Consider the following 117,251-nt stretch of genomic DNA (forward strand, 5'->3'; position numbering starts at 1 on the left):
TTAGGCTGCAGAGTGCCAACCTGACACATATAAGTGAAAACATGAAGATTCAGCCTATTGTTTAGCTGTGAGGATGATATAAACCAGGGGTCCCCAAACTTTTTCCTGTGAGGGCCTCATAACTTTGCCCTTCTGTGAAGGGGTCAGTTTGTAACAGAAAAAGTGTGACGATCATAAGGGAGCTTAAAAAATTGATTTCCATAAAGCCACACATAACCAGATAACCCTTTCCAGGTTCTTTACAGAAAAAAGTCAGGAAACAAATAATAACACTATTATTGAAATAAATAATAACGAAATAACCCTCTCTGAATTCTTCACAGAAAAATAATCAGGAAATAAATAACACTATTTATGAAATAAATAATAACTAAATAACTCTCTGTGTGTTCTTCTTGAAAAAAAGCCATGGAACATTAACTTTGTGTTGTGCCATGCACAATCTTAACAGATAAAACTTCAGCTCAGTTGTCAGAGCAGAATCTCTCTGACAGATGAGCAGTCTCTTAAAGTTCTTGTGTTCCTTCCTAATAATCCTTTTGTCGGATCCAGTAGGCTTGTAGACACCGCTGTTTGCAGCTGTCAATTTCCCAGTGAAAACCACAAAGGAAGCAGGTTGAGAAAGTGAATTACACTTAGTTCACTTTACAGCACCTACACAGCACAATACATTTCACTACCAGTATGGTTGTGAAGATGGATTTTATCCCAGCAGATTTTATTATGATTATATTTTTTATGCACTGAATGACTCATTCATGTCATAAAAGTGAGCTTACCTTTGTATATTCATCAGTGTGAACTGGTTCAGAATCAGAATCAGAATCAGAATACCTTTATTCGTCCCGCAATGGGGAAATTTGCAGTCCACAGCAGCAATTGAAGAGGGATGGGGTTGGGGTGGGAGTGAAAGGATAGAAAACAAGATATTCTAAGCATAACAAAATAAAAATGTCAACTGTATACTGTGCAAATGTAGATGTGCAAAAACCGTTCTATAAACAAGACTGTACATAGTGCAGAATCAAGAAATGCATTTAGATATATTGCAACAACCCATATTTACAGGTGTCCAGTTTTTTTTTGTTTTTTTTTTCACATGTGATCATTGGGAATTGTGAAGCCTGACAGCAGTCGGTAGGAACGAGCGGCGGTACCTCTCCTTCTTGCAGCGCGGGTGTAATAGTCTCTGGCTAAAGGAGCTACCCAGAGCTGTCAGGATGGGCAGGAGGGGGTGGGAGGGGCTGTCCGTCATAGCTTTTAGTTTAGCTAGCGTCCGTCTGTTGCCCACCTCCTCTAGAGAGTCCAGCGAGCAGCCCACGACAGAAGTCTGCATTTGGCTCGTGAGAAGTTGAATATCAGGTTCCATTCTAGTTACAGCCAGTCTCAAGCACTCATGCAAATGTTCTCTCAATCTTGCTCTCATCTGATATTTCAGAAGTTTCATGCGAGAAAAGCTTTTCTCGCAGGTATACATGCTGCCAAAAACTGTGGACATTTTCTTTGCGTGTTTTTTGATGTTTGGATATGTGTCGTTTGGGAGGGCGGCATAGAAGTCAATGAGACTGTTGGGCTTGAATGCGTCTTACAGACCATCACAGTTCTGTCACTCAGGTCCAACTTCTCCACTACACTTGGTCAAAAATATCCTCTCCCGTTGTAGTCCCTTTGAGTCTTTGGAGGGCTGCCTGCTCCTCGCATATCTCAAAGTTTGCTCTAACTCCATGAATAAAAATGAGCAGTTGCGCTGTGTCTTGCACGTCCGTGCTCTCATCCAGTGCTAATGAAAAAAGTCAAATTATTTCGTCTTCTGCTGCAACTGGGCATATACATTAATCCCGATTTCTTCACCGCGTCTGGTGATTGTACTCGTCGACAGACTTACGGCATGCATCTTTTTTCTCGGGACACAACTCCTCCGCGACAGCATGTATACATTTCTTAACAAATTCTCCGTTCGTGAAAGGCTTTGTTGCGACACACGCGTGTATGATTTTGAAGTGCGCTTTTCAACACTTTCATGTCTTTCAATTCCTTGATCTCCTTGATGTGCGTATCACCCTGACGCATAGCACACGCTTGCAAATTGTATAAAAGGAGCTGTCGCGGGACAGAGAGATCGGGCGAACCACGGGGCAGAATCAGCTCAGACTCACGCCCGGCTCACGCCGGGCGTCGGACGGACATCACGGCACGACTTGCTCAACTCCACGCCACGATCAAGCTCTGCGCGTCACCTGCCTGGGAGATCTGACAACGAACCTACTTACAAATAAAGAGAACCATCAAACTCTTTATTGGCGAGCTAGCCAGGAGCATTTTTTCCCTCCTCCTCAGCCCAATCAATTCTCCAAATGGAAACACCCAGATTTCCCAGCCGCCCGTGAACCCAGCATCTTCACAGCAAGACCCCTCAAGCCGAGCTCCCGATGGGCCGCCACCACCCGTGGGCGCCCCGACCCCACCGTGAAACCTGCCGCACCCTGATGGCCGACATCGTCCAATTCGCCTGGCGACTCTGCAACTAGCTGCATCGTATATGTCCACGATCGCACATCGTCGGACATCGCTTATGTCCACGATCGGACATCATATATGTCCACGATCGGACATCGTCGGACATCGCTTATGTCCACGATCGGACTTCGGGAAGACGCTTCATGGCCGACACGGCCGCCGACGTCAGCGTTCTTCCTCAGCGTCCTGCAGAGCGCCATGGCAGCGCGATCAACGCCACCGTCGCCGATGACCCGCCTGTCCGTGCCCGGCAGCATGGCCAACCCCACGCACCTTCGTCCTCACAATCCCTCATCGATTCTCCGACTTGACCGATCCCAGCCGAACAACTCACGGTGAGAAGACCTTCCGGCATCGACTCGACGGCCGCGAGGAAAGTTTCCATCGATCGACTCAAACTGGCAGTCGTAGAGCACTCTTTGCCGTGCTCCCGTACAACGACTTCAGGCACCATGAAACTTCCTCGGCAACCACCCCACCGACGCCTGCCATGAGACCGTCATCTTGCCTGGCCTCATCATGTCGCTGAGTGACTTTTGTTTTTATTTCTTTTTCCTTCATCGTTTTCACCGACTTCGGATCCAGGAGGGGAGCCCTGTTGCGACACACGCGTGTATGATTTTGAAGTGCGCTTTTCAACACTTTCATGTCTTTCAATTCCTTGATCTCCTTGATGTGCGTATCACCCTGACGCATAGCACACGCTTGCAAATTGTATAAAAGGAGCTGTCGCGGGACAGAGAGATCGGGCGAACCACGGGGCAGACTCATCTCGGACTCAGACCCAGACAGACGCACCGCTCGCAGAGACCTGCTCAGCATCGCACGGAGTTTCACAGCACGACTTGCTCGACTCTACGCCACGATCAAGCTCTGTGCATCATCTGCCTGGAAGATCTGACAACGAACCTACTTACAAATAAAGAGAAACATCAAACTCTTTAGCTTACCGCTGCTTGCTATCAGCTTAGCAACCTGAAAGCTGGCCCGAACGGATGCCTTCTTCAGCTGAGCTGGGCATACACATGTGTGACGAGCGTCACAACAGTGACTGTCTTCATCTCCACGATGCTGCCGTATTAATGAAGACGAGACGCGTGGATGTGTCTTTTTATTTCTTTTATTTCTGCAACACAGTATGGCAGAAGGGATGGGTGAAGTCGCATGGGTTTCGTCTTGTGATTAACCTGAATCTCCTCGAGATTGTTCTCCAAATGCAAAACATTGTAGATAACAAAACAGAATTAACAACGTGTGATCGTATAGTGGTTATTTACAGAAAAAGAGAATACAACACAAGTTCACTGTTATTTACAAGATGTCCCTGAACTCATCATGGGCGGAGACTCGGCAGAACACGCGGTGCGCTTGTAATGGCTGGCGCGCAGTTCAACCCGCCACGGACACTCACGGGCAAATGAAACACGACACAAGAAACTAAATATTGTTCAATAAAAACGAAATGAAACAATTATTACCTGCAACACAGTATGGCAGAAGGGATGGGTGAAGTCGCATGGGTTTCGTCTTGTGATTAACTGCGATAGAAAAGCGCATATGCTCCTAAGTTCCACTCGACAAAACGTGAAGTAAATAATGACACAAAAAGTAATCTGGACTCGAAATGAATAAGGGAACTAATTAGATAACACTAGACAGTACAAAAGGGGAAACAAAATAAGATATTGTCATGAAAATGCGCGTTAATCAAGACCAACAGAATATTGCGACTCACCCTGAATCTCCTCGAGATTGTTCTGGAAACTATGGGCGGGACATAGTGCCACACTGTGCGCCGTTGCGTCACTTCCTTCATAATTTAATAATCTAAGCGCACAACTCCGTTACACATGTATTCTGCTGAGATAGTCGTCCACTTTTCGCTTTGAGTTTGGCTGCACGTATTTGGCCTTGCAAGCTATTGTACTTGTCTTTGTGACAGGAGTCATAGTGCCTGCGAAGATTGTATTCTTTGAATACCGCCACCGCCTCTTGACAGATGAGACAAACAGCCTTTTCTTTGCATTGAACATGAAAATAATCGTTTTTTTTTTTTTTTTCTCTCTGACCTAAACTTTTCGCCATTATTCCGTTCTCTCTTCGACAGGAAGCTTTACAAGAGAAAACGGGTCTGGGACCAAATAGAGCGCCAAACTGAGCGCACCTGAATGTACCACCGGACTCCCCTCCACTTCCTCATACGTCACTTTCTTGTGTCGCGTCGCATTGCGTCCTTTAGTGTTCTATTGTGAGCAGGCTTGTTTGTATTGTTCAATCACGATTATAAACAGCATACATTGATTACATTGATTAAAATAGGAACAGATAATGATCGAAAGCCGACCTTTGACCAGTCATTTTTCTGGAGGCCAAATAGGAAAAAAATCTTATAGCATCTCTGGTATTGTTCAGCGGACTGGGCCAAATGTGCTGATGGGCCGGATACGGCCCGGGAGCCGTAGTTTGGTGACCACTGATATAAACTTTTTATTACTTCAAATGCATTTTCAGCGCAGGTGGTTGTTTGACAAATTGTATTAAAATAAAGGTCAGCAGGAACAAAATGTAAAACATCAAAATCATCTGAACAGAAAAAATACAAAGTATCAAAAGAAGACCAAAAGTAAAAGTCCGCCAAGGTTAAACAAACACATGCACAGCATACACAATGCATGCAACAAACATGCAGCAAACAATGAACCGACACCCGGATGGTCACCGGGTGTCCTTTTAAGTGTCAGTGATTAAAATGACCAGCACTGCGAGGCTGCAGACATGGCTGACGTCGCTACCCGTTGGCCGCCAATCTGATCGGGACGACCAACACCTGTGCAGGTGCAGGCGGGGCCGACAGCGCCCCCCGTTCGTCGCCAACCAGATCATGACAGTACCCCCCCTTCAAGGGGCTGCTTCCAGAAGTCCCAACAGTCTCCCAAAAGGTCCACTCGCCAGGGAACAATGGTGGAGACGGCAACCGCTGCCTCTCCAGCATACGACGGGCGGCGGCCTGATGGGAACGGAACTCGGCCTGGGGTGGACGAAGACACGGCACGGATCGTCGTGGGCGTGAGTGCGATCCCTCTCGCACGTTCACGCGACGGCGCATGGCTCAACGTGGACGTCGAACTGCCAGGCGCAGAATGGCACCCCGTACGGCCGTATGGGACCAGGTCTCGGCCGGACGCTGACGTGGGCGTGAATGAGACCAGGCGAGACCAGTCGTGAGCCGCTCCGGGATCCAGCGGTGAGTGGGGTCTCAGACTGACGTTGACGCAGACGTTGCACGGCTCGTCGTGGATGAGACTCATTTCGTCATGCACGACGACAGCGTGCCTGGACGTAGGCGTGCACTGCCAGTCACCCAGTGTCACCCTGGAAGGAGGTCTCAGCCGGACGTTTACGTGGACGTTACGGCTCGTCGAGTGATGCAATTCAAACTCGACGAGGCTTGGGCTAACGTGGACGTAGCATTGCCAGGCACAGGGTGGAAATGAGACGGGTTCGATGTACCTGCGGGATCCGATGGTGGGTTGGTTCATTCTGTCACGGTTTGCGAGGTGGTGATGGCGGGTGCGAATCCCAGAAAGCAGGCAGGAGGCAGCAGGAGGTTGTGTTTGACAAATTGTATTAAATTAAAGTCAGCAGGAACAAAATGTAAAACATCAAAATCATCTGAATGGAAAAAAATACAAAGTAGCAAAAGAAAACCAAGTGTAAAAGTCCGCTAAGGTTAAACAAACACATGCACAGCATACACAATGCATGCAACAAACAAACGGAGGAACGCCCTGCGTTGGTCGCCAACCAGATCATGACACATATACAAGTGAAAACATGAAGATTCAGCATTTTGTTTAGCTTTGAGGACCATGTCAACTTTTTATTGCTTCAAACGCATTTTCAGAGCAAGTGAAACACGTTTTATGTAAAAAGTTTTGTTTTATTGGTTTTATGTTTTATGATGAAATTATTGTCTATTTAGGCTGTGGAGTGCAAACCTGACACATACAAGTAAAAACATGATTCAGCCTATTGTTTAACTGCGAGGACCACATCAACTTTTTATTGCTTCAAACGCATTTTCAGCGCAAGTGAAACACATTTTCTGAACTAAATGTTTTTTTCATTGCTTCTAAGTTTTATGATGAAATTAGTGTCTACCCAGTCAGCAAAATTGGTTTGGCCCAGCTCTGGCCCACACACGGCTGCACACTCGGCCAATGTGGCAATATGGCAATGAATGACGGTCCGGCAAAGGCAATGCGGGCCGGATTCGGCCCGCATCTGGCGCGCATTGAATAACCAGATCCGGCCCAACTCCAGCCCGACAGCGGGCCAGAACAGGCTCCTGATGTCAGCCTTAATTCAACCTTAACTGAACCATTTCTTTCATTAGCCATATTTCACCCTTATTTAAAAAAGGCAAAAACAGTTAAAAAAAATTGGCATAATTTGTGAACCTCACACAGAACTCCACATATACTGGAAAACTGAACTTATCTTTATTTAACAGTGAACACAAGAGTCCAAACCGGAATGCATGTTGTTCTTGAACTGCAAATTTCTATCCATCATGCATTGCATTCTCCATGCCCTCTATTCACCTTCCAAAGCCAGATGTAGCCATCTTTTGATTGTGACAACGATTTCCTGGTCTCATGCTCGGCAGTTGGGTCTCACAGCAGCTGTAAAAACTGTAAGAAAACACCGATGGACCGTGTGTTCGGAAAACATTTGTACATGACATTACCCTTTCTACTTCCTTTCCTTTCTCTTACTTGGATAAATTTGCTGCTGTGAAATGTAAATACAGTATCTCCATTGCGAGATGAATAAAGGCCCATCCAATCCAATTAATAATCAGTAAATGTCATGATCTGGTTGTCGACCAACGGGTGGCGCTGTCGGCCCCGACTGCACCTGCACAGGTGCTGGTCGTCCCGATCAGTGGCGGACTGCCACGTTCGGATTGGCGACCAATGGGTAGCGACGTCAGCCCTGCCTGCAGCCTCGCAGGTGCTGGTCGTTTTAATCAGTGACACTTCAGAATCAGAATCATCTTTATTGCCAAGTATGTAGAACACACAAGGAATTTGTTTCCGGTAGAACACGCTGCAGTAGTATCATCGTCAAAAAAAAAAAAAAAACTGCTAAGTGGCACTATACAGTTCCATTTTGGCTACTGTTGAAAGAGTTCAAAGAGTTAGTTGGAGTTAATGGCTTGGGGGAAGAAGCTGTTTAAATGTCTGCTGGATTTGGTGCTGCTGGACTCCCGGCACAACCATCCGGTGTCGGTTCATTGTTTGTTTGTTGCATGCATTGTGTTGTTTAACCTTGGCGGACTTTTACTTTTGGTCTTCTTTTGATACTTTGTATTTTTTCTGTTCAGATGATTTTGCAAAAAAATGTTTTTACATTTTGTTCCTGCGTGGTCCTGAGTGAACCTTTTGGGAGACTGTTGGGACTTCTGGAAGCAGCCCCTTGAAGGGGGGGTACTGTCATGATCTGGTTGGCGACGAACGGGGGGCGCTGTCGGCCCCGCCTGCACCTGCACAGGTGTTGGTCGTCCCGATCAGATTGGCGGCCAACGGGTAGCGACGTCAGCCATGTCTGCAGCCTCGCAGTGCTGGTCATTTTAATCACTGACACTTAAAAGGACACCCGGCATGACCATCCGGTGTCGGTTCATTGTTTGCTGCATGTTTGTTGCATGCATTGTGTATGCTGTGCATGTGTTTGTTTAACCTTGGCGGACTTTTACTTTTGGTCTTCTTTTGATACTTTGTATTTTTTCTGTTCAGATGATTTTGCAAAAAAATGTTTTTACATTTTGTTCCTGCTGATCTTTATTTTAATACAGTTTGTCAAACAACCTCCTGCTCCCTCCTGCCTGCTTTTTGAGATCCGCACCCGCCATCACCATCACGCAAAACGTGACAGTAAAAATAACCCTTGAAATTTCTTAATCTACTTCTTCCTTTTCTTTCCTCTTCCTTTTATCAGTTTGCTGCTGTGAAATGTATTTTTTTTTCCACGGCGAGATCCAATCCAATTAGGACAGAGTCAAGGGGACAGTTACCACCGACCCCCTACCACCACCCCGGGGCCTTTATGCGACTCCACTCAGTGACTCCATATTAAGTGCGGCCAGCAATTTGAGATTGCCTCTGCACTCTTGTGCCAAACTGCCCTCTGCACTGTCATGGTCGGCACCACACTGATCCTTCATTGTGCTGTCCTGTAATTCATCGTCCGGCCGGCAGATCACATATTCAACTTGGAGTAACTCGAGCGCCAGGGTTAGCGCGCAGCTAGCGGTCAGAGACACTGTGAGATATTTACCACCAAAAACAAAGGGTGAATAATTTAGAATTATATAGTTTATTCTGAATTTGAATTACATAACTTAAGGTTTATTGACTCAGATATAGGATGGATTTGTATATTATAATCTTCATTATATTGAATAAGTGAATCTGAACTGTACAATTTGAATTTGAAAAGGCCAGTTTTGAAACTGTATTTGATCCTCACTGATAATCAGAATCAGAATCAGAATCAGAATACCTTTATTCGTCCCGCAATGGGGAAATTTGCAGTCCACAGCAGCAATTGAAGAGGGATGGGGTTGGGGTGGGAGTGAAAGGATAGAAAACAAGATATTCTAAGCATAACAAAATAAAAATGTCAAGTGTATACTGTGCAAATGTAGATGTGCAAAAACCGTTCTATAAACAAGACTGTACATAGTGCAGAATCAAGAAATGCATTTAGATATATTGCAACAACCCATATTTACAAGTGTCCAGTTTTTTTTTTTTTTCACATGTGATCATTGGGAATTGTGAAGCCTGACAGCAGTCGGTAGGAACGAGCGGCGGTACCTCTCCTTCTTGCAGCGCGGGTGTAATAGTCTCTGGCTAAAGGAGCTACCCAGAGCTGTCAGGATGGGCAGGAGGGGGTGGGAGGGGCTGTCCGTCATCGCTTTTAGTTTAGCTAGTGTCCGTCTGTTGCCCACCTCCTCTAGAGAGTCCAGCGAGCAGCCCACGACAGAACTGGCCCGCTTGACAAAGCGCTCCAGTCTTTTTCTGTCCCGGGTGGTGATGCTGCCTGACCAGCAGACAATACCATAGTGGATGGCTGATGCCACCACAGAGTCATAGAAAGTCTTTAGGAGTGACCCCTGAACTCCAAAAGACCTCAGTTTCCTGAGGAGGAAGAGGCGACTCTGTCCCTTTTTGATTAGGGCATCCGTGTTTGTTGTCCAGTCCAGTTTATTGTTGAGAGTAACACCCAGGTACTTGTAGGAGGTCACCCTCTCAATGTCCGAACCCTGGATGTTCAATGGTGCCGGTGACGATTGTTTCCTGCAGAAATCCACCACCAGCTCCTTGGTTTTGCCGGTGTTGATCTGGAGGTGATTCTGCTGGCACCAGTCCACAAAGTCCTTTGTCAGTCCCCTGTACTCCCTATCGTCTCCCTCTGTAATGAGGCCGACAATAGCTGAGTCGTCAGAGAACTTCTGAAGGTGGCAGGTTGGGGTGTTGTAGTTGAAGTCCGAGGTGTAGAGGGTGAAGAGGAATGGAGCCAGGACTGTTCCCTGCGGCGCTCCGGTGCTGCAGAGAAGCCTGCCCGACTCACAGTTCTTTACTCTCACGTACTGTGGCCTGTTTGTGAGGTAATCTGTAATCCAGGATGTGAGGTGATGGTCGACTCCGGCATGCCGCAGCTTGTCCCCCAGTAGACTTGGCTGGATGGTGTTGAAGGCACTGGAGAAATCGAAGAATGTGATCCTCACCGTGCTCCCAGCATTCTCCAGGTGCAGCAACGCCGTATGGAGGAGGTAGATGATGGCATCCTCCACACCGATGCTGGGCTGGTAGGCAAACTGTAGCGGGTCCAGCGATGAGCTTGCCAGCGGTCGCAGGTGGGCGAGGACGAGTCTCTCCAGCGTCTTCATCAGGTGAGACGTCAGCGCCACCGGTCTGTAGCTGTTGAGCTCTTTGGGGTTGGCAATCTTGGGCACTGGGACCAGGCATGACGTTTTCCACAGCTGTGGAACTCTGCCCAGCTTCAGGCTCAGGTTGAACAAGTGCTGGACAATGTCACACAGCTGGTCGGAGCAGGTCTTGAGGAGTCGGGAACTGATGTCATCCGGACCTGCTGCCTTCCTCACCTGCATCCTCCTCAGTTGGTTCCTCACCTGCGCAGTTCTGACAGACAGGCAGGAACCAGGAGGCAGAGTGGCGGCTGAGGGTGTGGCAACGGTTGGGAGGGCAGATGTTGGTTGTGGAAAGCTGGTCGTGAGAGGGGGCAGGGAGGGTAAGGCCACAGTGAGAGTTGGTGCAGGTGCAGCTACAGGTGAAGTTGACGGTGGGCCGGGGGTGGCTGGCGTCTTGTCAAACCGATTGAAAAAGCGGTTGAGTTCATCTGCCCAGTCCTTGTCTTTTTCGTTCAATGTCACTGGGCTTTTGTGGCCTGAGATGTTTTTCAGGCCCTTCCAGACACCAGCGACATTGCTGGCTTGCAGCTGCTCCTCCATTTTCATCCTGTAGGCCTTCTTCCCCTCTCTGATCTTCCTCCTCAGTTGGATCTGCACGGCCTTCAGTTCCTCTCTGTTGCCCGACACAAAAGCCATTTTCTTCTCCTTCAGGAGGACTTTTATGTCGGGATTAATCCATGGTTTGTTGTTGGCAAAACACCGCACAGTCCTGGTGGTTACGGTGTTTTGTTCACAAAAGTTTATGTAGTCTGTGATGGTGTTGGTGAGTGAGTCAATGTCCTCCCCATGAATCTCAGTAAAGAGCTCCCACCTGGTTGAATCAAAACAGTCCCGCAGAGCTTCTTCAGCTTCTGTGGACCATCTTTTGATCGTGCGGGTCACAGCTGGTTGCCTCTGGACAAGGGGTTTGTACACAGGCTGGAGATAAACCATATTGTGGTCTGCTCTTCCGAGAGGGGGGAGGGGGGATGGTTTGTATGCATCCTTGGCGTTTGAATAAAATAGGTCCAATATGTTATTGTCTCTGGTGGCACAAGTTACATACTGTGTGAATGTTGGGAGGGAGAATTTCAGGGAAATGTGATTGAAGTCCCCTGAGATGATAAACAAGGCGTTGGGGGACTGGGTTTGCAGCTTGTTTACAACAGATATGAGGGCATCGGAGGCAGCGCCGCCATTTGCCGTAGGGGGAATGTACGTCGTCACGGCTATGACGTGTGAGAATTCCCGTGGCAGGTAATGCGGTCGGAGGCTAACGGCTAGCAGCTCGATGTCCCGAGTGCAAAGTTTTTCCTTCACCGTGATGTGCCCAGGGTTGCACCATTTGTCATTCACAAATATAGCAATCCCCCCTCCTTTCTGCTTACCGCTGCCTTCATTTCTGTCCGCTCGTACGAGTTGGAAGCCCTCCAACTCTGCGTGGGCGTCCGGAGTGATTGCCGAAAGTCATGTCTCCGTGACGAGTAGCAAGCTGGCTTCCCGGTACTCCCTCTGGTGCCGCGTTAGCGCCGCCAGCTCGTCCATTTTATTCGGGAGCGATCTCACGTTCCCCATGATGGGGAGGGGGGAGAGTTTGTATGCATCCGGACGGGAGAACGTGTCGGTATTTCCTTTTTCTTTTGCGGCGATCTTTCCCGGCCCGACATCCTCGTTTCCTCCTCTTCAGTTCATCGGGGATGTCTGGTGCGGCGGCCGCTAGTCCGCTATTAGCCCGCCACGCTAGTAGCTGGTCTCGACTGTAAACAATGGGATTCCGCGTGCACGTGGATTCCCCGTTCACAGGAGCGATGAAAAAGTAAAAAATAACGGCGATGAGCAAAAGAAAAGATGCCCATCTCCTCTCCGTAGGTTTATGGAACCAGATTAGGCAAAGCAAAAACGGAAAAGTAAAGAAGTGAAAAAGTAGACAAGAAAGGGAAAGAGCTGCTGTGGAGGCAGCCACACAGGGGGGCGCCATCTTGAATTAAATTCAGTTTATTTTCATTTTCAGTCTTGCAAATACAATACAATACATATTGCTTTTTATGGCGCATTAACAACAACAGAAGATGTAACAAAGCGCTGAGGAGGGAAACAGGCAGGACAGTGGTCATTCAGGGCCAAGTTTGTACAATTCTCCAATAATGAAGACGGATTTGTATCAGCTTACCTCAACATATGCACATAGAGGTTTTGCGGTGGTGCCCCAACTTGTTGATTATTCCGTTAGTTACGCTCAAGCTGACCATCTGACCAACACCGGCGCTGAGGGACGCATAAAGATCAGGCATGTCAATATGAGTGTCATGCACGATGATGTTAAGATAAAAAAAGTTAGTTTCAACATCAGATTTTTTTTCTGTATCGGGTTTGTATCGCTGCAAAGTGAATCCAAATGAATTTAATTGTATTTCAGTTCAGTGTTTTTTTTATCTTTCCTGAAATCCTCGGCAGTTTCAAACCCAACCCACCAATGACGTTGTTGAGTTGTTTACTTTCAAAATTCGCACGCTTCAGTCTCGATTAAATACGTACAGCAAGTGAAAATGTCTGCAAAAATACACTTGAATAGCCCTAAAATTACAGCACAATATATTAAAACAGGGGTGGGCAAACTTTTTGACTCGCGTGCTGCAATGGGTTCTAAAATTTGACGGAAACGCTACCTTTTTGCCAGGAGCATTTGGAGGGAGTGTTTAGGCCGGAAATACTAAACCTAAAGCATTAAAGGACAACCGACGCCTCCGGACAAGTTGCGTCCATAATTTATAAAATCACTTCAAATGACTTCGACTGAGCGTATTTTACAAAGATTCCACAGCATATAGCTATAGTTTACGTTTTAAGACTTGCGCTGAATATTCATGAAGTCTTGTTTTCGAGTTGATGACGATCCCCATGTGACGTCACGTTTGGACCGCCCCTGACCGAGAAAGAGACACACTAGGCATTTTGCGGTACTTTGTTTGGTCTGAAAACTTCGTGTTGATCCGTGTTGATGGCGAAATTAGAAAGAAAACACAATGCAATGGTGAATCGTTGTGTGTTGCACCAAGACTGCTATTTGATACTAGTTGACACAAATTCTCAGCAGACAAATAAGGCCATTTTCAACGGAGCTTGAGCGCCATCTTATGCATTTTCTGGTTGCTTCATTGCTGTCATTGATGGCTCGAATTGATAAGGGAGGACTCCTTTAATCGATTGCAAACATTTATGCTTTCTTCTTCAGGACTATTTGAATCATATTAATAACTGGATGAGTAACAAGAAAGCATCTTCGCCGAATCTGAAACCATTTTTTTGATTCTCGAGCAAGGCAAGACATCTTGGCGTGACGTCACGAACAAAGGGGTGGGACCTTCAGAAACTGGCCATTTCCGGATTCATTTTGAAGTCATTTTTTATTGGTGTTTTTCATTTGACTAAAAATATCAGCCTGCGTGTTTTGGGTATTTTAGATGCTATAAAACGTTTTTCTGATGTCAGTAGGAAACAAAAAAATTGTGGCGGTTGTCGTTTAAATGCAGGGTGTACAAACCTCATAGCACAGTAAGAACACTACAACCCAATTTATTAACTGTCTTTCAAATGTGAAAAATATCCCTGATCAATTAATAAATTTGTCTCAAGGAATATGCAAGGTATGGCATTTACAGACTATTTCGCAGATACTGGGAGGAGGAAATGGAAATAGATTAAAATAACATATGCACTGTGATTTATCAAGATTGCGTCTGTTATTAATGAGTTTCAATCGAAGGTGCAAAGTTAAGAAATCAACATTTATTGAAAAATGGAATCACTTTCAACATTCAAAACATATTATTACACAACGAAAGATTCAAGCTCAATAATACCGACTTGTGTTAAAATCATGGATGGATTGTCTTGACCGCGCGCTCTACAAACTCACCACGGGCACCCTCGCCTTCTCGCGCAAACAGTACACGTGTACCGTCGCCAAGCACTGAGACAAAGGCTACCAGCAGTTGAAATTTGCATACTCGGCACGGCAGCCAATCAGAAGCCTGCTTCTTTTTTCCGGACTTTCGCAAGCGTTATAAGGTCGCGCATTCATTTTCCAAAATAGATGCACAGAACCTCAGCCCAGAAGAAAGATTCAAAAGAAGCAAAATGTGTGACGCTACAAAACGTAAATTTCTATTAAACCGTGACTGTAAAGTGTAGGTGAGAGTTATGAAAGGGGTTTAGTGGCTTGTAGCAAGCAAGCAAGCAAGCAAGCAAGCAAGCAAGCAAGCAAGCAAGCAAGCAAGCAAGCAAGCAAGCAAGCAAGCAAGCAATCAATCAATCAATCAATCAATCAATCAATCAATGCACTCATTGCATTGTGCACCATGGGGACAAATGATTACTGCAGCCAAATCTGCAGCCATGGACATTTACCGTCAATTCAGCAAGGTAACATTTGTGGTAGGTACAGCCTTAATTAATATAAAAAACTTAAAACTATTCAATAATGTTTTTTTGTGATTGCTGGTCTTATTGTGTTTCAAGTTATGAAAAACGGGGCAGGCAACTTTTCAGAGTTGTGTACCCTTTTGTCCGCTACCTTTTTGTCATGAGTTTCAGACAGTTTTTACTATAATTTGCACGATGGTGGTGGGGATTAAAAAGACTAACCGGCCGTAGTCATCATCACCACCCACTGTGTCGGAGTCTAGCAAAACTTGACTTCTGTATGTACAGTACATATACAGTATTAAAGTACGTAGAGCAGGGTCTCATACTCTCGGCCCGCGGGCCAACTGCAGTTGGAGATAAAGGGAATTTTATCAGATTTGCAGACTTCTAGACGCACAAAGCCACATTTCAAATTTTTGCAGACCCATTCTCTTTTGACGTGCAAGATGCCCCTCCTGTGTTCCAAATGGAGCTCTGTGACCTACAGTGCCACTATGCACTCCAAGCCAAGTTCAGGAATGTGAATGGAGAAGCAGAAAAGCTTGGGCAATGTTTGAGAAAGTTAACCCCCAGCTTCCCTGAAGTTTCCCGAATGTTCAGTGGACCATGTGTCTTTTTGGGAGCACATACTTATGTGAGAAGCACTTCTCCACCTTGAACTTCAATAAGTCCAAGTACAGGTCCAGACTTACTGATGAGCATCTTCAAGCCCTAGTCAGAGTCTCCACTGCCTCCTCCCTCAAGCCAAATGTGGCTCGGCTTTGTGAAAAGAAGCACTGCAAGAAGTAGGCAAGAGAAGCCATATTTGGGACAGTTCATGTTCAATATTTCATTTATGTTCAGAAAGTTAAAGGTTAAAGGACTGTGAATACAGACATTTGCAACTTTATTAAAATAATTAGAAGTCTGTATCTGCCTTATGATCATTATAATTATTTTATTTATTACTGGTTAATTTATTTTTTTATTCTTTTTCCATTTATTCATGTAAATCGTTTTTTGTGTGTTAAAAATTGGAAAACATTGGAATGTTTTATCTGTGCTTTTCTTGTGAAAATCCAGATGCGGCCCAGCATCACCCAGACTCTGCCTGCAGCGGCCCCCGGGTAAATTGAGTTTGAGACCCCTGAAATAAAAGCATTCAGGTCTTCTTCAGATTGCTCCCGTTGCTTTTCAATTCAAAAATACAAAATAAATGAATCCTTGCAACATTAACGTCAAACTAATTAAAACAACCAAAGAACAATAAATAAAAACAGATGTGTATTGTGCATCCTCCTACTACCTTAATTTTTTTATTAGCTATTGTGTAAAATAAACAAACAACCAGACAACCAACCAACAGTTGACAGCAACAATATAGCATGGTGAAACGTGCATTGTCTCATTGTTAGTTGGAATCAAGAGTACAACAACAAAGCCATGCAAGATAAATGTCTGGCGGGAGACAAAACATCAGCAACTCATTCAAACAATGTTATTTATTTATTTATTCTTGCACCCACTCAGTACGAGTGCAGTCAAACCCCTGATGCGATGCAACAACTATGCGGCCAATTACGGCATTGACAGTACTTTTGAGGGGAAAAGGTTTGCTCTGCTAAACATGTAGCAAAGCTTAAAGGACAACCAACACCATTTTTGTTTCCTAAATTACATCAGAAAAACGTTGTATAGCATCTAAAATACCCAAAACACCCAGGATGATAGTTTTAGTCAAATGCAACACACCAATAAAAATGACTTAAAGTGTGCTTCATCTGCAAAAAAATTGAGTTGCGAATTGGGCATTTTCAGAAAGTCCTGCCCCCTGTTCGTGACGTCACACCAAGAGGTCTTGCCTTGCTCGAGAATCAAAACAATGGCTTCAGATTCGGAGAAGCTGCTTTCTTGTCACGCATCCAGTTATGAATATGATTCAAATAGTTCTGAAGAGGAAATCATAAATGTTTGCAATCGATTAAAGACTTTCTTCCGGATCATTTTGAGGCATCAAGACTGATGTGTAGCACCCCGCCAGAAGATGGAGCCAGAGCTCAGTTAATTTGTCTGCTTGGAATTTGTGTCAGCGAATATCAAATAGTTGTCTTGGTGCAACACAACAACGATTCACCATCGCGTTATTTATGTGTCAACTTAAATGACAACCGACGCCTGCGGACAAGTTGTGTCCATAATTTGTAAAATCACTTCAAATGACTTCTACTGAGCGTATTTAAAAAGATTGCACCGCATGTAGCGATATTTTACGTTTTAAGACTCGCGCTGAATATTCAGGAAGTCTTGTTTTTGAGTTGGTGACGAGTCCTGACGTCACGTCACGGAAGGAACGCCCCTGACCGAGAAAGGACACACAATGCATTTTGCGGTACTTTGTTAGGCCTGAAAACTTTGTGTTGATCCGTGTCGATAGCAAAGTTAGAAGACAAGATCGTAATATTTCACAGGACTCAGACCAACATTAAAGGACAACTGACATCACTGTTTTGTTTCTTAACTGACATCAGAAAAACGTTTTATCGCATCTAAAATACCCAAACCACGCAGTATGATATTTTTAGTCAAATGCAAAACACAAATAAAAATGACTTAAATTGTCCAAAAACTACTTCAAATTGAACCCGGAAGTGGCTAGTTTCAGAAGGTCCCGCCCCCTTGTTCGTGGTGTAACGCCAAGACGTCTTGCCTTGCTCGAGAATCAAAACTGTCATGATCTGGTTGGCCCCGCCTGCACATGCACAGGTGCTGGTCGTCCCGATCAGTGGCGGACTGCCACGTTCGGATTGGCGACCAACGGGTAGCGACGTCAGCCCTGCCTGCAGCCTCGCAGGTGCTGGTCGTTTTAAACACTGACACTTAAAAGGACTCCCGGCACGACCATCCGGTGTCGGTTCATTGTTTGTGGTATGCTTTGTATGCATTGTATGCCATGCATGTGTTTGTTTAACCTTGGCGGACTTTTACATATGGTTTTCTTTTGATACTTTGTATTTTTTCTGTTCAGTTGATTGTGATGTTTTACATTTTGTTCCTGCTGACTTTATTTTAATACAATTTGTCAAACACAACCTCCTGCTCCCTCCTGCCTGCTTTTTGGGATCCGCACCCGCCATCACCACCTTGCAAAAGGTGACAAAAACAATGGCTTCAGATTCGGAAAAGATGCTTTGTTGTTACTCATCCAGTTATGAATATGATTCAAATAGTTCTGAAGAGGAAAGCATACATGTTTGCACTCAATTAAAGAATTTATTCCGGTCATTTTGATGCAATGTAGTGACAAACTCTTTAGTACTCACAGTACCCCAAAAGAGGCAGCAGAGGGTGACAAAGCTCCGTGGCTTGTCCGCTTATAAGCGAACATCAAATACACTGTAGAAGTCTTGGCGCAACACACAACGATTCACCATCACATTATTTGTGTTTTCCTTCTAATTTCACCATCAACATGAAGTTTTCAGACCAAACAAAGTACCGCAAAATGTATTGAGGTGATGCAAGGTATGTCCTTTCTCTGTGAGGGGCGTTCCTTCAGTGAAGTAGGGGAATGACTCATCACCAACTCAAAAACAAGACTTTCAGAATATTCAGCGTGAGTCTTAAAACGTAAAATATAGCTATATGCGGTGGAATCTTTGTAAAATACACTTAGTAGAAGTCATTTGAAGCGATTTTACAAATTATGGACACAACTTGTCCGGAGACGTCGGTTGTCCTTGAAATTAATTTTATGGTTGACGACATGATCGGAAGCTCACCTCTTCAACTCTAGTCTTTAGATTTCATAATTTCGGCAAAAAACAACCTATTTTATAATATATAATTTACATAATATCATGACACACATCTTCACACCAAACACCAACTATGATTGGCCTCTTCGTAATCCACTCATAATCTCATAAATTACTTGAAATGTATAAAACAATTTAACGTGGTCGGAATATAGTATTAATAAATAATAAAATCCAAAATAAATAATTAAATAACAACGTAACGGAAGCCACTATAAACATATTAACACAAACACCACTCCGAAATTCGTTCTTTTCTGCACACCGACAAAGACCAAATAAACACATACTCTCTCTCTCTCTCTCAGTCTGTCTGCCTGTCTATCTCTCTCTCTCAGTCTCTCTCCCTCTTTCTCCCTCTCTCTCTATCCCCAAATTTCAAATACTGTATGTGATTTGCGAGACCACTCACGCTCATCCAAATATTAATGCACACCAAAAAAAAATCCTGTTTTATCACATTCCTTTAAAACAAAACTCCTTCTTCAAGAGGATAACAAATTAAAAGTCCACAATTCCAACAATTAGGCAAATAAGCCTTTACAGTTCCTTTGTAATCATTATGCTCTGAGCGATCAAACGGCCGTTAAAATTGTACTTTGTTATCCACATGTTTAGGTGGATACTCTGATATTTTGACTCGATGACTTTCCAATCTTTGCAAGCGCCAGTTTAGGGTCTTTTACATTTTGTACGCCATTTTGCATTTTACTGGTTTTCTGGACCATTTTGGAGTCAGTGTGGTTCACTTGCTGTGACTTTACTGACTGTTCCCCAAATGTCAGAGATATGACAGTCAGACACTGTGGACAGCGACTCGGAACCAGAAAGAGTGTCCCTACTGCTGGCAGGAAACGCAGTCATCCATGACATATGTCTGAATTCTGCCACCCTTTGCCATGCTATTTATTGAGAGTACATGCAAATTAAAGTGATACATTAGTAAAACATAGTTTTCTTGATTATAATACCACACCTCTGGACGTTCTGAGCACCAACAGCTGTAAGCAATAAAACATTGTGTTTTCCATGAACTTGTAAATTTGTAACCTGGCTAATGACCTCTTCCTGTGATAAGGAGTTTGAAGTCCTAAATTACTCCTGTGATAAGGAGTTCCCCAAGTCCTATATTATGTGAAGCTGACAGTTTAACTTGCTGTGTCTGTTGACCTGATTGACCCCAGGTTGTCTGTGCTTCAATTGTGTATTGAGTCACAAGTGTTGACTAAGCATAGAACAGCATGAAACTTTCAAATATGATAACTTCTTATTCTGTCTAATCTCTATCACCGAACAGGGTGACAATTGCGCTCCACCAGAGGTAATTTAAAAGCTTATACAACAATGTGGCGGGAAATTCTTGCCTAATGCTTCCTCAGGCAGTTGTCACTTCAAATACTTACGACCAACGGGTAGCGACGTCAGCCCTGCCTGCAGCCTTGCTACCCGTTGGTCGCCAATCTGATCGGGACGACCAGCACCTGTGCAGGTGCAGGCGGGGCCGACAGCGCCCCCCGTTGGTCGCCAACCAGATCATGACAGTACCCCCCCTTCAAGGGGCTGCTTCCAGGAGTCCCGTTCCCATCAGGCCGCCGCCCGTCGTATGCTGGAGAGGCAGCGCTTGCTGTCTCCACCATTGTTCCCTGGCGAGTGGACCTTTTGGGAGACTGTTGGCACTTCACTTTGAAGTCCAATTTGTTTAATATCAAGAGTAAAAAGAAAAACGGGTAAAAAATACATCAATGAATACAAGTACAGGTAACATCCGACTTACAATCACGACCTCCCGATCCTATTTTTAAAATTTCATTCAACGACTGGCATCACAACATGCTAGCAGGCCGGCACGCGTACAACAATTTTGGCCAGCCAGCCAGCATCTCACTCTCGCACAGCAATCGACCGTGTGATGGCACCAGAGGGGGGGGGGGGGGGGTTGCGAGTCATTTAGCCTCCGAGTCTCTATTGAACATTTTGAATGGACTTTGATTTACGACCATTTGGACTTACCAGTTTGGTTGGAACAGAACTCGGTCGTAATTCGGATGTTACCTGTAGTTTAAAATGAAAATCCAGAAGCACACTGATGAAATTATTTTCCCACTGCTCTCTCGTATCAGACGATAAGAACCGTCATCATTTATTGTGGGAAGTAAAAGTCTTTGGTTAACATGGAGACAATACAGGGAATTTGCTTCTTCCCGGTAAATCCCGGAATATTGGAGCTGGATTCAAAGTGCATCGCCACCTTGTAGTTGACCCGAGTCATGATCTGCATCAGTTCCAACTCGCCTTTGAAACGTTGCAACATCTCACATAATGCCTGCATGAACCAGGAGCCATTTTGCGTGTTCCTCCATGAATAATAGCCTGTTGGATCATTTGCATCGGTTATTCCATGACTCCAACTTGTGTGTCTCCAAATTCACATTTTGGAAAGTCTTCTTACATAGTCTTGAAAAAAATTCCTGGTCAAAATGTTATTTTTGATGACATTTGGAGCAGGATGCAGTTTACCTGGGGCTGTTGAATAGGCATACAAGAAATCAGCCTCAACGGGAATCCTCTCTGATGTTTGCTCCACGCTGTCAGTTTGGATGCCGGTGCCCTCATCCAGTTCTGAGCCACGGCATGCCTGAAATACAAACAAAAATGGAAATACAGTGATACCTCGGCTTACGAATGCTTTCGCTCACAAACTTTTCGCCTTACAAACATTAAATTTGGGAGCACATAGTCTTGGCTGACGAACTCGTTTTCGGCGGACGAACCAAACCACACAGCGCCACGGTGGCTGGCGGAATAGTTTTCGTCATCCCCTTTCTTTGAGTGCAGATGTGGTTTGTTATCAAGTGGAGGACTTTTGCTATTATGGGACCGAAAAAGACCCCACCGCAGGCCAGTGTTCACTAGCGAATAGCTATTTATTCGCTAGCTATTAGCAATCTATTTGCTAGCTATTAGCTTGCTATCTATTTGAGTTACTTCCGGGTTGAGTGAACGCTGGCGCACGTGGCTGCCGCTGCTCAACAACAGAAAAAACTTATCCTGTGACTGTATACAGTGAAACCTTGGTTTACAACTTTTCGGTAATCTATTGTAGGTATTGTTTTAGGAGTCACTGAGAAATTTAAACCTTTGGTTAGTACCGCCTTTTCTGTCTCTGAGAGATCTCTGTCTGACAAATTTTTGATCCAATTCTCCCTTGAAAATGCTCATTCCTAATTTTTCGCGTGTTTGCCAGTAGCTGAGATTGTTTCAGAGGCAGAAAAGGCGGTACTAACCAAAGGTTTAAATTTCTCAGTGACTCCTAAAACAATACCTACAATAGATTACATCACAGCTACTGAATCGGCTATTAAAAATAACAAACTTTTGTATGCAGAGGCAGATGATCTACACATTAAAATATCAGCCCTTCTCAGTAGTGCCAAACTACCTCCGTCCAACATAACATTAGAAGAGAGAAAGGCGTTAACTACTCTACAAAAAGACCAAAATATTACTATTTTGCCAGCGGACAAGGGCAGATGCACAGTGCTTCTCAACACATTGGATTATGAAGACAAAATAAACAGGTTAATCAGTGATTCTAACATTTATGAGCAACTAAAAAGGGACCCTTCCAATAGATACAAGAAAGAAATGATAGACTGTCTCCAAAAGTTAGAGAAAGGAAAACATATAGACAAACAGATGTATTTTAGATTATACCGGGAGAGGCCACACCATGTATCTATGGCCTGCCAAAAATACATAAAAAAAAGCATTGACTCCTCACATACAATGTAGCCAAATATTTAAAAACTATCTGAGCTCCGTTGGTTGGTAACACAGAATATCACGTAGAGAACACCACAGGGTTTGTAGAGAGGATGAAAGACCTCATATTGGAACCTGAGGAAACTTTTGCATCATACGATGTGACTTCTCTCTTTACATCTGTCCCAACCCCAGCAGCAGTCTCAGTGGTGAGGACGAGACTGCTGGCGGACGTTTCTCTGCATGAAAGAACCAAACTTAAAGCGGATCACATCTGCCAATTATTGGAAATCTGCTTTAATACTACGTATTTTCAATTTCGGGAGAAATTTTATAAACAAATTCATGGTTGTGCGATGGGCTCACCAGTTTCACCCATAGTGGAGAAACAGGCCCTCACATCCTTCCCGGGGACAAAACCTAGACACTGGTTTAGATATGTGGATGATACTTTTGTCATAATTAAAAAACAAGAAATTCAATCCTTCACAGATCACCTCAACTCTGTAGACATCAACATTAAATTTACTCGTGAGGACATTAAAGAGAACCAACTAGCCTTCTTGGATTGTAAAGTAATTATAAAAGAGGACAGAGCGCTAAAAACAGAAGCACACTGACCAATACTTACTTTTTGACTCTAACCACCCTTTACAATACAAACTAGGAGTTATCAGAACCCTCCAGCATAGGGCTAAACTAATACCAACTAGCATTGAAGGTAGAGAAAAGGAGTCAAAACATATCAGGAGAGCACTCACTAACTGTGGGTACCCTCAGTGGTCATTCAACAAATGTCAGAAAGAAAGAATAGGGAATGAAACCAAAAATTCTCAAGATACAAAAAGGAGAGGAGTAGCAGTACCTTACATTGCAGGAGTTTCTGAAAAATTACAAAGAGTCCTTTGGCAACACAAAATTCCTACTTATTTCAAACCGATAAACACGTTAAGGCAAAAATTAGTGCATCCAAAAGATAGGCTACCAAATGAAAAACAAAGTAGTTTATTCAATACATTGTAAGAATGAAAATTGTAAAGAGCAGTACATTGGGGAGACTCAACAAATTCTCAAAAAAAGACTTTATCAACACCGCAGGGATAATACAAGTGGGCCTCAATCGGCAGTACATTTGCACCTAAAAGCTAGCAACCACTCATTTGACGACAATGAGGTTAAAATCTCAGCGAAAGAACATAGATGGTTTGAAAAGGGGGATAAAAGAAGCAATTCTTATAAAACAACAAAATCCTTCATTAAACCGGTCTAGTGGGGTGAGGTTCAATTTGGATCGTTCATACAATAGCCTGCTTAGGCAAAACAAGTTAGGCAACATTCGTAATGCTGATGAGGTGATACCGGTGGGAGTGGGGCAAATAGGCCAGTCGTTAGTCAGGAATGTGAACAATCAGTGGGGCCACAGGGAGTGGTCCTCTGCTCCCCCCAACCTGAGAGTAGGGACCTATCATAGCTGTGTCCGGCGCCGCCATGTCTGGACATTAGGGATATATAAATAGGGCCGATACGACTAGTCAGACTTTAGTTTGCTGACGAAGCCTCTTGGGTAGGAGGCGAAACGTCCGAAACCTTCAAATTTGTACAGATGACGGCTGAAGAAACCTTCTCATCGATGGACCATTCCTGTACGACTGAGAGCATACACAGACATCTTCGGTTAAAGCCACGTGATTGGTCAAGAACACAGCAGTGGGGGCGGGGGGTTAAACATTAAAGAGACAGGCAGACAGAGAGAGAGCGAGACAACACACACACACGAAAGGGAGATGACAGAGCTTGAAACAAAAAAAAACAACAAAGTGTGAGAGTGTGAGAATAGTGACAAAATGGATAGAAAACAGTTAAAATATCCCATCAATCAGGCTCCACAAATAACCCGCACAAGTCATCTGTACACTTGATGCAAAATCGATGAGAAGGTTTCTTCAGCCGTCATCTGTACAAAAGTGAAGGTTTCGGACGTTTCGCCTCCTATCCAAGAGGCTTCGTCAGCGAACTAAAGTCTGACTGGTCGTATCGGCCCCATTTATATATCCCTAATGTCCAGACCTGGTGGCGCCGGACACAGCTATGATAGGTCCCTACTCTCAGGTTGGGGGGGCGCGGGACCCCCCCTTCGTGGCCCCACTGATTGTTCCTACATTCCTGACTAACGATTGGCCTATTACACCCACTCCCCCCGGTATCACCTCATCAGCATAACGACCCTCATCAGCATTGCGAAAGTTGCCTAACCTGTTTTGCCTGAGCAGGCTATTGTATGAACGATAGGCCAATCGTTAGTCAGGAATGTAGGAACAATCAGTGGGGCCACGAAGGGGGGGTCCCGCGCCCCCCCAACCTGAGAGTAGGGACCTATCATAGCTGTGTCCGGCGCCACCAGGTCTGGACATTAGGGATATATAAATGGGGCCGATACGACCAGTCAGACTTTAGTTCGCTGACGAAGCCTCTTGGATAGGAGGCGAAACGTCCGAAACCTTCACTTTTGTACAGATGACGGCTGAAGAAACCTTCTCATCGATGGACCACTCCTGTACGACTGAGAGCTTACACAGACGACTTGATGCAAAAAGCTATCAACCCAGCTAACCAGATCCCAATTGATGAAGAACTAGATACAATTATCACAGAGAAAACACCTACAAGGGATCATTCCTCAACATGGTGAAAGAAGCCTATGTTCCTCATCAAGTGTTTAATGCTGAGGAAACCGGACACTCCATTCCATCAAGCCATTAACGACCATCGCAAAGGTAAATAAAATGACTTTATTGTACAGTACAGTTTATTTCTTTAATCATAATACTATAGGAAATTTATATACATAAAATAAGGTATATTTTGTGTAGTTTTAAGGCTTAGAAAATTAGAAAGTAGAAAATTATGTTTTATGGAGACCAGGGAACGGATTATTCTCATTTTAATGGTTTCCTATGGGAAATTAATTTTTGGGATACACACTTTCCGCCTTACACTCTCTGTCTGGGAACCAATTAAGTTCGTAAGCCAAGGTCCCACTGTAGTGACCTTGAGAGTTTTGAAAGGCGCTTATAAATGAAATGTATTATTATTTTATAAAGGTCAATAAGTTTATTTCTTTCATTACAATCCAATAGCACATTTATTATACATAAAAGAAGGTATATAAATTGGGGAATGGCAGTGAAGGAGTTAAAAAGTGCATCAATTGGCCTAAAAATGCATCTAAATTTGCTACAATATTTTCAAAAAGAGCAGTTTATTGTCAATGTGATATTCCTGCTATGATCAAAGAGTAATGCATTAAAATCACAAAATCAGAAAAAAAGAAAAACAATGTTGGGTCATTTCTCAGAATTTGTATTAACAAAGATAAAATATTTATGAACTTATCTAAAAAAAAAATGGCAGCGTAACAGAAGGTCTACTCACCTGGATAAAGAAGAGCTTTGGTTTTCCCACCAAGGTGCTGCAACGATGTCCTTTGAAAGGTTTGGCGAGGTTTTCCAGCAATTCACATCCATCCGTTCCATAAATCACACCTTCTTCACCATGACTTAGCAACACACACACAAATGATGCACAGCTGCTGTGGTCCTCTTGGGATACTGCCGATACACACGCAAAGAAACAAGAAACAAGTTTCTGAGGAAACATTGGCATCTTACGATGTGACTTCTCTCTTAACATCTGTCCCAACCCCAGCAGCAGTCTCAGTGGTGAGGACGAGACTGCTGGCGGACGTTTCTCTGCATAAAAGAACCAAACTTAAACCGGACCACATCTGCCAATTATTGGAAATCTGCCTTAATACTACATATTTTCAATTTAGGGAAAAATTCTACAAACAAATTCATGGTTGTGCTATGGGCTCACCAGTTTCACCCATCGTGGCTAATCTGTACATGGAAGAGATGGAGAAACAGGCCCTCACATCCTTCCCGGGGACAAAACCTAGACACTGGTTTAGATATGTGGACAATATTTTTGTCATAATTAAAAAACAAGAAATTAAATCCTTCACAGATCACCTCAACTCGGTAGACAGCAACATTAAATTTACTCGTGAGGACATTAATGAGAACCAACTAGCCTTTTTGGATTGTAAAGTAATTATAAAAGAGGACAGTGTTAAAAACAGAAGACTTTAGGAAGGCTACGCACACTGACCAATACTTACTTTTCGATTTTAACCACCCTTTACAACACAAACTAGGAGTTATCAGAACGCTCCAACATAGGGCTAAACTAATACCAACAAGCGTTGAAGGCAGAGAAAAGGAGTCAAAACATATCAGGAGAGCACTCACAAACTGTGGGTACCCTCAGTGGTCACTTAACAAATGTCAGAAAGAAAGAATAGGGAATAAAACTAAAAATTCTGAAGACACAAAAAGGAGAGGAGTAGCAGTACCTTACATTGCAGGACTTTCTGAAAAACGAGTCCTTTGGCAACACAAAATTCCTACTTATTTCAAACCGATAAACACTTTAAGGCAGAAATTAGTGCATCCAAAAGATAGGCTGCCAAATGAAAAACAAAGTAATGTAGTTTATTCAATACATTGTACGAACGAAAATTGTAAAGAGCATTACATTGGGGAGACAAAACAAATTCTCAAAAAAAAGACTTTATCAACATCGCAGGGATAATACTAGTGGGCCTTAATCGGCAGTACATATGCACCTAAAACCTAGCAACCACTCATTTGACGACAATGAGGTTAAAATCTTAGCGAAAGAACATAGATGGTTTGAAAGGGGAGTAAAAGAAGCAATTTTCATAAAACAACTAAATTCTTCATTAAACCGGTTTGGTGGGGTAAGGTTCAATTTGGATCGTTCGTACAACAGTTTACTTAGGCAAAATAGAATTAGGAATACTGATGAGGTGATACCGGTGGGAAGTGGGGCATTCAGGCCAGTCGTTAGTCAGTACAATAGGAACAATCAGGGGAGTGGCAGGGAGTAGTCCTCTGCTCTCCCCAACCTGAGAGCAGGGACCTATCATAGCAGAGTCTGGACAGTAGGGATATATATATATATATATATATATATATATATATATATATATATATATATATATATATATATATATATATATATATATATATATATATATATATATATATATATATATATATATATATATGGCCTAAACTACCAGTAAGACTTTAGTTTGCTGATGAAGTTTCTTGGATGAGAAGCGAAACGTCCGACACCTTCAAAGAAGTACAGATGACGACTGAAGAAACATTTTCATCGAAGAAACAAGTCACTTGACCAGCCCAAATTCGGACCCCTTTCAAAGAACACATTCACTCCTTCACTGCCATTCCCAAATTTATTCAGGAATTGCATACCTGACAACCTCATAGCTGCCCTTATAAATGATGACAATTTCTGTATAAAATGTTGGAGTACGCCGTACATTATTTGAAATGATTAAAAAAAAACATTAACACTGGCGGAAATGCAGACAGCTCACCGCGCATCTGCACATTATGCTTTCTTTAATCAATACTTGGCAATAGAGATGATTCTGATATATATATATATATATATATATATATATATATATATATATATATATATATATATATATATATATATATATATATATATATATATCCATGAATACATCAAAGAGAAGGCTCCAACGGATGATGTACTCAGAGAATGTCTCAGACAATGGGGAGCAGAGGATGAGGTGCTGGAAGAGGGACAATCATGGGAGGAAAAGCCCCTACACGGGATGTACCACCGAACCATAGCAGAAGTGGCTGATCTCAAGAAGTCCTATCAGTGGCTAGAGAGGGCTGGCCTAAAGGACAGCACAGAGGCACTCATCCTGGCTGCCCAAGAGCAGGCCCTGAACACCAGAGCCATAGAGGCAGGGATATACCACACCAGACAAGACCCAAGGTGTAGTTTGTGCAAAGAGGCACCTGAGACAATCCAACACATAACTGCAGGGTGTAAGATGCTGGTAGGGAAAGCCTACATGGAGCGCCATAACCAGGTGGCTGGCATAGTCTACCGAAATATCTGTGCGGAGTTTGGACTGGAAACCCCAAGGTCAAAATGGGAAACACCTCCCAAAATAGTAGAGAATGACCGAGCAAAGATCCTGTGGGACTTCCAGATACAGTGTATTGTCGGTGTTCAAATACCTGACATGTTTCGGCGACTACTTCCGCCTTCGTCAGAGGTGAAAATGGCGCGTCACAGCAACATCCGTGACACTCTGACGAAGGCGGAAGTAGTCGCCGAAACATGTCAGGTATTTGAACACCGACAATACACTGTCTGTAAGTAAGGAATCTGCTTAACATTAGTTATGAAGTAGACAGGATGAATTTAGTACAACACTTCCAGATACAGACTGACAAGATGGTAATGGCCAACCAACCAGATATCATGGTCATAGATAAAGGGAAAGCCGTTGTCGTGGATGTCGCGGTCCTGAGTGATGGAAACATCAGAAAGAAGGAACATGAGAAAATGGAGAAATACAAAGGGCTCAGAGAGGAGCTGAAGTGGGTGTGACACGGATTTTTTTTTTTTTTTACACTTACCTTTTAGTGTCGTTGTTATCATTTTATATTTCATTTATATCGATTTATATGTGATATTTAGATTTTATATAGTGGGTTAAAGAAAACACTTAATACATAAAGAATACAGCTGTTGAAAAATGGCTCTGCCTGTTAACGGCCAGAAGAGGTCGCCCGAAACACACGCTCAGAGGCAGGCATTCAGGCAGACGCCCAAGGAAAAAAGCAGTCTACCGTTCTGCAGGAGATGGTATCTGCACTGTAAATCGACTGTATTGAGTGTAGTCACGCAGTAGATTGCTGTGTGAATGTGTGACATGCTGACTGGCCAAAATTGTAGTACGCGTTGCCGGCTGCTTGCGTGTTGCGGTGCAAGGCATAGAATAAAAAAAAAGGGTCTGGCCGTCGTGGTCGTAAATTGCGTCGGTTGTAACTCGGATGATACCTGTACAATATATCAATATATAAAAGTTTTCCAAATATCCTGGAATTCAAGTGACAATGACACATATTTGCACTTCATCTGGCAGGGAATGAGTTAACAAGTAGTTTTAGTTTCTGGATTTATCTAACAGTCAATTTCCCAGCCACATGTCGTGGTTCCGCTGAGAAGATGGTCTCAAGAATGAAAATTATGAAAGTCAATTACCATTCAACATGAGACTCTTCATTTGCTTGACAGTCTGATCCGTGGTCACTTTGATGTTATAACCCAGATCAGAAAAAGTCTTCATGGCAAAAGCAGCGTCAACATCTGTCCCGTTCCGAGTGCTCATCCCTGGGGAAACACAAAAATTGAATTAGAGTCCACATTCGCCACATTCGTCACCTTCGTTTTATCCACGAAATCGTAGAAAAAGTTGGGTACTCCCAGCTACTCTTTCACCTCTCCCAGAATGATCTCTACGAACCCTTCCAATCTGGTTTCCGCACCCACCACAGTACAGTATCTCTTTGTCCGCTCTCAGTTCATCCAAATTAACTCCTTCACCTCACAGTCCTCACCTGCATATTCTGGTGTGCCCCAAGACTCTGTCCTGGGACCTCTCCTCTTTTTATCACCTACCTTCTTCCACTTGGCAATATTCTAAGTCAATTTGGTATACAATTTCATTGCTTTGCGGATGACTGTCAAGTGTCCTTGAGAGCTTTGAAAGGCGCTTAAAATAAAACGTATTATTATTTGAAGAAGTGAAGAACTTCAGGATTGGGATCTCTAAACACGAAGGCAACACTTCTTGTCTTTTAGTTTTTCATTTTAGTTTGACCTTAGTGTAGAACTCGGCCTTGTCCGTGATATTATACTTTTGTGTGGTCATTGAAGTGCTAAAACAAATCATTACTGGCTTTTTGAACAGTACAGTCAAGCCCCATTTATCATTACACAACAAGTCAAAGATGGCGCCTGACTGGACAGCCGTCAACATTTGCTCTCAGCTGCCTTGCTTTTTTTGTGTTGTTTTTGTGTTTACTTTTGTCACTTTGTTTTTGTCACTGTTGTTGTGCGTCACTTGGAAGGGATACGGATTGTTTTTCAGCATTTTTGGCCACGACATTCATCAAGTAGGAGACTGATGAGTGGTTGAGCCTTTTCGTTAGCACAGTTTCTGATTGGGAGGAACGTCACTGCAATTTGACTGTCATGGCTAGACAGCTCTGGGGCCATTGTGGTTTTTTTGCGCCTGTCATGGGCAGCATTTTCAGAGCCTCGCTTTGTTCTGCGGAAAGGTCAGTGCACTTTGCGACAAAACTTGATAATAATAATTTTCTACCAAATAAGCCTTAAAACTAATTGGCTATATAGCTGGCTGTCTATCTATCTATCTATCTATCTATCTATCTATCTATCTATCTATCTATCTATCTATCTATCTATCTATCTATCTATCTATCTATCTATCTATCTATCTATCTATCTATTAGCTATCTATTGGCTAGCTTTCTATTTATTTGAGTTACTTCCGGGTTGAGTGAACGCTAGCGCGCGTTGCTGCCGCTGCTCACCCACAGAAAAACTTATCATGTGACTGTAAAGTGACCTTGAGAGTTTTGAAAGGTGCTTATAAATGAAATGTATTATTATTACTGCAAATTTCCCCATTGTGGGCCGATTAAAGGATTTCTGATTCTGATTCTGAACCCTATCCAACTGTCATGTGTCCAAATATCTCCATCCACACAAAAGACATCCACTGCGCCAATGGTTGTTGAAGTATTGTGGACAAAATATGTGACAATTTCCTTTGGGCTTTTCACGACTTCCCAATTGGCATACTGATGTCGAAAAGCAGTCCTGACTGACAGTTGATGACGTCAAAAACGTTCAACCAAAGATTCACAAAGTAATTGTCAAAGTCGCCATGAACTGAATTCGACAGCTGTGGACTGATCAACCCAGAATGCAGGTTTCATGGGCGTATGTAAATTGTACATGAAATAAAAACAAATGGAGGAGAAAAAATATCAATTAACAATTTGAGGGTAACAAAAATTAATTTCATGTTCAAAATAGATCAACTACGCACATAAATCCAGTCGTCTCGTTGAATAAATCGGGGGGGGGGGGGGGTAATGGTATGAAATCAGCATTTCGTGTGAATATTTCTTGATTCATTCATCTAGCTATCCAGCTATCTAGCTAGCTATCTCGATAGCAATCTATTTGCTATCTAACTCCCTGGCTCCCTATCTAGCTGGCTATCTATTAGCGATATAGCTATCTAGCTTGCTGACCTGTAATTAGCTACAGATTGGCTAGCCAGCGAGCTTTCTATCTATTTGAGTTACTTCTGGGTTGAGTGAATGCTGGCGAATGTGGCTGCCGCTAGCTAGCTATTTGCTATCTATTTGCTGTTTAGCTCCCTGGCCGGCTTTCTAGCTAGCTAGCTAGCTATTAGCTAGATAGCGATATAGCTGGATGGCTGGCTAGCTATCTACCAGGATAGTTATTAGCTATCTATTGGCAAGCTAGCTTTCTATCTATTTGAGTTACTTCCTGGTTGAGTGCTGCCGCTGCTGACCCACTAGAAAAAAAACGTATCCTGTGACTGTAAATTGACCTTAAGAGTTTTGAAAGGTGTATTATTAATGTATTATTACAATTCAAAAACTATAATGAGCTCCAAATACCCTTGTCGTGTTACTAGTGCAACTAAAGTACTTTGTGAGTAAGGTTGAATTAGGTAGCCGCAACCACGTCACCAGGAAAAATGGCGGAACAAACATTTTTTTCGGTGTATCAAGCATGAAATGACACAATTTTGCATGGATTGTAATTCCGTGTTCCGGATATCGGAATTTCCGTTGTAGGGAATCGATCTTTGTGACCATTTCGTGGTAAAAAAATCATACATAAAGAATTCCTTTTGAGAGAAGACTTAAAGGACAACCGACGTCACTTTTTTGTTTCTTAACTGACATCAGAAAAACGTTTTAAAGCATCTAAAATACCCAAAACATGCAGTATGATATTTTTATTCAAATGCAAAACACCAATAAAAATGACTTAAAGTGTCCAAAATCTGCAAAAAAATGAGCTGCGAATTGGGCATTTTCAAAAAGTCCCGCCCCCAGTTCGTGACGTCACGCCAAGACGTCTTGCATTTCTGGAGAATCAAAACGATAGCATCAGATTCGGAGAATATGCTTTCTTGTTACACCTCCAGTTATGAAGATGATTCAAATAGTTCTGAGGAGGAAAGCATACATGTTTGCAATCGATTAAAGAATTTATTCCATGCCATTTTGAGGTAACATTGGGGAGAAACGGATCACGAGAAAAGAGGCACAAAATGGCGACCTCCCGTGGCCACCTCAGTTTCCACAGGCTGATAAATTGCTTATATGGAGCTTGGACACCCTCTTCTGACGGCTTTTGGGTGCAACACAAGGTTTTCAGACCAAACAATACAGCAAAATACATTGACGTGATGGAAGGACTGCTACAATGTGTCTTTTTTTCGGTCATAGGCGTTCCTTTAGTGACGTTACGTACGGACTCGTCACCAACTCAAAAACAAGACTTGCTGAATATTCAGTGCGAGTCTTAAAACGTAAAATATAGCTATATGCGGTGGAATCTTTTTAAAATACGCTCAGTAGAAGTCATTTGAAGCCATTTTACAAATTATGGACACGACTTGTCCGGAGACGTCGGTTGTCCTTTCAGACAGTGAATTTCAACCACTGTGCCGCGGCACACTAGTGTGCCGTGAAAAATTGTCAGGTGTGCAGTGAGAAACTATCCAATGCCCCTTTTTAAAATGTAAAATTTTACAAACATTTACTACTCATTTTGTCCCAATATTATGTAAGTGTCCGGTGTCTGTGCTGAAAAGACTGGGAGGATAATTGAATATTCGTCCATGTGGCAACACGTCACTGATTGCCTCATTCCTGCGAGATGGTTAGTGGTGTGCCGCAAAAAAAATTCCAATGTAAAAAAAAACGTGCCCTGGTTCAAAAAAGGTCGAAAAACACTGGTCTAGCTAGCTATCGTTTAGCTATCTAGCTGGCGAGGTAGCTATCAGCGACTATATCCTGTGACTGTAAAGTGACCTTGAAGAGTTTTGAAAGGTGCTTATAAATGAAATATATTATTATTATTATTGTATCTATTAGTTAGCTTGCTAGCTTTCTATCGATTTGAGTTATTTCTGGGTTGAGTGAACGCTGGCGTGTGTGGCTGCCGCTGCTCACCCACATTACATATCCTGTGACTGTCAAGTGACTTTGAGAGTTTTGAAAGGCGCTTATGAATGAAATGTATTATTATTCTTATTTATTATTATTATCTCATTTTCCGTACCGCTTATTCCTCATTAGGGTCACGGGGTTGCTGGAGCCTATCTCAGCTGTCTTCGCACGAGGCGGGGGACACCCTGAATTGGCAGGGCACACAAAGACATAAAACAGTCACTCTCACTTTCACACCTAGGGACAATTTGGAGTGGTCAATCTGCCTGCCATGCATGTTTTTGGAGTGTAGGAGGAAACCGGAGGACCCGGAGAAAACCCACGCGGGTCCAGGGAGAACATGAAAACTCCACACAGGGAGGCCGGACCGGGACGCGAACCGGCGACCTCTGCACTGTGAAGCCGGTGTGCTAACCACTCGACTACCGGGCCGCCCTTATTTTTATTATTATTATTATTAGTAGTAGTAGTATTTACGTGTGCTTCGGTCGAAGTTCTTGTTGTTGATAATCAGGCACATTCCCATCTGTGGGTAGTCCATCCTGTACTGAAAAGGGTGGACGGCTTTTTTCATGGGCTCAGAGTCTGTTTCCTCATCTTTCGTCATGGCATCGGATGGATTCTTCCTGAAAAGACATCCACAGTCAGAGGCAGCAAACAAAATTAGCTATATATAGCTAAATATATCCGAGTTACGACCGGCGCGAGTTACGACCACCTGTACTTACGACCATGACCGCCAGACCCTTTTTTTTTAATTCTACAACTGGCACCGCAACACGCAAGCAGCCGGCAACGCGTACTACAATTTTGGCCAGCCAGCATGTCACACACTCGCACAGCAATCTGCTGCGTGACTACACACAATACAGTCATTTTACAGTGCAGATTCCGTCTTGACAACATCTCCTATAGTACTGTACACTGCTTTCTTTCCTTTGGCGTCCGCCTGAGTCAGAGCGTGTGTGTCGGGCAACCTCTTCTGGCTGTTAGCAGGGAGAGTAGGGTAAGTAAAACATTTATAAATGAACTGTACAGTAAACACTTTTCGGGGTTGAGTGAACGCTGGCGCATGTCGCTGCCACTGCTCACCCGTAAAAAAACTTATCCGGTGTAAAGTGACCTTGAGAGTTTTGAAAGCCGCTTATATGTGAAATGCATTATTATTAAAAATGCAGGGTGATGAAGAAAAGGTTGAGAAACCTGCAAAACAGCTTTGAGATCAAACACCACTTGGCAGTTGAGTGAACTGATCTGTTGGCAGTTGAGTGGTTTTGTCAGACAGTTGACTCAAGAGTTTCAGCTGTTTTTCCATGAATGGAATAAATCCTCAACAGTGACGACACATATGACTTGTTCATTTGACAGCTTTTTAAATGCGTGAAGTCACTAGCTCCAACCATTAGTATTCAAAAAATATACCAACTTAATTATCAAACAACCAAAGTCATTTGAAATTAAAGGGCTCAGCTCTATTACTTGAAATGAGATTGAGCTCTACATATGACTCAACTTGAATTACTGGTTTAATGGCGTTATGTTTGCTAATGTAGCCACAAGGGGGCACAAGCCAGTGTATTATTGTGCCGGTCCCAAGCCCGGATAAATACAGAGGGTTGTGTTAGGAAGGGCATCCGACGTAAATTTTTTTGCCAAAACAAATATGCGAATCAAACCTATGAATCCCATACCGGATCGGTCGAGGCCCGGTTAACAACGGTCGCCATTGGTACTGTTGACCTTCAGGGTGCCAGTGGAAAATGGACTACTGTTGGTCGAAGAAGGAGAGGAGGGAGGTGTGCCCAGAGGAAAACAGAGAAATGGAACGCCAAGAGTATAGAACTAAGAATAGGAACTTTGAATGTAGGAACAATGACAGGTAAAGGCCGAGAGCTGGTTGACATGATGCAGGGAAGGAAGGTAGACATACTGTGTGTCCAGGAGACCAGGTGGAAAGGGAGCAAGGCTAGAAGCTTAGGGTCAGGGTTGAAGTTGTTCTATCATGGTGTAGACAGAAAGAGAAATGGAGTTGGGGTTATCTTAAAAGAGGAGTTTGTTCGGAATGTCTTAGATGTAAAAAGAGTATCAGATAGAATGATGAGTCTGAAGCTCGAAATTGAAGGTGTGATGTTCAATGTTGTTTGTGGGTATGCCCCACAAGTAAGATGTGACCCGGCGGAGAAGGAGAAATTTTGGTTGGACTTTGATGAAGTCATACAGAACATCCCGAGAAGTGAGAGGGTTGTAATTGGTGGAGACTTCAATGGGCATGTTGGCGCAGGAAACAAAGATGATGAGGAGGTGATGGGCAGGTTTGGACTCCAGATGAGGAACGCTGAAGGACAGATGGTGGTTGACTTTGCTAAGAGAATGGAAATGGCTATTGTGAATACTTTCTTTCAGAAGAGACAGGAACATAGGGTGACCTATAAGAGTGGAGGCAGAAGTACACAGGTAGACTACATTTTGTGTCAACGGCGCCATCTAAAGGAAATCAGTGACTGCAAAGTCGTGGTTGGTGAGAGTGTAGCCAGACAGCATAGGTTGGTGGTGTGTAGGATGACGCTGGCAGTGAGGAAGATGAAGAAACCAAAGGCTGAAGTGAGGACAAAATGGTGGAAGTTGAAAAGGGAAGAGTGTTGCATGACATTTAGGAAGGAGGTAAGACAAGCACTGGGTGGGCAAGAGGTCCTTCCAGATGACTGGCAAACTACAGCGAACATAATCAGAGACACGGGTCAGAAAGTACTTGGTGTATCGAGTGGAAGAAAGGTAGATAAGGAACTTGGTGGTGGAATGGGGAGGTGCAGGAATGTATACAGAGAAAGAGGTTAGCAAAGAAGAAGTGGGACAGTGAGAGGATGGACGAGAGTAGACAGCAGTACAAGGAGATGCAGCGCACGGTTAAAGTAAAGGTGGCAAAGGCCAAACAAGAGGCCTATGATGACTTATATGCTCGGCTGGACAGCAAGGAAGGTGAGACTGATCTTTACAGTCTGGCGAGACAGAAAGACAAAGATGGTAAGGACCTGCAGCAGGTTCGGGTAATAAAAGATAGAGATGGCAATGTATTAACCGGTGCCAGTTGTGTGATCGCAAGATGGAAAGAGTACTTGAAGAATTGATGAATGAGGAAAATGAGAAGGAACAAAGAGTAGAAGACGTGACTGTTGTGGACCAAGATGTAGCAAAAATTAGCAAGGATGAAGTGAGGAGGGCGCTGAAGAGGATGAAGGGGGGAAAGGCACTCGGGCCTGATGATTTACCAATCGAGGTATGGAAGTGTCTTGGAGAGGTGGCGGTGGTGTTCCTGACTGGGTTATTCAACAAGATCTTAGATGGTGAACAGGTGCCTGAAGAATGGAGACGAAGTGTACTCGTGCCCATTTTTAAGAACAAAGGAGATGTGCAGAGTTGTACTAATTACAGAGGAATAAAGTTGATGAGCCATACAATGAAACTCTGGGAAAGAGTAGTTCAAGCTAGACTAAGAGCAGAAGTGAACATTTGTGAGCAGCAGTATGGCTTCATGCCAAAAAAGAGTACGACAGATGCAGTGTTTGCTTTAAGAATGCTGATAGAGAAGTACAGAGAAGGTCAGAAGGAATTGCATTGTGTCTTTGTAGATCTGGAGAAAGCGTATGACAGGGTGCCCAGAGAAGAGCTGTGGCATTGCATGAGGAAGTCTGGAGTGACGGAAAAGTATGTCAGAGCGGTACAAGACATGTATCATGACTGTAAGACAGGCGTGAGGTGTGCTGTCGGTATGACTGAGGAATTCAAGGTGGAGGTGGGACTCCACCATGGGTCAGCTCTGAGCCCCTTCTTGTTTGCTATGGTGATGGACAGGCTGACAGACGATGTTAGACAAGAATCTCCTTGGGAAATGATGTTTGCACATTACATTGTGATCGGTAACGAGAACAGGGAACAGGTGGCGGAGAAACTAGAGATGTGGAGATATGCCCTGGAAAGGAGAGGAATGAAGATCAGTCGCAGCAAGACGGAATATATGTGTGTGTATGAGAGGGATCCAAGTGCAAGAGTGATGCTACAGGGGGAAGAGATAAAGAAGGTGGAGGATTTTAAGTACTTGGGGTCAACTGTCCAGAGCAATGGAGAATGTGGAAAAGAGGTGAAGAAACGTGTCCAGGCAGGCTGGAGCGGCTGAAGAAAAATGTCAGGTGTGATGTGTGATAGAAGGGGTTCAGCTAGGATGAAAGGAAAACTGTCTAAAACCGTGGTGAGACCAGCCATGATGTTTGGACTGGAGACAGTGCCGCTGAAGAAAAGACAGGAAGCAGAGCTGGAGGTAGCAGAGCTGAAGATGTTGAGGTTTTCTTTGGGAGTGACCAGGTTGGATAGGATCAGGAATGAGTACATTAGAGGCACAACTCATATTAGAGGCTTTGGAGAAAAAGTCAGAGAGGCCGGACTGAGATGGTTTGGACATGTCCAGAGGAGAGAGAGTGACTATATCGGGAGAAGGATGCTCAGCCTTGAACTGGCAGGAGACCGAGAGGAAGACCGAAGAGGAACCTCTTATGGATGTAGTCAAAGAGGACTTGAAGGTAGCTGGTGTGAGAGAAGAGCCGGGATAGATGGAGGACATTGATTCGCTGTGGCGACCCCTAAGGGGAAAAGCCGAAAGGATAAGAAGAATGGCGTTATGTTTGCTGTTATTTTTGCATGCTTGTTTGAATTGTTTGTTCAGATGAGAATGACACATTTATTTGCATTTCATGACATCGAGCCAGCGTTGTTTAGACAAATGCCAAAAAAAATTCATTTTGCCACTTGAACCATAAACCGTACAGTGATACCATGACTTACAAATTTAATTGGTTCCCAGACAGAGTGTGTAAGGCGAAAAGTGTGTATCCCAATAATTAATTTCCCATAGGAAACCATTAAAATGAGAATAATTTGATCCCAGGTCCCCATAAAACATAATGTTCTACTTTCTAATGTTTTAAGCCTTAAAAGTACACGAAATGTACCATATTTTATGTATAATAAATGTGATATGGTATTATAATTAAAGAAATAAACTATACTGTATAATAAAGTTGTTTTATTGACCTTTGTGATGGTCGTTGATGGCTTGATGGAATGGAGTGGCTGGTTTCATCAGCATTAAACATTTGATAAGGAACGTAGCCTTCTTCTTTCACCATCTTGAGGAATGATCCCTTGTAGGTGCTTTCTCTGCGATCATTTTACCAAGTTCCTCACCAATTGTGTTTTGTTTAGCTGGGTTGATAGCTTTTTGCATCGAGTGTACAGATGGCTTGTGCGGGTTATTTGTTGAGCCTGATTGATGGGATATTTTAACCTTGCAGTCTACATTCTGCCTTTGAACTTAAAATTGAAACGAATCCAAATTTCACTGTTTTCTATCCATTTCCTTACTCTCTCTCTCTGTCGTCTGCCTGTCTCTTTAATGTTTAAACCCTGCCCTTACTGCTGCGTTCTTCACCAATCATGTGGCTTTAACCTAAGACTGGGGCCGGGGAATATAGGACAAAAACAACTCGGCTGCAATTTTCTTGTTAGGAGAACAGGCTCGTTCACGAACGACACATCACTCATTGTGGCAGATCGATGTGTATCCCGAAAAATAGTTCGTATGCCAAGGTTACATTTTCATAAATTTAACATGCGTAAACCGAAAGTTCGTCAGCCAAGGGGTTGGTAAACCAAGGTATCAGTGGATATGGAAGCAACAAAACGTTTGAGTACATTAAAGGGCCAAAATACCGTGTACATTTGGCTAGATCAAGAAAACATTCAAGAGCAGCAACTACTTCAAGTTGATCATTCGTTAGTGGCTTCAATAAAATAATTTCCTTCTCCTACTCTTAAAAGTGACAAACCAGTGCCTGCAGAGAATTACTGGTCGTGTGCCATATATCATGTACCTCTTGGAAAATAAATTGAAGGCGTCCAAAGTGTCCTCAGACCTCTCTCCGAAATGAGCATCTTTGGTTTCAGCCATGTTTTCTCCTGAATAAAAATCATCCAGTGAGTCATCTGAAAAGTGAAATACAATCACTTCATACCTTCCTTTGCATCATGACAAATGAACAATTCAAAATACATTTCTTCACTTTTTCGCAATGGTAAAAACATTATGCGGGAATAAAATACAGCGATACCTCATCTTACAACGCTTTCTCTTACAAACTTTGCGCCTTACAAACATTTAATTTCGCGAGAATATAATCTTGGCATAGAAACTAGTTTTCGGGAAACACACGGAGAGCCACGGTGGCTGGCGGACTAGTTATCGTCACCCTCTTTCTTGAGTGCGGACGTGGTTTGTTATCGAGGAGAGTACTTTTGCTAATATGGGAGCGAAAAAGACCCCACCACAGGCTCATGTCAAGGCAAAGAGAACACAAAAGAAAATAACGGTCGAGCAAAAGGAGATCATCGAAAAACACCAACGAGGTGTGTGTTTGTGTGACTTAGTGTCCCAGTACCATTACGCCAAGTCCACCATTGCTACCATCCTTAAGAACAAGGAAGCTATTCAAGGTGTTTCTGTGTTGTCTAAGCAATGGTCTCAGGCAATAGAAGAGGTGGAAAAACGTTTGATTTGGGTTAACAAAGAGCAGCTAGCAGGGGACTGTGTGAGTGACGGTATTATCGCCGAGAAAGCACAGCAACTTCACTCTGATATCATCAAGAGGCAACCTGGAAGTTCGTCATACTGTACAGATTATTTCTTTCATTACAATCCAATCGCACATTAAAATACATAAAATATGGTATGTTTTGTGTAGTTTTAAAGCTTATTTCGTAGAAAAGTATGTTTTATGGGGACCTGGGAACGGATTCTTTTCGTTTTAATGGTTTCTATGGGCAATAAATGTTTGGAAGACAAACTTTTCGCCTTACACGCACTTTCTGGGAACCAATTAAGTTCGTAAACTGAGGTATCGCTGTACATCTCATTAATAATCCATTTATGACGAACGTGTTCATATGATTGCAGATTCCTCTATCCTGAGAAAGGCCCAACAGAGAATGTACTTCCTGAGGCTGCTAAAGAAGCATGGCCTGCCACAGGAGGTGCCACAATATTTCTACATGGCTGTCATCGAATCCATCCTGTGTTCTTCCATCACCTTTTGGGCCGCCACAAAAATGGACAAAATCCGACTTCAACTGACAGTTAGGATGGCGGAAAAAAATCATTGGCACCGCCCTACCCACTCTCGAGGACTTGCACACTGCAAGAATCCAAACTAGGACGTGGAAAATCCTATTGGACCCTCCGCACCCTGCCCACCACCTTTTCCAGCTACTCCCCTCAGGCAGGCGCTACCGATCCATGCGCACCAAATCCAGCAGACATTTAAACAGCTTCTTCCCCCCAACCCATTAACTCTCTGAACAGTAGCTCAAATGGAACTGTATGACGATACTGATGATACTTGTGCAGCGTGTTCTACCGGAAACAAATTCCTTGTGTGTTCTACATACTTGGCAATAAAGAAGATTCTGATTCTGAAATTTTCAAATGCATTGCATGTTGTTTCTTGCTGCTTCTTATTGTTAAATATAGTATTGTTAATTATAGTATTGTTAACTATATACATAGTTTTAACCTATTTGATATTTATTTGAATTTGTTTAAAGGAATTTATCTGTGTTCATATGAAATTGCTTGGCGTAAAAAGCTTATGACTGGTGTACGAATGGGAAAGAAGCTAGGTGTCACGACACGCCGACTTGGTTGAATTGGTGATGAAAATATTGTTTTCAATCTTCTTTTGTGGTGTTTTTATATATATTATTAAATCAGTTTATAAACTCGCTTCTGACAACGCCTTAAAAGTGAGTAAATAAAAAAACGAAACGACTGAAAAGAAGCCGATGGCATTGTTGTGTTTAGGAAATGATTCACCGATGATACAAAACGAAAGAACTACTCACATAAAGTAATGGAGCTTACGTTATGTGAGTAGTTTTAAATGTCGATTTCTATTTTTAATAGTAGAAGCAAAGTTTCTTTTTTTCTGCCCGGTGTCCTAGTTAGTAGTAAAAAAAGGGTAAGAAGCATTTCCTGAAGAGAAGACGCTGATTCAGCAAGGTGGCTAACTTGAAACGTTCCTCGAATTTTAGTTGGTGGCAGGTGCCATGAATCAAAATAGATCCGAACAACAGCTTCTTTGTTAAATCTAACTGCTTCAAAGTTAACATGTTCTCTGGAATCATCAAATTGGCGCATCACTACAGTAGTAGTTTACAGTACATAATCGTGTACTTTCACATTTCATTGCGGACAAAGCAGCTTTCAATTTGGACAACGACTGAAACATAAAGATTTGGAAGCGAAATATGCGAAATATCTAAAAGTAGAAATAAATACAAAAAAAAACAAAAATAGGACGCACTTACGTGACGTTTGTTCCAGCGAGCTCGACGACAATGCAAGGCAGTAGTGATGTGGCGTTCGCGAACGAGCCGGCTCTTTGAACTGGACCAAAAGAGCCGGCTCTTAACAAGGAGACGGGAATGGGAGCAGACTTTTTTCGTAATGTTGATGAGGTGATACCAGTGGGAGTGGGAGTAATAGGCCAGTCGTTAGTCAGGAATGTAGGAACAATCAGTGGGGCCACAGGGAGGGGTCCTCTGCCCCCCCAACCTGAGAGTAGGAACCTATCATAGCTGTGTCCAGCGCCACCATGTCTGGACATTAGGGATATATAAATAGGGCCGATACGACCAGTCAGACTTTAGTTCGCTGACGAAGCCTCTTGGGTAGGAGGCGAAACGTCCGAAACCTTCACTTTTGTACAGATGACGGCTGAAGAAACCTTCTCATCGATGGACCACTCCTGTACGACTGAGAGCTTACACAGACGTAGAGGAGGGAGGGTGATTTAGGGTAAACAGGTGGACAAATGTTATTACATTATGCTGTTATTATTATTCAATAACTATTTTTTTACTATGACAGCATTATTAATATAAAAAGCAAATTAGTCACAGCTGATAATCAAACCAGAGTAACCACAGGGAAAATCAAAGTTAGTGGGTGCTCTCTGTGCACATATAAATCAAGCCATATAAATAAAAATATTCGATATACTGTATTTTTTACATGACTAATTCGTTTTCACATAATTTCACATGACTTTTCGTAGTTAAATAATTTAAGCAACAAAAAACTGAGGAGCCATTTGGGAGCCAAAAGAGCCGATTATTTTTAGTGATCCGAGCCAAAAGAACCGGCTCTCTGAACAGAGCCAGAATTCCCATCACGACGAGGTAGTAATGATGTGTCGTTAGCAAACGAGCCGCTCGCTGAAGTGAACAAAGAGAGCTGGTTCCTAACAAGGAGCCGGAAATGGGAGTCGACTTTTTTTGTCCTCTATTCCCCGCCCCCAGTCTTTGGTCAAAGCCGCATGTGATTGGTCGATATCCGTGGTAGAGGTGGGAGGGGAGAATTACAGACACGTAGCAGCGAGGAGAAGGGGGATGGATGGGGGGTTAGGGTAGACTGGTGGATAAATGTTATCACACTATGCCAGGGGTGGGCAAACTTTTTGACTCGCGGGCCTCATTGGGTTCTAAAATTTGACAGAGAGGCCGGGCCAGGAGCATTTGGAGGGAGTGTTTGGGCCGGATATACTAAACCTAAAGCATTAAAGGACAATCGACGCCTCCGGACAAGTTATGTCCATAATTTGTAAAATCACTTCAAATGACTTTGACTGAGCAATTCCACAGCATATAGCTATAGTTTACGTTTTAAGACTTGCGCTGAATATTCATGAAGTCTTGTTTTCGAGTTGATGACGGTCCCCATGTGACGTCACGTTTGGACCGCCCCTGACCGAGAAAGCGACACACAATGCATTTTAGGTACTTTGTTTAGTCTGAAAACTTCGTGTTGATCCGTGTTGATGGCGAAATTAGAAGGAAAACACATAAATAACGCCATGGTGAATCGTTGTGTGCTGCACCAAGACAACTATTTGATATTCGCTGACACAAATTCCCAGCTGACAAATCAGCCCATTTCCAACGGAGCTTGGGCGCAATCTTCTGCTTTTTCTGGGTGCTACATTGCTGTCATTGATGGCTCGAATTGATATGGGAGGACTCCTAGAATCAATTGCAAACATTTATGCTTTCCTCTTCAGAAGAACAAGAACAAGAAAACATCTTCTCCGAATCTGAAGCCATTGTTTTGATTCTCGAGCAAGGCAAGACGTCTTGGCGTGACGTCACGAACAAGGGGGTGGGACCTTCTGAAACTGGCCATTTCCGGATTCATTTTGAAGTCATTTTTATTGGTGTTTTTCATTTCACTAAAAATATCAGCCTGCCTGATTTGGGTATTTTAGATGCTATAAAACGTTTTTCTGATGTCAGTGGGAAACAAAAACAAAAAATGGTGCCGGTTGTCCTTTAAATGTAGTGTGTACAAGCACAGTAAGAACACTACAACCCAATGTATTAACTGTCTTTCAGATGTGAAAAATATCCCTGATCAGTTAATAAATTTGTCTCAAGGAATATGCAAGATATGGCGTTTACATATTATTTCGCAGATACTTGTAGGAGGAAATGGATATAGATTAAAATAACCTATGCACTGTGATTTATGAAGATTGCGTCTGTTTTTAATAAGTTTTGATTGAAGGGGCAAAGTTAAAGAAATCAACATTTATTGAAAAATGGAATCACTTTCAACATTCAAAACATTATTACACAACGAAATATTCAAGCTCAATAATACCTACTTGTGTTAAATTCCGCCAAATCATAGATGGTTTGTCCTGACCGCGCGCTCAACAAACTCCTCACTGACGCCCTCGCCTTCACGCGCAAACAATCCACGTGTACCGTCGCCGAGCACACAAACGTAGGCTACCTGCAGTTGAAATTTGCATACTCGGCACGGCAGCCAATCAGAAGCCTGCTTCTTTCTTCCGGACTTTCGCAAGCGTTATAAAGTCGAGCACTCACTAACTGTGGGTACCCTCAGTGGTCATTCAACAAATGTCAGAAAAAAAGAATAGCGAACGAAACCAATAATTCTCAAGATTCTAAAAGGAGAGGAGTAGCAGTACCGTACATTGCAGGAGTTTCTGAAAAATTACAAAGAGTCCTTTGGCAACATAAAATTCCTACTTATTTCAAACCGATAAACACGTTAAGGCAAAAATTAGTGCATCCAAAAGATAGGCTACCAAATGAAAAACAAAGTAATGTAGTTTATTCCATACATTGTAAGAATGAAAATTGTAAAGAGCAGTACATTGGGGAGACTCAACAAATTCTCAAAAAAAGACTTTATCAACATCGCAGGGATAATACTAGTGGGCCTCAATCGGCAGTACATTTGCACCTAAAAGCTACTAACCACTCATTTGACGACAATGAGGTTAAAATCTTAGCGAAAGAACATAGATGGTTTGAAAGGGGGGTAAAAGAGGCGATTCTTATAAAACAACAAAATCCTTCATTAAACCGGTCTGGTGGTGTGAGGTTCAATTTGGATCGTTCATACAATAGCCTGCTCAGGCAAAACAGGTTAGGCAACTTTCGCAATGCTGATGAGGGTCGTTATGCTGATGAGGTGATACCGGGGGGAGTGGGTGTAATAGGCCAATCGTTAGTCAGGAATGTAGGAACAATCAGTGGGGCCACAGGGGGGGGTCCCGCGCCTCCCCCAACCTGAGAGTAGGGACCTATCATAGCTGTGTCCGGCGCCACCAGGTCTGGACATTAGGGATATATAAATGGGGCCGATACGACCAGTCAGACTTTAGTTCGCTGACGAAGCCTCTTGGATAGGAGGCGAAACGTCCGAAACCTTCACTTTTGTACAGATGACGACTGAAGAAACCTTCTCATCGATGGACCACTCCTGTACGACTGAGAGCTTACACAGACGTTATAAAGTCGTGCAATTGCATGTCATTTTCCAAAATAGATGCACAGAACCTCAGCCCAGAAGAAAGATTCAAAAGAAGCTAACAGCATATGTGACGCTACAAAACGTAAATTTACATTAAACCGTAACTGTAAAGTGTACGTGAGACTTATGAAAGGGGCTTAGTGGCTCCTAGGAAGCAATGCAAACGTTGCATTGTGCGCCACAATGACAATCGACTACTGCAACAAAATCTACGGCCATGCACATTTACCGTAAATTAAGCAAGGTAGCATTTGTAGTAGGTACATTCTTGATTAAAAAAAAAACTTTATACTTTGTGGCAATGTTTTTTAATGTGATTAGTTGTCTCACTGTGCTTCAAGTTGTGAAAAATGCGGCATGCAACTTTTCAGTTATCTGCCCTGTTGTCCGGTAACTTTTTGTCATGAGTTTCAGACACTGTTTTTACTATAATTTGGGCAAGCTCGGCGGGCCGGATTAAAAAGCCTAACGGGCCGTATGTGGCCCGCGGGCCGTAGTTTGCCTATGTCTGCACTATGCTGTTCTTCTTCTTTTCCTTTCGGCTTTTCCCCTCAGGGGTCGCCACAGCGAATCAATGTCGTCCATCTACCCCGGTTTTGTGCATCCTCTTCTCTCACACCAGCTACCTTCATGTCCTCTTTGACCACATCCATAAACCTCCTCTTCGGTCTTCCTCTCGGTCTCCTGCCTGGCAGTTCAAGACTCAGCATCCTTCTCCGGATACAGTCACTCTCTCTCCTCTGGACATGTCCAAACCATCTCAGTCTGGCCTCTCTGACTTTCTCTGCAAAGCCTCTGACATGAGTTGTCCCTCTAATGTACTCATTCCTGATCCTATCCAACCTGGTCACTCCCAAAGAAAACCTCAACATCTTCAGCTCTGCTACCTCCAGCTCTGCTTCCTGTCTTTTCTTCAGTGGCACTGTCTCCAGTCCAAACATCATGGCTGGTCTCACCACGGTTTTATACACTTTTCCTTTCATCCTAGCTGAAAACCTTCTATCACACATCACACCTGACATTTTTCTCCAGCCGCTCCAGCCTGCCTGGACACGCTTCTTCACCTCTTTTCCACACTCGCCATTGCTCTGGACAGTTAACCCCAAGTACTTAAAATCCTCCACCTTCTTTATCTCTTCTCCCTGTAGCATCACTCTTGCACTTGGATCCCTCTCATTCACACACATATATTCCGTCTTGCTGCGACTGATCTTCATTCCTCTCCTTTCCAGGGCACATCTCCACATCTCTAGTTTCTCCGCCACCTGTTCCCTGTTCTCGCTACAGATCACAATGTCATATGCAAACATCATGGTCCAAAGAGATTCTTGTCTAATATCGTCTGTCGGCCTGTCCATCACCAGAGCAAACAAGAAGGGGCTCAGAGTTGACCCCTGGTGGAGTCCCACCTCCACCTTGAATTCCTCAGTCATACCGACAGCACACCTCACGCCTGTCTTACAGTCATGATACATGTCTTGCACCGCTCTGACATACTTTTCCGTCACTCCAGACTTCCTCATGCAATGCCACAGCTCTTCTCTGGGCACCCTGTCATACGCTTTCTCCAGATCTACAAAGACACAATGCAATTCCTTCTGACCTTCTCTGTACTTCTCTATCAGCATTCTTAAAGCAAACACTGCATCTGTCGTACACTTTTTTGGCATGAAGCCATACTGCTGCTCACAAATGTTCACTTCTGCTCTTAGTCTAGCTTGAACTACTCTTTCCCAGAGTTTCATTGTATGGCTCATCAACTTTATTCCTCTGTAATTAGTACAACTCTCCACATCTCATTTGTTCTTAAAAATGGGCACGAGTACACTTCGTCTCCATTCTTCAGGCATCTGTTCACCATCTAAGATCTTGTTGAATAACCCAGTCAGGAACACCACCGCCACCTCTCCAAGACACTTCCATACCTTGATTGGTAAATCATCAGGCCCGAGTGCCTTTCCCCCCTTCAGCGCCCTCCTCACTTCATCCTTGCTAATTTTTGCTACATCTTGGTCCACAACAGTCACGTCTTCTACTCTTTGTTCCTTCTCATTTTCCTCATTCATCAATTCTTCAAGTACTCTTTCCATCTTGCGATCACACAACTGGCACCTGTTAATACATTGCCATCTCTATCTTTTATTACCCGAACCTGCTGCAGGTCCTTCCCATCTTTGTCTTTCTGTCTCGCCAGACTGTAAAGATCAGTCTCACCTTCCTTGCTGTCCAGCCGAGCATATAAGTCATCATAGGCCTCTTGTTTGGCCTTTGCCACCTTTACTTTAACCGTGCGCTGCATCTCCTTGTACTGCTGTCTACTCTCGTCCATCCTCTCACTGTCCCACTTCTTCTTTGCTAACCTCTTTCTCTGTATACACTCCTGCATCTCCCCATTCCACCACCAAGTCTCTTTATCTACCTTTCTTCCACTCGATACACCAAGTACTTTCCGACCCGTGTCTCTGATTATGTTCGCTGTAGTTTGCCAGTCATCTGGAAGGACCTCTTGCCCACCCAGTGCTTGTCTTACCTCCTTCCTAAATGTCATGCAACACTCTTCCCTTTTCAACTTCCACCATTTTGTCCTCACTTCAGCCTTTGGTTTCTTCATCTTCCTCACTGCCAGCGTCATCCTACACACCACCAACCTATGCTGTCTGGCTACACTCTCACCAACCACGACTTTGCAGTCACTGATTTCCTTTAGATGGCGCCGTTGACACAAAATGTAGTCTACCTGTGTACTTCTGCCTCCACTCTTATAGGTCACCCTATGTTCCTGTCTCTTCTGAAAGAAAGTATTCACAATAGCCATTTCCATTCTCTTAGCAAAGTCAACCACCATCTGTCCTTCAGCGTTCCTCATCTGGAGTCCAAACCTGCCCATCATCTCCTCATCATCTTTGTTTCCTGCGCCAACATGCCCATTGAAGTCTCCACCAATTACAACCCTCTCACTTCTCGGGATGTTCTGTATGACTTCATCAAAGTCCAACCAAAATTTCTCCTTCTCCGCCGGGTCACATCTTACTTGTGGGGCATACCCACAAACAACATTGAACATCACACCTTCAATTTCGAGCTTCAGACTCATCATTCTATCTGATACTCTTTTTACATCTAAGACTTTCCGAACAAACTCCTCTTTTAAGATAACCCCAACTCCATTTCTCTTTCTGTCTACACCATGATAGAACAACTTCAACCCTGACCCTAAGCTTCTAGCCTTGCTCCCTTTCCACCTGGTCTCCTGGACACACAGTATGTCTACCTTCCTTCCCTGCATCATGTCAACCAGCTCTCGGCCTTTACCTGTCATTGTTCCTACATTCAAAGTTCCTATTCTTAGTTCTATACTCTTGGCGTTCCATTTCTCTGTTTTCCTCTGGGCACACCTCGCTCCTCTCCTTCTTCGACCAACAGTAGTCCATTTTCCACTGGCACCCTGAAGGTCAACAGTACCAATGGCGGCCGTTGTTAACCCGGGCCACGACCGATCCTGTATGGGATTCATAGGTTTGATTCGCATATTTGTTTTGGCAATTTTTTTTACGTCAGATGCCCTTCCTGACACAACCCTCTGTATTTATCCGGGCTTGGGACCGGCACAATAAGACACTGGCGTGTGCCCCCTTGTGGCTACATTTCACATTATGCTGTTATTATTATTCAATTATTATATTTTTGTACTAGTTGATATGACAGCATTATTAATACGAAAAGCAAATAAGCCGACTTTTTTTGTCCTCTATTCCCCGCCCCCAGTTTTCGGTTAAAGCCACACGTGACTGGTCAAGATCCGTGGAAGAGGAGGGAGGAGTTTATATAAGATGTGGAGCTAGGACAGGGGTGGGCAAATTTTTTGACTCGCGGGCCGCAATGGGTTCTAAAAATTGACAGAGGTGCCGGCCCAGGAGCATTTGGAGGGAGTGTTTGGGCCGGAAATACTAAATCTAAAGCATTAAAGGACAACCAACGCATCCAAGAAATACAAAACGATGCAAAGAGATGTTTAAAGATGTTCGTATAGCGAATTACACCAACAGTGGTCCCCCCTTTTTAAAAAGGGGGACCGGAGGGTGTGTTCCAACTACAGAGGGATCACACTCCTCAGTCTCCCTGGAAAGGTCTATTCAGGGGTTCTAGAGGGGCGGGTCCGTCGGAAAGTCCAGCCTCAGATTGAGGAGGAACAGTGTGGGTTTCGTCCCGGCCGCGGAACAGTGGACCAGCTCTATACCCTTAGCAGGGTCCTCGAGGGTGCATGGAAATTCGCCCAACCAGTCTACATATACTTTGTGGACTTGGAGAAAGTGTTTGACCGTGTCCCTCGTGGAGTTCTGTGGAGGGTGCTTCGGGAGTATGGGGTACAGGAGTGTCTGATACGGGCCGTTCGGTCCCTATACGACCGATGTCAGTCTGGTTCGCATTGCCGGCAATAATTCGGAATCGTTTCCAGTGAGGGTTGGGCTCCGCCAAGGTTGCCCTTTGTCATCAATTCTGTTCATAACCCTTATGGACAGAATTTCTAGGCGCAGCCGAAGCATTGAAGGGTTCCGTTTTGGTGGCCACAGTATAGCATCTCTGCTTTTTGCAGATGATGTGGTACTGTTGGGGCCTTCAAGCGGAGCTCTCCAACTCTCTCTCGAGCGTTTCGCAGCCGAATGTAAAGTGGCTGGAATGAGTATCAGCACCTCCAAATCTGAGACAATGGTTCTCAGTCGGAAAAGGGTGGAGTTCCCTCTCCCGGTCGGGGAGGAGATTTTGGGAGTCTTGTTCACGAATAAGGGTGTGAGGAAGCGAGAGGTCGACAGGCGGATCGGTGTCTGCTGTGATGCGGACTTTGTACCGATCTGTCGTGGTGAAGAAGTAGCTGAGCCAAAAAGCAAAGCTCTCAATCTACCGGTCGATCTACGTCCCAACCCTCATCTGTGGTCATGAGCTATGGGTTGTGTCCGAAAGAACGACATCCCGGATGCAAGGGGCCGAAATGAGCTTTCTCCGTAGGTTGTCCGGGCTCTCCCTTTGAGATAAGGTGAGAAGCTTGGTAATCGGGCAGGGGCTCAAAGTCGAGCCACTTCTCCTCCACATAGAGAGGAGCCAGATGAGGTGGCCCGGGCATCTGATTGATTGCCCCCAGGACGTCTCCCTAGTGAGGTGTTCCGAGCATGCCCCACTGGCAGGAGACCCTGGGGACGACTCAGGACACGCTGGAGAGACTATGTCTCCCAGCTGGCCTAGGAACGCCTCGGGATCCGCCAGGAGGAGCTAGAAGTGGCTGGGGAGAGGGAAGTCTGGGCTTCCCGACTGAAGCTGCTGCCCCCACGACCCGACCCCGGATAAGCGGCAGAAGATGGATGGATGGAAATGCACAACATAAAAGAAATTAAAATAAAATGCATTTTTGGAAAAAGCATCAAATAACATCAAGGTACATATGGTTTAAGTCTTTTTGGGGGGGGCAAGAATCACATCCATGTTTTTGTTACTTGATATCTGTCCAAAACCTTTAGACGTCGATGTGTGTCCCCAACACCTTGACTGAAGAGACATCCAATTGGACAAGTAGGACTGAAGAGACACGTCATTGGACAACAGAGTCAATTACAAGCAAGTCATGACAAGTTACAACTAAGGCTTTTGGAAACATCAAAGTTTTTATTGAGTTTAAAAAAAAAACGCACACACATATACAATTGTACCATGAATCAAATAGGTTCATTTTATTGTTGAAATTCTTAATGCTACCACTCTAGTTTGAAAGGACATCTTCTATTTTGGCATTTGCAAATACAAGGTGACCCAAAAACATGCGTACCCATGAAAATGTGAATTGGGGCTTTGATTAAAAAGCTATTTATTGGAAATTACAACAACACGTGATTCAGTTTATGGAAGCCCATCTGACTCAGCAGGTCCTGTGCTTCCTGAATATTTTTGGTCTCCTGTAGTAAAGCTGGTAAACTGGATGCACCATACTGGAAGAGTAAGAAGAGAAAGAAGACGATCTGTCACTGTGGGAGCTTATCATCTCTGTTCAATTGTGTGTGTTCATACGATCTCTTTCTCTTTGGGATGCGCAGTCCGATAATCCAGATACAGTTGGGTGAGTTGTCGAATGTCTTTGAGAAAAGTCTGGCTTCTTTGCAGATCTTCCAATCTGACTTTCAGGTCAGAATTCTCCTTTTGCAGCGAGCTCTCTTGTCTCTCTGCCCTATTGGATAATATAGTGTTACTGTCCAGTTCAGTCAATTATTGGCTGTGTGAAACTGCATATAAGCATGTCTGAAATATATATATATATACATATATATATATACATATATATATATATATATATATATATATATATATATATATATATATATATATATATATATATATATATATATATATATATATATATATATATATATATATATATGGGAACAGCACGGATGATGCAGAACCCTCAAGCTTCCTGGCCTCGGAATAAAAGTCAGCTTAGAACCTTTTCTCTATACAAAAATCAAAATGGCGCTTTCCGCCAACCCGCGTAAGTATCATGGAATTAAAATTGCACTTTCCGCCAACACAAGCCAAAACAGGAAATGAACAACGAAAAAGCGAGAATTCATATTTAGTTTCATCTGGTCATTTTAGTCTGAAAAGGTCTGAAATTTTAGTCTTGGAGGAGTTCAAGATGGCGCCTGAGTAGGCAGCCGTCAGCAAGTGCTCTCATGAGCCTTGAGCCTTTTTTTGTTGTTTTTGTGTTGTTTTTGTGTTGTCTTTTGTCACTTTGTGTTGTTGTGCGTCGTGTGGAATCGGATACGGATTGTTTTTCAGCATTTTTGGCCACGACATTCATCAATGAAGAGACTGTGCTGAGTGGTTGCGCCTTTTAGGGCAACATGAATATGCCAGTACTGTTTTTGAATAGGAGGAATGTCTGTGCCATTCGACTGTCATCGCTGGACACCACTGGGGCCTTTGTGTTTTTTTTGTAATGGGCAGCATCTTCACAGCCCAGCTTTGTTCAGCGGAAAGGTCGGTGCTGTTGCACAGTCTGCGGCTGGATGGATACATGGCTTGAGGAGCCCACGATAAGAAGGAGGGAGCGTCAGCGCACAGCGCCGATGCGTGTATGGAGCTGTCACGGGTTGGAATTGAAGCAGATTTATGAGGGACAGGAGATGTGACAATCTCTTTTCATCAATGGATGCTACAGCTGCGTGTTTGCTTTCAACATTTAGCTTGTAGTCGACGTGCACATTCCACCATGATGTCCCTGATCCACTGGTGAAGAGACGCTTTGATCCTCTCCTCTTTCATCTGGAATTGCTTTATGTAACAAAGAGGGTACAGAAAGTGCTTAAGAATGAATGTCTCTCTGTGTCTTTGTGTTGTCATGTTATTTGTTATTTGTTTGTTGTTCTTTTGACTTCAAGACGGCGCCGCGAGAGTGGCTGCCTTTCCAGCAGCTCCTATGTTTTGCTTTTCTACTTTCATTTCTTTCATAACTTTGCTGCTGTGAAATGTAAATTTCTCCACTGCGAGACTAATAAAGGCAAATCGAATCCAATCCAAAAAAGTCGGAAATCCGCCGATCGGCGGAAAATTCTCATCCCTGATTATTCTTATTATTCTTATTATTTTTGCACATCGTCTGGCAGTGAATGAGTTATTTATTAAGAATGAATTTTGTTGATTATTTGAACGGATGGTAGTGGGGTTGGGGGGTGAATGGGACAATGTACTGTAGATAGAAATGCCTCACTTCATTAGCTTATGCTTGGCTTCCAAAAGTGTCTGTGTCTTTGCACGAATCATGGAGCACACCTGAAACACACATGCGGAAAAACTAAGCAGACACAAAGTGATCCTGTAAGAAATTAATTTTCCCCGAAGTTATTGCAAAGAAAGAAATAAAATCCCTCGACCGTAATGCTGGGGTGAGGTTCAATTTGGATCATTCGTACAATAGACTGTTTAGGCAACATGGGATTAGTCATGCTGATGAGGTGATACCAGGGCCAATTGGGCAATCAGGCCAGTCGTCAGTCAGGACAATAGAGGCTATCAGTGGAGCCGCAGGGATTAGTCCTCTGCTCCCCCCAACCTGAGAGCAAGGACCTATCATAGCAGAATCTGGCATTGCCATGTCGGGACAGTAGGGATATATATATATAGGGCCGAAACTCCCAGTAAGACTTTAGTTTGCTGACGAAGCTTCTTGGATGGGAAGCGAAACGTCCGCCACCTTCAAAGAAGTAGAGATGATGGCTGAAGAAACCTTTTCATCGATGGACCATTCCTGTACGACTGTGAACTTACACACACTTAAAGAAATAAAATGAAATGTGGAATTTCCGTGATAAAACCATCCTGGTTACCTTGGTGTTTTCCCGTTTCAGAACCTTCATCTCCTTATGGGTATCAATCTGAAAGAAAATTGCAACACCAGACACATAATTGTGCACTGTGAGATGGCAACACACGATATTCCCATCTAGCTTCTCTCGCTTTCTCCGAAAACAGGTAGAACGTCGACTGACCTTTTCCAGTAGTTGCTCCGTGACATTGTTGGAGAAACAATCAATGGACTGTTTGACTGCATTAGACTCCACAGAATTCCTATGAAGGAAACGGCAAATAGGTCATAAACGCTATTTACAAACCTGTGCGATAGCCATTAAAGGGTTGGAGACGTTGATCCAAAGTGCTCATTTTGAATGTGCTTTAGAAATGTACTTGTACTCATCACAGAAACATAGGAAGGCCTCCATCACAACTTCCAACTCTGTTGCTTCCCCGGATATTTTCGGCCTTTTCTTTTCAGCTTTTTGGGCCTTGTCTGCTTTTTTGAAAGAAAACATGCATGACATACTGTAGCTATGATAAATTAATAATAATAATACATTTCATTTCTAAGCGCCTTTCAAAACTCTCATGGCCACTTCACAGTCACAGGATCAGTTTTTCTGTGGGTGAAAGCGGCAGCCACACACGCCAGCGTTCACTCAACCCGAAAGTAACTCAAACTGATAGAAAGCTAGCTCGCTAGCTAATAGATAGCTAATAGCTAGATAGATAGATAGCTAACCAGCTAGCTCGCAAATAATAATTCATTTCATTTCTAAGTGCTTTTCAAAACTTTCAAGGTCACTTTACAGTCACAGGATCAGTTTTTCTGTGGTTCAGCAGTGGCAGCCACACGCGCCAGTGTTCACTCAACCCTGAAGTAACTCAATTAGATGGAAAGCCAGCTAGCTAGCTAGCTAATAGTTAGCTAATAATCTCTTAACCCGGAAGTAACTCAAATAGATAGAAAATAAATCTTAAATACCATTCAAACAACTGGACAAAGTTGAAAAAGAAACACAGTGTTGATTGTCATTTGGCCATAAGTGGCATGGCAAGTATATAAATTTTTTTAGAAATATTTTGTACATGTGAGTAAATAGCATAGCAGCTGAACACATTTTAACTCATTCACTGCCATTCATGAATTTATTTGGGAATTGAAAATATGACGTAGAGTGCCCCATTAGAATCAGAATCGCAATCATCTTGACAGAATCATTCCCAAATTTGTTCGGGTTTGTTTTTTTTCATGCTTGGGTGTCAATAAAGATATGAAGATGAATATAAAAAATATGTAGTCCCAAAACTCAATATTGTGTGGGTCCTGGAATTCAAGTGTCAATGACAAAAACCCTGGCACTGGAGTGGACACATGTTGGCACGTGTGACAGTGAATGAGTTAAATATAACAAAAAAAATTAAATACTGTATTTTCTGGTGTATAAGGCGCACCCAAAAAGTGAGCCTGCGGCTTATAGTCCGGTGCGCCTTATATATGGAAACGGTTTGAAAATACATAATTCCTTGCCTTATACTCCGGTGCGCCTTACACACCGGAAAATACGGTACCTCTTGTTTAATTTAAACAGTATGCCACTATTCCAGTCAGAAGTCAAAATGTATTTTCCAACAATTAGTTGAAACAAAGGTGTAATTAAATTGAATAACAGCAAAGTATAAATAAGTCATGGGCCCTTTACCTGCTGACAACTTTTTGGAGGGTCTTTCCACACTTTTTATTTTTGCTTTCTTTGGGGTTGGGTTCTAATTCAATCAAAATAAAGCACAAGAATACAATGAGATGACCTAAACCCCAGAAATAATGACACAGTGATACCTCAGCTCATGAACTTAATTGGTTCCCAGAAAGCGTGTGTAAGGCAAAAAGTGTCTTATATTGGACACCCTCTTCTGGCGGCTTTTGGGTGCAACACAAGGTTTTCAGACCAAACAATACAGCAAAATACATTGACGTGATGGAAGGACTGATACAATGTGTCTTTTTTTTTCGGTCAGGGGGCGTTCCTTTAGTGACGTCACGTACGGACTCGACACCAACTCAAAAACAAGACTTCCTGAATATTCAGCACCAGTATTAAAACGTAAAATATAGCTATATGTGTTGGAATCTTTTTAAAATACGCTCAGTAGAAGTCATTTGAAGCCATTTTACAATTTATGGACACAACTTGTCCGGAGACGTCGGTTGTCCTTTAAAACTACACAAAATATACCTTATTTTATGTATAATAAATGTGATATTGTATTTTAATGAAAGAAATAAACTGTACTATATAATCAAGTCGTTTTATTGACCTTTGTGATGGTAGTTGTCAATTGATGGTAGCAATGGTCGAATTAGCATACGGGCACTGGGACGCTAAGTCACATAAACGCACACCATGTGGTGTTTTTCGATTATCTTCTGCTCGACTGTCATTTTCTCTTATGTCCTCTTTGGCTTAACACTAGCCTGTGGTGGGGTCTTTTTTGCTCGCATTATAGCAAAAGTACACTTGATAACAAACCATGCCTGCACTAAAAGAAAGGGGGTGACATAAACTAGTCCGCCAGCCACAGTGGCGCTGTGTGGTTTGATTAGTATCTCGCGAATTTAATGTTTGTGAGGCGAAAAGCTCGTGAGGTAAAGCATCCGTAAGCTGAGGTATCACTGTATAAGCATAAGTGCGTACCCAGCTTGTGTCCTCATCTGTGTCTTCATGAAAGGACAGGACTTGTTTGTAGCGGGCGTCTCCGTCTGGTTGTTCCTGTGGACACAAAGTACATCATCATCATCATCATCAAGTAAAGCACAGTGCAGAAAATGTAATTTTCAATTAAATCAGCACCAAAAGCATGTTACATCAGATTCTTTTTGGAAATGACAGCTTCTTTGACAGTACCTGTGAATCAGCTGGCATCCTGTTGGCTGGACCACTTTTCTTTTCTACCTTTGTTAGCTCATTCTTCCCAGGCCTTAAAGTCAAAGTCAAAGTCAGCTTTATTGTCAAATATGATGAAAAAAAATGACTGTTGAAGGAAATAGATACATTTATTTAGCCATATTAAACATTGCTCAAGATAAATACAGTAAAGTCTCGTTATATCGATATTCAAGGGAGTCCGAAAAAATATCGATATAACCGGGACTATCGATATATCCGACCCTGTTTGCATGTAATTTTCTCCGTGCGTGCATAGAAATAGTATCGATATAACCGGGACTATCGATATAACCGGGACTATCGATATATCCGATATCGATATAACGAGACTTTACTGTATTAAGTTTAATCAGTATAAATATTGCTTTGCTTGTAAAATATAGATAACAGAACGAAGAGGTATTGTTGGTTGGAGACATATGTTTCAGGTGCCAGGAGATCGAAGGGGAGCCGGCTGGCAGACACAAAGGAAGTGTGAAACGCCCACATGGGCAAACGCTGGACAACTCAGATGAAAGGAAGTGACAGAAACATGAACAAGATCCCAGGAAGGGCCACATTTTTCATGGGGAACTTGATTTCTTTGTGTGGGCCAAATTTGAATATGCATGTGGTACACTTTAAATCTGGGCGTCTCACTCTCACTCTCTTTCGTCTCTCTTACTGATTTGGGGGCATACGAGTATTTTCTGTGTCAGGGAGCTGAGACCCAGAATTCTGTATTCGATCAAATTGTTAGGAATAAATCATCTGTGAGCAACCCTGGCTTTTTTGGTCATCCCTCTCACAACGAACACACCAACGAACACACCTTCTTTAAATTTCTATTCCTCAACCTCAAACATTGTTTTTCATTGGTTTTTGTGTTGCACGTTAATGTATATTATCAATGTGTAATTCCAATTGACGTCGTGATTTGTGATCATGAGTTGACAAGGCAGTACCTCAAAGTAAAAGTCAAAGTCAGCTTTATTGTAAAATATGCTAATATGCATGACATACAGCACAGCAGCCTACCTTGTTTTGACAATCTTTTTCACTTTGTGTGTGATGTTCTTCCCCACTTGATTTTTTGCTGTCTGAGTCACCTGTGACGAGCTCTGATCTTCTATAGCAGTGCTAGTCAGAGGGTCACCTTGACAACACATGGCATCATGAGCCTGTTATTCATTTGGTACAGACTCTGGATGCTTAGACTTTGGTCCATATGTTTAGGACACTGTTCTCTTGATTTCACTGCTGTACATGGTGGAAAGATACAAACAATGTTAATAGTGACATGGATTTGCCTTTTGAACACTCACCACTTTTTTGCTGGAGCCCTTCGATGAAACTGGCACAACCAATGGCCGATTGGTTGTCAGAATCCAGAGTGGGTGTTGTCTGGATCACCAACATGGGGGGAAAATACTTTATTGCATCATAAAAAAAATTAAGTAACAGCTTCATCTGAGTATGATGGTGTATTTCTATTTCACCTTGTTGCCAACTGGTGCAACAGTGACTCCTCTGCCCTTTCTGGTACTGTGGAAACAAGGTACATTATATTATTATTTTTATTATACATTAGTATACATAAAATAAAGTATATTTTGTGTAGTTTTAAGGCTTATTTAGAAGGAAATGATGTTTTATGGGGACATGGGAACGGATTATTCAAATTTTAATGGTTTCCTACGGGAAAATAATGTTTGGAATACACACTTTTCGCCTTACACACACGTTCTGGAAAGCAATTAAGTTCGTCAGCTGAGGTATCACTGTCTTTGTTTACAGTACTTCTCATTCATATCATTTCAAATTCTAAAATCAGGGTTGAGAAAAGTAGCCATTGTCAAACATTAGCGATATTCGAGATGGGTGCCACATATGATATACAAGTTCACCTCAATGGTCATAAAAGGATGAACCATCTGAGTTATGTAGACGATAGTGAAATCCAGAACCATGAAATGTTCTTCTGTTAGATAGCAGAACATACAATAAACCTGTTACGATTCGTGTCACTGAAAAATCAAAATATGCGCCTAATGAACATGAGAGTTCCACCATATAGGTACGCTACAGTTCGCTATATTCCACCATGATTGTTTCTGTCCAGTGAACCGAGCGGACTCTATACTCGCAGTGGTATATCATTGCATTTTTGTAAAGTATGTCATGGTTTATGGTGGGATTTTCCAAGCTATGCATTTTATGACGTATTACATTGTTTCCCTCCATGCTGGTTCTTGAAATTTCGCAATACGACAACGAGAAATGGGGAAAAAATGGATAGAAGTTTACGCTGTTTTTGCTAACACTACAGTTTGTAAAGGGGAGTAAGTTGTATTTTTATAACTCATAGAAGTGGTAGAATTTTTTTTCTCCATAACTGCCAAGTTTCAAGAAAAAAGAAGCATTAGCATATATATGTCCAATTTTCTTTCCTATTATTCAGTGACAGCTATTTTTGATTTCTGACGAAAATCTGCCTGCATTCGATCGTTGATATTTGTTCATTTATATTTTGAATCTTTTCTTGTGTTTCTGTTCCTGTTTAGAATTTAAAAAGCTTTCTAATGGTACATTACCCGTTAAGATATGCCAGAAATTCAGAACGTTATGATGATTTAAACTGTAATAAAGAACTCGGTCACAGATTTTCATTGTTTTAACTGTGCAGAAAATCCCCTCATATTTCGAAAATTAAATATTTCATTATTTCCTTATTATTTGTCATAGAACAATGATCTAGTCGTCATTTGAAAGCTATTTAAATGCACTTTAATATGTTATTAGAAAATGAGTGATGAATTATTGAATTTTTTTGTCACATCCCGTTTTACGTATTACCCGTTTGTGGCATTTGAATTAAATAATCGTTATAACCCGAAATTAATATTCCACCCATCAAATGTATTTTATTTGAACAGATGATGAAAACAAATAAGTAGTGGTAACTGCAAAAAAATATCTAGTGCAGTCATCATTTGTTGGGAATCTTTTTACGGGGTTGAGCCAAAACAACCACAGCCATTGCCGTCGCTGCTGAAACATTAAAAAACGTTGGCAGCTTTACGAGGGCGTGTTGGCAATCAAATATAATATCTCATTCATAAATTTATCTCACCTCATCCTGGAGTTTGAACGACTAATGTTGGAAAACAAAATCGAATCCAAATAGACAAATCTTCCCGCAAAATAACCTGACTTCCGGATTGTACCATTCCTCATATTCGGCGGGTGCGCGTAGAAAGAAAAAAAGATCATACCGACGTTGAATTGTTTAAAATCGTTACGTATGGAAATGTACAGTATGGATATATTTTTTGTTGTTGTCATAAATGTAATATTTGAGGGGTGGAAGAAAGCTCTACAATGTAGAGTGAGCTCTACATTGTAGAGCTTTCTCTACGTTATACTCTTCCATCATGAAGTCTACGTCATAGCCAAAATAAAATCAATGTCAAAAGCAAAATATAATTGTCATAAAGTAATAGTGTATGGAACTAATTAGTCCATTTATACAATATGTGAATCAACGCAATATTATCTGAGCTTTGTGAAGACAGATTTCGTCTGTAAGATTGAAAAATGTCTTCCGTCTGGAGAAAAGGGTCCGACGAGAAACACATATCTGCGTTTGAATCAATAACCGTGCCTGTTGTGAGGTGATTGTCCGTTCTAAAATCGGTCCGACTAGGAACATCGACGGGACCTGTGAAACCGTAAAATTTGAAATTTTAAGTAGAATACACATTAAACACACACAAACGACTCCGTTAATTAGTTTTAATCAAAAACATACATTGTCAATACTTATAAATATGGTAAAAATAATTATATAAAGTATGCGACTCATTTTGATTAAAAAACAATTATTACATAATCAATTACAAAGAAATCCATACACATTTATATCACAGTAGCGACAGTGTGTTAAAAAATCCAGTTGTCCTGGAATTGTTCTCTTCCTGAGGATCCAGAGGCTAATAATTGTTTTTGGCTTTTTCTGTTTGTTGTTTCCTCAATCAAGCTTAGTCATACGTATATGCCGCCCGGCCCCCCAAAAAAGGACAACAATTTCCTACAAATGGAACGTTTAGTAGTGCAAGTGAATAATTTTTCAAAAATAAGCAACACTGCAGAAAATTTCCAGACCACAGCATCAAGCAACAGATGAGCTCTCCTGAGAGAATCTGTGTCAAAAGCCAAGAAGAAAAACGGTGACTTTTGTTGGCTTCACGGATTCTCATTCGTGTCTGATAAGTGGCACTTATCAATCAGTACTCACATGTTTGGTTCAACTGAAAGGAGATATTATAGTTTGGCAACGTGTCAACTTCATGTGACATTTCCACATCCCTCAACTACACTAAATTTAGTCTTCTTAAATCTCACATTTTTGATAGTTCGCGAGGTCAAGCAAATTGTTGGCGCTGTGACAGTCCAGATATCTAAAAAAAAAATAAAGTTGGGTCACTCCACGTCATCTACACGTAACAAATCGATCGTAAAGTGACCTTGAGAGTTTTGAAAGGCGCTTATAAATGAAATGTATTATTATTATTATTATTATTATTATTATTATTATTATAAATGGCACATGTAATTGGGTGCCATGATGATTTATAGTGTTTTACAGTATCATTCTTGATTCTTGAACGTTTTGACAAAATCATATCACAGACATGAATTTAAAACATCAGGGCAAATGTCATTGCGGGAATAATTAATGTCTTTTGTCAAAAGCTACATCAAAGGTTTGAAGTCAAAAAATAATAATAATGGGAGTGAAATGGCTTTTTTCAACATTTGGCGTGTATGTTCCGGTTCCTGCTTTGTTCTCCACCATGGATGCAGTCGCACTTCTTCCTGGGCTTCTATTTGTGGATGGCAGCGTATAGCTCATCTATTTGTGATCTGAAGTATTGTCTCATTTCATTCCTCTTGGCTTTCAATGTTGGTGTGAGCAGGCCATTGTCAACAGAGAACAGCTCAGTATGGAGATGTATGGCCTTCACCTAAAAGATACAAACATAAACATTTGGTGACAAAAGTCAATCATGATGATAAAATAATTATAATCATAATTAACAACATCCAAGTTAAGACCTGGCTCAAACCATTGTTCAAGTGCAGTTTTTGTCCGTTTTTATCATTCCTGAGTTATTGCTGTTTTCTTTTATGTATTCGTTTAAAGGACAACCGACCCTCACCCTCACAAGTTGTGTCCATAATTTGTAAAATGGCTTCAAATGACTTCTACTGAGCGTATTTTACAAAGATTTCACCGCATATAGCTATAGTTTATGTTTTAAGACTCGCGCTGAATATTTCGAAAGTCTTGTTTTTGAATTGGTGACGACTCCGTACGTTAAGTCACTGAAGGAACGCCCCTGACAGAAAAAAGGACACATTGTAGCAGTCCTTCCATCACGTCAATGCATTTGGCTGTACTTGGCTGGGCTGAAAACTTCGTGTACCACCAAAAAAGAGGCAGAAGAGGGCGACAATGCTCCATGTAAGGAATTAATCAGCCTGTGGAAATGGGCTGTTTAATTCCTTACACAGAGCTTGGTCGCCATTTTCTGCCTCTTTTTTGGTGATGTCACTTGCCAGTCACAGGATCAGTTTTTCTGTGAGTGAGCAGAGGCAGCCACACGCACTGTTCACTCAACCCCTGAAGTTAATAGATAAAAAGCTACTTAGCCTACTTAGTAGATAATAGATAGCCAACAGATAGCTCGCTAGACAGCTAGCCAACTAGATAGCTCTATAGCTAATAGCTAGCTATATAGTTAGCTAATACAGGGTCAGCTTTGAAGAAAATCAAGGATTGTGGGTGTGCCTTACACGGCAGAAAATACAGAAGATTTATACCTGTTCAAATGACTTGAGGCCTGCTTCCCTGCCAAGTCGCACCATGTCCTCCAAGATGGCTGCCTTGACATCCTACACAGACACAAAAGAAGTCTCTATAAATACAGTATAGTGATACCTTGGCTTACGAACGCTTTAGCTTACGAAGTTTTCGCCTCACGAACATTAATTTTGCGAGCATATTAGTCTTAGCTGGCAAAATAGTTTTTGGCGGACGAACCAAACCACACAGCACCACAGTGGCTGGCGGACTAGTTTTCCACACCCCTTTGAGTGCAGACGTGGTTTGCTATTGAGAAAACATCGAGGTGTGCGTTTGTGTGGCTTAGCATCCCAGCACCGGTATGCTAAATCGACAATTGCTACAATCCTGAAGAACAAGGAAGCGATTAAGTGTGCGTGTGTGGCATCGGGTGTTTCTGTGTTGTCTAAGCAACGGTCTCACGCAATAGAAGAGGTTGAAAAACTTCTGTTGATTTAGATTAATGAAAAGCAGCTAGCAGGGGTGTGAGTGAGGGTATTATCGCCGAGAAAGCACGGCAACTTCACTCGGAAGGTGACTCTCCTTCCAAACAGTAACTCCCTCTGTCCCTTCATCCTCCCACTCCATTCCATCAAGCCATCAACTACCATCACAAAGGTCAATAAAATGACTTAATTATACAGGACAGTTTTTTTCTTTCATTACAATCCAATAGCACATTTATTATACATAAAATAAGGTGTACTTTGTGTAGTTTTAAGGCTTATTTAGTAGAAATGTATGTTTTATGGGGACCTGTGAACTGATTATTCTCATTTTAATGGTTTCTTATGGGAAATAAATGTTCGGGAGATGAACTTTTCGGCTCACACACACTTTCTGGGAACCAATTAATTTCGTGAGCTGAGGTATCACTGTACAGTGACACCTTGGCTTACGAACTTAATTGGCTCCCAGACAGAGTGTGTAACGCGAAAAGTGTGTATCCCAATCATTTTTTTCCCATAGGAAACCATTAAAATGAGAATAATCCGTTCCCAGGTCTCCATAAAATATAATTTTCAACTAAATAAGCCTTAAAGGACAACCAACGTCTCCGGACAAATTGTGTCCATAATTTGTAAAATGGCTTCAAATGACTTCTACTGAGCGTATTTTATAAAGATTCCACTGCATATAGCTATATTTTACGTTTTAAGACTCGCACTGAATATTCAGGAAGTCTTGTTTTTGAGTTGGTGACGAGTCCGTACGTGACGTCACTAAAGGACCGCCCTTTACCGTAAAAAAGACGCATTGTAGCGGTTTCTCAATGATCTCCCTCTTCTCCTCGACGATGATTATTAGGGCATCATCTGGCATTCATTTCCTAATAGTAAAATTATCTGCAAAAAGCTCCTCAGAGGGGGTGTGGAAAGGTGCGCCGGCTGGAGCGCTGTTTGGTCGTGTGCTTCCGCCGAAGATCCGAAGATCACTCCGCCAGCCGTGGTGGGTGTGTATCACGAAAAGTAGTGCGTATTTCAAGGGTGAGAAGGTTTCTTCAGCCGTCATCTGTACAAAAGTGAAGGTTTCGGACGTTTCGCCTCCTATCCAAGAGGCTTCGTCAGCGAACTAAAGTCTGACTGGTCGTATCGGCCCCATTTATATATCCCTAATGTCCAGACCTGGTGGCGCCGGACACAGCTATGATAGGTCCCTACTCTCAGGTTGGGGGGGGGGGGGGGGCGCGGGACCCCCCCTGTGGCCCCACTGATTGTTCCTACATTCCTGACTAACGATTGGCCTATTACACCCACTCCCCCCGGTATCACCTCATCAGCATAACGACCCTCATCAGCATTGCGAAAGTTGCCTAACCTGTTTTGCCTGAGCAGGCTATTGTATGAACGATCCAAATTGAACCTCACACCACCAGACCGGTTTAATGAAGGATTTTGTTGTTTTATAAGAATCGCCTCTTTTACCCCCCTTTCAAACCATCTATGTTCTTTCGCTAAGATTTTAACCTCATTGTCGTCAAATGAGTGGTTGCTAGCTTTTAGGTGCAAATGTACTGCCGATTGAGGCCCACTAGTATTATCCCTGCGATGTTGATAAAGTCTTTTTTTGAGAATTTGTTGAGTCTCCCCAATGTACTGCTCTTTACAATTTTCATTCTTACAATTTATGGAATAAACTACATTACTTTGTTTTTCATTTGGTAGCCTATCTTTTGGATGCACTAATTTTTGCCTTAACGTGTTTATCGGTTTGAAATAAGTAGGAATTTTATGTTGCCAAAGGACTCTGTAATTTTTCAGAAACTCCTGCAATGTACGGTACTGCTACTCCTCTCCTTTTAGAATCTCAGGGATGAGGTCTCAATGTACTACAATGAAGCTACTGCTCCGGTGAGAAGCATTTTTTGACTGAATAGTAAGATGCTGTTGCTTAAAAGACAAACGACACCATTTGTTTCCTAACTGACATTACAAAAATGTTTTATAGCATCTAAAATACCCAAAACACGCAGGCTGATATTTTTAGTCAAATGCAAAACACCAATAAAAATCACTTAAAGTGTCCCAAAATTGCCACAAAATGAGCTTGGAACTGGGTAGATTCAGAAAGTCCCGCCCTCTTGTGCGTGACATCACGCCACAATACTCCTTCACAAACTGCCTTGCTCCAGAATCAAAATAATGGCTTCAGAGAGTTCAGATTCGGAGAAGATGTTTTCTTGTTACTCATCCAGTTATGAATATGATTCAAATAGTTCTGAAGCGGAAAGCATAAATGTTTGCAATCGATTAAAGAAGTCCTTCCGTATCAATTCAAGCCCTCTGGACTCCAATGTAGCGCCCAGAAAATGCACAAGATGGCACACATGCTCCGTTGGAAATGGGCTGATTTGTCTGCTGGGAACTTGTCTAAACTTAGTCTTACACCTTCTTTATGTGTGTTACCGCAATTGGCTGCGACACACAACAATTCACCATCGTGTTATTTATGTCGTATTCCTTCTAATTTTGCGACCAACACTGTGTTTTCAGGCAAAAAAAAGTACCCAAAATGCATTGTGTGTTGCTTTCTCGGTCAGGGGCGTTCCCTCCGTGACGTCACTTAGAGCATCGTCATCAACTCGAAAACAAGACTTCCTGAATATTCAGCGCGATACTTAAAACGTAAAATAGAGCTATATGCCGTGGAATCTTTGTTAAATGCGCTCAGTCGAAGTCATTTCAAGTCATTTTACAAATTATTGACGCAACTTGTCCGGAGGTGTCGGTTGTCGGTTTAAAGGACAACCGACATCTCCGGACAAGTTGTGTCCATAATTTGTAAAATGGCTTCACATAACTTCTACTGGGCGCATTTTAATAAGGTTCCACCGCATATAGCTATATTTTACGTTTTAAGACTCGCGCTGAATATTCAGGAAGTCTTGTTTTTGAGTTGGTGACGAGTTCGTACGTGACGTCAGAAAAGGACCGCCTCCTCACCGTAAAAAAAGACGCATTGTAGCATCTTTCCATCACGTCAATGTATTTTGCTGTACTGTTTTTTATAAACTATGTCTTACCCCCAAAAGCCGCCAGCAGAGGGAGGCAAACTCCATGGAAAGAATGTATCAGAGCTGTGGAAATGAGCTCACAGGAGCTGGTCGCCATTTTTCTGCCTCTCTTTGAGACACCCCCCCGCCCGTTTGCCTCAAAATGGCCCAAATAAATTCTTGAATCGATTGCAAACATTTATGATTTGCTCATCAGGACTATTTGAATCATATTCATAACTGGATGTGTAACAAGAAAGTATATTCTCCGAATCTGAAGCCATTGTTTTGATTCACCAGCAATGCAAGACGTCTTGGCGTGACGTCACGAAAGGGGGCGGGACTTTCTGAAAATGCCCAATTCGCAGCTCCATTGTTGGCAGATTTTGGACACTTTAAGTCATTTTTATTGGTGTTTTGCATTTGACTAAAAATATCATACTGCATGTTTTGGGTATTTTAGATGCTATAAAACGTTTTTCTGGTGTCAGTTAAAAAACAAAAAAGTGACGTCGGTTGTCCTTTAAGGGTGAGCAAATCCTGTCCTTGACGTCGATCATTTGAATTCCAGGGAGACATTTGACAGATTCAAGTGACTGGCCTTTGAGGAGCGCAAGTGACCACCTCTACTGAATGGTACATGGTCGTCACCAAATTACTTTTCATAGAGAGACAGATCACTCCCCATGAGAGAATAACTAACTGCCACTGATACTACAACAAAATGTACTGTAGTTTTTTTACCGCTCGACGGCAAAGTGCATTGTAGCTGCCCTCCACTCCCATGATCCTCTTGGTCCATCCACATAGAAAGTCATGGTCTGGAACCACTACTGCTACCAGAAAAGACTAAAAAGAATAGAAGACAGTTTTGCAAGACGAGATGGTGCAAAGATTTTGGAAAGACTACATGAAACAAAATGTATTCAGAAATTGAAAAGAATGCCATTGCCAAATGTGTTCAGGTTTTGTTTTTTAATGCTTAGGGGCTGATAAAGCGCTGGTCATGGCCTCTGACAATGTTTTTTTTCCTCTTCCACAAGGGGGCAGAATTTTCCTTTTTTCCATGATAGCGCTTTGTTCCAGCTTCCGCTGTTGTTGGAGCGCTTTATAAACCAATATTGCATTGTATTTTGGACAGCCGCCCTCATTTCACTCATATAATGACCACCATTCACATCAGGGACATCACCATGATGTGGTGAAGAGGCGCTTTGATCCTCTCCTCTTTCATCTGGAACTGCTTTATGTAACAAAGAGGGTACAGAAAGTGCTTAAGAATGAATGTCTCTCTGTGTCTTTGTGTTGTCATGTTATTTGTTATTTAGTTTTTTTTATTCTTTTGACTTCAAGACGGCGCTGCGACAGTGGCTGCCTTTGCCAGCAGCTCCTGTATTTTGCTTTTCTACTTTCATTTCTTTCATAAGAAATGTAAATTTCTCCACTGCAAGACTAATAAAGGCAAATCCAATCCAATCCAATATAACTCCAGACCCATGTCGATTGTTTAGTTTTTTTGTTTATGTATTTATTTATTAGTTTATTTATCTATTTGTTTATTTATTTGTGTTTAGTTGTCTATTTATTTATTGAATATTTATCTAGTTATTTATTTACTTTTGCGTGTTTTATTTATTTTTGTTTCGTTTTTTTTATTTATTGAGTTGCTTATTTATTTCGTTGAGTGCATTTTTGCCAACAACAATAACAATAGATGTTAGCGAGCTGCCGTACGTGACAGCCCCTGCTCATCCACAAAAAAATGATCCTGTGACTGTAAAGTGACCTTGAAAGTTTTGAAAGGTGCTTGTAAATGAAATGTATTATTATTATTATTATTATTATTAAAACTTCTCTCTGTGTCTTTGTGCTGTCATATTATTTGTTATTTTAGTTTTTTTTTGTTTTTCCCAAGATGGCGGCACGTGAACACGCAGCGGCTCCCCTCTCCCGGCAAATTGCCGTTTTCATGTTTATTATGTTTGTTAAAGTCAGTCATTATAAGTGCTTGCATGCTGGGTCCAAGAGGACAGTAATTTCATCTGTGCTGTATGTCATGCATATTAGCATATTTGACAATAAAGCTGACTTTGACTTTTGAACTGGTGGAAGATGACAGCATTTTAACATTGTATGCTGATCATGTTACCAAGCCTAACTTACTTGTAGACTGTCCCCATGCACAAAAACCTGCACCACTGAATCACTTCTCACGTAGACATTCTCGATCCTCTCAGGAGCAATATATTCCCCCTGAGCCAGTTTGAAGATATGCTTCTTCCTATCTACAATCTTCAGTGTGCCGTTCTGCAAAGCAATATTTTCATGACTGGTCCGGATCATCAGAAGTCCTGAAAGGAGAATCGATTACACAATACCTACAGGAAGCCATTTCCCAATATCTCCAGTGTGAACCCATCCATCAGCATCAATGGTCTCCGCAGTCTTCTCTGGATCGTGAAGGTAACCCTGGAACACGTTGGGACCTTTCACGCACACCTAAAACACACACATCAAATTAGAACTGTGAATAATAATAATAATAATAATAATAATAATAATAATAATAATAATAATAATAATTATTATCATAATAAGAATGCATTTTATTTCACAAGTGCCTTTCAAAACTATCAAGGTCACTTTAGTCACTGGATCCGTTTTTCTGCGGGTGAGCAGCGGCAGCCACACGCGCCAGCGTTCACTCAACTCAGAATAACTCAAATGAATAAAAAGCTAGCTAGATATCGATGAGAACGTTTCTTCAGCCGTCATCTGTACTTCTTTGAAGGTCTCGGATGTTTCACTTCTTATCTAAGAGGCTTCGTCAGCTAACAAAATTTTTTGCTGGTAGTTTTGGCCATATATATATATATATATATATATATATATATATATATATATATATATATATATATATATATATATATATATATATATATATATATATATATATGCTACATCCACGACAACGGCTTTCCTTTGCCCTTTATCTATGACCACGATATCTGGTTGGTTGGCCATTACCATCTTGTCAGTCTGTATCTGGAAGTCCCACAGGATCTTTGCTCTGTCATTCTCTACTACCTTTGGAGGTGTTTCCCATTTTGACCTTGGGGTTTCCAGTCCATACTCCGCACAGATGTTTCGTTAGACTATGCCAGCCACCTGGTTATGGCGCTCCATGCAGGCTTTCCCTGCTAGCATCTTACACCCAGCAGTTATGTGTTGGATTGTCTCAGGTGCCTCTTTGCACAACCTACACATTGGGTTTTGCCTGGTGTGGTATATCCCTGCCTCTATGGCTCTGGTGTTCGGGGCCTGCTCTTGAGCAGCCAGGATGAGTGCGAGTGAGATCAACCACTTCTGTTATGGTTCGGTGGTACATCCCGTGTAGGGGCTTTTCCTCCCATGATTGTCCTTCTTCCAGCACCTCATCCTCTGTTCCCCATTGTCTGAGACATTCTCTGAGTACATCATCCGTTGGAGCCTCCTCTTTAATGTATTCATGGAGCTTGGATGTTTCATCCTGGACAGTGGCTCTCACACTCACTAGTCCCCGGCCTCCTTCCTTAAGGCTTTTGTAGTCTCAGGGTGCTGGACTTGGGATGGAACCCTCCATGCATGGTGAGGAGTTTTGGGGTCTTAACATCCGTGGTCTGAATCTCCTCCTTTCCTGCAGGGTATCTGATCACTGGCAGGGCATAGCTGTTTATTGCCCGGGTCTTGTTCTTGCCATTGAGCTGGCTTCTGAGGACTTGCCTCACCCGCTGGAGGTATTTGGTCATAGCCGCTTTCCTTGTTGCTCGTTCCAGGTTGCCATTGGCGTGCTTTATGTCATCCATATAGAGGTGACTGATCGTGTGTGTGTGTGTGTGTGTGTGTGTGTGTGTGTGTGTATATATATATATATATATATATATATATATATATATATATATATATATATATATATATATATATATATATATATATATATATATATAAGGCAGCAATTAAAACCACACACCTGCAGCTGATCAGGGCGGGATTGGCAGGCAAGGCTCTTAAGGCAGAGAGCCTCTGAGTGTGCAGCGTGGGGAAAGACAAGCTCGATTGCTGTGCTCTGTGAAGAAGTTGATTGCTGCGTGGAACTCATTGCCAGTTGGGACCACACGACAGGACACTGGATTTGGACCTTGCTAAGGTGGCTAGGCTACATGAGGAGGACGTCAAGAGGGGTGAGGCCTAGAGACTCTTGGAAAAGAACTCCGTCTTCAGTTTTACCTCAGAAGAGACTTTATTTTGATTTAAGTATTGGAAGAGACACTATTCAAACCTTTGTTGCTTGTGAATCCCCCCTGAAACCTTTGATTAAAACCTTTGTTTGTATCCAAACCTGTCGTCCATTGCACTTCTTGTCCTGTCCCGCTGAGAGCCAGCCTCTCATGATATCACTATATATATATATATATATATATATATATATATATATATATATATATATATATCCCTACTGTCCAGACGTGGCGGTGCCAGACTGCTATGATAGGTCCCTGCTCTCAGGTTGGGGGGAGCCGAGGACCATTGCCTGAGTCTACACTGATTACTTCTATTGTCCTGACTGATTGTGGGGTCTACGACTGGCCTGATTGCCCCATTTGCTCTGGTATCACCTCATCAGCATAACTAAGCCTATGTCGCCTAAGAAGTCTGTTGTACAAACGATCCAAATTAAACCTCACCCCACCATGGCGATTTAGTGAAGGGTTTAGCTGTTTTATGAAAATAGCTTCTTTTACTCACTTTTTAAACCATCTATTTTCTTTGGCTAAGATTTTAACTTCATTGTCGTCAAATGAGTGGTTGCTAGCTTTTAGGTGCATATGTACTGCAGATTGAGGCCCACTAGCTATTAGATAGCTAATAGATAGCCAGTCAGCTAGCTAATAGATAGCCAATAGATAGCCAGCTAACCAGCGAGCTAGCTGATAGGTAGCCAGCTAATAGATAGCCAGCCAGCTAGCTAATAGATAGCCAATAGATAGCCAGCTAACCAGCGAGCTAGCTAATAGATAGGTAGCCAGCTGGATAGATAGTTAACAGATAGCCAGCCAGCTAGCTAGATAGCCAACAGGTAGCCATGTCCTCAGACGCTCATGAATAGGCTACCGTTCCCAGGTCTCCATAAAACACCATTTTCTACTAAATAAGCCTTGAAATTACACAGAATATACCTTATTTTACGTATAATAAATGTGCTATTGGATTGAAAGAAATAAACTGTACTTTATAATCAAGTCGTTTTATTGACCTCTGTGTTGGCATTGATGTATGCACAGTTGGTCAGCTTCGACGGGTCTCTCACCTCTCCTTCGCCGTTTATAGCCAAGTAGTTCATTTCCGCCACATCGACCAGCTTGATGGAGTTACAAGGCAGAGGAGCACCAACGTGACCTAAAAAAAATGCAAAGGCAGTCGCTTACTTTTCTGCTGGTGTAAAACGAGAGTTTATTGTGAATTGAGAAAGAGCGGTACACCTCCAGTACAGTCACCAGGCATGGTCATGGTGCAACCAGCGGTACACTCTGTCTGTCCGTAGCCTTCATAGAACTGAAATTGGACAAAAGTGGGATTATTGCTACCGCCGTGCTAGGAATTTTGTTTTGCTCTTAAAGGAAAACCGACACCATTTTTTTGTTTCCCAACAGACTTCAGAAAAACGTTTTATAGCATCTAAAATACCCAAAACACGCAGGCTGATATTTTTAGTCAAATGCAAAACACCAATAAAATGACTTAAATTGTCCCAAAACTGCAACAAAATGAGCTCGGAAATGGGCAGATTCAGAAAGTCCCAGCCCCCTTGTCCGTGACGTCACGCCAGGATACTCCTACACAAACTGCCTTGCTCCAGAATAACAATGGGTTCAGAGAGTTAAGATTTGGAGAAGATTCTTTCTTGTTACTCATCCAATTATGAACATGATTCAAATAGGTCTGAAGAGGAAAGCATAAATGTTTGCAACGATTAAAGAAGTCCTTCCGTATCAATTCGAGCCATCTGGACTCCAATGTAGCACCCAGAAAATGCACAAGATGGCGCACAAGCTCCGTTGGACTTAGACCTTATGCGTGTTATCCGCAATTGGCTGCGACACACAACGATTCACCATCACGTTATTTATGTAGTTTTCCTTCTAATTTGACGATCAACACGGTTTTACAAAAAAAGTACCCAAAATGCATTGTGTGTCACTTTCTCGGTCACAGGCGTTCCCTCCGTGACATCACTTAGAGCAGGGGTGTCAAAGTAATTTTTTGCCGCGGGCCACATTGTAGTTATGGTTTCCTCTCAAGGGCCGTTATGAATTTGGGGAACCCATTAGAATGTTTAAATCCCTTCAAATATTACATATAGAGCACACAGCTAATTAATGAATAAATCGTTTTCAAATCTGAAGTCAAGAATAATGACTTTTATTGCGGTTGACATCCAAAAATATGAAATTTTGGCTCAGATTTTAGCAATCATCATGGAATTTAGCAAGTTTGATCTGCTTTCGCGGGCCGAAAAAAAAATGATGTGGCGGGCCGGATTTGGCCCGCGGGCCTTGACTTTGACACCTGTGACTTAGAAGATCGTCATCAATTCGAAAACAAGACTTCATAAATATTCAGCGCAGGTAAAATAGAGCTATATGCGCTGGAATCTTCTTCAAATGCGCTCAGTAGAAGTCCTTTGAAGTCATTTTACAAATTATGGACGCAACTTGTCCAGTGGTGTCGGTTGTCCTTTAATACACCAGCAACAGCAGCAACAACAACAACAACAATAATAATAATAATAATACATTTCATTTGACAGTTTTAAAAAACATTAAAGACTTTTTTTTTAATTTAAACTACTATGTTTTCTCCTTGCATAATTTTCCATTTGCCCTTTTTTGTGTACTGTTTTTATAATGACTGTTTTAAATTTTGTGAAGCAACAAGTGCTATATGAATAAAGTTTACTTACTTAATTACTTACATTTTTAAGTGCCTTTGAAAACTCTCAAGGTCACTTTACAGTCACAGGATCAGTTTTTTTGTGGGTGAGCAGCGGTAGCCACGCGTTCACTGAACCCAGAATAACTCAAATAGATAGAAAGCTAGTTAGCTAATAGATAGCTAAGATAGCGAGCTAGATAGCAAGCTAAGATAGCTCGCTAGATAGCTAGCTAACCAGATATCTACTAGATAGCAAACTAGATAGTCAGTTAGATAGCTAATAGATATCTAGCTAGTCAGATAGCTAATAGATACATAAATAAAGAGCAGGTAGCCAGCTAGATAGCTAATAGATAGCTAGGTAGCCAGTTAGATAGCCAGCCAGATAGCCAGCTAGATAGACAGCCAGATAGCCAGCTAGATAGCTAGCAAGATAGCCAGCCAGCTTGTCAGATAGATAGCTAATAGATACTGACTGCTAGCTAGTCAGATAGCTAATAGATACTGATCTAGATAGCCAGCTAGCCAGCAAGATACATAATAGATAGATAGATAGCCGGCCAGATAGCCAGCTCGATAGCCAGCTAGAAAACAGTCAGCTAGTCAGCTAGTTAGCTAATAGATGGCTAATAGCCAACTAGCTAGATAGCTAGCTAGTCAGATAGCTAATATATACTGAGCTAGATAGCTAATAGATAGATAGCCAGCTACATAGACAATAAACAATCGTGTTCAGCAAGAATTGTCATTGTGGTTGGTACAGACCAGATCGCACAACTTGTTACACTGGAGAGAATTTTATGAGAGATGGAGATATTACCTGACATCCTAACGCAGCTCGGAGGAAAGTGAGGACGGTGGGCGAGATGGGAGCAGCCCCTGTTATCATCAGACGTACGCGACCACCAAGGCTAGTCTGGATCAAGCACAAGACACGATGCAATGAGTGATCAATATCCATTATATATTGGATTGGATTTGCCTTTATTAGTCTCGCAGTGGAGAAATTTACATTTCACAGCAGTAGAAAAACAAAATACATGAGCTGCCGGAAAGGCAGCCACTCGTGGCGCCGCCTTGAAGTCAAAAGAACAAAAAAACTAAATAACAAATAATACGACAGCACAAAGACAATATGACAACACAAAGACACAGAGTCATTCATTATATATATATATATATATATATATATATATATATATATATATATATACAGTAAAGTCTCGTTATATCGATATTCTCGGGAGTCGGAAAAAACTGCCGAACTGCATTAAAAGGGGGGAATGCAGTAAATGGGGAATCTTTGATATGGCATGTAATTTTCTCCTTGAGTTCGTGGATTGCGTATCTAGCATGATTTTGTACTGTAGTGAAGTGAAAAATAATCTTATGCATTCAATAAAAACATATTTTATTATTTTTATAACGCACTCTTGCAATCGTGACTCTGAGTAGCACTCAACATTGTTGACATTGTACACACGAGAGAAACCACGAACGCCAGCAAGTACAAATATGAAAAACAGTGATTATTGCAAGCGATAGATATCTGAATACAACACAATTAAATACATGTATGGAAAACTAAAACTGCAACGTTTACATTACTTACGTTGATGAAGTACAGTATTCTGCGGCACGTCGAACTCTTTCGCGATGAAGTATTTGTTTGTAGGATTGCCCTCCACAGCCATGATTGGCTTGTACGTACGTCGTTCGGATATCACAATTCTTACGTTTCCCCAAGGTTGAAATTGATGTTGAACAACAGTACTGTAGAAGACATCAGGGTGTGCTGCCTTTCTCATCCTTTTTGATGCAGGTCCAAAGTCCAACGCTTCGTATGCTGTCTTAATTTTATCTTTACTCTTCAACCACGTTGATAAAGTACAGTATTTTGCGGCACGTCAAACTCTTTCGCAATGAAGGATTTTGTCACGGTTTTGCAAGGTGGTGATGGCGGGTGCGGATCCCAAAAAGCAGGCAGAAGTGAGCAGGAGGTTGTTTGACAAATTGTATTAAAATAAAGGTCAGCAGGAACAAAATGTAAAACATCAAAATCATCTGAATGGAAAAATACAAAGTATCAAAAGAAGACCAAAAGTAAAAGTCCGCCAAGGTTAAACAAACATATGCACAGCATAAACAATGCATGTAACAAACATGCAGCAAACAATGAACCGACACTGGATGGTCGTGCCGGGTGTCCTTTTATGTGTCAGTGATTAAAACGACCAGCACCTGCGAGGCTGCAGGCAGGGCTGACGTTGCTACCCGTTGGTCGCCAATCTGATCGGGACAACCAGCACCTGTGAAGGTGCAGGCGGGGCCGACGGCGCCCCCCCTTGGTCGCCAACCAGATCATGACAGATTTGCTTGTTGGAGTCTCAACAGCCACTATTATTCAAAGCCATCCATAACCTTGCCCTCCCTATCTTTCTGACCTGCTTCAAATCTCTGTTCCCTCTCGGTCCCTCAGATCCTCATCCTCCCTTCACCTCTATGTGCCCTCTGCCCGTCTCACCACGATGGGTTGCAGAGCTTTCAGCCGCTCTGCTCCCAAACTCTGGAATTCTCTTCCACCCAACATCCGCAATATTGACTCCGTCCCTATTTTCAAGGCTCACCTCAAAACCCACTTGTTTAAAATTGCTTTCAATGTATAGTTCTATCTGCTATTTTATTATGTATCATTTTACTTATGGTTTTATTGTTATGTGCTTTGTTTTATTGTTTTTATTGTAAAGTGTCCTTGGGTGTTTTGAAAGGCGCTTGAAATAAAATGTATTATTATTATTATTGCCTTGTATTTCGTTCTGAGGTCACAATTGTTACGTTTCCCCGTGGTTGAAATTGGTGTCAAAGATGCTATTGCTGCTACACTGTGCGAGACGCGGAAGTTGGTCACGTGACCCGCGGTGTGACCGATACAGATTTTTATAATGGTGGTACTGTATAGAAATCCCTAAGCAAATATCGATTCAGTTTAAGCTGCTTCTGTATCAATAAAAACAGAGCAAAATGGCCGGCGGGAGATCAAAAAGGGCACCGTAGTAACCGGATTATCGTAATAACCAGGTATCGTACTAAACGGAAGTAATTATACATAAAAAGACGAGAAATTTGCCGGGAAATGAAAATAGTATCGTAATAAGCAGTGATATCAATATAATCGATATCGATATAACGAGACTTTACTGTATATATATATATATATATATATATATATATATATATATATATATATATATATATATATATATATATATATATATATATATATATATATATACAGTGAGACCTTGGCTTACAAACTTAATTGTGTAAGGTGAAAAGTGTGTATCCCCAAAAAATGTTTCCCATAGGAAACCATTAAAATGAGAATAATCCGTTCCCAGGTCTCCATAAAATATAATTTTCAACTAAATAAGTCTTAAAACTACAGACAACATACCTTATTCTATGTATAATAAATGTGCTATTGTATTGTAATGAAAGAAATACACTGCACTGTAAAATAAAGTCACTTTATTTACATTTGTGATGGTTGTTGATGGCTCTTAATTGACACCTGTTGCTTTCTGACTTGTAAGATCTTACGAAACTGAGGCATCACATTATCATTCATCATGTTGATGATTCTCATAGACTTTTCTGGATGGAACTGTTCAATAAAACTCTGCACATCAACTCCTGAATGGCCTGCTTCTGCTTGTCGTCTTGAAGGCAAATCAAATCCTCTGTGTTGAGGACCTCATTATGGTCAGCAACAAGCTCCTCCATGTCATCTGCATCCACTTTGAGTACCGTAGGTGCTGGCAGAGATTTTATGAAAACAAAAGGCACGAGTCCGATGATTCCACGGACCCGGAATAAAACGCAACAAAAGAAGGCGGGCGGGGGCGATCCGTCCAGCCTGTCAAGCTAGGCAAAAGGAAATGGCACACTCGCGAACCCAGAAAGCAACAAACGTACGCGATCGCGGTTAACAATCATCTCGGGCAAAGCAAACTCTTGGACTTGCCAGCACAAGACAGAGCGAGGGGTCGTAATCATGTCACTGGTGAAGTGACAGCGACTCGTTGAAATGTCCCAGTATCGGTGAATAGGGGATCAACATGCACACCTCGTTCGTGTTTCTCAATGATCTCCTTCTTCTCCTCGACTGTAATTTTGTTTTGTGTCTTCTTCAGCTGGCGGAGGTGGGAGCGACGGCCCCGCCCTAGCTGTCAACTCGCACGTGTCAATTTCGGTGTCATTAAATAACGCCGTTGTGTCAAGCTTTTTGCGAAGGATGGTAGCAATGATGGACGGTACCGGGCTCTTTATTTATAGAATGGTAGTAGAAAGTTACTCTCAGGGAGTGACACACAGCATGAGAGATGTGTCAGGCTGAGATTCACATGACAGCCGCGGTGCGCACATGTGACGCCACAAACACACACCCCGTTCATGTTTCTCAGTGATCTCCTTCTTCTCCTCGACAGTGATTTTGTTTTGTGTCTTCTTCGGCTGAACACAAGCTTGTGGTGCGGTCTTTTTCGGTCCCATAATAGCAAAATTATCTGCAAATAGCTCCTCGGAGGGGATCGACATGTGAATTCAGAGAAGGGGTGTGGAAAAGGTGTGTGGAAAAGGTGCGCCGGCTGGAGCGTTGTTCGGCGTCGGTCATGTGCTTCCGCCGAAGATCCGAAGATCACTCCGCCAGCCGTGGTGGGTGTGTATCGCAAAAAGTAGTTCGTATTCCAAGGTTTAATTTTCATAAATTTGACGTTCGTAAACCGAAAACTTCGTAAGGTAAGGTGTTCGTAAACCGAGGTCTCACTGTATGTATATATATATATTAAAAAAAAAAAAAATCCTCGTCTCACCCCCCATGGGTGGGGTCTGTCCCCCATTCTAGCTCGGGTCCTCTACCAGAGGCCAGGAAGCTTGAGGGTTCTGCGCAGTATCCGTGCTGTTCCCAGCACTGCGCTTTTCTGGACCGAGATATCCGATGTTGTGCCCGGGATCTGTTGCAACCACACATCGAGTTTGGGGGTCACTGCCCCGAGCGCTCCGACCACCACAGGCACGACTGTCACCTTTACCTTCCAGGCTCTCTCCAGCTCCTCTCTGAGCCCTTGGTATTTCTCCATTTTCTCATGTTCCTTCTTTCTGATGTTTCCATCAATCGGGACCGCTACATCCACAACAACGGCTTTCCTTTCCCTTTTATCTATGACCACGATATCTGGTTGGTTGGCCATTACCATCTTGTCACTCTGTATCTGGAAGTCCCACAGGATCTTTGCTCGGTCATTCTCCATCACCTTGGGAGGTGTTTCCCATTTTGACCTTGGGGTTTCCAGTCCATACTCCGCAAAAATGTTTCAGTAGACTATGCAAGCCACCTGGTTGTGGCACTCCAAGCAGGCTTTCCCTGCCAGCATCTTACACCCTGCAGTTATGTGTTGGATTGTCTCAGGTGCATCTTTGCACAACCTACACCTGGGCTAAGGGTGTTTCTGTGTTGTCTAAGCCAGTGTTTTTCAGCCTTTTTTGAACCAGGGCACGTTTTTTACATTGGATTTTTTTTTGCGGTACACCACAAACCATCTCGCATGAAAGAGGCAATCAGTGACGTGTTGCCACACGAACAAATATTAAATTCCCTCCCAGTCTTTTCAGCACGGACACAGGACAATAACATAATATTGGCAGAAAATGATATATAAATAAATAAATGTTTGTAATTTTTTTACATTTGAAAAAGGGGCATTGAATAGTTTCTCACGGCACACCTGACGATCTCTCACGGCACAGTGGTTGAAAATCACTGGTCTAAACAATGGTCTCAAGGAATATAAGATGTTGAAAAACTTCTGTTGATTTGGATTAACGAAAAGCAGCTCGCAGGGGACAGTGTGAGTGAGGTTAATATCGCCGAGAAAGCACAGCAACTTCACTGATATCATCAAGAGGCAACTACATCAACGACTTTATGATACAGTAGAGTTTATTTCCTTACAATACAATTGCAATTTATTATACAAAAAATAAGGTATATTTTGTGTAGTTTTAAAGGACAACAGACGTCTCCGCACCAGTTGTGTTCATAATTTGTAAAATCGCTTCAAATGACTTCTTTTACAAAGATTCCACCGCATATAGCTATATTTTACGTTTTAAGACTCGCGCTGAATATTCCAGAAGTCTTGTTTTTGAGTTGGTGACGAGTCCTCACCCTACGTCACTGAAGAAACGCCCCTAATCGAGAAAGGACATACATGCACCTTGCATCACCTCAATGCATTTTGCGGTACTTTGTTTGGTCTGAAAACTTCAAGTTGATCCGTATTGATGGCGAAATTAGAAGGTAAACATAAATAACGCGATGGTGAATCGTGTGTTGCGCCAAGACTTCTCCAGTGTATTTGATGGTCGCATCCAAAACGTCCCAGGAGACAATTTCCACGGAGCTTTGTCGCCATTTTGTGCCTTTTTTTGGGTACTGTGAGTACTAATGAGTTTGTCACTACATTTCTCTCCAGATGCATCAAAATGACCGGAATAAATTATTTAATCGATTGCAAACATGTATGCTTTCCTATTTGAATCACATTCATAACTGGATGAGTAACAAGAAAGCATCTTTTCAGAATCTGAAGCCATTGTTTTGATTCTCGAGCAAGGCAAGACGTCTTGGCGTAACACCACGAACAAGGGGGCGGGACTTTCTGAAATTGGCCACTTCCAGGTTCAATGTGAAGTAGTTTGGACACTTTAAGTCATTTTTATTGGTGTTTTGCATTTGACTAAAAATATCATACTGAGTGTTTTGGGTATTTTAGATGATTTTAGATTATAAAATGTTTCTGATGTCAGTTAGGAAACAAAAAAGTGATGTAGGTCGTCTTTTAAGGCTTATTTTGTCGAAAATTATGTTTTATAGCAGGGGTGTCAAAGTCATTTTTTTGCCGCGGGCCACATTGTAGTTATGGTTTCCTCTCGAGGGCCGTTATGAATTTGGGGAACCCATTAGAATGTTTAAATCCCTTCAAATGTTACATATAGAGCACACAGCAAATTAATGAATAACTCGTTTTCAAAGCTGAAGTCAAGAATAATGACTTTTATTGTGGTTGACATCCAAAAACATGAAATTTTGGCTCAGATTTTAGCAATCATCATGGAATTTAACAAGTTTAATTTGCTTTCGCGGGCTGAAAAAAAAATGATGCGGCGGGACTTTGACACCTGTGTTTTATCGGGACCCGGGAACGGATTATTCTCATTTTAATGGTTTCTTATGGAAAATAAATGTTTGGCAGACGAACCTTTCGCCTTACACACCCTTTCTGGGAACCAATTAAGTATGTAAGCTGTGGTATCACTGTATTCTGATTAATGTTAAGACTTCAAGAGAAGTGTGTTTGCTTTCAGCTATCTCAAGCAGCCATTTTGACCATCATGCTGACCTCTGCTGTAAACTGGAATTAAAGCGTAAAACAAAAGAAGCTCAACTCACCTGAACCTTTCTGAAGATCAATATATCCCAAATGCTGTCACTCCTCACAATACCCTTCATCATCTCTGCCTCCTTACGACGATATGCAAAATTCAACAGCCAACGTTTTACAGGCGTATTGGCCTGCCCAAAGATCTGGAAAAAAAAAAAAAAAAAAAAAAAAAAACATTTCCATGTTATTTGAGGTTTTATTCAATGAACTGAAGAAGACTGTTGCATTTTACAAAGCGCTACTACATAAGATCACCCACCTTATCATACATTCGGTTTAAAAGCCGCGGTACTGCAGGAAATACAGTCGGTTTAAGAGTGCGTAGATCATCCATCAGAAGACGAATATCTCCTTGGAAATATCCAATCTTGGCACCTTGGACCATCACCACTCCCTATGCATCCAAATATAGAATCCGGATAAACGATATGGATGACAAATAAAACGGAACACAAATGTCACATCTGTCATGAAAAACGACAAGAAACAAGTTGTGCTTTCATGCAGAGTCTTGAATCGGGTACGTTTGCGATGTTTTACGATTTGAATACTAATCAGATGACAGTAGTCATACCCCAACTTACGAACTTAATTGGTTCCCAGAGATTGTGTGTAAGGCGAACGTTCATCTGCCAAACATTTATTTCCCATAAGAAACCATTAAAATGACAATAATCAGTTCCCAGGTCCACATAAAACATAATTTTCGACTTAATAACCTTTAAAACTACACAAAATATACCTTATTTTATGTATAATAAATTAGTGATTGTATTGTAATTAAAGAAATAAACTGTCCTGTCTAATAAAGTCATTTTATTTACCTTTGTGATGGTAGTTATCAATGGATGACGAACTTCCAGGTTGCCTCTTAATGATATCCGAGTGAAGTTGCCGTGCTTTCTCGGCGATAATACCCTCACTCACACTGTCCCCTGCTCGCTGCTTTTCGTTAATCCAAATCAACAGAAGTTTTTCAACCTCTTCTATTGGCTGAGACCGTTGCTTAGACAACACAGAAACACCCTTAGCCACACGTAGCAATGGTCGACTTAGCGTACTGGTAGTGGGACGCTGAGTCACACAAACGCACACCTCATTGGTGTTTTTCGATGATCTCCTTTTGCTCGAACGTCATTTTCCTTAGTGTCCTCTTCGGCTTAACACTCACCTGTTGTGGGGTCTTTTTCACTCCCATAATAGCAAAGGTTCTACACTCGAGAACAAACCACGTCTGCACTCAAAGACAAGTGGTGACGAAAACTAGTCCGCCAGCCACCGTTCGACTGTGTGGTTTGTGTTCATCCACCGAAAATTAGTTTGTACAGCAAGATTATATTCTCGCGAATTTAATGTTCGTAAACTGAAAAGCTGGTGAGCTAAAGCGTTCGTAAGCTGAGGTATCACTGTATAATAGTCTGCTACAGTTGCATCTAACAGAAAAGAACAAAACATACCTGTACAACTCTCTCAAACATGTGAGCTAAGGGAAGGAACGAAATATGGACATCCTTGGGGCCCAATTGACAGGTGGCCTAATACAAAAAAGGAGGCAAGAGAGAGGGAGAGACAGACAGACAGACACAAACCAGAAAATTTCATTTCCTGAAATTACGATAACTGTATTTTGGCTACTGCGAGAATGACATACCGTGACAAGTAATTGAAATATTCTTGAACTCAGTCACATGCCAGGAACTTTTTTTTCTCATTATTAACTAATTCACTGCCAGACGATGTGCAAAAAATGTCTCCACTCCAGTACCAGAGTTTTTGTCATTGTCACTCCAATTCCAGGATCCACAGAATATTGACTTTTAGGACTACATTAACATTCAATGCAGCGTAAGAAACCTTACACTCTCTTCTTTCATCAGAAAAAAAGAGTTAATTCCTAAACGATATGGGTCTGATGTTATATGAGCTTGAAATGAGGGCGGATGTCCAAATACACACATACAGTAAAGTCTCGTTATATCGATATCAGTTATATTGATAATACTGCTTATTACGATACTATTTTCATTTCCCGTGCACATTTCTAGTCTGTTCATGTATAATTACTTCCCTTTAGTACGATTCATGGTTATTACGATAATCCAGTTACTACGGTGCTCTTTTTCATCTCCCGCAGGCCATTTTGCTATGTTTATATCGATACAAAAGATGTATGTAAGGTGAATTGATATTTGCTTAGGGATTTCTATACAGTACCAGCATTATCGAAATCTGTATCGGGCGCCGTTGGTTGACTTGGCCACGTGACGTGGTTACGTGACCAGCTGCCGTGTCTTGCAGTGTAGCAGACGCCATTTTCTACCGTCTTCAACCATAGCGAAACGAAAAAATTGAAATACAAAGCAATCGTGGCTGTTGAGGAGAATCCAACACGAAATCAAAGCCAAGTATGCCCCAGAAGATTCTCATAATGACGAGGATGATGAGGATGAAGAATCAACTGAATACACACCTATTGCAACAAAGACACAAGTGTTGCAAGGTGCTACGGACGTACGATCTTACTTAGAATACAGAGAAAATGCATCAGGTTTTTTAGAAATGTTAAACGAGATTGAATCGTTTGTGTTAAAAGGTTCTGTACAGTGTTCTGTACAGTGTTCTGTACATGTACCTATGTACATGTACATTGTACTGTACACTGTACTGTACTGTATATGAATGCAATCGTTTTTTGCAACAATGTTGCGCACAGTCGCTGCTATAGCGGGTCAGTCTTTTTAATAACAAAACGTAGCAGTTATCACATACAGATACAAACAGGAGCTGTTGTTACACCACAGCTCAGTCATTCTATTCAGGCACTCTCTCAAACCCCGTTGTCGGGTCCTCCCAAGCCCCAGTCACGTGACCAGCGTCTGTGTTTTGACCTGTCTTACCGAGCACAATAAAAAAAGCATAGCAGAGCTTATATACAGTACTGTTGTTTGACACCAATTTCAACCATGGGGAAACGTAAGAATTGTGACATCCGAACAACGTACAAGGCAATTGTGGCTGTGGAGGACAATCCAACAAGCAAATCCTTCATCGCAAAAGAGTTTGGCGTGCAGCAGAATACTTCATCAACGTAAGTATTGTAAACGTTGCCGTTTTTGTTTTCCATCCATGGATTTAATTGTGTTTCACTCAGATATCTTTATCGCTTGCAACAATCACTGTTTTTCATATGTGTGTACATGCTGGCGTTTGTGGTTTCGTGTGAATAGAACAACGTGAGGATTTTGCATTGGTTGTATTTTTGAAAGGAAATAGTCATTAAAAAAGTGTAAAGACATTTTTATTTCATGCATAAGTTTATTTTTCACTTCACTACTGCACAGAACGTAGAGTGAACGCTGCCAGTAGAGTGACGTAAGTAATGTAAACGTTGCAGTTTTCGTTTTCCATACATGTATTTAATTGTGTTGTATTCAGATATCTTTATCGCTTGCAATAATCACTGTTTTTCATGTTTGTACATGCTGGCGTTCGTGGTTTCTCTCGTGTGTACAATGTCAACAATGTTGAGTGATACGCAGAGTCACGATTGCAAGAGTGCGTTATAAAAATAATAAATGACGTTTTTATTTAATGCATCAGTTTATTTTTCACTCCACTACAGTACAAAAGCATGCTAGATACGAATGAACCCAATGAGAAAATTACATGCCATATCAAAGATCCCCCCATTTATTGCCCCCGCTTCATGCAGTACGGCGCAGGATCGGACATATCGATTGTACAATTATATCGACATTTTTTCTGACTCCCAAGAATATCGATATAACAAGACTTTACTGTAGATAAATAAATAAATACATAAACAAAAAAAATAAACAAGCGATATGGGTCTGGAGTTATATGAGCGTGAAATGAGGGCGGCTGTGCAAAATACAATGCAATATTGGTTTATATAGCGCTTTGACAACAGCTGAAGTTGGAACAAAGCGCTGTCATGGAAAAAAGGAAATGCTGCCCCCTTGTGGTAGGGAAAACATTGTCAGACGCTAGGGCCAGCGCTTCATCGGCCCCTAAGCATGAAAAAAAAAAACAATACCCGAACAAATTCGGCAATGTCACTCTATGTCATATGCTCAATTCCTGAATAAATTGGTGAATGGCAGTGAATGATTTAATGTGCAAATACTTGTTGATGTGTGATAACGGTTCGAGAAATCTATATCCTATCTTGCAGTTAAAGGACAACCGACACCATTTTTTTGTTTCTTAACTGACATCAGAAAAATGTTTTATAGCATCTAAAATACCCAAAACATGCATGCTGATATTTTTAGTCAAATGCAAAACACCAATAAAAATGACTTAAAGTGCCCCAAAACTGACACAAACTGAGCTCGGAACTGGGCAGATTCAGAAAGTCCCGCGCCCTTGTTGGTGACGTCACGCCAGGACTTCTGCCCTGCTCTAGAATCAAAACAATGGCTTCAGAGAGTTCAGATTCGGAGAAGATGCTTTCTTGATGCTCATCCAGTTATGAATATGATTCAAATAGTTCTGAAGAGGAAAGCATAAATGTTTGCAATCGATTAAAGAAGTCCTTCCGTATCATTTCGAGCTGTCTGGACTCCAATGTAGCGCCCAGAAAATGCACAAGATGGCGCACAAGCTGCATTGGAAATGGGCTGATTTGTCCACTGGGAATTTGTGTAAGCTTACATCTACTTTATGCGTGTTACCGCAATTGGCTGTGACAAACAATGATTCACCATCGCGTTATTTATATAGTTTTCCTTCTAATTTCACCATGTGTCGCTTTCTCGGTCACGGGCGTTCCCTCCGTGATGTCACTTCGGGCATGGTCATCAACTCGAAAAAAGACTTCCTAAATATTCAGCGCAGGTCGTAAAACGGAAAATATAGCGAGATGCGGAAGAATCTTTGAAAATGTGCTCATTAGAAGTCATTTGAAGTCATTTTACAAATTATGGACGCAACTTGTCCGTAGGTGTCGGTTGTCCTTTAAATCATGCAATAAGATTGATGAATAAGCGGCTGCTCGTCATTGATGTCATGGCGCCTCCTCACCTGTGTTATTTGAAGGAACGCCGAGCAGTTGGACACAATATTGCGATGAGACAACATGGCCCCCTTTGGGTGTCCTGAAAGCGCATGTGCAGATCATAGCAAATCTATTGAGTACTGATGTGTGTAAGTGAGTGTACCTGTTGTTCCACTGGTAAAGCAAATGATGGCCATATCTTCAGGTGTGGGAGGCTGAAGACATTAGATTGGTTAAGTTAAAAAAAAAAAAACAACACAATCCGCAGTCATTTATTCTTACGATTACTAAAAGCCCCTTACCACAGGTTGGTGATAGTTAGCCTTTCCAATTGCCTGCCCAACAAGAAAAACAAAACAAAAACATAAAATTAATAAAAATACAAGCCAACAGAAAAGCCATTTGCAACTGGACAGGGCAGGAAACATATTAGCTATTTAGCCAGCAAGCTATCTATTAGCTATCAAGCTAGCTAGAGAGCTAACTATTAGCAATATAGCGAGCTAGCTAGCTATTTGAGTCAGGAAACATATTAGCTATGTAGTTAGCTAGCTATCTATTAGCTAGCTAGCATTCTATTAGCTAGCTAGATAGCTTTCTTTCTTTTTTTGTACACACGGCGATTTAGCTTACTCGTACTTTTGGTAAATGTATTAATCATAGTTATGTTGCACATTTTATTCTCATTCTTGTAAAAGTGATATTCAGGAAACATATTAGCTATCTAGTTAGCTCACTATATATTAGCTATCTATCTATCTAGCTCAGAATCATCTTTATTGCCAAGTATGTAGAACACACAAGTAATTTGTTACCGGTAGAACACGCGGCACTAGTATCATCATCACACAATTGCAAAGAGGCACTATACAGTTCTATTTGGGTTACTGTTTAACAAGTTAATGGCTTGGGGGAAGAAGCTGTTTAAATGTCTGCTGGATTTGGTGCGCATGGATCGGTGGTGCCTGCCTGAGGGGAAGGGAGTCGTTGAAAAAGGTGGTGGGCAGGGTGCGGAGGGTCCAATAGGATTTTCCGCACCCTTGTTTGGATTCTTGCAGTGTGCAAGTCCTCGAGAGTGGGTAGGGCGGTGCCAATGATTTTTTTCCGCCGTCCTAACTGTCCGTTGAAGTCGGGTTTTGTCCAATTTTATGGCGCCCTCAATGGAAGAACTATCTATTAGCTAGCTAGCTAACGAGCTATTTGAGTCAGAAAACATATTAGCTATGTAGCTAGCTAACTAATATATTAGCTATCTTTCTATCTATGAGCTATCCAGTTAGCTTTCTATCTATTTTGGTTATTCCGGGTTGAGTGAACGCTGGCGCATGTGGCTACCGCTGCTCACCCACAGAAAAACTTATCCTGTGACTGTAAAGTGACCTTGAGAGTTTTGAAAGGTGCTTAGAAATGAAATGTATACATTAATTCAAATACAAGCCAACAGAAATAGCTAAGTACCCCGTAAGTAGTATTGAAACAGGCAAAAGTGAGTTTTTGGATGCAGAGCATCAGCTGCAAAGACAAAGTGATGATTAAATGAGGCAAGTGGAAAGAAACGGAGTGGCGGGCCGTGCATGTCACTCCTAGGCCTTGACTAGTGCTACGTCTGAATCAATCAGTTGCGTGTGGTGTGATATTGCTGCACGTCCACTAGAGGGTGCCGCTGGTCACGAAATCACCTGTCACTTGAAGAAACTGAAGAATTGTCATTAAACTCTGCATTTTTACGATGAACATGGGGGTTCATGATAACCTCATAAAATTGCGATATTATTTGATATTTTTGCTAGCTTCAGAACCTTCCTTCATGATTTCCATCTCTTCTTGAAAAGTCCGTCTTGACAAAAGCTTTAACAGTATATCTGAAACAAAATCAATTTATTCTCCTCCAGCCATTAAAGGTTGACAAAACTGCTATTAAATCAACACAACAATTTACAGGTAACATCAGAGTTACGACTGGGTTCTGTTCCAACAAAACGATCGTGACCATGACGGCCCACCATCTGAAGAAACGTGAGTGACACAAGTGGAATATCTGACATCCCTTTGCTAACCTCCATCTGCCGCATGCTGAGGATGTGGATTCCAGCCTGCTTGCCTCTGTCCACCAGCTCATCACTGGGCGTCTCCATGACAACAATGGTTTTCACAGTATGTTTCCTGTCCTTGACGCAATCAAGTACCAGATTGACTTTATCTGCTACGTCGCATGCTATGGTTGAGATGGAGGCTAAGGAAAACCCCAACAAGGAAAACAAACACAATCAGATCACAGACACAATTTACCGCATATCCAACAGGTATATACAGTGTGACCCCCTCCAAAAAATAAAACCAGGCCCCAACTCTAATTAGGTCCCGTTTCTTCGTGTTTTGTCCGAATGAAATGAAACTTTGGTCACAGCTAGTTTATTCTATTCAAAACATCACATCAAAATACAGTGAAACCTCAGTTTAGGAATGCTTTATTTTACGAAATATTTGCATTGCGAACATTACATTTGCGAGAATATAATCTTGGCATACAAACTACTTTTCGGCATACGAACCAAACCACACAGCGCCGCGGTGGCCCGTGGACTAGTTTTCGGCAGATGAACACCAAAACCACACGGGCGAACAGCGCCACGGTGTCAGGCGGACTTGTTTTCGTCACCCCGTTTCTCTGAGTGCAGATGTGGTTTGTTATCGAGTGGAGTACTATTTTGGGACAGAAAAAGACCCCACCACAGGCTAGTGTCAAGCTGAAGTAGACATAAAAGAAAATTTGTGTTGCGCAGAGAAGGATATGATCGAAAAACATGAATGAGGTGTGCATTTGTGTGACTTAGCCGTCCCAGTACCAGTACGTAAAGTCCACCATTGCTACCATCCATTGACAACTACCATCACAAAGGTCAATAAAACGACTTGATTTTACAGTACAGTTCATTTCTTTCATTACAATTCAATAGCAAATTTATTATGCATAAAATAAGGTCTATTTTGTGTCGTTTCAAGGCTTGTTTTATGGGCACCTGGAAACAGATTAATGTTTTAGGGCACCTGGGAACAGATTATTCTCATTTTATTTGTTTCTTATGAGAAACAAATGTTTGGCAGATGAACTTTTTGCTTTACACACACTTTCTGGGAACCAATTAAGTTCGTAAGCAGAGGTATCACTGTACTAGGGTCTTTGCCTTTTTATTATCCGTTCTAAGGCATATGTTCTAGATGGCCTCCATTTAGCTCCGTGCATTTCTGGAGGCACGAAGTTGTCCATCATTTTCTACAAAATAAGGCTTAAAGGACACCCGACGTCTCAGGACAAGTTGTGTCCATAATTTGTAAAATGGTTTCAAATGACTTCTACTGAGCGTATTTTAATAAGATTCCACCGCATATAGCTATATTTTACGTTTTAAGACTCGCTCTGAATATTCAGGAAGTCTTGTTTTTGAGTTGGTGACGAGTCCGTATGTGACGTCATGAAAGGACCACCCCCTGACGATAAAAAAGACGCATTGTAGCGTCCTTCCATCACGTCAATGTACTTTTGTCTGAGAACCGTGTTGCACCCAAAAACCGCCAGAAGAGGGAGTCCAAGCTCCATATAAGGAATTTATCAGCCTGTGGAAGCGGAGGTGGCCACTGGAGGTCGCCATTTTGTGCCCCTTTTCTGTTGATCCATTGTTGCCCCAATGTTGCCTCAAAATGGCATGGAATAAATTCTTTAATCGATTGCAAACATGTATGCTTTCCTCTTGAGAAGTATTTGAATTAAATTCATAACTGGATGTGTAACAAGAAAGCATATTCCCCGAATCTGAAGCCATTGTTTGGATTCTCCAGCAATGCAAGACGTCTTGGCGTGACGTCACGAACTGAGGGCGGGACTTTCTGAAAATGCCCAATTCGCAGCTCAATTTTTTGCAGATTTTGGACACTTTTAAGTCATTTTTATTGGTGTTTTTGCATTTGACTTAAAAATATCATACTGCGTGTTTTGGGTATTTTAGATGCTATCAAACGTTTTTCTGATGTCAGTTAAAAAACAAAAAAGTGACGTCGGTTGTCCTTTAAAACTCCACAAAATAGACCTTATTTTATGTATTATAAATGTGCTATTTTATTGTAATGAAAGAAATAAACTGTACTATACAATAAAGTCGTTTTATTGACCTTTGTGATGGTAGCTGTCAAAGGATGACAAACTTCGTACCTGCCTCTTGGTGATATCCGAATGAAGTTGCTGTGCTTTCTCGGTGGTGATGATAATAATAATAATAATAATAATAATAATAATAATAATAATAATAATAATAATAATAATAAATTGTACTTTTGTTGTATAAAACTAGTTCATCAGCTGAGACTAAAGTGATACCTTGGCTTACGAACTTAATTGGTTCCCAGAGTGTGTAAGGCGAAAAGTTTGTATCCCAAAAATTAATTTCTCATAGGAAATCATTAAAATGACAATAATCCGTTCCCAGGTCCCCATAAAGCATCATTTTCAACAAAATAAGCCTTAAAACTCTACAAAACAGACCTTATTTTATGTAGAATAAATGTGCTATTGTATTGTAATTAAAAAATAAACTGTACCTTATAATAAAGTCCTTCTATTGACCTTTGTGATGGTCGTCAATGGATGTGCAATGGTCGATTTAGCGTACTTGTGCTGTGAAGTCACACAAACTCACACCTCGTGTGTGTTTTTCGATGATGTCCTTCTTCTGCTCAACCGTCATTTTCTTTTGTATCCACTTCGGCATAACACTAGTTTTTGGTGGGGTCTTTTTCGCTCACATAATAGCAAAAGTACTCCACTTGATAACAAACCACGTCTGCACTCAAAGAAAGGGGGTGACGAAAACTAGTCCGCCAGCCACCGTGGCGCTGTTCGACCATGTGGTTCGGTGTTCTTCCGCCGACCACTACTCCTCCAGCCACTGTGGCGCTCCGTGTGGTTTGCCGAAAACTAGTATGCCAAGATTATATTCTCGTGAATTTAATGTTCGGAAGGCGAAAGGTTCGTGAGCTAAATAAAGCGTTCGTAAGCCGAGGTACCACTGTATTTTGGTGTGATGTTTTGAATATAACAAACTAGCTATGACCAGAGTTTCATTTCATTCAGACAAAACACGAAGAAACGAGGACTAATTAGAGTTGGGACCAGTTTTTTGGGGGGGATTGTCCTGTACATTTTACAGCAATTTCTCAGATTACCTTTGTCAATAATGTAGATGATGGCTTCCGTACCGAGGGTGTCATAAAGTGGGACAGAAACCAGGGAATAGGTGTAGCATGCCAACTCCGTGAGGGTCCACTAAATTCCCCAACCAAAAAAAAGCGTCGACACCAAAAATGACGATCAACAGTTTTCATTTGAATGACATTTCAGAATCACAATCAGAATCATCTTTATTGTAGAATATGTAGAACACAAAAGAAATTTGTATCCGAAAGAACATGCTGCACTAGTAAAAAAATGCAAATCGGCACTAGATTATTATTATTATTATTAGTAGTAGTATTAGTAGTAGTCGTATTAGTATTATTATTATAAATGACTGCATGGATCGGTAGCGCCTGCCCTGAAGGGAGTCGTTGGAAAAGGTGGTGGGCAGGGAGCGGAGGGTCCAGTAGGCTTGTCTGCGCCATTGTTTGGAATCTTGCAGTGTGCAAGTCCTTGAGAGTGTGCATAAAATCATCTTTTCTGCAGCATCATTGCCGCACACTTTTTTGTGCAAGTGCTGCTGTACAGACGCTCCCCACCTGACGAACGAGATACATTCCCATTCCCGTTGTAAGGTGAATTTGGTCATATGTTAGCTATCTATTAGCTATATATGTTGTGTAAATAGGCAATCACATGTTAAACTTGGCTTTACAAGCAGACTTGAAAGGGTTAATCCGATCAGCCGGTGAGTGGGTGTGGCTGTGGAGATAAATGTTGTCTGAACCAGGTGGCTCTTGCTAGCCAAGGGAGACACACCGCCAGTGAGTTGCATTTCCACGTTCTACCTTTCTGTTGATTAAAACTAAAATAATGTCAAAGTAGTGATAGAAATGATTGTGAATGAGTTGCATTCATATTCTGTGTTCCATTTGTAGGTTTATGACCTACTTCACTGCTCGTCTACCAAACAAAAAGAACCAATGTATTCAAAACTCAATCAACAATAAATAACGAGAGTGAGTTGAGTTGTATCAGTGTGGTTTGTCTGGGATCCCTTTCGTGGAACGTGGAAATGTAAATTGGCCGAACAATATAGCTATGTAGCTAGCTATCTATTAGCTAAATAGCTATCTAGCTAATTTGTAATAGACAATAAGGACACAACTAGCTATCTAGCTAGCTATCTATTAGCCAATTTAAAGCAGATTCTTTACTTACTATCTATTAGCCAGCTTGCTTTCTATCTGAGTTACTCCCAGGTTGAGTGAACGCTGGCTCATTTGACTGCCGCTGCTCACCCACAGAAAAATGTATCCTGTGACTGTAAACGTGTGTGTAAGCTCTCAGTCGTACAGGAGTGGTCCATCGATGAGAAGGTTTCTTCAGCCGTCATCTGTACAAAAGTGAAGGTTTCGGACGTTTCGCCTCCTATCCAAGAGGCTTCGTCAGCGAACTAAAGTCTGACTGGTCGTATCGGCCCCATTTATAAATCCCTAATGTCCAGACATGGTGGCGCCGGACACAGCTATGATTGGTCCCTACTCTCAGGTTGGGGGGGCAGAGGACCCCTACCTGTGGCCCCACTGATTGTTCCTACATTCCTGACTAACGACTGGCCTATTACCCCGACTCCCCCCAGTATCACCTCATCAGCATAACGACCCTCATCAGCATTACGAAAGTTGCCTAACCTGTTTTGCCTAAGCAGGCTATTGTATGAACGATCCAAATTGAACCTCACCCCACCAGACCGGTTTAATGAAGGATTTTGTTGTTTTATAAGAATCGCTTCTTTTACCCCCCTTTCAAACCATCTATGTTCTTTCGCTAAGATTTTAACCTCATTGTCGTCAAATGAGTGGTTGCTAGCTTTTAGGTGCAAATGTACTGCCGATTGAGGTCCACTTATATTATCCCTGCGATGTTGATAAAGTTTTTTTTTGAGAATATGTTGAGTCTCCCCAATGTACTGCTCTTTACAATTTATAATAATAATGAAATTAATACTACGTATTTTCAATTTCGGGAAAAATTTTATAAACAAATTCATGGTTGTGCTATGGGCTCACCAGTTTCACCCATAGTGGCTAATCTTTACATGGAAGAGGTGGAGAAACGGGCCCTCACATCCTAAACCGGTCTGGTGGGGTGAGGTTCAATTTGGATCGTTCATACAATAGCCTGCTTAGGCAAAACAGGTTAGGCAACTTTCGCAATGCTGATGAGGTGATACCGGGGGGAGTGGGGGTAATAGGCCAGTCGTTAGTCAGGAATGTAGGAACAATCAGTGGGGTCACAGGGAGGGGTCCTCTGCCCCCCCAACCTGAGAGTAGGGACCTATCATAGCTGTGTCCGGCGCCACCATGTCTGGACATTAGGGATATATAAATGGGGCCGATACGACCAGTCAGACTTTAGTTCGCTGACGAAGCCTCTTGGATAGGAGGCGAAACGTCCGAAACCTTCACTTTTGTACAGATGACGGCTGAAGAAACCTTCTCATCGCTGTGACTGTAAAGTGACCTTGAGAGTTTTAAAAGGCGCTTAGAAATGAAATGTATTATTATTAATATTTTTACATTATGTTGTTCACTTGAGCTGTCTAACTGGTTACCTAGCTATCTATTAGCTAGCTGGCTGGCTATCTATTAGTGACGGAAATTCCGGCTCTTTTCAGAGAGCCGGCCGGTTCTTTTAGCTCGACTCACTAAAAAGATCCGGCCGGCTCTTTTGGCTCCCAAATAGCTCCTCAGTTTGTTTTTTTGTTTTTTTTGTTGCTTACATTAATTAACTACCAAAACTCATGTAAATTATGTGAAAAACGAATTACTCATGGAAATAATACACTATATCAAATATTTGTATTGATATTGCTTGATTTATATGTGCACAGAGTTAGTGGATGCTAACTTTCACTTTACCTGTGGTTACTCTGGTCTGATGATCAGCTGTCATTAATTTGCTTTTCATATTAATAATGCTATTGTACCAACCAGTAAAAAATATAATTGAATAATAATAACCAAATAATGTGAAAACGTTTGTCCACGTGTCTACCCTACCCCACGCCCCTTCTCCTCACTGCTACGTGCGTCTGTAATTCTCCCGTCCCGTCTCTACCACCGATATCGACCAATCACATGCGGCATTAATCGAAGACCGGGAGCGGGGAATAGAGGACAAAAAAAGTCGGCTCCCATTTCCGGCTCCTTGGTTCACTTCAGAGATCCGGCTCTCAGAATTGGCTCGTTCGTGAACGACACATCACTACTCTCTATCTAGTTCTCTGTATATATGCTATTTATAAGCTATCTGTAGGTTAGCTAGCTAGCTAGCTATTAGTTATCAATTAGCTAGCTAGCTTTCTATGTGTATTTGAGTTACTTCCGGGTTGAGTGAACGCTGGCGCATGTGGCTGCCTCTGCTCACCCACATAAAATCTAATCCTGCAACTGTAAAGTGTCCTTGAGGGTTTTGAAAGGCACTTAGAAATGAAATGCATTATTATAAGTTGCTTCAGTGCTATATTTTGTATGGAATGTATGTTTAAGGCTTTTATAAGTATGTTTAAGGTTTATATAAATTGTGTGAGTGTAATCATTTGTTTGTTTACCTCAGGCCTGTTTTGAGAGAAGATCCCAATGTTGGGGTCAGTAGTCTTGGAGTGTCCTTTATGAAGAAAAGAGGAACCGAGATTTTCTGCTCGCACCATTACCTAAAATAAACACATACAGTACGTGTTTTTTTGTTTTTTGTGACTCCATTGTGCTTTCGTGTTTATTGCTGCGAAGGTATATGGTACCTCTTGATAGGACATCCATTCATAGGGACCTTTCGGTTTTCTGGAGCCCAGAAAGGGACCATTATCTCAAGGGAAAAAACAACAAAGACAAAATGAGACCACAAAATAAGAGATGCAATTTTGAGATCAAGAGTGAGGCGAGCTATCTATTTGCTATCTATTGGCTGGCTGGATGGCTATCTGGCTAGCTATCTACCTAGCTATTTAGCTGGATATTTTGCTAGCTATCTAATGGATATCTAATAGCTATCTATTAGCTGTCTAGCTGGATGGCTAGCTAGCTGGCTGTCTATTAGCTATCTAGCGAACTAATAGCTATAAGTAGCTATCTATTAGCTAGCTATAAGTATAAGTATAAGTAGCTATCTATTAGCTAGCTATCTAGCCTTCTATCTTCTATCTATTGAGTGAACGCTGCCGCGTGTGGCTGCCGTTGCTCACCTATCGAAAAACTTATGTGACTGTAAACTGACCTTGAGAGTTTTGAAAGGCGCATATAAATGAAATGTATATGAAATGTATTTATTATTATTATTAATAATAATAATAATAATATCTAGCTGGCTATTTGGCCAGCTATCTAATGGCTATCTAATAGCTATCTCTTAGATGTCTAGCTGCCTGGCTAGCTATCTAGCTGGCTATCTATTAGCTATCTAGCAAGCTATCTCATAGCTATCTAATAGCTATCAATCGTTATCCATAGCTATCTATTAGCTAGCTAGCTAGCTTTCTATCCTGTGACTGTAAAGTGACCTTGAGAGTTTTGAAAGGGGCTTATAAATGAAATGTATTATTATTATTATTATTATTATTATTATTATTATTATTATTATTATTATCCATCCATCCATTTTCCGTACCGCTTATTCCTCATTAGGGTCACGGGGGGTGCTGGAGCCAATCTCAGCTGTCTTCGGGCACGAGGCGGGGACACCCTGAATTGGTTGCCAGCCAATCGCGGGGCACACAAAGACGAACAACAGTAACTCTCACACTCACACCTAGGGACAATTTGGAGTTGTCAATCTGCCTGCCATGCATGTTTTTGGAGTGTGGGAGGAAACCGGAGGACCCGGAGAAAACCCACGCGGGTCCGGGAAGAACATGCAAACTCCACACAGGGAGGCCGGACCGGAACGCGAACCGGCGACCTCTGCAATGTGAAGCCGTTGTGCTAACCACTCAACTACCGGGCCGCTTTATTATTATTATTATTATTATTATTATTATTATTATTATTATTATTATTATTATTATTATATGAAAATCTGATGGACTAATTGTCATTTCGCTCTCTTTGACTATTTCAAGACTATTTCATCATTTCATTTGACTATTTCATCTGTACTTCTTTGAAGATGTCGGACATTTCGCTCCACATCCGAAAAGCTTCGTCAGCAAACTAAAGTTGTGCTGGACTCAAGTGTTGAAGCAATTGACTTAGATCTCCTAAAACGTCAGAATGAAGGATAATAATACCTATAATTGCGATACATATAAACTATTTTAAATCTGAAGACGGCGACATTTGGTGTGAAAATTTCAAGAGGTCACATCTTGGAGAAGTCCACGATGGCGGCCGAGTAGGCAGCCATCAGCAAGTGCTCTCACAAGCCTTGCTTTTCTTTTTTTGTGTTGTTTTTGTGTTTTCTTTTGTCATTTTGCGTCAGATGCGGATTGTTTTTTGCGGCATTTTTGGCCATTCATCAAGGAGGAGACTGTGCTGAGCGGTTGCGCCTTTTCAGCAGCACGAGTATGCCAGCACTGTTTTCGATTTAGGAGGAATAATGGTGCCATTAGACTATCTTGGCTGAACAGCTCTGGGGCCATTGTGCTCTTTTTGCACCTGTAATGGGCCCCGAATGCGAAGAAAGGAGCGTCAGGGCAGAGTGCCGATATGTATGTGGAACGGTCACGGCTTGGAATTGAAGCGGATTTATGTCGGACAGGAGATGTGAGACGATCTCTTTTGGTCAATGGATGCTACAGCTTGGTGTTTGCTTTCAATATTTAGCTTGTAGCAGACGTGCACATTTCACCATGACGTCCCTGATCCACTGATGAAAAGGAGGCTTTGAACCTCTCCCCTTTCATCTCTAACTGCTTCATGCAACAAAGAGGGTGGCAGAAAGTGCTGAAGATTGACTTCGAGATGGCGCCACGAGACTGACCTTGAGAGTTTTGAAAGGCGCTTAGAAATGAAATGTATTATTATTATTATCATTTGCTAGCTATTTGCTATCTATTAGCTATGTGGCCGGCTAGCTATATAGCTGGCTGGCTATCTAGCTAGGTATCTGTTGGCTATTGATTTGTTTTGAGCTATTGAGTGAACGATGGCGTTCTGCGTGTGGCTGCCCCTGCTCACACACAGAAAAACCTATCCTGTGACTGTAAAGTGACCTTGAGATTTGAAAGGCGCTTAGAAATGAAATGTATTATTATTATTATTATTATTATTATTATTATTATTATTATTATTATTATTAATACTTTCATTCATAAAGGGAAGCCATAAAGGCAAATCCAATCCAATTATTATTATTATGGTCATCTTTTGAAGACCTTATACACCGGAAAATACATTAGTTACCGTTCGCTGACGAAGCCTCTTGGATAGGAGGCGAAACGTCCGAAACCTTCACATTTGTACAGATGACGGCTGAAGAAACCTTCTCATCGATTAGTTACCATACATAGCAGTTAGCCTTGCTTTTTCTATTTAGGGCAGAAAACATCGCAAGAACAAGGAGGTCCCACTCTCAACTGTGGAGAAGATGGAGCGAGCCATCACTAGATATGTGAAACGCTGGCTTGGTGTTCCACGCTGTCTGTCCAACATCGGCCTTTATGGCAAAGGGGTCCTTGAGCTTCCAATCACAAGCCTCACCGAAGAGTACAAGTGCGCTAAAGTGAGACTTCAGATGACCCTCACAGACTCCAGAGACCGGAAGATCAGTCAAGCTGCACCCCCCCCTATCAACTGGACGGAAATGGACGCCATCCATTGCAGTGCAGCAGGCCACAGCAGCCCTAAGGCACAGCAACATTGTGGGACACGTTCAGCTAGGCCTTACAAACAAACCTTCTTGGCGCAAGGCTTCAACATCGGAAAGAAGGAAAATGGTGATGGCAGAGGTGCGCCGCCAAGAGGAAGCTGAAAGAACTGCACAGGCTGTCTCTCGTGCCAAACAGGGACAATGGATGAGGTGGGAAGGCCTGGAGAAGAGAAAGCTCAGCTGGAGGGATCTCTTGGAAATGGAGGCAAGCAACATCAGCTTCATCATCAGAGCTATCAATGATGTGCTCCCATCTCCAAAAAACCTCCACCAATGGTATGTCGAAGATCCAACCTGTGACCTCTGTCGAACTCCAGGGACTCTCAAACACATCCTGACCGGTTGTAAGACCAGCCTCACACAAGGCCGGTACACCTGGAGGCACAACCAGGTCCTGAAGAGTTTGGCAGTTGTCCTTGAGAGCAAGAGGAATACCATCAACTCCTTGCCAATGAGAGCCACCACGTCCAGCACAGCACCATTGACTTTCATCCGAGAGGGACAGAAAAAGCCCAACCATCCTACTGCCAAATCAGAAGTTGGACAGCTATCCAGGGCCCGCGATTGGGAGATGCGGGTTGACATTGGCCAGCAATTGGTTTTCCCAGCAGAGATTGCAGCCACCACCCTCAGACCAGACTTGGTGCTCTGGTCCCCTTCACTCAAGGCTGTCTACATCGCAGAACTCACAGTCCCGTGGGAAAACTCTGTTGAAGAGGCCTATGAGCGCAAGAAGCTGCGCTACACAGAACTCGCAGTGGATGCGCAACAGCGAGGATGGAAAACCAAGGTATATCCAATTGAAGTTGGATGCAGAGGGTTTGTGGCTTTCTCCACCATCAGCCTGCTAAAAGACCTGGGTATCCACGGGCAGGCTCTGCGGCACACAGTTAGATTAGTCTCTGAAGCCGCAGAAAGAAGCAGCCAGTGGATCTGGATGAAGAGGAAGGACCCTTGTTGGGCTCATAGAACAGCAACCTAAGACACAACAGCCCTCCACCCACCAGCTTCTCAACATCTGATTGGCCATGGGACACAAGCGTCATTGGACCACCATCGATGAGGGTGTCTAGTGATTAAAAGGCCGAAACACCCAATGATTCTTTGGCACACTACTGACGATGTGTCCCAAATTCACAACCTCCCATCCCTGAGGCACAGCTCCCACACCACTCTCAACATCAAGGCTAATCTCATGTGAGGACCACCCATTGGCACAAATGGACAGAATAACATCACATCCAGTGTTTCATGATTGTCATTCTTCTACAACCGTTTTTCTACTCTGTATTTTCCAACATTCTTGAGACTTGGGTTAAGATCGGAAACCCACGATTATTGCAGGAGGTATTGTGTTAGTCATCTTTCATGCAGTGCACTACACACCATAAGAGCAATCAGAACGCATGATTTACCAGGTCTCAAAATAAATGTATTCAGAAATTGAAAATATGACGTTGAGTGCCATTCCCGAATTGTTCGGGTTTTCTTTTTTTCATGCTTTGGTGCAGATAAATAATAACAATAATACATTTAATTTTTAAGTGCCTTTCAAAACTCTCAAGGACACTTTACAGTCACAGGATATTTTTTCTGCGGGTGAGCAGCGGCAGCCACACGCGCCAGCGTTCACTCAACCCGGAGGTAACAAAGTCAAAAAAAAAATAAACGAAATCACAAATAATGACAACACAAAGACACACAACCATGGCCCTGGAGTGGTCACATTTTTGCACGTCTGGCAGTGAATTAGTTAAACATATTTTTTTTCTTTTTTTTTAATACATTTAGAAAAATATATATTATTAATTAGTGAAGTACAAATCCGCTAATTAATCATACTGCGTATGTGGAACTGTCGCGGCTTGGAATTGAAGCGGATTTATGTGGGACAGGAGATGTGAGACCATCTCTTTTTGTCAATGGATACTACAGCTGCGTGTTTGCTTTCAACATTTAGCCGACGTACACATTCTACCATGATGTCCTTGATCCACGGCTGAAAAGGACGCTTTGATGCCCTCCTCTTTCATATAGAACTGTTTCATGTCACAAAGAGGGTACAGAAAGTGCTGAAGAATGAATCACAGTGTGCTTGTGTTGTCATATTATTTGTTATTATTTTTGTTTTGTTTTTGTTTTTTGTAAGGCGCTTAGAAATGAAATGTATTATTATTTTTTTTAGTACATCGTCTGGCAGTGAATAAGTTAAAAATGTGTCTGAACTTGTTATGTGATACTTTGTCGCAAGACTGTTGTGTGATCATGTCAGTTGGATCCATCAAAACACTTACTGGACACTTGAAAGCCCCTTATGAAGAATTCGTACATTGTTTTGGCGTCCTGGTAAAAATGTGTCAGAAGATCATCACTGTTTAGCAGAGTTGATTGGTGCACAAACTCGCCACCCTGTCACAAAACAAATCAAGTCATCGGATAACTCCAAAATTGGATTCAAAGTTCAATTCATAGGCAAACAACAGTGTCTGAAACAGCGACTGCCCAGACGCCCAGGGCGTGCAACTTTTCCGTCGGGCATACAACTTACAAAACGTCTCCGCCCGGGTGGCTGACAACTTTAAGAAAAAAGAAAAAAAAAAAAAAAAAACAACGAAAGATTTTAATTTTATTGTATTTATTTATGAAGCGAACGTTTGAACGAAGATTTCGAAAACAGATTAAATTGTTCCGATTTAGAAATCTTCATTCGGTTTGGAAATTTTGGTTCGTTTGACAATTTGCATACTCGGCACGGCAGCGAATCAGAAGCCTGCTTCGTGCATCCGGTGTTTCCCGAGCGTTATAAGGTTGTGCATTTGCATATCATTTTCGTGTGGTAGATGCACAGAACCTCAGCCCCCGAAAAAAGATTCAAACGAAACAAACAAAATTTATGACAATACAAAACGTATATTATCCCGTGACTGTAATGTGTCCTTGAGATTTTGTAAGGCGCTTGGAAATGGAACGCACATTAAAAGCATCGTGGGAAGAAAAATTCACGTGGCTTGTAGCAGACGACGCAACGCAAACATTGCATTGTGCAACATGCCGAACAGTGTATGGACAAACCACAACTAGAGCAAAATCATCAGCAAGGGATATTTACCATCAATTAAGCAAGGGGGAATTTGTGGTCGGTACATCCTTAATAAAAACAATCCTCAATTGACAACCGATACCATTTTTTTTGCTTCCGAACTGACATCAGAAAAACGTTTTATAGTCTAAAATACCCAAAATACGCAGGCTGATATTTTTAGTCAAATGCAAAACACCAATAAAAATGACTTAAATTTTCCCAAAACTGCGTTTGCGACGCGGCGTTTGCGACGCGACATTTGCGATGCAGCGATCCCACCCGCTCCACCTCGGCGTTGGTGTACACCCCACCCGCCCCCCGATTGTCACGTTCGGATTGACAGCTCGGGGCAGGGCCACGCCGCCCCGCTTCTAACACTTCCCTCTTCAGGACAGCAGGTACGAAAACGGGACGCTGTCATCTTGTATTTGTACTTTGTATTACCCTGGACTTTCTTCATCCAAGCCCCCCCACCCCAGTTTTGAAAGGCGCTTATAAATGAAATGTATATTATTGTTCCGTTTCTGCACCACCGTGTGCGAGTTGCTTCTCGCCATTGTCGGGTTTCCCATTTTTCATCAACACGGATCAATACGAAGTTTTCAGACCAAACAAAGTACCCAAAATGCATTGTGTGTCGCTTTCTCGGTCAGGGGCATTCCAAACGTGACGTCACGTGGGGATCGTTATCAACTCAAAAACAAGACTTCCTGAATATTCAGCGCGAGTCTTAAAACGGAAAATATAGCTATATGCGGTGGAACCTTTGTAAAATACGCTCATTAGAAGTCATTTGAAGTGATTTTACAAATTATGGACACAACTTGTCCGGAGGCGTCGGTTGTCCTTTAATACTTTGAAAAAAAAAAAATGTTTTTTTTTTGCAATTACAGTAGTCGTCTTAATGTGTTTCAAGTTGTGAAAAATGGGGCAGGCAACTTTATGTTGAACTGAAAGACAACTGAAAGTTGCAGACAACTGAAAAGTTGTCTGCAACTTTTCAGAGTTTTCTGCCCTGGTGTCTGCTAACTTGTCATGAGTTTCAGTCACTGCAAACAAGTGTGATTAGCGTTCTAGTCAGACTCACCGGAATTTCTATTGACTGCATGTTGAGATTGCAGATGGGTGGCAAGGGCTTTGGTCGCGTTGCCATGTAGAAGGTGGTCGCAGCCGTGATGGCCCCCATGCTGATTAACGTCGATGTGGACAAACTCCTCAAGTATTGAGTCACACAATCCACATCTGGCAATCTCAACTTCTGGAACAATTCTTGGCTTTGCATCATTTCCGATGTAGCAGATGGTGGCGTTTCAGGTTTTCACTTGGTCAGTCGGTGGAGGTGAAGTTGAGTTGTCAAATGAGACCCTGCGGTAAAGGAGTGTATAACATGTTTTAATAATAATAATAATACATCTCATTTCTAAGCGGCTTTCAAAACTCTCAAGGTCATTTTACAGTCACAGGATCAGTTTTGCTGTGGGTGAGCAGCGGCAGCCACATGCGCCAGCGTTCACTCAACCCCAAAGTAACTCAAATAGATAGAAAGCTAGCTAGCGAGCTAGCTAATAGATAGCTTCTGATAGCTAATAGTTAGTGCGACAGCTAATTAGATTAGCTATTAGATAGTCATGTGATAGCTAGCCAAATAGCCATCTAAATAGCTAACAGATAGCCAGCCAGACAGCTAGCCAACCAGCTAGACAGCTAATATAGCTATTAGATATCCACTTGATAGCTAGCTAAATAGCCATCTAGATAATAAATAGCTAATAGATAGCCATTAGATATCAATTTGATAGCTAGCCAAATAGCTATCTAGATAGCTAATAGATAGCCAGCTGTATAGCTAGCCAGTCAGCTAGACAGCTAATAGATAGCTATTAGACAGCCATTCGAAAGCCAGCCAAATAGCCATCCAAATAGCTGATAGCCAGCTAGATAGCTAGCCAGCCAGCTAGACAGCTAACAGATAGCCATTTGATAGCTAGCCAAATAACTATCTAGATGCATCTGTGTAAGCTCTCACTCGTACAGGAGTGGTCCATCGATGAGAAGGTTTCTTCAGCAGTCATCTGTACTTTTTTGAAGGTGTCGGACGTTTCGCTTTTTATCCAAGATGCTTCTTCAGCAAACTAAAGTCTTACTGGTAGTATCGGCCCTATATATATATCCCTAAGCTATGATTGGCAGACGAACTTTTCGCCTTGCACACACTTTCTGGGAACTAATTAAGTTCTTGAGCTGAGGTATCACTGGATTTGGAAAACCTTTTTCATTCATTGAAGGTGCCCCTGATAGTCTGGTGCGCCTTATACAGTATATGGAAAAAGTTTGAAAATACACCATTCACTGTATTTGGAAAATCTTTATCATCCATTGGTGGTGCGCCCAATACTCCGGTACGCCTTAAACGCCGGAAAATCCGGTATTGTCTTCTCAGGGTGACCGGGTGATTGAGTGGTTAATGTGTTAACCTCACATTGCAGAGGTACCGGGCTCGATTCCAGCTCCGGCCGAACATCCGGTGCGGAGTTTGGAAGTTCTCCCCAATTCTCGCCTGTGTGGGTTTTCTCCGGGTGCTCCAGTTTCCTCCCACATTCCAAAAACATACATGACAGACTGATTGAACACTCCAAATTGTCCCAAAGTGCAAATTTAGCTAAAACCCAGATTTAGAAGTCATCAAATAACCACAGACAGGGATTCAAATCCTTATGTGTTGTATGTACAGTAAAGTCTCGTTATATCGATATCGTTTATATTGATAATACTGCTTATTACGACACTATTTTCATTTCCCATGCACATTTCTTGTCTTCTTGTTCTATCTCTACCTACCTCTCTACCAACCTCTCAACCTCTACCTCTATCTCCTATCTCTATCTATCTCTCCCAAAATCTCTCTCAGTACTGACGATGGCACACTACTGACGATGTGTCCCAAATTCACAACCTCCCATCCCTGAGGCACAGCTCCCACACCACTCTCAACATCAAGGCTAATCTCATGTGAGGACCATCCACTGGCACAAATGAACAGAATAACATCACGTCCAGTGTTTCATGATTCTCATTTCCCGTGCACATTTCTTTTCTTTTTATGTATAATTAGTTCCGTTTAGTACGATTCGTGGTTTTGACGATAATCCGGTTACTACGGTGCTCTTTTTCATCTCCCGCCGGCCATTTTGCTATGTTTATATCGATACAAGAGATATTTAAGATGAATTATCGAAATCTGTATCGGTCGCGCCATTGGTCGACTTGGTCACGTGACTTGGTCACGTGAGTTTGTTATGTGACCAGCTCCCGTGTAGCAGAGCCATTTTCATTTTCAGACGCTAGCTCGTGTGTAGCAGACGAGATTGAAGTGTTTGTGTTAAAAGGTAAAAATGGGAAGCAGAAGAAGATTGATGACTTTTTTAAATTGCATACATGATACAGTAAGATGTAAGCGTTGCAGTTTCCCTGTTGTTATGTACATGGCCACTGTACTGTATATGAATGCAATCGTTTTTTGCAACATTTTGAGGCAACATTGGGGGAACATCTCTCACCCAAAAAAAAGAGGCACAAAATGGAGAGCTCATGGCCAGCTCCGTTTCTTATATGGCGCTTGGATGCCCTCTTTTGGCGGCTTTTGTTAATGCAGTTCGGCGCAGGACGGATATATCGACAGTACGGTTATATCGACATTTTTTTCTATCTCCCGAGAATATCGATATAACGAGACTTTACTGTATCAGTATGTATTGTATTGTCTTTTTTTCAGCCGCCACCATTTCAAGCTCAGATAACTCCAGACCGATAAAACTTGGGAATTAACTAAATGAGACCGACCAGTCATTGGCTGGATATGTGATCGTCCACTAAATCACACAAACGCACACCTCGTTCGTGTTTTTCAATTATCTCCTTCTTCTCAGCGACTGTGATTTTATTTTGTGTCTTCTTGGGCTGAACACGAGCCTGTGGTGGGTTTTTTTCAGTCCCATAGTAAAATTATCAGCAAAAAGCTCCAAGTAGGCGATCGACGTCTGCATTCAATGAGAGGGGGTGTGGAAAGTAGCGCCGGCTGGAGCGCTGTTCAGTCGTATGCTTCCGCCGAAGATCACTCCGCCAGCCGTGGTGGGTGTGTATTATGAAAATAGTGCTTATTATAAGGTTTAATTTTCATAAATTTGACGTTCTTAAGACAAAAAGTTTGTAAGATAACGTGTTTGTAAGTTGAGGTCTCACTGTTTATGCTGTGCTAATGACGATTTTGTGTTTGGGAGAATTTTACTGAGCGAGTTGCTTGTTCTGTAGCCACAAAGGGACATAAGACTTCTTGTGCCGGTCCCAAGCCCGGATAAATACAGAGGGTTGTGTCAGGAAGGGCATCCGACGTAAAAGCTTGGCCAAAACAAACATGCTTATCATACCTCTGAAGATGGAGGTTACTGATTCGCTGTGGCGACCCCTTGAAGGGAAAAGCCGAAAGGAAAAGAAGATATGAATATAAAGAAGAGAGTCTAAGGTTTCTTGCGCTGCATTGAATGTGTATGTCGTCCTAAGACTCAATATTCAGTGGGTCCTGCAATTTGAGTGAGAATGACAAAAACCCTGGCACTGGAGTGGCCACATTTTTTTGCACATAGTCTGGCAGTCAATGAGTTAAAAACGTGCATTTCCGTGCTTCTATTTTAATCTATAAGTGTTGTATTGTGGACCTCTTTATCATTTTACAAACGTTATTTTTAAGATAAGAAAACCAGAACTTTCTAAGATAAGCGCTCAGTGCACTCCACTTTGGTCCAGTGGCCTCTGACCTCTGTGATGCAACTCAATCAAGTCAGCACTGAACCTCAAGTGAAGTCATACCATGGATGACTTAAGCAAATGAGTTCAGCGACCTTTTTACTTATTAAACGTGGAACAGCATGAAAGGACAAGCGACACCATTTTTTTGTTTCCTAACTGACATCAGAAAAATGTTTTATAGCATCTAAAATATCAGGCTGATAATTTTAGTCAAATGCAAAACACAAATAAAAATAGAATCATGAAACACTGGACATGATGTTATTCTGTCCGTTTGTGCCAATGGATGGTCCTCACATGAGATTTAGTCTTGATGATGAGAGTGGTGTGGGAGCTGTGCCTCAGGGATGGGAAGGTTGTGAATTTGGGACACATCATCAGTAGTGCTCCAAAAAATCATTGGGTGTTTCTGCCTTGCATCACTAGACACCCTCATCGATGGTGGCCAGCGACAGGTTGATCACGCCTGCGCTTGTGTCCCATGCCCAATCAGAAGTTGAGAAGCTGGTGGGAGATGGGGGTTCTTAGGTTGCTGACCTATGAGCCCAACAAGGGTCCTTCCTCTTCATCCAGATGCAGTGGCTACTTCTTTCTGCCGCTTCGGAGAGTGATCTAACTGGGTGCCGCAGAGCCTGTCCATAGATGCCCAGGTCTTTTAGCAGGCTGATGGTGGAGAAAGCCACAAACCCTCTGCATCCAACTTCAATGGGATATACCTTGGCTTTCCATCCTCGCTGTTGCGCATCCACTGCGAGTTCTGTGTAGCGCAGCTTCTTGCGCTCAAAGGCCTCTTCAACTGACTTTTCCCACGGGACTGTGAGTTCTGTGATACAGACAGCCTTGAGTGAAGGGGACCAGAGCACCAAGTCTGGTTTTAGGGTGATGGCTGCAATCTCCGCTGGGAAAACCAATTGCTGGCCAATGTCAACCCGCATCTTCCAATCCCGGGCCCTGGATAGATGTCCAACCTCTGGTTTTGCAGGAGGATGGTTGGGCTTTTTCTCTTCCTCTCGGATAAAAGTCAATGGTGCTGTGCTGGTAGTGGTGTCTCTCATGGGCAAGGAGTTATGGTATTCCTCTTGCTCTCTTGACAACTGCCAAACTCTTCAGGACATGGTTGTGCCTCCAAGTGTAGCGGCCTTGTGTGAGGCTCGTCTGACAACTGGTCAGGATATGTTTGAGAGTTCCTGGAGTTGGACAGAGGTCACAGGTTGGATCTTCGCCATACCATTGGTGGAGATTTTTTGGAGATGGAAGCACATCTTTGATAGATCTGATGATGAAGCTGATGCTGCTTGCCTCCATTTCCCAGAGATCCCTTAAGCTGAGCTTTTGTTTCTCCGGGCCTTCCCACATCATTTATTATCCCTGCTTGGCAAGAGAGACAGCCTTCACAGTACTTTCAGCTTCCTCTTGGCGGCGCAGCTCTTCCATCACCATTTTCCTTCTTTCCGATGTTGAGGCCTTATGCCAAGATGGTTTGTTTGTAAGGCCAAAGCCCCCTCTTCCTAGCTGGACATGTCCCACAATGTCGCTGTGCCTTAGGGCTGCTGTGGCCTGCTGCACCGCGATGGATGGTGTCAATTTCCATCCAGTTGATGGGGGGGGGGGGGGGGGGGTGCAGCTTGACTGATCTAAAAATGACTTAAAGTGTCCCAAAACTGCCACAACTGAGCTCGAAACTGGGGAGATTCAGAAAGTCCCGCCCCCTTGTTCGTGACGTCACACTCCTTCACAAACTGCCCTGCTCCAGAATCAAAACAATGGCTTCAGAGAGTTTAGATTCGGAGATGCTTTCTTGTTACTCATCCAGTTATGAATATGATTCAAATAGTTCTGAAGAGGAAAGCATAAATGTTTGCAATCGATTAAAGAAGTCCTTCCGTATCAATTGGAGCAGTCTGGACTCCAATGTAGCGCCCAGAAAATGCACAAGATGCCGCACAAGCTCTGTTGGAAATAGGCTGATTAGTCCACTATGAATTTGTGTTAACTTACACCTTCTTTATGCGTGTTACCGCTATTGGCTGCGACTCACAACGATTGAGTGCAGCGTGTTCTACCGGAAACAAATTCCTTGTGTGTTCTACATACTTGGCAATAAAGATGCTTCTGATTCTGATTAACCATCTCGTTATTTATGTAGTTTTCCTTCTAATTACGCGATCAACGCGGTGTTTTCAGACGAAAAGTACCCAAAATGCATTGTGTCCGTTTCTCGGTCATGGGCATTCCCTCCATGACGACACATAGGGAATCGTCATCAACTCGAAAACAAGACTTCCTGAATATTCAGCGCGAGTCTTAAAACGCAATATAGAGTAAAGTCTCGTTATATCGATATTCTCGGGAGTTGGAAAAAATGTCGATATAACCGGACTATCGATATATCTGATCCTGCGCCGAACTGCATTAACAAAAGCCGCCAAAAGAGGGCAGCCAAGCACCATATAAGAAACGGAGCTGGCCATGAGCTCCATTTTGTGCCTCTTCTTTTTGGGTGAGAGATGTTCCCCCAATGTTGCCTCAAAATGGCACATATAATTCTTTAATGATTGCAAACATGTATGCTTTTATCTTCAGAACTACAGTGTATTTGAATCATATTCATAACTGGATGTATAACAAGAAAGCATATTATCCGAATCTGAAGCCATTGTTTGGATTCACAAGCAATGCAAGACGTCTTGGCGTGAAGTCATTTTTATTTGCATTTGAATAAAAAGTGACATCGGCTGTCCTTTAATACACAGTATGGAATGTTAATAATTTTCAAAATCATCGCGCTTCAGCGGACAAAACAAGAAACATTGTTGCAAAAAACGATTGCATTCATATACAGTACAGTGGGCATGTACATAACACAACAGGGAAACTGCAACGCTTACATCTTACTGTATTATGTATACAATTTAAAAAAGTCATCAATCTTCTTCTGCTTCCCATTTTTACCTTTTAACACAAACACTTCAATCTCGTCTGCTACACACGAGCTAGCGTCTGAAAATGAAAATGGCTCTGCTACACGGGTGCTGGGCACGTAACCAAGTCACCTGACCAAGTCGACCAATGGCGCGACTGATGGCGTGACACGTAACCAAGACACGTGACCAAGTTGACCAATGGCGCGACCGATGGCGTGTCACGTGACAAAGTCACACGGCCAAGTCGACCAATAGCGCGACCGATGGCGGCTCATGTGACCAAGTCGACCAATGGCGCGACCGATGGCGGCTCACGTAACAAGACACGTGACCAAGTTGACCAATGGCGCGACGGATATATCGATGTAAACAACAAAAATGGCCGGCGGGGGATGAAAAGGAGCACCGTAATAATCGGATTATCGTAACACCGGGTATCGTACTAAACGGTACTAATTATACATAAAAAGACTAGAAATGTGCAAGGGAAATGAAAATAGTATCGTAATAAGCGGTACTATCGATATAACCGATATCGATATAACGAGACTTTACTGTAATACGCAAAAATAGCTATATGCGCTGTATCTTCTATTAGCTATCTAGCTACCTTTCTGTCTATTTGAAATCTGTCTATTACAAATGTATTATAATAATAATAATAATAATAATAATAATAATAATATAATAATAATAATTATTATTATTATTATTATTATTATTATTATTATTATTATTACACAGAAATGAGAGGCAAGGTCCACGTAAGCGTGTTAATTGATGACTTGCACAAATTGGTTGTCCGCACAACACTTGAAGTATTCAAGATCAAAGTCCAACTCGGCAAAGTCGTGTTTCGCCATCATTGCATAATCATTTATGAATTACCCGGATTTTTTTTTCTCTCCAGGCATGATTGTCAGCTTGTTTTTTTAAGATCAGTGCTTCCTTCATGCAGGCTGGCTGAATGGTGTGACATATGACACAATTTTACTCCACATGCAGGGACAAAAGGCTGTATTTTCACAATGAATTGAATTTCGAAAACAAACCAGGTTGGCAGAACGGTAATCCTCACACACGTACCATATTTTCCGCTGTATAAGGTGCATTGGAGTATAAGGTGCACCCCCAATGAATGATGTATTTACAATGTTTTTTCCATATACCGTATTTTCACGACCATAAGGCGCATATAAACGTCTCAGATTTTTATCAAAATGTGCGGTGCGCCCTGTAGTGCAGTGCGCCGAATGTGCGGACGTATTAGCGTAGGAGCGTTTTGACTGTCACCATCCGACACAGAGCAGGAACGCTAGCGGAGGAAATGAAAATGTAACATTTCCGAGGAGGTCCGTCTTGGTGCTGGCGTTTTATGAAACGGTGCCATTTTTCCATCCGGACCAGAACTACGGTTGCGCAGCAACAGCCGGCGGGTTATTCAGAAAAGTTGGCGAACTTCCGGTCCTACTGCGAGAAGCACATTGCCGACAAGCGCATCCAGCCGAGCCACAAAGCCGAAAAGGGCTGGATGGACGAGGATATGATAAAGGAGTGGCTGAGGCAGGTGTATGTAAGGAGACCGGGAGGTTTTTTCCACACATCACCGTCACTTCTGATTTGTGAGTCTATGCGAGCGCATCTCACAGACAATGTGAAGCAGAAAGTGAAGGGGATGAATGCTACGCTTGCTGTGATTCCGGGTGGGTTGACCAAGGAACTCCAAGCGCTGGACATCGGTGTGAACTGGCCGTTCAAAGTGAGGCTAGAGCGGCGTGGGAGCGATGGATGACCGAAGGAGACCACAGCTTCACGAAGAGTGGTAGGCAGCGCCGGGCGAGTTACGCCACAGTTTGCAAATGGATTGTGGATGCTTAGGCTAACGTGTCTGCTGGCACGGTGGTTCGAGCTTTCGGAAAAGCCGGCATTATTTCCGAGGAGCCGCACGGCACAGAAAGTAACTGACAGTGAGGAAAGCGAACCAGCCATGTTGGATTTAGCGCAACTGTTCGATTCTGTTACCGGTAATGTGCTTGTTTTTACCATGCTGACGCCTATTGAGCGATGATTACAAAATGTTCTTACTTTGTCATTAATAAATAAAGCACTACCAAACTCAGTTTTGCTCCCGATCTGTTTTTTAAATACGCCTGTATGTTGTGTAAGGCGGACGCCTAGTAGAGGATATGAACCGGTATATAAAACTTGCGTCCTTTCATCCGGTGCGCCCAATGTGTGTCTTAAATACAGAAATGGCACACATAAATGAGACAGCGCCTTTTCACACGGTGCGCTCTTTGGTCGTGAAAATACGGTATAAGGCACACCCCCAATGAATGATAACCCAGTCTTTACTGTAGCACCTTATAATATGGCGTGTTTTATATTTGAAAAATGTTTATATATTATATCTGGAAAACCTTTTTCATTAATTGAAGGTGCGCCTTATATTCCAGTGCACCTTATACATGTAACATCCGAGTAACGACAGGGTTCCGTTCCAACAAAACCGTCGGTCAAACGGCCGTAAATCGAAAAGCATTCAAAATGGCTGACGCGAGGATCACGTGATTATAACAAATGACGACACGCTGGCATCTCCTATACGACAGGATAGTATACGCTATCAATCTGTTGTTTTTAAGCAACGTTTTCTATTGAATAATATTACATACCAAAATGTTGACACTTCATTGATAAATCGTATAACTTTTAGTGTCATTTTAATCATTTTATATTTCAGAATCAGAATCAGAATCAGAATCATCTTTATTGCCAAGTATGTAGAACACAGGAATTTGTTTCCGGTAGAACACGCTGCACTAGTATCGTTGTCAAAAAAAACTGCTAAGTGGCACTATACAGTTCCATTTTGGCTACTGTTGAAAGAGTTCAAAGAGTTAATGGCTTGGGGGAAGAAGCTGTTTAAATGTCTGCTGGATTTGGTGCGCATGGATCGGTAGCCTATATATTTCCTATTTCCTATTATCAATCTTTATTACTGTGTCGGCGCACACGTTTTCTGCTTACCCAAATACACGCGGCTTCCCACGCATGCGAGCTTTCCAAAAATCGCTCTCCCTGCTAACGTAGAAGCCAGAAGAGGCGTTTGCGACGCGGCGATCCCACCCGCTCCACCTCGGCGTTGGTCGACACCCCTCCCTCCTCCCGATTGTCACGTTCGGATTGATAGCTTGGGGCAGGGCCACGCCGCCCCGGCTGGCTATCTAGCTGGCTACCTGGCTAACTAGCTATCTGCTATCCGTTTGCCATCTAGCTGGCCAGCTATCTATTGGCTGTCTAGCTAGCTAGCTAGCTATCTAGCCAGCTAGCAATCTCGTTAGCTATTTATTTGAGTTATTCCGGGTTGAGCGAACGCCGGCACGTGTGGCTGCCGCTGCTCCCCCACAGAAAAAAAAACTTATCCTGTGACTGCAAAGTGACCTTGAGAGTTTTGAAAGGCGCTTGCAAATGAAATTCATTATCATTATTATTTATTATTAATATTACTATAATTATTATTAATACTACCAAGTACTGGTGCCACGAGTACTTTTGAAATTTTGCTTGACCTCATTGTCTGTCTGCGATTGGCTGGCAAGCGACAGCCGAGCGACAGATAGGATAGGTGCCAGCATGCCCTTGTGATGAGAAGTGAATCATCAAATGAATGCTTGCATAATGATCTGTCTTGATCAATCAAGGCATTTCTTTCATTCTAACGCACCGGATGATTTGTCAATTATTTCAAAGTGCAACAGTAAAGCACCAACTCCAGGCAAGAAGGAATGACTGAATGTCAGATTTTCTTTCTTTTTGGCTGATATCGTGCCGATATCGAGAGCATTCGGGAGTATCGCTACCAGTATGCTAAGTCGACCATTGCTACGTCTGGCTATGGGTGTTTCTGTGTTGTCTAAGCAATGTTCTCAGACAATAGAAGAGGTTGAAAAACTGTTTGTGTGACTTAGCGTCCCAGTACCATTACGCTAAGTCCACCATTGCTACATCCTTAAGAACAAGGAAGCTCTTACGAAGAAGTTGAAAAACTTCTGTTGATATGGATTAATGAAAATCAGCTAGCAAGGGACAGTGTGAATAAGGGTAATATCGCCGAGAAAGCGCGGCAACTTCACTCGGATATCATCAAGAGGCAATTACATCATCACAAAGGTCAATAAAACCACTTTATTATAAAGTAGCTTATTTCTTTCATACCAATTCAATAGCATTTATTATACATAAAATAAGGTCTATTTTGTGTAGTTTTAAGGTTTATTTAGTCGGAAATTATGTTTTGTGGAGACCTGGGAATGGATTATTCTCATTTTTAATGATTTCTTATGGGAAATAAATGGTTGGCAGACGGACTTTTCGCCTTACACACACTTTCTGGGAACCAATTAAGTTCATAAACTGAGGTATCACTGTATTAGTAGAATCCAGCAGGTTACTAGTGATTAAGATGTTACTAGCTAGGCCTCATATGCGTTCATTTGTTCTAAAACACCACCATTAGTGGAAAAAATGACTTGTTAGACAGATGCACTCCTGTTTCAGTGTGAATCATATTACCCTGAATCATATTACAAAAAGAGCACTAGAAGGTGGACTTAATGGTAATTCCATGCGTGTCAACCAATCAGACAGGTCAACTACAGCTATTGAGTGTACTTCGATGAGTATTCAGTATTTACTTGCCCACGTGTAGCGGCATCATCTTGTTTGGTGACGAAGTTCACGTGAGGCATAGCATATATGTACTATATTAACAAGGTAAACAAATATTTCGCACCGCTAAAAACGAAAGCGCTTACTCTTACACGTGCAATTAAAACATCACAGCCATTTTGAGGCAAACTTCATTGACTGCACCGTTTCTATGCGAACGCTCAAAACGAAACTAGAAACTAAGCAGCTAAAACACAGTGAAAAATGTTAGTTACAAAGTAATGTAAACAGCAGAAATATAGAGGGCACGAGGGGAAAAAGTCTCTCATTTTACAACTTTTCTAAGTTAAATTGACAGCGTGTGTACAACTATATATACGTAACTCACGTGTGTTACGACCCAAAGGTTTGCATTTTACACCAAAAAAGTCTGAAACAATTTTAAAAAATGTACTTCACAATAAAATGCCAGAGGTACAATCGCGACTCATCGACAACATATTTTTTAGTTTCGGTGGTGGTTTAAAAAAGAGATGAGTTTGAGGGAGTTCCCACCTGTTTACTGCAGTCCAGTGGCCGGCTTCTTCTTTTCTCGCAGACAACGCGTACTCTTACACTGGTGGGCGTGTCCAAAAATATATAACTTCCGGCTAAATCTTAAAGGGTCAAATGCATTTCACTTTAGAACGTGCAAGCTTAAAAATTAATTAAATTACTCATTGAATTTCAACTAAGCAGAAAGGCAAACATTGCTTTGTGCACCATGACGACAAATGACAACTGGAGCAAAATCTTCAGCCAGGGATATTTACCGTAAATTAAGCAAGGTAGCATTTGTGGTCAGTACATCCTTAATTAAAAAAAAACTTGTACTTTGCGACAATGTCTTTTTTGGATTAGTCGTCGTGTTTCAAGTTGTGAAAAATGGGGCAGGCAACTTAAAGGCAGGTAACTTTTCAGAGTTGTCTGCCCTAACTTTTTGTCATGAGTTTCAGACACTGTTTTTACTAAAGCTTGGACAAGTTCGGCGGGGCAGATTAAAAAGCTATGTGACCTACCCATGTCTGCCATAAAACATAATTTTCTACTAAATAAACCTTAAAAGACAACATAGACCATTTTTTTGTTTCCTGACATCAGAAAAACGTTGTATAACATCTAAAATACCCAAAACACGCAGTCTGATTTTTAGTCAAATGAAAAACACCAATAAAAATGACTTAAAGTGTCCCAAAACGACTTCAAAATAACCTTGGGATGGCGAGTTTCAGAAGGTCCCGCCCGCTTGTTCGTTACGTCATGCAAAGACGTCTTGCCTTGCTCGAGAATCAAAACAGTGGCTTCAGATTCGGAGAAGATGCTTTCTTGTTACTCATCCAGTTATGAATATGATTCAAATAGTTCTGAAGAGGAAAGCATAAATGTTTGCAATCGATTAAAGAAGTCCTTCGATGTCATTTTGAGGTGTCTGGACTCAAATGTAGGGTCCCAGAAAATGCACAAGATGCGCCCAAGCTCTGTTGGAAATGGGCTAATTTGTCTGCTGGGAATTTGTGTCAGCTCGTATCAAATAGTAGTCTTGGTGCAACACACAACGATTCGACATCGTGTTATTTATGTGTTTTCCTTCTAATTTTGCCATCAACACAGATCAACACGAAGTTTTCAGACCAAACAAAGTACCCAAAATTCATTGTGTGTCGCTTTCACGGTCAGTGACGATACCTACCGTGACCAACTCAACCAACTCAAAAACAAGACTTTCTGAATATTTAGCGCAAGTCTTAAAAAGTGAAATACAGCTATATGGTGTGGAATATTTGTAAAATACTATCAGTAGAAGTCATTTGAAGTGATTTTACAAATTATGGACACAACTTGTCCGGGGCGTCGGTTGTCCTTTAAAACTACACAAAATAGACCTTATTTTATGTATAATAAATGTGCTATTGGATTGTAACGAAAGAAATAAAATGTACTATACAATAAAGTCGTTTTATTGACCTTTGTGATGATAGTTGTCAATGGATGACGAACTTCCAGGTTGCCTCTTGATATCCGATTGAATTTGCCGTGCTTTCTCGGCAATAATAACCTCCTCACACTGTCCACTGCTAGCTGCTTTTCGTTAATCCAAATCAACAGGAGTTTTTCAACCTCTTCTATATTGCCTGAGACCGTTGCTTAGACAACACAGAAACACCCTTCGCCACACGTAGCATTGGTCGACTTAGCATACAAGTACTGGGACGCTAAGTCACACAAAGGCACAGCTCGTTGGTGTTTTTCGATGGTCTTCTTCTGCTCGATCGTCATTTTCTTTTGTGTCCTCTTCGACTTAACAGTAGCCTGTGGTGGGGTCTTTTTCGGTCCCATAATAGCAAAAGTACTCCACTCGATAACAAACCACATCTGCATCTAAAGAAAGGGGGTGACGAAAACTAGTCCGCCAGCTGGTTGGGTGTTCGTTTGCCGTAAACTAGTTTGTATGCCAAGATTTTATCATTTTATATGTCATATTATCGATTTTTATTACTGTATAACTGTACCTGTAATGTATACAAAACTGATTACTGTACAGTTCATTTATAAATTATATACTTACACACGTTCTGATGCCCCAAATACGCGCGGCTTCCCACGCATGTGCGCTGTTGTAAAATGGCTACCCCTGCTAAAGGCCAGAAGAGGTCGCCCGAAACACACCCTCGGACTCAGGCGGACGCCGAAGGAAATAAGCAATTTAGAGTACTACAGGAGATGTTGCTGAGACAGTATCTACACCGTATAACTACTGTATTGGGTGTAGTCACGCAGTAGATTGCTGTGAGAGTGTGTGGCATGCTGGCTGGCCAAAACTGTTATGAATGAAAATGAATAAAATCATGTTAGTAATGTCTGTGAATTGGTCTAAAATAATGATCAAATTGTTGATGAGAACAACACACAGAAATAAAGACGGCTGTTGAAGAAAAAAAACCTTTAGTGCTTGGGATATTTCTCCCGATACCAAGTAGCTGACACCACAAGTACTTTTGATACATAACATTTCTACCCAACCAATGACGGATTCTTACCCTTTTGGTCAAACAAAAGGTAAAAAAAAAAGTCGCACTGTATTTGAGTACAGCCGGGCCTCGGTTTACGAACACCTTGCGTTACGAAATTTTCGGTTTACGAACGTTAAATTTATGAAAATTACGGCTGGCGGAGTAATCTTCGGCGGAAGAACACCAAAGCACATGACTGACCAGCGCCCCAGCCGGCCTAACTTTTCACACCCCCTTTCTCTGAATGCACACGTCGATAGAGAGAGAGAGAGAGAGAGAGAGAGAGAGAGAGAGAGAGAGAGAGAGAGAGAGAGAGAGAGAGAGAGAGAGAGAGAGAGAGAGAGAGAGAGAGAGAGAGAGAGAGAGAGAGAGAGAGAGAGAGATGTCGATCGCCTCCAAGGAGTTTTTTACAGACACTTACAGACACTTTTGCTATCATAATAGCAAAAGTTTTACACAAAGGCTTTATTCACTCTGCTTTCACGTGACTAAAGGCTTGGCATGATGTTACCCTTCGATCCTTGAAAGCAGCATGGAAGAATTTGTGGCCCGTATGCATCCTTGAGAGGGACTTTGAAGCATTTGATCCTCATGACTCTGTTGTTTTGAACAACATTGTTTCCATTGGACAGAGCATGGGACTCGAAGTGGATGCAGATGACATCGAGGAGCTTGTTGCTGAAAATAATGAGGTCCTCAACACAGAGGATTTAATTTGCCTTCAAGTGGACAAGCAGAAGCAAGCCATTCAGGAGTTGTCATCTGAGGGCAAGGAGGATGAGATGGCTGCAGCACCAAGTGAGGGCATCAAGGCAATGTTGGCTAAGTGGAATTATGTGCAGGCTTTTATTGA

At 42.2% G+C, this 117,251-nt stretch overlaps 3 protein-coding genes across 8 annotated transcripts; all 3 read right to left on the reverse strand.

Annotated features, from left to right (window-relative positions):
* Positions 1–20,828: 20,828 nt before the first annotated feature.
* On the reverse strand, positions 20,829–42,203 carry LOC148902479 (caspase-3-like). Of its 3 annotated transcripts, none has more exons than XM_088991077.1 (7): positions 42,141–42,191; positions 39,653–39,737; positions 34,209–34,357; positions 29,686–29,814; positions 25,912–26,087; positions 21,235–21,352; positions 20,829–21,087 (listed from the first exon to the last, which is right to left on the reverse strand). In XM_088991077.1, exons 2-7 carry the CDS (start codon positions 39,727–39,729, stop codon positions 20,858–20,860), a joined length of 879 nt encoding a protein of 292 aa, XP_088847203.1. In that variant the 5' UTR covers positions 39,730–39,737; positions 42,141–42,191; the 3' UTR covers positions 20,829–20,857. The 3 variants fall into 3 exon arrangements, with proteins under 3 accessions (XP_088847203.1, XP_088847202.1, XP_088847204.1); XM_088991076.1 differs by having other exon boundaries at positions 39,653–39,764; positions 42,141–42,186; XM_088991078.1 differs by lacking the exon at positions 39,653–39,737 and having other exon boundaries at positions 42,141–42,203.
* A 9,126-nt stretch (positions 42,204–51,329) lies between these two features.
* Positions 51,330–60,357, reverse strand: cenpu (centromere protein U). Of its 3 annotated transcripts, none has more exons than XM_088991079.1 (13): positions 60,073–60,331; positions 58,439–58,484; positions 58,265–58,343; positions 57,978–58,095; positions 56,919–56,991; positions 56,709–56,783; positions 55,716–55,779; positions 54,403–54,508; positions 54,207–54,285; positions 54,045–54,092; positions 53,429–53,490; positions 51,730–51,886; positions 51,330–51,650 (listed from the first exon to the last, which is right to left on the reverse strand). In XM_088991079.1, exons 1-13 carry the CDS (start codon positions 60,282–60,284, stop codon positions 51,540–51,542), a joined length of 1,230 nt encoding a protein of 409 aa, XP_088847205.1. In that variant the 5' UTR covers positions 60,285–60,331; the 3' UTR covers positions 51,330–51,539. The 3 variants fall into 3 exon arrangements, with proteins under 3 accessions (XP_088847205.1, XP_088847206.1, XP_088847207.1); XM_088991080.1 differs by having other exon boundaries at positions 51,331–51,650; positions 54,403–54,505; positions 60,073–60,320; XM_088991081.1 differs by lacking the exons at positions 51,330–51,650; positions 51,730–51,886 and adding an exon at positions 52,105–52,992 and having other exon boundaries at positions 60,073–60,357.
* A 363-nt stretch (positions 60,358–60,720) lies between these two features.
* On the reverse strand, positions 60,721–113,982 carry LOC148902481 (long-chain-fatty-acid--CoA ligase 1-like). 2 transcript variants are annotated; one of them, XM_088991083.1, is made up of 22 exons: positions 113,904–113,982; positions 102,038–102,315; positions 100,163–100,277; positions 94,807–94,871; positions 94,618–94,719; positions 91,052–91,151; positions 87,892–88,067; positions 86,137–86,169; positions 85,998–86,049; positions 85,861–85,934; positions 82,272–82,349; positions 81,074–81,208; positions 80,823–80,957; positions 74,133–74,228; positions 71,860–71,932; positions 71,688–71,776; positions 70,350–70,505; positions 68,723–68,839; positions 68,504–68,647; positions 67,085–67,189; positions 62,826–62,897; positions 60,721–61,966 (listed from the first exon to the last, which is right to left on the reverse strand). In XM_088991083.1, the coding sequence occupies exons 2-22, from the start codon at positions 102,233–102,235 to the stop codon at positions 61,826–61,828; spliced, it is 2,256 nt and encodes a 751-aa protein (XP_088847209.1). In that variant the 5' UTR covers positions 102,236–102,315; positions 113,904–113,982; the 3' UTR covers positions 60,721–61,825. The 2 variants fall into 2 exon arrangements, with proteins under 2 accessions (XP_088847209.1, XP_088847210.1); XM_088991084.1 differs by lacking the exon at positions 70,350–70,505.
* Positions 113,983–117,251: the final 3,269 nt, after the last annotated feature.

This window comes from Hippocampus bargibanti, linkage group LG02 (genome assembly GCF_051943395.1).
Source record: "Hippocampus bargibanti isolate YZ-2025 linkage group LG02, ASM5194339v1, whole genome shotgun sequence".
Classification (NCBI taxonomy): Eukaryota; Metazoa; Chordata; class Actinopteri; order Syngnathiformes; family Syngnathidae; genus Hippocampus; species Hippocampus bargibanti.

Excerpts from the sequence above, each read along its gene's own strand:
- LOC148902479 (XM_088991077.1), bottom strand. The coding sequence starts at position 39,729 with ATGGCTGAAACCAAAGATGCTCATTTCGGAGAGAGGTCTGAGGACACT. Across the intron at positions 29,815-34,208 it reads GAACTTCGACCGAAGCACAC|GGATGAGCACTCGGAACGGG; the intron begins GTAAATACTACT and ends GTGTTTCCCCAG. Across the intron at positions 26,088-29,685 it reads GAAGAGTCTCATGTTGAATG|TATCCCAAGAGGACCACAGC; the intron begins GTAATTGACTTT and ends GTGTATCGGCAG.
- cenpu (XM_088991079.1), bottom strand. The coding sequence starts at position 60,284 with ATGACAACAACAAAAAATATATCCATACTGTACATTTCCATACGTAAC. Across the intron at positions 58,096-58,264 it reads AGGGCTCCAGCAAAAAAGTG|GTGACCCTCTGACTAGCACT; the intron begins GTGAGTGTTCAA and ends TGTGTTGTCAAG. Across the intron at positions 55,780-56,708 it reads CAGATGAGGACACAAGCTGG|AACCCAACCCCAAAGAAAGC; the intron begins GTACGCACTTAT and ends TGATTGAATTAG.
- LOC148902481 (XM_088991083.1), bottom strand. The coding sequence starts at position 102,235 with ATGATGCAAAGCCAAGAATTGTTCCAGAAGTTGAGATTGCCAGATGTG. Across the intron at positions 100,278-102,037 it reads TGCAGTCAATAGAAATTCCG|GGTGGCGAGTTTGTGCACCA; the intron begins GTGAGTCTGACT and ends GTTTTGTGACAG. Across the intron at positions 68,648-68,722 it reads ATATTGGGAAATGGCTTCCT|AACGGCACACTGAAGATTGT; the intron begins GTAGGTATTGTG and ends ATTGCTTTGCAG.